Consider the following 121896-nt stretch of genomic DNA (forward strand, 5'->3'; position numbering starts at 1 on the left):
AAACAAAGAATACACATTATACCTCTCCTTGGTAGACAGGAGTTAAGTTCCTTGTAGTAAAATGGACTCAAAAACATACAAATCACCTTGGCATCACTGTTGATGTTCAACTTTGTAAACTAATCCAATTAATCTGAATATGTGCTCTGACCGAGTATCCAGGAAAGTGGAAATAAATTACTATATTACAATCCAGTTAAATATGCAACTATCTTGCAGAATGCCTTACTCCTTTGTATTATTCAGGATTATTAGTTTCTGTCAACAGAATGTACCTTAGCTACTTTAAGCAGAAAGGAATTTAGTGAGCCATGCTGGAATCTCACAGAATCACTGGGCTGGGAGCTCCGTTGCCAGGAACATATCCTGGAGCCACACCACAGAACTGACCGAGACAACTGCTGCTGATCCTAATCATGTCAGAACAATTCTGGTTCTGCCACACAATTGAGATTCTAAATTTGAGAAGCTGCCACGTTAACCACTTCCAGGTGACTTGATTAGGAACTTGCCACTGCTGTCAGCCCCTGAAACAAGAGTGTCCAATTCTACCAAGGCAGCAAAATGGATGTCCCAAGCTGAGCCTGTTTCTTCATATAGCTCAATTACAAACCAACATATAGGGAGGTTGGTTCTCATGAGAGAAGCCTACATTATCTGTCTATACTCTAGGAGGAAGGGAAGCTGAGGAATAAAATTTTATGAGTTTTATCTTGGGAAGTCAGCAGTCAAAAAGACAGAATTTGAATGTAGAGACCTATCAAAATCTGGAGAGAGTCAAAAGATTTTGAACCTCCCTAGATGACAGATGGTCATTACATCTGTGTAGAACAGTAGTCTTATTTGTAGAATTATAGCAAGAATCAGAAGAAAAGAGTAAACCCTAATAACCCACTAAATTTTTCATGCAATTGGTTCTCAGCTCAGTGGTTTTCAGGTCTCCCCTGGGAAGAAGTTCTTTATTTTTAAATTGTAAAGTTAAATGTGTTCACATATTCTAGTTGTAGTTGTTTTGAAAGATAATAAAAGAAGTTTTCTAAAATTACATTATTCAAAAAGTTAAGGTACCATTGGGGTTAGTTGGAATAAATTGGTTTGTTTGCGATATAATTAAAGAAGCATACTGCTTTCTATGCTATCAGAGTTGAACTTGCATTTTTGCTAGCTTGGAGGGACAATGCTAAACTTTTGTTTTCCTTTAACATAGGCGTTCTAGCATTTACGTTGTTTTTTTGTTTGTTTGTTTGTGGAACTTTATCAAGATACTGTTGTTTCCAAGTAGCTTGTTTTAGAAAGCATTCTTCATCAATAAAGATATACCTTTTTTCCTTGGCTAATTAATGTAGTCAGAGATCTATTCTCTTTTCTCTTGTTCCTACATATTGGTTTTGAGCTACATAAAGCTTAATAATCAGGTTAAAAGGAGAATGCTGTTATCCAGATATTATCGACCTGTGATCATTACAGCAAAATATTTAGCCACATCTGGGAACACAGTACATTTCCTGGCTTGTTCATTTGTACAGTTGTAGTATATTTGACTCAATCATTTGATAAATAACCTTGAACAAATCAATTAACCTTTATATGTTGTATTTTTCCATAATAGTAAAAGGGAAAGCTGATAATACATAACTCTTGCCTCCCAAGAATGTTGGAAAGATGGAACTGATAACTCTGTATATGTTCCATGTTTCTTTCAAGAAATGTGTGAGATAAATATTGTACAGTGGTCATCTTTGAGTTGGAGAAGAAGGTTCAGTCTTCCTTGCTTGTGTCTGCCCTGCATCATTTCCTCTTCCTTACATAACATCACTCTCCTTGCCTTGGACAATATGCTCTTCCCCTACTTCACCATGTGATTCTGGAGGGGTTGCCAAACAGAATCTCGTTCCCCAGGCCAGAGGGGTGAGCATATGCTTCAGGCCAAGCATATTACATTTTTCCACTTCTTGACTCTAGTCATCCATCCAACAGTTTGAGATATAATCAAAGCCATGCCAACCACAATCCTTCCCTGAGATTCACGCATGCAGAAAGAAAAGAAATTCCCTGCCTTTCCTCTAAGGCAATGGTTCTCAAAAAATTTTTCAATACATTTTTTATTGTGAAATATAACATACACAGAATAGTGATAACTTTCAGAGGATAGTTTAACCAGTAGTTAGAGAGCAAATTTCAAAGAATGTTATGGATTACAGTTCCACAACTTCAGTTATTTCCTTATTATGAAATATAACATATATACAGAAAGGTGATAACTTTTGAAGTACAATTTAATGAGTAGCTGTAGAGCAAATTTCAAAAAATATTACAAGTTATAGTTCCAGTATGTCAGTTATTTCCCTCTAGCTATTCTAATACCCTAGCATTTAAAAAAAATTGTATAAAGATTCAGTATTTGTAATCCTTTGTTAAATCCTATCTTGTCTGTTGCTACCCCTTCCTCTCGTTTAATCACTTTTTTGATCTTCAGGGCTGTCTAGGCAGTGACCACCCTAACATGTTCATGTTGAAAGGGGGTGTCAACATTACAGGGATGGGGGCTGCATCTGGCTGATGTCTTGAAGAGGCTGTTGCCTCTGGGTTTAGGGGACTTATCTGGCATAGGAACACTCTGGAGGATTCAAATTTTAACATGTCTTCAGAATCACCAGAAGGGTGTGTTAAAAACACAGATTGCAAGTGGGAAGTCTCAACTGCAGAGTTTCTGGGTAGTAGTTTTAGAATCAGGCATTTGCATTTCCAAAAATGTTTCCAGGTGTTACTGATGCTACTAGTCCTGGGACCACATTTTGAGAACCACTGCTCTGGATCACTAGTTTAGGGTGATTCGAGCCTAAAATCACCAATGCCAATTCCCCTGCTATGTGGACAAGGCTTGCTCTTTTTTTCTTTTTTTTTTTTTTTTTTTTGGTTTGCAATGAAGCTAAACTCAAAGTGGTGGAGAGAAAGAGAGTGATAAATTATATAGAAAGAGAATGATTATGTTACATTTAGGCTCTGGATCAAACCCAACTGACCCTATGCCAAGCTCCATCCCTATTTTTCCCAGTTATACGAATCAATAAATGTCCTATCTAGCCTACTCTAATTTTAGACGGCTTTATGTTTCTTGAAATAAAAAAAAATCATATCCACCCCATCTCTAAAATATAAAAGGAAGTTGTACTTGATAATATCAGTTAATGATGTAAGTTTTACATAAGAAAGTTTCCAGAAAAATAAATGGTACTATGGCCATTTTTGATTATGTAGGAGGAAGATATCCAAGCACTTTAATACATAAAAAAATTGTATACCAAAGTAGTTTTCCAGATAGGTTTACCATTTTCATGCATGACACACAAGAACATATTAGTACAGAGTTTCAGTGCATTAGGGGTTAGTTTCTTAAGAAGTAAATCCACATAATTATTTTGAATCACCATTAAAGATGATATTTAATTTCAGCACAGCTTTTTCTCTACTCATCATTCTCAATTGGGTTTTGGAATAGATCATCAACAGAGTTCAAATTATAATAACACAAGGGCAGCATAATATTTCATTACTTACAAAAATAATTCCAGAACTGTAGCTTGGAAAATCCTCATAATGAGGATACTCTGACATTTTTGAATATTTACATTATGTGTTTTACTAATTCTTGAGTGACTCTAAAGCCATAGAATCTATTTCAGAAGCTTAAATTCATCTCCACAAATAAAAGGAGAAGGACATAGAACAGTGGTGCAGAGAAAGCACAGGAGTAGAATTTTGATAATTCTGCTAGGTAATTAACACAATAAGTAACTCCTTCCTTACATGAACTCTCAATTCCCCCACAGAGTCAAAATCAATGTCTTTTCATCTTTTATTTCACCCCCATGTGTAAGATTCTTTTCTTTACACTTTGCTGAAAAGTCCTTCATTTCCCATTAATGCTTTAAGTACATACTTGTTCTGGTGATGATATAATTTTTCCCAAGTCTAAATTAGGCTTCATACAGTGCATTATAAAGTCAAAAGGCAGAGCTCATGCTGTTCTGCTGTTTTACTTAGTGTTTATATGAATGAAGAAGCATGGAGTTTCAGAAGTTTTCTTTCCTTTTTTTAAATCAAACTTGGGTAGATGACTTAGCATTTGTTAGATAAAAATAGCAGAAACGCTCCTTTCTGATTATCTCCATCATTAGACATTTTATTCTTGCTCAGATTTCAAAAAGAATACACAGAGTTTCATTCAATAGAGGGCAATTGTATTTGTAGCCAAAGAACGGGCCATCTAAATTTTAGTAAAAATTTTCCTTGTATTTGCGTCATATGAGGCTCTATCAAACTCAAATTCCCGGTGCTATTAAATCCTGATTTTTCTTGTTTTCCTGCAATTTTGATTAATCAGAATTATCTAATTTTACATTCACAGACACTGATAACTAATAAACACTGGAATGCTCACCACAACTTTGCAGCCACTTGCTTATATTATCTGTATTTAAAGATGTTGGCTATTTATCATCAATCATGGATTAAATATCAGTTTAGAACAAACACTACATTGGGCCTTATTGAAGATAAACAGGTTTCCTTCTCAAGAAGCTCTCAATCATCTATGAAGAGAATTTACATTACACACAAAAATATAGAGTGCATTTTTTTTAGTATTCCTTATCATGCTATTTATTTTTTACTTTAATTGCCCATCCAATGTTATGGGCAAAAAATGTAATATTAGTCAATTCTTGGTAAACATAACCATTGAAATTTAAAAATTAGTTCCTTGAGTAGTTACCTCTCCCCCCCCTCCTCTTATTGCTTTCTGGGAATAGCTAAATTCCTAGGGCTTATGTAACTTTCATTGGAGCATTGTGGGGAAATATTTTGAATTTATCATCCTCACTGTCCATACTGGCATCTGCTGACATGATGTTCACTTTTCTCTCTGGTTCTATGGCAGGATTATGCCTCAATCCATTAAAAGGTCTATCTCACTGCAATCTCCAGTCTACCACCATTTTGTCCAATTCATTTAAACTTAAAGACTACTCAGGGCTATTTCTCCTACTTTATCTAGAGAATAGTTTCTTTTAATCTCTCCTATTTCACTTTAGAACAGTGGAAGACTTGGAATCATATTAAATTAGCATGTCCAGATGTGAACTCTTGGTTTCATCCTCACCTGCTTTTCCTCCTTTTTCCACATCTCAGTGAATGACACCACCATGAACCAAGTTGGTCAAGGGAAAAACCTAAAAGTCATTCCCAATTACATTCCCAAGTTCTCTTTCTTGCTACTTCTTATAATAAGTACTCTTATTCTTGCAATAACTCTCACCTGGACTTCTGCAATGACTTCCTCACTGCTTCTTTTGCCTTCTTTTTAGTCCTTTTTAACCCATTTTCCACACAGCAGTCAATGTGACTATAATTGCTCAATGGTTTCACATTGCGCTGGGTATAAAATCCAAGCCCTTTGCCATGACCTGCATAATAGACATGGTCTGTCCCTAGCTACTTCTCCAAACTTTCTTTGGTCCATCGCCACCCATTACCCCCCACCCACCCTGTTATGTCACAATGTTCTGGCCAGTTTGCCCTTCTTTTAGCCATTTTAACCATCAAAGATATTTTTGCTTCAACTTTGCATAGGGTATTTCATCATAGTTGAATTATCTTCCCTCCTTTATTTACCTAGTTGACTTCTTACAACTTTAACATTACCTCCCAACAAAAGCCTTCCATCTCCATGCTACCTGGGTGGATCTTCATTACTCTCTGTCATTCTAGCCTGCATCTCCATCAGAGCCCTTATTTAATGTTAAATATGTTTGTTTTTGTTTGTTTGTTTACTTGTTTAAATGCTTGCCTTCTCACTAGATTCACAACAGCCTAACTTTATTGATTAGCCTAACTTTACTAGAAACATTCTCATTACTCTGCAGTAGAGTAAGCACTCAATATGCATCCGTTGAATTAGTGGCTGAATGGGCCCATGCAATTTAACTCCCTAAACCTAGCAATTTAACTTCCACCTTCAAAGCAGTGTATCAAGGATAAATTCAAGATATACCAAGAATTAATTCTTAAAATATCTGAGTTTTAACTTTGCTGCCCAAAACTCTGGAGTCATCCTGGGATCCTCCCCCTCCTTCACTCATCACCATTGGTCCTAAATCAAGTCCTGCTAATCTACCCTAAACATCTTGCAAATCTAGACACTTGTCTCCTTCTTCATTTCCCTAGTCCAAATCATCACCATCTCTGACCTCAAGCATCACAAAGGACTGCTGACCAGTATCCTTATTCCTGTGTTGACACCCTCAGATCAACTCTCCAACAGAAAGAAGCCAGAGTGACTTTTCTAATCATTCAATGGCTCCCTACTGATTTTGGGATAAAGGCAAAACTCCTAACATAATTTATCTGCTTTTTGCCCACATTTCTAGCCCCATCCCTGCCACTCTCTGATGCACACTTTGAACGAACCTCTACTTGACTTCTATTAGATAACCTCTTCCTCCAGGTCTCCCTAAAACATTATTCTCTGCTATGAAGGCCTCACTGTCTCAAGCCTACTCTTACTTTTTCTTTGGGTATCAACTTAAACAGTCTCCCTGAAGACACCTTTGCCAACACTCTGGACTACATCAATGCCTCCTGATATAGCTTCTTATAATCCTGCCGCTTTTTCTATCATAATATCCCTCATCATTTAATGCAATTATTTGTGTAATGTCTATTTTTCATGCTATACTAGAAGCTACCTAAGAATGGGGCCTATGTCTGAATTCTTACCCTGTATATCCTCAGTAATTAGCATAGAATTTAGTACAGAGTAGGACCTCAATAAATTTTGATTTAAATAATAAACTTCCAAATTTCAACATGAAAGAGACTCCTACCTCCAAAGCTCCAAAACTTTGTGTGTACATGTCTTTGTGAGCAGGAGTGTGTGAGAGTGTGTGCACACTGTGTATGCATGTGTGTGTGTGTGTGTCATTATCATAGAAGATACCAGGGATTATTGAAACCATTGGCAACAAATGAATGCTGAGTCCCTCCTCTCCACTGCAATAATCCGAGAATTCTGGAAGATGGACATTTCTATTTCTATTTCCTAAAATGAGATTATAAATAGTTACTCCCAGATACTATCTTGTCATTGGGAACCCTCCTTTTTCTCCCACTGCCCCTGGCAGTCCTCATAGAATAACTTGAAAACTGGAGGACAGCTGATTCCCTGTCTATTTAGAGACCTCTATCCACATACCCATGTGTCCTAGATTTTCCAGGGCAGATATAATATGAAATAGAATATGTCATTATCTCCCCAATTACACTTGTAGATATCTGACCAGGTGTCCTGATGGTGACCTTAGGATATATGGACACTGACCTCACACAGAACTACTCTGAACGCAAGCTGCTTACTTAGAGCCACCAGCAGGATTTGGTGATGTGGAATGAGAGAGCTGCATTTAAGAATTATTCAAAAGACCTTTATTCTCTTCCCTCTGCCTTCACTGCACCATGCACCATATAGGGAAGGGGAGAATGGTGCTCTGTCATTAAAGGATATATAGCCTGGGCCCCTTTAAATTATATCTCCTTCAGCCACATGGACCACCTCCCAAATTAAGTGACAGAATGTATAAAAACACTTATCATATCACTCAGTATATAGCAAAAGCTCAATGAATGTTCTTAGGATTAATATATTAACTTAGTGGAACATTAACAAATAAAACTATAGCAGTTTAGTAACTTACCTGAAGTCTCAAAGCTACTTTACCTGGTATTTTAATATTCATAAGGAGGATCACAACTTAGAATTATGTATTTCACAGGTGCCTTTCAGCATCATATTAAAATAGGAAAAATGTTATTCTTATTTCCTCAACTATGTCATCATCTTAATCTTTCTATAACCCTTTTAAGCGCAATTCATATGCATATTCATTTGTAAAATATTCTGCCAAATAATCAAAGGTTTTTTTCTACTGTGGAGTTATTTCTATTCTAAACTAATATTTATTTCTGAGGAAAGATAGCTCATGCCACATTAATTCATGAAACAAAAACATATGTTAGACAGTGTGGTTAAGTGCTAAAAAGATTCAAAATGCAATTACCTACAGAAATTGCAATGACAAGAATAAAGCTTACTTCCTTTGAGCAAATCTCTTTTCTTTACTGAAAACATAACTGTGAATTCAACATACCAAATACTAAGAAACAGTAAAGAGAAATATCAAATGCATCCGAGACATATTTTTTGGCTACTTAATTTTCTTTGTCTCTGTGGGAACACAGAGGGCCAGAAAGGAGTGATCTATATCTTGAAGTTGATCAAAGAGAGAATGTTATCATCAGAAGTTAATGACATACCACTTAATGTCTGACCAGTTTCAAATATACATCAAAGATCTACGAGAAAAAAACATGTATTTCTTGCAATACAAGGTACATCAGTGTAACTACATATTGTTGCATATTATTGCATCAAATTATTTCTACATGATATTTGTAAACTTACCAAGAAGATATGATTTGAGAGAGCATGTGAAAACTAAAATATAGCTAGAATTGATGTAATTTTTTGTCTAGGTTTGACTATTCAATGGTTTCTTACTTTAAGAAAAAAAAATTGAGTAATTACAATCATAAAGAGCTAAAGGAAGCAACAATTATACTGAGAGACATCATTTAGGGAGCACCCTATATAAGTGCTTGAATAAGTATGCAAGAAAAGCACAAAATTAATGAGCTAAGTGTACAATTTAAGAAGTTAGAAAAAAATCAGAAAAAATGCAAAGTCATTAGAAGATAATAAAGGTGAGAGCAAACATTAATTAAATAGAAAACAAAGGCACAGTAGAGAGTATCAATAAAACCAGAAATCGTTACCTTGAAAAGAAAAAATGAAATAGACAAATTTCTAATGAGTTTGTTCACAAAAATAAAGAAAGGAAGACAGAATGCATAAATTAAAGAATAAATAATATTAGGAACATAAAGTGAGAAATAATTGCAGACCCAACAATATTTAAACAATATTAAGAAAGTTACAAATACCATAAACTAATATACTCCAAATAATGAGAAAATTTACATGAAATGGCAGAATCTTAAATATATATCTACATTTTTTATATATAACAGAATAACACAAGAAGAAATTACCTAACTTACATAAAGATATTTAATTGCAACTTAAGAACTTTACTTTTAGAAAACACTAGGTCCTGGAGGTTTTATGAACATGCTGAAATAAACTGTCAACATATAAATCTTAATTTTACAGAAATCCTCCAAACAACAACAACAACAACAACAACAACAAAAGAGTGCAACTTCTACCAACTTATTCAGCGAAGTCAGAATAACCTTGATATCAAAATCTTGCAAGAGGATAAGGAAAAAAGAAAATTGATGGCACAGTCTCATGAACATAGATGCAGCAATCCTAAGAATAATATTAGAAAACTAAATTCAGAGATTTACAAAATGTTAATACTTTAGGTCCAGATTGGCATTATCCTGGAAATGAAAGAATGGTTCAATATTAGAACATCTATAAATATAATTTACCTCATTAGAATATTGAAAAGCAAAAAATATAAACAGCTCATTTGATTCAGAAAAATCTTCACATGAAAAACTGCACACAAATTAATAAATTAAGAAAAAGAAAAAGAAAAGTAGCCTGTCTCTCAACAATTACTGTCATTTAAAAATAAAGAGTAGGATATGCTTGTCTCAAAGCCCTTTAAGTGATATATTAATCAGATAAAACACATCATCCTGGTTTGGATCCTGATTCAGACAAAACAACTCAAAAGAATATTTTAGGGACAACTAGGAAATTTTAAATCTGGACTGGGTATAACATAAGATGAAATTTATTGCTATAGAAAGGAATTGTTAAATGAAAATAGCAGTTTACAAACTAGCATATACATTATGATCTTCCAAAATAGTGCTTTCTCTCTGTTTCTTCCTCTTTCTCTTTCCCTCTCTCTTTTCCCTCTCTGTTTTTTCCAGACACACACACATACACACATACACACACACAAAGATTTGAAAGTGCATGATAAGGTTCTCCCAGTAGCAATGCCTGGTAGTAGCGTAGTAGGTATATAGTATTTATGTATTTTTTATTTTAACCTGACTGCATGTTCCAACTTTCTCCTCTTTACATGTAATGTTTGTAATTAAATTTATTTTACATAAAAACAAATAAAATAATTTCTTCAAAATATCTTAATAAAATAACAGACATCACTTTAACTGCAAAAGTACATCTTTCAAATTCTACAGAAAATGTCATTCTTAACGGTGAAATCTTAGAGGCATTTCATTTAAAGTCTGGAATCAAACAAGGATAACCACAATTAGTACTTCTTATGTCCTAACCAGTGTAAGTGGACAAAAAAGGGAAATAAAATATATATGATTTGAAAAAAAAAAGCAACTTTTTTTGTATGTGATATAATTGCCTACCGAGTAACCCAAAGAGCCTACAGATAAATTATTAGAAATTAAAGAGATTAGCCAGTAGCCAGATATAAAAGCATAATTTAATAGGGTGGTTTATGGGGTCTCTGTATTTTATGCATGCTTTTTCTGTAAACCTACAACTTCTCTAATAAAAATTTAAAAAAAGAAAATTGTATTTTTATCCTAAGAAACTAATCATTTGAAAACACTATTTTTAAAGAGATACCATGTGTAATAGCAACAAAATTTATTTAGGAATAAATCTAAACAGAATATATTCAAGATCTGTGCTGATCATAGTACAAAACCTTATGATAAATGATTTGGAGACTATCTAAATAAATGGAGAAATATATCATAATCAAAAATAGAAAGACTGAATATCATGAAAGTTTAAAATTTTTCCAAATTGATCTATGGATTTGATAAAATTCTGATCAACATTTCAAGAAGGGTTTTAAACAATTGACAAGTTGATTCTAAAATAAACATGTCAGAGCAAAGTCTTAACAATGATCCAGAAACACATAAATAAAAGGAATAAGGTGAGAGAACTTACCCTTCAAGGTATCAAAGCTTAATTAAGAAATGTGGTATTGGCAAAGGAATATTCAAATTGACCAAGTGTTAAAGAGAATGATGATCCAAGAGAACTCCTACTGTTACTTATGCAAATATAAATTGGTAAGCAATAGGTATTATCATACACAGTTAAACATTTGGATACTTTACAACCCAGCAATTTTATTAGAGGTGTAAGTAGTGATTCTCAAATGTTGTTATGAATCAAAATCACCTGGAGGGCTTATGAAAAGTTTTCTGGACCCTGCTCTGAGATTCAGATTCAGTAAGCCAGGGTGGGATCCATGAATCTGCATTTCTAACAAGCTCCTGGGTAATGCCAATGCTTCTCTTCCCACAATTATTCTTTGAGAAGCATTACACAAGAAACTTATTCATGTGCACCAAGAGACATACACATGAATGTTTACGAAGGCATTGTTCATAATAGCAAATAAATCTAGAAATGATTGACATGGACTACTATAAAGCAGTGAAAATAAATGAACTATAGTCACATGCAACAACAAAGATAAATCTTAGGAAGCTGGAGAAGATTACAGATAGTATAATTTTGAAGCATTTGAAACATGTAAAATTAAGCAGTATATGTTTAGCTATCACAAATATGTAGTAAAACATTTTAAAATGATGAACACAAAATTCAGGATAGTCATTACCTCTGGGGATAAGGCAAAGCAATGGAATAGGTAAGGAATACTCAGGTAGATAAAATGATATTTATACTGTTTTATGTTTTATTAATCAAGTGTTCATTTAATATTATGCTTCATTAGATGTGCATTTGTTACAAATATTCTTTTATATGCATTAAAATATATTACAAAAATATTTTAGAAGACTGTTACAGGAGATATGAAGTGCTTAATACTGACCAACATGAGGATCCTTCAGTTGGAATCATTTATAGAATTACATAAAGGAGTCCATTATATTATATAAAGGGATCCATTATAGAATTATATGCTTTTACAAGCTAAAGTGTACCTCATTTTAGCTGGCAGGAAAGGTATAACCAAGAGACACAATTCCCCATGGAACTGCAGCTGGTATATCATCCATGTATGGCTCCCTAAAAGCTGGCAAACTTAGAGGAACATCACCCCCAATAGCCTGTCAAAGAAACAACTGCACAGGACAATGTTAAACAGGCAAGGATGAATTTATTCCAGGACTGTTAAAGCAGATAGAAAGAGTAGAACTCAATTCCCTGGAAGTAAAGGACAGCAAGCTTTTTTTTTTTTTTTTTTTTTTCGGGTTCAGTTTTTTTTTTTTAATTTTTTTTTTTTTTATTAAATTCAGTTTTATTGAAATACATTCACACGCCATACGTTTTATTGAAATACATTCACACGCCATACAATCATCCATGGTATACAATCAACTGTCCACAGTATGATAACATAGTTATACGTTCATCACCACAATCTATCTCTGAACATTTTTCTTACATCAGAAAGAACCAGAACAAGAATAAAAAATAAAAATGAAAAAAGAACACCCAAATCTTCCCCCCATCCCACCCCATTTGTCCTTTAGTTTTTATCCCCATTTTTCTACTCATCCATACACTAGATAAAGGGGGTGTGATCCACAAGGTCTTCACAATCACACTGTTACCCCTTGTAATCTACATTATTACATAATTGTCTTCAGGAGTCCAGACTGCTGGGTTGGAGTTTGGTAGTTTCAGGTATTTACTTCGCTATTCCAATACATTAAAACCTAAGAGGTGTTATCTATAATAGTGCATAAGAATGTCCACCAGAGTGACCTCTCGACTCCATTTGAAATCTCTCAGCCACTGAAACTAATTTGTCTCATTTTCCATCCCCCTTTTGGTCAAGAAGATACTCTCAGTCCCACGATGCCAGGTCCACATTCATCCCGGGAGTCATATTCTGCATTGCCAGGGAGATTTACACCCCTGGGAGTCGGGTCCCACGTAGGGGGGAGGGCAGCGAGTTCACCTGTCGAGACGGCTCAGTTAGAGAGAGAGAGGGCCACATCTGAGCAACAAAGAGGTACTCAGGGGGAGACTCTTGGGCACCATTACATGCAAGTTTAGGCTCTCCTTTGCAGTAATGAGCTTCGTAAAGGCAAGTCCCATGATCGAGAGCTCAGCACATCAAACCGCCAATCCCAATGTTTGTGACAACATCAACACCAGTCCAGGTGAGGATGTCCAACACATCCGCACCTTCCCCCAGATCCTCGGGGCTGAGGAGGGGGAGGCTGTAAATATAATTTTTATTACCTGCCCAAATTACTCTGGGATGTGTCACTATTTCACTCCAGCCTATACTAACCTACCGTATCACACTTCCTATTCAAAGTTCCATGAAATTGTGGTGTTTGAACAAATTGACTGTAGAGTTGTACTGTTTAGAAAATTTAGATCCTGTACTAAATAGATATCTTCCCTTGGTCTCATATGGAAGTTGAAGTTTTAAAACACAATCAGTTTCAACCTTTACCCTTTGGCCTGGCTTGCCCTGGTCTTAACCTGACCTGCTTCATTCATATCACTAATTGAAGTCTGGGCTCTTTTTCAGCTTTTTTTTTTTTGACAGTGGCTATATGCACTAATACTGACATTCATATCTGCCGAGCTCCAGCTCTGAGTTTCAGGTGTCTCAGAGATATGCATTGTTCCAGAGACCAATCAGGTTATACGCTAGGGGATCAGCATCTCAAAGTTTAGAGATAGGCATTGCAATTCAGGGATAGAGTTAACTGCTGTAAGAGCTTACAATCTAGGGACTATTACAATTATTATGTCCACGTTAGGCTATGTTCTGAGATTCAATTCTGAGTTTTCACATTGTAGTTAGTCCATATTGGTGAGTCATCATCCCTCTCACCATGTTTTCTCCAACACTTTTACTCCTATATATATTTTTTCCTATAATTTTATAGAGTTATATTCACATACCATACATTTATCCACAGTGTACAATCAGTTGTTCATGGTATCATCATAAAGTTGTACATTTATCACCGCAGTCAGCACTTGAACATATTGATTACTACAAGAAAAATTGTTTTTTTTTTTTTTTAGCAATAAGAAAAAAATGATAAAAAGAAAAATAACATGTCATACAATACAGCATACTAGTAAGGACAGCAAATAACACTACTACCAAGAATCCCATATTCCTCCCCTATATCCCCCTCTCATATACATTTAGCATTGGCATATTGCCTTTGTTACATTTAATGGAGGTATATTACAATGTTACTGTTGACCATAGACTCCAGTTTGCTTTGATTATGTTTTTTCCTGAATACCATCCCCTTTTCAAATTTCTACATGGTTGACATTCATTTGCTTTCCCACATGCAAAAACATTTTTATATTTGTATATTTAGTAACAGTCATTGGCCACTCCAGTTTTTGCCAAGTTATACAGTCCCAGTCTTAATCATCTATCTTTACCTCTGCTGTCATACATTTTCCTATCCCACCTCTTTCAGCTTTACTCACAGACATCTTTGTTCAGTGTACTTACAATACCATGCTACCATCACACAGTATTATGCTATCTATTTCTGGATCTATGCAATCAATCCTAAACATTCTGCAGTCCTTCAGCATCAAATGGCTGATCTCTGCCCTCTTTCTATCTCCTGGTCGCCTGTGTTGTCAGCTTTTAACTCCCAAAGTTTGTTCATTAATGTCTGTTCATATTATTGAGACCATACAGAATCTGTCCTTTTGTTTCTGGCTAACTTCACTCAACATAATGTCCTCAAGGTTCATCCACATTATTACATGATCCATGTCTTTGTTCTCCCTTACAGCTGCATAATATTCCATCATGTGTATATACCACAGTTTGTTTATCCACTTGTCCTTTGATGGACATTTGGGCTGTTTCCATCTCTTGGCAATTGTGAATAATGCTGCAATAAACATCGGTTTACAAATGTCTGTGTCTTAAGTTTCAGTTCCTCTGAGTATATACCCAGCAATGGAATAGCTGGGTCATATGACAAATCTATATTTAGCTTCCTGAGGAACCTCCACACTGTCTTCCAGAGTGGTTGCACCATTCTACATTTCCACCAACAATGAATAAGTGTGCCTCTTTCTCCACATCCTCTCCAGCACTTGTCATTTTCTGTTTTTTGGATAATGGCTATTCTGGTAGGTGTGAGATGATATCTCATTATGGTTTTGATTTGAATTTCCTTAATAGCCACTGAAGTTGAGCATTTTTTCAGATGTTTTTGAGCCATTTGTATTTCCTCTTCAGAAAAATGTCTGTTCATGTCTTTTGCCCATTTTTTAATTGGATTGTTTGTCTTTCAGTTATTGAGATGCAGGATTCCTTTATATATTCAGGATATTAAACCCTTATCTGATATGTGGTTTCCAAATATCATCTCCCATTGTGTAGGTTGCCTTTTACTTTTCTGACAAAGTCCTTTGATGTACAAAAGTGTTTAATTTTGAGGAGATCCCATTTGTCTATTTGTTCTTTGGTTGCTCATGCCTTGGGTGTGAGGTCTAAGAAACCACCTCCTATCACAAGATCTTTAAGATATTGCCCTGCATTTTATTCTAAGAGTTTTATGGTCTTGGTGCTAATGTTTAGGTCTTTGATCCACTCAGAGTTAATTTTGGTATAAGATGTGAGATGGGCATCCTCTTTCATTCTTTTGGAAATGGATATCCAGTTCTCCAAACACCATTTATTGAACAGGCTGCTCTTTCCCAGTTGCTTCGGCTTCACTGCCTTATTAAAGATCGGTTGTCCATAGATGTGAGGGTCTACTTCTGAACACTCAATTAGATTTCATTGATCAGTATATCTGTCCTTATGCCAGTACCATGCTGTTTTGAGCACTGTAGATTTGTAATATGCTTCAAAGTCAGGTACTGTGAGACCTCCCACTTCATTCCTCTTTCTCAAGATATTTTTGGCTATTCGGGGCACCTTACCCTTCCAAATAAATTTAGTTATTGGTTTTTCTATTTCTGTAAAGTAAGTTGTTGGGATTTGAATTGGTATTGCATTGAATCTGTAAATCAGTTTAGGTGAAACTGCCATCTTAACTATATTTAGTCTTCCAATCCATGAACATGGTATGTTCTTCCATTTTTTTAGGTCTTGTTCAATTTCTTTTAGCAGTTTCTTATAGTTTTCTATGTAAAGGTCTTTTGTGTCCTTGGTTAAGTTTATTCCTAAATACTTGATTCTTTTGGTTGCTATTGTAAACGGGATTTCTTTCTTGATTTCCTCCTCTTGTTGCACATTACTTGTGTATAGGAACACTCCAGATTTTTGGGGGTTGATCTTGTAGCCTGCTACTTTGCTGTATTCATTGACTAGTTCTAGTAGCTTTGCTGTAGATTTTTCTGGATTTCCTACATATAGAATCATGTCATCTGCAAATAGTGAAAGTTTTACTTCTTCCTCTCCAATTTGGATGCCTTTTATTTCTTTTTCTTGCCTAATTGCTCTAGCTAGAACTTCCAGCACAATGTTGAATAACAATGGTGATAGTGGGCATCCCTGTCTTGTCCCTGATCTTAGAGGAAAAGCTTTCAGTCTCTCCCCATTGAGTGTGATGCTAGCTGTGGGTTTCTCATATATTGCCTTTATCATATTGAAAAAGTTCCCTTCTATTCTTATCCTTTGAAGTGTTTTCATCAGGAAAGGATGTTGAATTTTGTCAAATGCCTTTTCTGCACCAATCAAGATGATCATGTGGTTCTTCTGCTTTGATTTATTGATGTGGTGTATTACATTAATTGATTTTCTTGTGTTGAACCAGCCTTGCATACCTGGAATAAATCTCACCTTGTTGTGGTGTATAATTCTTTTAATGTTCTGCTGGATTCAATTTGCGAGTATTTTGTTGAGGATTTTTGTGTCTATATTCATTAAAGATATTGGTCTATAATTTTCTTTTTTTGTAGTATCTTTGTCTGGTTTTGGTATTAGGGTGATGTTGGCTTCATAGAAAGAGTTAGGTAGCTTTCCCTCTTCAATTTTTTTGAAGAGTTTGAGCAGGATTGGTACTAATTCATTCTTGAATGTTTGGTAGAATTCACATGTGAAGCCATCTGGTCCTGGGCTTTTCCTTTTTGGGAGGTTTTTGACGACTGAATCTCTTTATTTGTGATTGGTTTGTTGAGGTCAACTATTTCTTCTTGAGTCAATGTTGGTTGTTTATGCTTTTCTAGGAAGTTCTCCATTTCATCTAAGTTGTCTAGTTTATTAGCATATAGTTGCCCATAGTATCTTCTCATTATCTCCTTAATTTCTGCAGGGTAGGTAGTTATATTTCCTTTCCTATTTCTGATTGCATTTATTTGCATCTGCTCTCTCTTTTTTTTGTTAGCCTAGCCAGTGTTCCATCAATTTTATTGATTTTCTCAAAGAAACAACTTCTGGTTTTGTTGATTCCCTCTATTGTTTTCCTGTTCTCAATTGCATTTATTTCTGCTCTAATCTTTGTTATTTCTTCCTTTCTGCTTGCTTTGGGGTTAGTTTGCTGTTCTTTCTCTAATTCCTCCAGGTGAGCAGTTAACTCTTCAATTTTTGCTCTCTTCTCTTTTAATATAGGCATTTAGGGCAATAAATTTCCCTCTCAGCACCGCCTTTGCTGCATTCCATAAGTTTTGATAAGTTGTGTTTTCATTGTCATTTGCCTCGAGGTATTTACTAAGTTCTCTTGTAATTTCTTCCTTTACCCACTGGTTTTCTAAGAGGGTGTCATTTAGCCTCCATATGTTTGTGAATTTTATGACCTTCTGCCTTTTATTTATTTCCAACTTCATTCCATTGTGGTCTGAGAAAGTGTTTTGTATAATATCAATATCTTTAAATTTGTTGAGACTTGCTTTGTGACCCAACATGTGGTCTATCCTAGAGAATGTTCCATAAGCACTTGACAAAAAAGTGTATCCTGCTGTTGTTGGATGTAGTGTTCTATAAATGTCTGTCAAGTCTCTATCAAGTCTAGTTCATTTATCATACAATTGAACATCTCTGTTTCTTTAGTGATCCTCTGTCTAGATGTTCTATCCATTGATGAGAGTGGTGTATTGAAGTCTCCAACTATTATTGTAGAGGTATCTATTTCTCCTTTCAGTGATTGCAGTGTTTGCTTCATGAATTTTGGGGCATTCTGGCTTGGTGCATAAATATTTATGATTGTTATGTTTTCTTGATGAATTGACCCTTTTGTTAATATATAGTGTCCTTCTTTGTCTCTTTTAATTGTTTTGCTTTTGAAGTCTAACTTGTCTGATATTAATATAGCTACTCCTGCTTTTTTCTGGTTGTTGTTTGCATGAAATATCTTTTTCCAACCTTTCACTTTCAGTCTATTTTTGTCCTTGTGTCTAAAGTGAGTTTCTTGTAGACAGCATATAGACGGGTCTTGTTTTTTAATCCATTCTGCCAGTCTGTGTCTTTTTATTGGGGAGTTTAATCCATTTACGTTTAGTGTTATTACTGTAAGGGCAGTACTTTCTACTACCATTTTGTTTTTTGGATTTTATATGTCATATCTTATTTTTTCCTCTCCTTTTACCGTTCCTGATAATCTTCATTTCTGCACTCTTCTCCAACTCTCTCTCTCTTGCCTTTTCCTATCAGCCTGTAGCACTCCCTTTAGTATTTCTTGTAGTGCCAGTCTCTTATTCACAAACTCTCTCAGTGTCTGTTTGTCTGAAAATGTTTTAATCTCTCCCTCATTTTTGAAGGAAAGTTTTGCTGGATATAGAATTCTTGGTTGGCAGTTTTTCTCTTTCAGTACCTTAAATATATCATGCCACAGTCTTCTTGCCTCCATGGTTTCTGCAGAGAAATCTGTACATAGTCTTATTGACCTTCCCTTGTATGTGATGGATCGCTTTTCTCTTGCTGCTTTCAGAATCCTCTCTTTGTCTTTGACATTGGACAATCTGACCAGTAAGTGTCTTGGAGTAGGTCTATTGGGATCTATTCTATTTGGGGTATGTTGTACTTCCTGAATCTCTAATTTTCTGTCTTTTATAAGAGTTGGGAAATTTTCAGTGAATATGTCTTCTATTACTCTTTCTGCCCCTTTCCCCCTCTTTTCTCCTTCTGGGATGCCTATAACATGTATATTTGTGCGTTTCATGTTGTCACTCAGCTCCCTAAGACCCTGCTCATATTTTTCCATTTTTTTCACCATCTGTTCTTTTGTGTATATGAATTCAAATGACCTGTCTTCCAGTTCACTGATCGTTTCTTCTTCCTGTTCAAATCTACTGTTGTGTCCCTCCATTGTGTTTTTCATCTCCTCCATTGTGGCCTTCATTCCCATGAGTTCTGCCATTTATTTTTTTAAGTTTATGAATTCTTCTTTATGGTCATCCAGTGTCTTCTTTATATCCTTCAGCTCTTTTGCTATATCTTCCTTCATTTCATCGAATTTATTTAGCCTTAGTTGCCTCCACTCCTGTATCTCAGCTGAGCTATTAGTTTGTTCCTTTGGCTGGTCCATGTTTTCGTGTGTCCTGGTATGGCTTGTTATCTTAAGTTGTCTAGGCATCTGATTTTCTTGATTAGTTTATTTTGGAGCTTATTTTCTATCTTTTACCTAGTGGTTTTCTTGTTGGTTGGCTTTGTTCTTTGGCCTGTGTTATTCAGTTCAACTTATTCTAGACCTCTAACTTAGGTTCTATTTAGTTGATCAGAATTTTTCCCCTCTTGTTTTTTCTGTTTCTTGCTCTGCCTATATGTAACCTTTTGTGAGTGGGTCTCCTCAGATATGGTCAACCCTAGTCAGATTTTCCCAGTCTAGTGAGGCCCAGGTCTCATTGGGAAGGTATGGAGTTTTCCTGAGAATGAGACCCTCCTATGAGGCCTTTAGAATTGGTGCTTTTCCTCTCCTGTCCAGCAGGTGGTGTTTCCCAGCCCGCAGCTCCCCCACCAGTGTAAGGAGGTATGGAGACTTTAGTTCTCCTGGTGACTCTGATCCTGTCGGGGGCATGGCTGACTGAAGCCGGAATCTGAATTCCAGCCCCTGGGGTCTGAGTTCCCAAAAGGAGGACTGCCAGTTGAGCTGGACGTCCCTCCACTCTCCCAATCCTCAGAAAACCAGTTGTCTCTCAGGGGCACTATTCCATTCTTCCCTCTCTTCTTTGGGGCCTCTCCAGGTAGATTCCTTGGTCAGCCTGAGTTGCCAATTAAAGACAGTGGTGGAGGACTTCAGTAGTGAATACGGAACTCAAAGACACTGTGGGTACTCTGTCTCCCCCCAAGCCCAGCCTAGTCCCTCAACCTGGGCTTTCCGATAGAAAATAACCACTTATGTTACTTTTAGATTAAAAAAAAAATAGAAAAGAAAAACAAGAAAAAGGAAAAAAAAAAAAAAAAAAAAAAAAAAAAGAGTCTCTTTTAAAAGTCTTTCCCCAGCCTGGAAGTTTTGTCAGTGTCAGAATAGAGCATTTAAAGATATGCTTTGGGCTATTGTCTGATAATTACTCTCCAACAGCTTCAGTTCCACCCCTGCTGGGGGCTATTGAAATGCAAAAAGATAAGGGATCAGTGAGAAGCCAGAAAGGACAAAATGTAGGGGAAAAAAAATGGCTTTTTTGGAGTCTGGGAATGGGTGCCCACTTTTAAGTGCCCCCACTTCTTGGAGCCCAGCCCTTCTTTAGCACCCCAGCTCCCAAAATTAGTTAATTAATTTGTTAATTAATTCTGCAGTTGAGGCTGGGTTGAGCATCCCTTCTTGCCCTCATCAGATTGCTGTTTTTTGGGTTTTTTTCCCCCCTTTCAGGGAGCCGGCAGCAAGACAGTCTGTGAGGTCTGGGTGGGGAGGGGCACCAGACCCCTGGTCCAGGGAACTTACAATGTTCGCTGCGATCTCAGTTTTTCCTCCAATTCCAAACTTGCATCCACTGTGTGACTGGTTACTGGAGACCCTGAAAACACTGTTTCATATAGTTCTTGGGTAATTGCCAGCTGCTCTAGGGGAGAGATGAAATTCTGCTCCTCACCACTCCGCCATCTTGCCCCACCCTCCAGCAAGCCTTTTTAAGGGCTGGGAGTGGGTTGGAGAAAAAAACACTGGAAGATAGTGAGGGGTTTAGGTCACTGGGGTGGGTGAGGAATTTCTGAGATTGAGATTAGGACCCTTTGGTTTGGAATGTTTTCTTTTGGTGGTAATTAGGCCACCTGGAGCCTCCAAGGGCTGGGAAAGGGGAGGAGGGAGATAAGGAACTACCTATTCAGGAGGCTCTCAGATGCCTGGGTATCTGGGTTGAGAGAGAGAGGAGAAGGGAAGGTCTGGGAGCAAGATGGATATTTAAAATAGGGTATTGTCCTTTTTATTTTTTCCCTGCAGTCTGAATTTTCTCTGCAATTCCAGAGCTGCAAGATTCCTTTCAAGGCAGTCAGGATGGGGGGAGGGAGTGGATAGGGGGAGAGAGTGGTTAAGGGCACCTAGGGAGTAAGGCTGGCAGATTGGACAAGAGAAAGAAAAACAGACTAGGTCAAGCCTACTTAGAAAAAAGGCAAAAAGTTAAGTCCTAGGACTAAGAGTCCTTGGACAGAGTAGACTGTTGTGGTATTTACCACCTCTCCACATGGAGGTAAGATCACTCCAAGAGAATCACTCTGTCTCTGATTTGGGGTTCCCCCAGAGGATACCATTATCTCATTCCCTGGCTGAATGCTTGTTGAAGTGCAGAAATCTACAAGCCCACCCTTGTGCCCCAATTTAGCAGCAATCTAGAGAAATTAACATGTGTTTTTTGGTTCGGTGGTGGGTACATGTGTATAAGATGATGGAAACCCCCTCCCCAGCCTCGGAGAATCCTAAAAGGAGGAGGCTGGTTGGAGCAGCCCCAATAGATAGAAGGGTAAGAATAGGCAGCAAGGACAAGCTTGCACTCCCCATGCCTTCTGAAAGTTTCCCATGAGTCTTGAAAGGTTAGAGCTTGAGCTCTGTAAGGCATATTGCCTGAGGGAGCACGATGCCAGAGTGAGGGGACCCCAACAGTCAAGGCTTTGGGGAGGACTGATGAGGGCAAAAACTGAGTCAGGTATTACAAGAGATTAGTCAGAGGGTGCCTCACCTATATCAGGGAACTCAGAAAGGCAGAGGACTCCACAGAACCACCAGAAATCCTAAACTTCTGAACCATGTGAAAGAGCCAATGTAACTGAGAAGTTAGGATTTAGGGGATGATTATGATCACTAAATCATTATGTAGATATTCCTTTCTACTTTCAGGTATATTAGAGAAGACAGAGGGAAATATCTAAAATCTCTGAACTGTAATTCAGCTGCCTTGATCTCTGATGACTGTATAACCTTTATCTTGTGATTGTAAAAATCTTGTGACTAATCCTCATTTGTACCCATTTGTGCCAGTTTGAAACTGTTATGTACCCCAGGAAAGACCATGTTCTTTTATTCCAGTCTTGTGGATGCAGACTTATTGTGGGTGGGACCTTTTGATTAGGTTGTTTCCATGGAGCTGTGACCCACTCAACTGTGGATGAGGCATTTTGATTAGATTATTTCCATGGAAGTGTGACGCCACCCATTCAGGGTGAATCTTAATTAGATCATTGGAGTCCTGAAGAGAGCTGAGAGCCCACACAGACCAAGACGCTTGGAGATGCTTGAAGATGCAGACAGAGAGATATTTGGAGATGCTATGCCAAGCTATGAAGCCCACAGTTTGGCCCAGAAAAGCTAACAGAGGACTCCAGATGCTTAGAGAGAAACGCCCTGGGAGAACAAGCAAGGATGTATAGGAGCTGTGAGACAGAAGCTAAGAGACAGAAGCCCAGAGGCATTTTGGAGAAAGCCATTTTGAAACCAGAACACAGAAGCAAAGGACCAGCAGACACCAGCCAGGTACTTCCCAGCAGACAGAGGCATTCTGGATGCCATCAGCTTTTCTTCAGTGAAGGTATTCTCTTGTTGATGTCTTAATTTGGATACTTTTATGGCCTTAGAACTGTAAATCTGTAACCTAATAAATTCCCTTTTTAAAAGCCAAGCCATTTCTGGTATTTTGCATAATGGCAGCTTTAGCAAACCAGACCACCAGTTTTTATATGTTTTTCAACTTTAGAGTCTTATGATCACTAAAGACTGCCCCTAATGTTTGTTAATGAAGGGTCTTGGGTCAGCCCAGAGCTAACCAACCCCAAGTCCAAAGTTATCTTGATAACCAAAGCTGGTTCTAACCAAAATGGGCCCACCTGACATGTGCAGTAGCTTATACTTTTAACTATAATTCACCTATACCTCATTATAATACTAAAAATCACACCCATCATATATTAAGCCACCATTTTCTTACATATGATCTTTGACTAAGCATGTAATCAATCTGCACATGCTCAATAATTAGATCACCTCTAATTACATCATCTGGGGCCATTGTGCTCATTATCCTAAAACTGCCCATATTTTGATACTATAGAACTATCAGAATTACTGCAGTTTGGGAAGACAGATTTTTAGGCTGAATGGCCATCTGATCTCCTGCTTCACACCTAGCAATAAACTCTTTCTCTCCTAGTGTCTCAAGAATTGGACATTTGAGCACATTGGGCACAGAATCCACCTCCTTGGTCCGGTAACACCAGTATTTGACTCCCTGTCATTACAGAGTGCCAAAGCCAGTTAGCTACAGTCAAGAGAGAATCAAAAGTAGCAACTGTTAATAAAAGAAGTCTCCCTTTCCTACTAATTCTGTCCCTTCCCATGCCCATCCCACAGCCCCACTTCATTCTCCTACCCCTACCCTAACCCTAGAGAGGACAAAAATAGGAAGGGGAGGCAGTGGTTTAAGAGTGAAGGTCCATATGAAGAAAGCCCCCTGTCCTACTACAGTCCTTGAGGAAGAGTCAGGCTGGGCATGGGAGAGCTGAGAGTAGGGGGTTGTGTGTGTGATGGATGAGAGCATCGTCGTATGTGAAATTGAGACTTTGATTTATAACCTTTTACTAGATGAAAATAATTATTGTCATGAGACTGTTCTTGTAATTGAGAACTACTGGATACCTCAGATAACATCAAGAGCAAAGACAAATATGACAAAGCATGTTGGAAGGCAGTGTTTACAGAAAAGTAAAACCAGATATTTTCTTTGTAGTTCTTGAAGCTCTGCCCATTTAATAAACTGAGCATATAAGAAACCAAAATTGTGCTGGGTTCCAAAAGCTTTTCCATGTTTAATAACTTTCTTAAGTCATTTGTGATTCACCAAAAGAAAGCTACACATTTCCTAAAAGAAAATAAAATTGGTTGGATAATCATAACAATCTTGAAAGGTATCCCTTACAGATGATAAAGATCTTCAGCATATTTTGTCCTTCACTGGGTCACAAGTTCAGAACATATTTGAAGTTAGGATCATTGGAATCTTGGACCCTTCTCAAAACACACTTCACTGAATAACAGTTCTCTTATACTCTTCAATGGCATTAATCCAGCACAAGCTTTGACTTCATACTCAATGCTCTGTTAAGAACTTTCAGACTGACTCAGTTTTATAATACTACCATCTCACGGCTACATCAGAGAGTGGCACTGAAGGTGATTTGTAGATAATGGTAAATAATCCCTGCTATACCAAAACTCAGAGGTAAGAGGATGCAAGCTTCTCCCTAAGAGCTCATTATGGAACTTTCTATTCAAAACTGCATCTTGGCCAGTATCTCCGAAAGTGTGTTTAGAAAAGAATAGTTTGTGAGATAAGACAGGGCAGGGGTTTGTCTTGTGGGTCCATTGGCTCTATGTCTAGTACCCAGTGAAGAGGGTCATACTTCGCAGGCATGTAATAAATATTAAAGGGATAGTGTATGATTTAATGGTGAGTTTAAGGAGAAAAGGGTCTGTGGTCATCTGTGAAGCCATTGTATATAATTGTACATATTGATTAGCATACAAGAACACCTAGTCACTTGAATAAACCCAGATGTACTTTGTCAGACATTATTGTAGGATTTCTCAAGGACCTAATCGTGAATTGCAAATTGGGAACCTATAAAATGAAGGCTATAATTCAAGGTATACCTTAAATGCAATGTAACTAGACACTTTTTCCCCTTATAATCTCAGAAGACAAGTCTTCCATGGAACATATATTGGGAAACAGAACTAAATTGCTCACAGGGGTGGAGGTTACAGATGGGGGTAGGTGATGGAGGGAAGAGTTATTGTTATTCTGTTTCTAACTAATAGGGCTCTTACTGATGGTGTCTCTGAGGAGAAATCCCACATTCTTGGATTAACCTGTCAAATGACTTTTTAAACATTTCTATCAGATATTGTCAAAGTGATATATAAGAGTATTCATGACTGAAGATGGATAAGCTTTTTCCTTCAGTTCAATCATCCCATTCTTGACAGTGTTAGATTGATTTTTTTCTCATTCATTGACTTCTCTGAGGAGGGAATGTTGCTATGTTCTTTAGGAGTCCTCTTTCTAATACAATGGCACCTGATGGATTGATGCTTTTCTCTGTTGATAAATTTTATAAAACAGCACTTTGTGAGATATTACTCCTGTTTTTCCTCCTTTTCTTTTTCCTTTGAAAATGGAATCAACCCTCACACCCACCCTACCCCCATAAAAAGTTCTGAGATCTGATCAACACTATCCATTTTATTGGCAATGATAGTAAACATCCATTAATGTCCCTAGAAACTTCTGTGAAAAAGTGGAAAAAAAATCTTTCCCTACACAGATGATAATATATTCTCTATAGATCAAGAGAATTTAACCAAAGGAAAAGGCATGCAATAGTATTTCAGTTTGCTAAAGCTGCCGGATTGCAATATAACAGAAATGGGTTGGCTTTTACAATGGGGATTTATTAGGTTACAAATTTACAGTTTTAAGGCCATGAAAATGTCCAAATTAAGGCATTGAGAGGAAGGTACCTTCTGTGAGGAAAGGCTGCTGGTATCTGGGTTCCTCTGTCACATGGGAAGGCACATGCCAACATCTGCTGATCCTTCTCTCCTCGTTCTGGTTTCAATGACTGTCTCCAAATGTCTCTTGGTTTTTCTCTCTAAGCTCTCTGGGCTTTTATTATCTTTTATTCCCTTCAGAAAGACTCTAGTAAAGGACTAAAACCCATCTTGAATGCGGTGGGTGACATCTCAATTGAAATAGCCTAACCAAAAGTCCCACCCACAAAAGGTGTGCCCCCACAAGAACGGATTAAAAAAACATGGTCTTTTGTAGGGTACATAACAGCTCCAAACCAGCACAAAGAGCAAACATTATCATTCTTAACACATGTGTATTAAACAAGGAACTGCGTTCATGGACTAAGTCAACCATTGATTAATTATTCCTTTATGTATTAATTTCCAGTTTCTATATGGGATGAATCAAATATTTGTTTTCTATACTTATCCTATTTAGTCGTTGTCCTTATCCTGCAGGGACTAACTCCTGACAGCTGAATTTCATAGCCTCTTCTATCAGCTTTCATCCTGATCAATCAGTGGGAGGCACTGATGGGAGTTTTGAGGGCCCAAGGAAGCAAGGAGCCTTGGTGTTTCTCCCCCTTCCTCTCTACTTTGGGTGGCAACTCTGGGAGCACCAACTCTTTCTATGGCTCCAACTCATTCTAGATGGGCCAGTCATGCTTCTAGCTACTGTGGGGGTGACACCAGCCCCTAGTTTCCAGGAACCCATCTCCTCACTTTGCCCTTTCAGTCTAGGGCTGATAGCACCTCCTGCTGGTGCCCATTCCTGGGCTGATTCACTGTCCCCTATTGGCTTCTCAGCTCCTCCATCACCTTTGTCACCAAACCTTTTCACTAAAATTCCTTCTATTTAAAACCTGAGAGAGGTTTCCTTCTTATTGAACTCCAGATAACAAACTTCATTCCATTTAATGCATTCTTAAGAGACTTTGTGAATAATGATTTAAAGTAACTGAGAAGGAGGGATCTAAGATGGTGGCATAGAGAGGAGTGGAAGCTAGTTAGTCCCCCTGGAACAACACATAAAAAACCAGGAACAACTGGTAAATAATCTGGAATAACTGCAGGGGGACAAACATGACCATCCACTCATCATATACCAACCTGAATAGGGAGGAATGCCCAAGATCACAGCATAAAATCTGTAAGTAAAAACTGTGGATCCAAGCGGGAGGCCCACTCCCCCCACAGCCTGAGCTGCAAAGCCTCATGGTGCTAGAGAGAAGCTCTCTCCCAGCAAGTAAATATAGCCCAGCTGAGCTCCAACTGGGGTTTAAATTAGTGAGTGTAAACTGCTCAATATGAGCTATGAATCTCCAGCAAGCAAACAGAGGTTTTGGGTGATGACTGACCTTGGAGAGCCAGAGGGTCACTGAAGACTAGCCCTGAAGGGGACTTCCTGTTCCTTTTTTGGCTCAGTAGAGAAAGCCTCAGCCATTCTCAGTTCCCAGTGCTCTGACCCAAAAAAAGGGTAGAGATAGCACAGGCAGAGAGAAACCACTGAAATGCTAATGACCTCTCCCTAGGGGGTCTATCTTCTCTAAGAGGAAAGCTCTACTACCTGCCTTCCATTCAGAACCAGACCCCAGAGCCTGGGGGAAAACAGCCATGGGCCAACTTCTTTACACCAGTCTGGAGTTACAGGCTGACAGGTGCCACCTGCTGGGCAGAAAAGCACAGTGACCTGAGGTATCACAGAGTGTACCAATTTTCTAAGACATACCCTGATACTGAATATTTCTTCCTTCTGAGACCTGAGCTCATTCTGGTCTGGGAAAACCTGATTGGGGTAGACAAGGAAACCATGCCTAGATGACAGAAAACTGCAACCTACACTAAGAAAAATGAAATTATGGTCAAAGGAACAAACTTACACTTCAACTGAGATACAGGAATTGAGACAACTAATACTAAGTTAATTCAAAAAGTTTAGGGAAGATATGGCAAAAGAGCTGAACCATGTAATGGAAACAGTGGGCATACATAAGGTAGAAATTAAAAGTTCAAAAAAGCAACTGGCAGAATCTATGGAAATGAAAGGCACAACACAAGAGATGAAAGACACAATGGAAACATACAACAGTATATCTCAAGAGGCAGAAGAAAACACTTCAGGAACTGGAGAACAAGGCACCTGAAAGTTTACACACAAAAGAAAGGTTAGAGAAAAGAAAGGAAAAATACAAGCAATGTCTCCGGGAACTTAAGGACAAAATGAAAAGCAAGAATTTATGTATCATTGATGCCCCAAAAGGAGAAGAGAAGGGAAAAGGGGTAGAAGCAATAATAGAGGAAATAATCAATGAAAATTTCCCATCTCTTATGAAAGACATAAAATTACAGATCCAAGAAGCACAGCATACCCCAAACAGAATAGATCTGAATAGGCCTACGCCAAGCCACTTAATAATCAGATTATCAACCGTCAAAGACAGAGAGAGAATCCTGAAAGCAGCAAGAGAAAAGCAATCCATCACATTCAAAGGAAACTTGATAAGACCATGTGCAGATTTCTCAATAGAAACCATGGAGGCAAGAAGGAAATGGGGTGATATATTTAAGATACTGAAAGAGAAAAACCACCACCCAAGAATCCTATATCTGGCAAAACTATCCTTCAAATATGAGGGAGAGCTTAAAATATTCTCTGACAAACAGACAAGGACAGAGTTTGTGAACAAGATATCTGCTCTACAGGAAACACTAAAGAAAGCACTGCAGACAGAAAGGAAAAGACAGGAGTGAGAGGTTTGGAAAACAATTTTGGGAGATAGTAGCACAGCAATGTAAGTACACTGAATAAAGATGACTGTGAATATGGCTAAAAGAGGAAGGCTGGGACCATGTGGGACACCAGAACAAAAGACGAATGGTAAAGACTGGGACTGTGTAACTCAGGGAAAGCTAGGGTGCTCAACGATTATAATAAAAGGTACAAATATGTTTTTACATGAGGTAGAACAAATGAATGTCAACATTGCAAGGTGTTAAAAATAGGGTGGGATTGCCGGGAAAATACAATCAATGCAAACTAGAGACTATAATTAACAGAAACATTGTATTATGCTTCCTTTAATGTAACAAAGGCAATATAACAAAGCTAAATGCATATGGTGGAGGGGGGCAAGGGATAGGGGAAGGGTATGGGACTCCTGGCATTGGTGATGTTGTCTGACTCTTTATTCTACTTTAGGCTATTGCTATCTTTCCTTTTGTCACTTTCTGGCTATCAAGTTTTGTTTTTCTGTTTGTTTGTTTTTTCTCTCTTTCTCCTTTCTTTTCCTTTTGCCTCTCTGCCTTCTTTGACCCTTCCTCCATCTTTGTGGAAGAAATGGAGATGTCCTTAGAGAGTGGCGATGGTGCTGAATACATAAATACATGACTATGCAGAGAACCAACAATTGTTTACTTAAGACGTCATGTATGGTGTGTGAACAAAACCATCTTAAAAGAAATGGTTTGATGAAGAAAACTTGAGGGCACTATATTGAATGAAATAAGACAGATACATAAAGGCAAATATTGCAAGGTCTCACTGATATGAACTAGTTATAATATGTAAACTCATAGACATGAAATATAAGTTATCAGGATATAGAACAAGGCTAAAGAATAGGGAGCAGTTGCTTATTATGAGCAGAATGTTCAACTAAGGTGAACTTAAATGTTTGGAAATGGACAGGGGTGATGGAAGCATGTTGTGAGAATAACTAACAGTGCTGAAAGGTGTGTGAAGATGGTGTGTGAAGATGCTTACTCATGTCACCAGTAGGAATGCTGGAGGTTAAAAGATGGTAATATATAAAACAGTGAATCGCATGGTGGACAATGTCCATGATTAACTATACAAATATTAGAAATCTCTCTCATGAACTAGAGAGATCTAGTTCTCAACAGAACTAGAACAAATGTATAACCCTATAACTAGAAGCTAATAATAGAGAGGTATATAGGAAAAAAAAATATAGCTATTGCAAACTATATACTACAGTTACTAGCATTTTAACATTCTTTCATCAACAGCAACAAATGTACTATACCAAAACTACGAATCAGTAATGGAGGGGGGTGTGGTTAGGGGTATGGGAGGATCTGAGTTTCCTTTTTTTGTCTTTATTTCTTTTCTGGAGTAATGAAAATGCTCTAAAAATTGAAAAAAAATTAATTGTGTTGATGGATGCACAGCTACATGATGTACACTTTGGATCTTTGGATAGTTGTATGGTATGTGAACAATCTCAATAAAAAATATATATAAAAAAATAAAAAAATAAATCAAACAGAAACTAGGAGAGAGACATGGAGACACATTAAGTGGGACCCAGGGGATCTGGGTGGAGTACAGAGACAGTCCACTACAGGGGATCAAAAGGAGGAAAATGTGCAAAGGGTAGGATATTTGATCCAGGCAGATCTGAACTGGAGACATTTAGGCAAAGAACATGGTCCATGCTGCACAACTGCCACCATGTTAGCTGCTGCCAGATGTTCCAACCTATCTGCCCCCTATATGGTGAGGGTTGCTGCACTCCTACTTGGGGTCTCCTTGGGGCCTGTGTCAGGTAATTCTCAGTTAATTAGGTCTCTGTATTGTCAATAGGTGTTGGGAAAAAAAAAAGTAACTAGGAAGACTATTCATTGTTTAGAACAGAATGAGGTAAGAGGCAACATTGTTAAGTAGGCAGGACACAAGCCCTATCTTTGAGGTCTTTCCTACTTTCTCTTATGGAAGTCTCCTAGTGGTACCAGAAGAAACATTATTCAACTAAGTGAAGTGGCCAGTCTTTAACTCTGTGCTCCCTACTTTTCCAAGAAGAACTTTTTGCAATAATCAGTTTGAACTAGAGCCCATAAATGGCACATAAATGGCACATATTCCTAATTGAACAGTAAGAAAACCATGTATTAGTGCTCACAGTTTGAGACAGGTTGCCTTGGCTGAATCAGATGCTTTTTATACACAATGTTTCTCTTGTATACTCTTAACACAAAATAATGTAACCCCATATATGGAAAAAGCAGGAATTCTAAATAGAAATGCACCAAATGTGTGGTCCCTCCCACCTCTCAATCCAGAGTGAAGGCCCACCTACAGGTCAAGAAAAGCCACGGTGTAGGAGCTGATAATCTACTCACTGGTCAAATCAATTCTACCAATAGTTACTCAGTCACTGGGGTGGCCAAAGGAATATGCCAATCACTATTCTCTAAAGGCTGACCTGGGGCTTATAAAAATAAGGAATAATGAAAAGAACCAAACATACTCTTAAAAGTTGGACAACTGAGAAGCAACTTCATTCAAGGGAAGATTCAGGAACAACATTCCCCTTATCCCACAGGTACCCTCTGTCTCAATTATTCCTCTCTCTTCTTCCACTCTTAGTCTGTAAGTTCTGGAAACATCCTGTGAGTTTCTATGGGGTATATTATTGTGGTATTTTCTTTTCTTTCTTTTTTATCTTTAGGATCAGTTCCTCCATCAGTTGGGATCATTAAACAGGTAGGAAATTTTAACACAACAGAATCTAGGCCCACAAATCACAGCGTGAAGATTAATTCCAACAACTCCAACCATTTGAATAAAAAGGGTGAGGTTGGACCAACGGAATCCCAGAAGTGTTTTGTAAAGGGATCTTAGTCACCTGGCCCTTCGGTGTATTATAATTTATCACTTCAGCAGTCTTTGGCATCTAAGGAATGTTTTAAAATATTTTAACCCCTGTAGTAGAGACACTGTTGGTGCCCTGCTGACATCACCTCACCCATATCATTTCAGTGACATCAGCCTGATGCCAGTTACCAAAGCCTGCATTTATTTGCCTGTGTTTTTAAAAGTTTTTTATTGCTGTTTTGACAGTGGATCCTGCTTTCTCACCCTTGTATAGGCCAGAAGGACAAGAGAAATCACAAATCTTGGCCCAGGGGAGCAGCCTTCAAACAAGGAACACTTCTTTTTTTGGGTGGAGTAAAGCCTAGGTGGGGTAAGAACTAGTGGCCTGCAGTGGTAATTTGTCTGTTAACAGGCCCTTTATTATCTGCCTTCACTCACTGGTTCAATCCCCCACTCCCCTCTCAGTATCCCCTTCACTGCCCAAACAAACAGATTTGCATTTAAATCCTTGTTTCAGGGGCTGCTTCTAGAGGAACCTAGACTGAGCCAACACCAAATCATTCCTCATACTTCTGGTGGAATGCAACCATGCTTCACCTTTCTGTGCTGTTTCCTTACATTTTCAGCATGCCTGGATTATCTAATCAGGGCATCATTGGGCTTAACAACATAAAAAAACCTCCCACCAAAAGTTACAGCCACAGTTTGCCCATAAATTCAGGCCATCCCTCCACTGTAATTATAATTAGCTGGTCACACTTACTTAATGATCAGCTCTGTTTCTTAATTTATTTATTTGGCATTTAAGATCCCAGTGAATTATTAAAAGATTATATCTTTTCCCAACCATTGTGATGATGCTATTTCTGTTTCTCTAACTATACAGAACTAAAATAAAAATTAGATGCAAATTAGTGCCAATTTAGCTTCCTTTTTAGAATCTCAAGCAGTGAACTGTGAAATGGTTCTGATAAAAGTATATTTATTCTTATTCTTTCTGACTCATGGCATCAAGTTGCTGTTTTTGGGGAAATATGTTGTCTTTCCAAATACAGTTATACAGTTGATTTTAATAGACTTTAAACAAAGTGCACTGACTTCCAAAAATAGGGGTGTGTGTATATCCAGATTGGACTTCTATTGTTAGCCTCTAAGCTTGTACATTATTTAACATCTCAGCGACATCATGATCCATTGCACAAACCATAAAGAGTAGTTCTTTCCTGTGGAGACTTACTTTCTTTCTGTAAGCAGATTACAAGCTAGGTTTAGGCAAATGAAAAGAAACAAAATGTTAGCTTACTGAGAGAAACAATTAATAATCTATTTCCATTGCTTTCAGCAAAACATAAGCAAGATATGAATTAAGAAATCATTATTTGTTTGAAAGAAAAGAGGTAAAGAGGGTAAATTAGTGAGTTTCCAGTTGCTTTTTGTCTGAAGTCCTCACTGGTCAAAAAGAGAAACCATGATCATTTCTACCAGTGAGTTATGAACACTTTCGTTAGTTGCCATCACACAGTCTGTGAACTAGTAAAGGCAAAGAGTACAGTGTCATGAGACTGTATTTAAAGTCATTTAGGCCACTCAGTTGTGCTCTATTCATGTTTTCATATACTCAGTAATTTAAAGGAAGCAGCCACATAGAGCCCAGGGTGAAATGAGAAAACAGGTGCATTATAACAGCCGCATAGAGAGACAACGATCTCACTGTCGCAGGGAACCTCAAATTGCTAAACTTCAATTTAAGAGATTACTTAAATACATGGTCTCATGGAAATTTAATGATGGGTTAGGTCTCATCTGAACTTGTCATTTGGCCCCAGGCTGCGATAATCAACTTTTCAATATCAGACTCATTTACTCCTCGAAGAATCCTGAAATAGCCATTCTCTCCCCATGACTTTCCCCAGGAATTGGCAGCAATCTGCAGAAAAAATGAAAAAAGCTGTTTATCATACTTTGATATTTTTTTAAGCCTGCCTATAAAAACACAGGAAACTTATATGGAGCTTTAAATGCCTTTAACTTACTATAGGCTGTAGTATTTAAGAGCCCAAATATTTTATAAATAAGAATAAAATAGTATTATTGTTCATCAGTTACATTAATATTCATGTTTACCCATGTTGGTAATGGCCAGAGTTGGGATAAACTTCTGAGCCCCCCAGAGCATAATGGACACAAAGGCTTAAGAGTTTGAATCAGAAGACAATGCTCAAGCTGCAGTTATAAAACTTTGCCATGTGACCGGCCCTGTTCTAGGCACTAAAGGAACAAAGATAAATTACATATTGTCATGTGTTCAGGGACCTAATGGTCTAATGAAGGGCAAGCAACATAAGGCAAGTGCTAAGGTAGAAATATGCACAGAGTTTATGAAAGTCAGTGGAGGGGCATCTCACTTTGGATGGTTCAGAGTTGTCCTGAAGAAAGTGCTACATGAGATGCAGACTAAAATTTAAGCAAAAATTACCAAATGAAAAAAATACAGAGGAAGGAAAGATATAGGTAAAGAAACAGTAAAAGCATAAACATCAAAGCATGAAGCACCACGAAGCAGTGGGAAACATTTCAATGAAATTGTTATAATTAGATCATAAAAGAGAAGCAGGTTAGTAAGCTGTAAGACTGGAAGGGAAGGAAAGGACAGGTCATCCATAATCAGGGAATAAGGGGGTACAAGACATTAAGTTGCTAACCTGCTTCCAGCAGGCGAACAAGGAGGACAGTTTTATATTTTGCTTAGATTATTCAGCATGAAATGAGGAGGATGGATTTAAAAAGAGGCAGAGAGGCTAGCTAATAGATTCTTGTAATAATACAAGTTGTGTGACCTAACTGGGGTAACGAAAATAGGGAGAGAGATAGGAAAATAGAGAAATATTCCAAGATTAAAATCAGCAGAGATTTGGAATTTTCTTTCTCTTATTTTCATTTTTTAAATATGGGGATATTAGACAGTTGGAACAGGTCAAGATGGACTCCTGGGTTTAAAGCTTGAGAGAGTGTTTGGTGGAGCAAAAATATTTAATGAAGTATATGGACAAAATGAGGAAAGCCAAAAGAGTACGCAACCAAATGAAGCAGAAAAACTCAACAGAATAACAACTGGAAATCATTCACAGAATTTGGAAAATCGGAGAATTCACCACAACATCACTCACAGTTGCCTTGCTTTCACCTTACAATGAGCCTGAAATGAAATTTTTCTAGGCATATGTTGTGCATTGAGCTCCTACTGTTTTCTATAAAATGAGAGCGAGGCAAATTCACACAGCATCAGAAATGGTTTTAACAACATCAGCTTTAAGAAATGACTGATTCTCAGCATTTCTTTCTAACATTTAAACTGTCTTCATAATCAGTCCTGACACCTTAACGGAGCACTCTCAAAGCTATGTCTAAAATTATGAATTCAATTTACCACTTCAAAGATGGAATGGACTTTGAATTAGCTGGAAATGACACAACTTCAAAGTGTGTGAGTTTTAACAACTATGAACTAAACTAAATTCCAATTTCCATATTTTCTAGTCAGTTCCAATACGTATATTTCTAAAGATTGTGAAGTGAAATAAAATTGGTCAGGCCCTAAGGTAAATTATTAGGAACATTAATATTTTCAAAATCTTGAAACTATGATATATAATACTGTACTGATTATCTTTTTGGTTGTCTAAAGGTTATTACCAACCAAAATTTCATCATTAGATTTTTGATAAAGGTGTGAAGGGTAAGTGAAGATTTTATAAGCAAATATAAATTTATATGCTAATGAGAACTAACCATAGATTTGCAAGAAAGGCAACATAATTATGAAGTGTGGTGCTTTGCAAATTAGCACTAAATAGAAGGCATCTCAGGACATGTATTTTATTTATCTTTCTTATTCTAATTTCTCTCATTTCCTCACCTATTTTGAAGGTTTATCAAATGCCTTCATTTTTTATTTTATTATAAAGGAATGGGTAACAATGCAAGGGAGAAACTTTCTAAAGTTTTAACTTATCTTTTATATTGAGATATGTGATACAATTACATGTAGAAAGTGTATTAATCTTAAATGTACAGTTCAGAGAATTTTTACATGTGCTTATGAGGTTTATGCCTGTGTAGTCCCCATTTAATCATGATATAAACCAATTATGCCACCTCAGAAGGTCCATGTCCCTTTTCTTCATTATCCACTCTTTTCTCCCATCAATTAGCTTTTTCTGTCATTGATTTTTATAAAAATAGAATATGCAATATATTCCATTTTGACTACTTTTGCTCAAAATAATATCTCTGAGATTCATCCATGTTGTAGCATATATGACTGATACATTCTTTTTTTGTTCCTGTGTATATGCATTGTATGACTATACTATAATTTAATTACCCATTCTCCTCTTGATGGACTAAGTACTTGTACTGTTTATAAGCTTAACAGTAGTTTATGAAAGTTCTAGTTACTTCACATCCTTCCCCATTCTTTGTATTATCAATCTTTTTAATATTAGCCAATCTAGTGTACATGTAGTGACATCTAATTGTGGTTTTAATTCATCTCCCTGATAACTAACGATGACCAACTTTACAGATGTCTGTTGGCATTTGGATCTCCTCTTTTGTAAGTATCTGTTCAAGTCTTTTGTCTGATATTTTATTAGGTTATTTTTTTTCTTCCTTCCTATATATTTGTAAGAAACTTCATGCATTCTACATATGATTCCTTGCTAGCTATCCAGATATCTTGCCAGATTAGAGAGATAGCTAGAGCTAGAGCTAGAGCTAGAGCTACAGATACAGATACAGATGATTAAAAGAGAGGAAGAGAGGGAGAGAGGGAGAGAGAGAGAGAGATTGAGAGATTGAGAGAATACCTTCTCTCAATCTCTGCCTTATGTTTCTATCTTGTAATGCTGTCTTTTGAAGTATAGAAGTTATTTTAATGAAGTATGATAAAGTTTTTTCTTATAAAGTTCATTAATTTTGTGTCACGTTGAAGAAAGCTTTGCCTATCCAATAACATTAACTTATTTGCCTACATTGTCTTCTAGAAACTATTATTTTGCACTCATATTTAGGTCTATTATCAATCACAAATATTTTTGTATGTATTTTGTGATCGATTTAATTTTGAAAACTAACCATGTATTCCTGAGATACCCCAAATTGGTAGTGCTGTATTATCCTTTTAATATATTTCTTGGTTTTTAAAATCTGGCTGTTTTTACAATTTTCTCTTTTTTATTATCAGTTGTTTGATTATGAACTTCTTGGCTTTAGCTTTCTTGATTTCTCCCACTTGGAGTTTGTTGACTTCCTTGAATCTGTGGGTTGATGTCTTCTAAAAGTTTTGGAAAACTTTTGGCCATCAACTATTTAAATAGATTCTGCCTCATTCTTTCTCTGTTATACTTCTGAGACTATAATTGCATGTGTGTTAAACCATTTGACTGGGTCCCACATGTCTTGTCACATTTTTCTGCAGTGACTTTTTTTTCTTTATATTTTCCTGTGTGTACTTCAATTTGGATATATTCTACTGAATTTTATTTATGATCATTAATTCTGTCTGCTATTTAACCCATCCAGTGAATTCTTAATTTCAGACATTGTACTCATGAATTCTAATTCATTTATATGTTTTTATAGAGTAAAATTCTCTGGAAATTTTTCATCTTTTTATAATGTTTTTATAATAGTTATGTTAAAGCCTTCATCTCAAGGGTCATACATTACTTCTTTTGATAGCTTTTTCCCTTGATTATTAGTTACATTTTTCTGCTTCCTCACACATCTCATAGTTTTTAAATATATGCTGGATAGTTTATTATAATTACAGAGACTGACGTTGGAATTATTGTCTACAAAAGAAAGTTAGAACTTTCTTCTCCCAGAGAGATACAATGTGGGACTCATCACCTCAGTCTAGTCAGCAATTGTGTAGCATTGGGGCTGGATTGAAGCTTTTGTTAAACTCACCAGGTCTGCTTTCAAATATGCAAGGGCTTTACCTATCATGTGTTTGTTTCAGGATCCCTTCAGATGGGACTTCCTCCCAGGCCCTGTGTTGCTGTAGAAAATTTCACTCTGCTCCAGCAGTCAGTAAATGTTCCGGGGGAAGAAATGGCTGAGTACCTCTGATGCTCTAGATTCCAATCCAGCAGGATTCTCTTTCTCCTGAAGGAGTTTCTCTGAGTTTTGCAAGCCCAATCTTCAGCTTGTGCCCAGACCTAGCTAATGCTTCCAGGAAAGAAAACTCACTTCACATCTAGCTCTCTTTTTTCTTTAATAACAAAAGTTTTGAAAATTAATTCTGTTGTTTTTTCTTCCTTATTTAGTGGAATCTATGGCCAGTGGAAATTATACCCAGCAGTGAAAATCATTTATTTATTTTTATTAATATATTTATTTATTTTTATTACTATATTGTAGGCACATTTGTAAATATTTTGAAACACTCGTATAAATTCATAGGGAAATAAAACTTCCCTGTATTTGGTAGTGATCTTGTGAAAAATTTTAGTCTCCAGACACACAAAAATGTATATGATATAAAGATAGGAAATGTTTGCTCTCCCCCAGAAATATTTTACTCTTTACATATCATAAGAATTAAATCTGTGGTCACTGCCAAATTAATTGATCCAAAAGGATAATAATTCCCCAAGAAGGCCAAAGAGTTCCAGACAGGTCCTAAATTTAAGCCCTGAGGTGCCAAGAAGACTGGAAAACTATCTTCCTAGGTTTTTACATGTCAAAAGGGATGAAACCAAGCATTTGGAGATACATGGCGTTAATCTGGCCCTTCAGAATAATGTTTATACTCTTAAGGGTTAAGGTGAGAACACAATATCATTTCCAATCCGTCTTAATGAAATAAAAGTGTTTCCTCTCCTTTCTGGAGAGACTGTATATAAAAGGAGAAATCCATTGTTCTCTCCCTCAACTACAGGGCGTAATGTGCTAATTGTGTTGAAAAATCCATTAGCTTTTATCACATCACCTTATGGAACTAAGTCCTGACAGACCCATTGCTGTGATGTTACTCTGGCTCTTGATCTGGTTGAGTGTTTCAATTAAGAACTCTATTTTTCTGACCCAGGTTTCTTGGGTTTATGCAATATTCATATGTACATCTCTGCAAGTGAGATAACGTCTCAACCTTTCACAAGTCCTGACAAAACAATACTTAAATATTTCATATTTGAATTAAACTAATTTTAAGTTTTATACAAAATGAAAATTGTTTTAGTGAAAACTAATTTTTACTGACTGCATGGATTTAAGTTATTCATTCATTCATTCATTCAGCAAATACTGATTATATTTCCACTATGTACCAGCCACTAAGCTTTGCCATTAGTTACAATGGTAAATAAGACAGATATGATCAGATATGATCCTGGCCCAAGATGAGTATACAGCCTAGTGGGGGGAAAGCAAACCAACCAAAATGAGCAATGTGATAAAATATAAATTTTCAGTCTGATTCTTGTATCCCTCCCACTTACATTCAACAGTTTGTCAAAAACTCATAGCAAATCGAAATCCTGTCCCTATTCCCATGAAGTAATATTTTATTTGAAAAATTTTGATAAGTAGTATATTCAGAATTGATAGTAACTAAGACAAAAGTAGTCAAAAAAGGATTGTGTTCATATATGTGTTGAATTTATGTGACTGAATGAGTGTATGTGTAAGAATGTGCATCCATTTACCACCTCTGTACTTAGCTATATAATTGAAGCTTTTGGATAGAAATGATTAGATTGAAGGTTAGAGGATTACAGAAAGTTCCCTCTGCATGTTCATTTATTCACTAAACAAACAGTTATTACATGTTGTATGCTAAGAACTATGGTGAGTTAAATTCATTAATCAAAGAATTGTGTATGTTTCTAAATATTCTGAGATTGAATAATCATTTAAACATTTTTAATAAAAAATCCACACAGAAATGTAATTTTTGGTCTTTGAATAACATATTCTCTTACACAAATTATGAATTTTAACTAATATTAATGTTAATTGTTGGCTACTTCAAGTTTTTTCTTTATGAGGAACATGATATTTAAGAAGACTTAGTTTAAATGCAAAGAATTATCATTCTACTTAATATCTCCATATAGCAATATGATAAATACAAGGTGTGACCATATACATGAGTGACTGATTTTTGTGAGTGCCTTGTGGAGAAATGTAATTAACAAGAGTTACTCTGATGAGTACAAGTCCTGATGTCTAGTGCTTTATAAGTTACGATAAGCCCTCTAGTGTGTACATTCAAATTCAAATCCCATGGTGAATATCATCATAGACTTTGTTCTTTATCTGTGAAAAAGTATATAACACAGGGATTTGAAACAATTGAACAAAACCGATTGTGATCAATTGAATATTTGCTGGAGAAAACATCAATTTTACAGTGACTTAGTATGTGACCAAAAAATACAAATCAGGGAGTAGAGATAAGGTTCTAAAGGACTCATTTGGCAGCTGGAATTCAACTGGAAAGAGTTACATACCCAAAATTTTTCTTTCCTCCCATGAGCTCCTCTCAGTGTTCCCCATCTGTAGATAATCATAATACAAAATATTGTTATGGTTAAAAATATTTGATTTGATTCTTCAGAAAATGTGAATTATTGTCAGTCATATATCCTCTCTCTTTTCCTTTTGTGCCACCCTGTTTTACTATGGAACTATCATTGTTCTATAGAATTGTGCTTGTATGTTCTTCTTCCTTACTTACTCAGAGAAGATTCATCTATATCCAAATGGCTTGAAATCAAACTTATTAACCAAAGGAGAGAAGTCCTAAGGCAACTAGAAATACAGAGGTTTTAAATCACTTACAAGTGACCTCCTCACTTTACATCTAGACGTCTGAAACTGCACCTAAGGTCACAAAAACTGAAAATCTTCAAGACTACTGATAAAAACCACCATGAAAATGCAAGTAATTTTTGTAAATGAGAATTTGTTTTAAAGTATTCATAGGAACATATTACTTTATAAAGTGACTATATACCTAAAATGTTGAATTTCTGTTTACACACGTGCATTTGAAAATCAAATCCTATGTTCCCAGTACCAGTTCATTTGCAATGTAGCTCTTCACAGTTCATAAAAATATACACCTACAATATCTCACAAGCACCTACAAAATCTCATTTGACCTAACCCAACAAAATAGGTGTTACTGACTGTTCAATTTACTGATGAGATAGTGAAGACTTGCCCACAAACTTGGGAAATATTGAGCCATGACTCCAAAACCCATGTTCTTCTTAATTCATTGTTGTACATCACTTATAAACATATGGTCCCCAATTGCATTATGTCCTGAGCAGCATCAATTTTGTGTGGAAAAAGAATATTGGTTACCACTTTCATGTGATTTGAAGAGCTGTGAAAATGCAATTCTGCCCACATACCTCCCCATCAACCCACCGCTAATACCTAAAATTCGAACATCAGAGATTCTTCAAGCTAAATCATGGCCTGCCACTACAGAACTTACATTCCTGGAAGAGATACAAAATTGTTGGTCAAATATTTTCCAACATGGCCATTTTCAGAGGGCTGTTTTTAATAGAGTACAGAATAGAATGATGACATCACAACAAAGACATATTCCCTGAAGATGACAAGCTTATGGTAGAGTTCTTGGAGCATTCAACAAAATATATTAATGTAATTTGGATCATTTGGCATGAGAATGAGGGAATATAAAAACTACTTAGGGAGTGGGAAAACTCAAAAGAACAATGTTGCTTTCTCCTGTTCCTGATAGAGGCTAGGAGGGCTAATCATACTGATTGCCATCTCTTTTATTTCTCTACCACAATTTAGGGGTAGAATGGGGATATAGAAGGTTTCAGATATTCCATGAAGTTTAATGTGTAAGTTCAAACTCATTCAAATTTCAAAACCATTTTTCAATTTAACCATTGCATTTGCATCTTTGTTGCTTTTCTAAAAAAGCAAGCAATACCATTTAAAAATTTTACCAATCAATAAAACAGGCCTCAAAATGTTCACAGACCATTACTTACTTCAAGTAGTAGATCACATCTCAACCTCCAGTTCCTCACTTTCCACTCATTCATCATGGCCATCAAACTAATAACAGAAAGTTTTTAACCACTCAATCAAACCTCCTTTCAGGTAGACTGGACATAAGTTACTTTAGCTATTTATAAAACCCAAAACTGAATCAGAATAGCCGTAAAAGAACCATTCGATGCTGAAATTATACAGGCAGGCAAGGAACTCTGTATCTGAGATCCCACCAAGTATGTTTAGAAGTTAGGGGAAATTCTGTTTAAGGAACTAGGGAGCCTCTTAAGAAAGAACTCCCAATCAAGAAACAGGTACCCAGGCACAATGAGCTTGACCAAGTAACAAGGCCTTGATCAAAAGATAGGAGTAATTCCCTGTCACTCAGATGTGTCCAAGCTGAACTTCCACACTAGACTTAGCTGAGTTCAGAGGTAGGGAAGGGGAAGTCAGACTTGCTGTTATCAAAACCTGAGTTTTTTTCACTAAAAACTCTATATTTTCTATACAACTCTTTAATAACCCTCAAACCGAGGATAACATCAACATGGATAAAGGTTTTCTTTCCCACTTTGTAATATCTTTCAAACTTCCTGGGCTCCAACGCATTGAAGATGATGCATAAGAGACAAAAGTAGTACTTAATAGAGGGACTAGGAAAGACACAAAAGAAAATACATGGTAAAATAAGTATTGCATTTGTTAATAAATCCACATGAGATACCGCTAGGGACTTTCAGAAATATTAAGACAGTGTTTTGAGAGATTAGGATCCACAACTGTATTTTGGGTTAAGACTCAACACAATAATGGCCTCACAGAATTCCATTACCAAAAAGGTCACAGACTAACAAATTCTAAGGAAAGAGAACTTTTCATCACAAAGGAGAGGCACTCCAGCATATAGTTGAATTACCTTTCTTATTCTAGTATTATTAAATACATTAAAAGTGAAGTAAACTGCCTTTTTTAAGAAATAGGAACTATTACTTTTACATTTGTTCAATCCAATCTTTTTCACTATATTCCTAGGATATTTTGTTATAATTATTCACATATCATTTTCAGTGATATAAAAAAACAGGAATAATTCTTATCTTGCAAATATATCAGCTCTTTGGAGTTGCTATAATTTTTTTTCAAGAAACACTGCTGTTTATCACAGTTTTAAGATGCATTATTTGATACACCAGTCATTTTAAACCCAAAGAGAACACCAGCATTTAGATTATTATAAACATTCTCAAAATGGACAGAAAAACAAATTAATCAAGGCATCTACTAGAGGTAAAAGAGGAAAGTAAAGTAAAGCAGTTGACTCAAATAGTTTCAGAGACTTGGATGCCTGTGGAAAAACAATTATAAACAAAGGATAATAACATTTATGCAAAATTCAGATGGAAAGAAAGTATCACACCTCACCACAAAAGTGTGGGCAATTTTGCTGTGTTACAGCCTCTTTAGCAAATGACAAGCAAGGTCTATCCGTCATAGGATCTAACATTTGCTCTGTAACCTTCAACTATCTTTTCCTCTTTTCTGTCTTCTTTAGACAGTTCCTAAGATCGCAACAAATATCTCATAGAGTTGCAATAAAGTGTCATACAGGAAAAGACCTGTGTCCATCTTCTAAAATATCCCATGCTTTGCAAGACTGGGAACAATTATTTTGCCCCAGATAATTCGCTATTAGTAGCATAGCAAACTCATGTGGTGTGTTAAATCATTTATCCAAGCAAAAATAAAGTTGAGTGCAAAGCACTTACATTAATCATTTACAAGAGAGATGTCCTCTCTTCTTGACCTTTAGAGGGCTTTTCTTTTTCCCTAATATATGTATGTTCCTGAGTTGTGGTACTGTACTTTTGGGTGCTGTTCCGGTTTGCTAAAGCTGCCTTTATGCAAAATACCAGAAATGGATTGGCTTTTATAATGGGGATTTGTTAGGTTATAAATTTACAGTTCTAAAGCCATGAAAGTGTCCAAACTAAGGCATCAACAAGAGGATATCTCCACTGAAGAAAGGTGGATGGCATCCAGAACACCTCTGTCAGCTGGGAAGGCACATGGCTGGCATCTGCTGGTCCTTTGTTCCTGGATTCTGGTTTTAAACTGTGTTATCCAAAATTTCTGTCTCTCAGCTTCTGTGTATCCTCGCTTGTTCTCCCAGGATGTTTCTCTCTAAGCATCTGGGGATCCTCTCTTAGCTTCTCCGGGGCAAACTCTGCACTTCATCTCTTAGCTTAGTGCGCTGGTTTGGATATATTATGTCCCCCCAAAAGCCATATTCTTTAATGCAATCTTATGGGGGCAGAGTTATTAATCTTTTTGATTAGGGTGTGACCCCTTGATTGAATGTTTCCATGAAGATTTGACCCCACACATTCAGGGTGGGTCTTGATTAGTTTACTGGAGCCCTTTAGAGGAAGCTCACACTGAGAGCAGAGGGATGAAAATGCCCTGGGATATGCCAAGCCAGGAGACCCAGATGCTTGCTTATGCTTTGAGATGCTAGTCCAGAGTTTGCTCCAGAGAAACTAAGAGAGGACAAAATGCCTCAAGAGCAGCTGAGAGAGACCTTTGGAGAGATGCTTGGGAGCTGACAGAGATGCACAGAGATGATTGGAGTTGCGGACAGAAGGATGTATGGAGATGCTAAACTAAGGATGCAAAGGAGATAAGAGAGGAGCTGAAATACAACCTGGGACCAGCAGACAGCAGCCACATGTCTTCCCAGCTGACAGAAGCATTCCAGATGCTGTCAGCCATTCTTTAGTGAAGGTACCCTCTTGTTGAAGCCTTAGAACACTTTTATGGCCCTAGGACTATAACTTTGTAACTAAATAAACACCCTTTATAAAAGCCAATCCATTTCTGGTATTTTGCATAATGGCAGCATTAGCAAACCAGAACAGATTTTAATACCAGGTAAGTGGAATGCTGCTGAGTTTGCAAATACCAAACATGTTGGAACAGCTTTTTAAATGGATAAGGGGAAGATTCTGGAAGAATTGTGAGGAGCTGGATAGAAAAGGCCTAGATTGCTTTGAAGAGACTGTTGGTAGAAATATGGACTCTAACAATACTTATGATGAGGCCTTGAACAGAAATGTTGAATGTGTTGTTGCAAACTGGAAAAAAAGCGATTCTTATTTCCAAGTGGTGGAGAATTAGGCAAAATTGAGCCCTAGTATTGGATGGAAGGTACGATTTGAAAGTGACAAGCTGGAATACTTAGCTGTAGAGATCTCCAAGCTAAATATGGAAAATGCAGCCTGGCTTCTCCTTACAGCTTATAGTAAAATGTGAGAGGAAAGAGCAGCTGAAAGAGACATTTTGGAGATGGCCATTGAAAGCAGATGCTTGGAGACATTTGGAGTTGCTAGCCAGAGTTTGCTCCAGAGAAGCTGAGAGAGATGAGCCCAGAGACATTTTGGAGAATGCCATTTTGAAACGCAACCCAGGAGCAAAGGGATAGCAGATACCGGCCATGTGCCTTCCCAGGTGACAGAGTTGTTCCAGACGCCATCGGCCATTCTTCAGTGAAGGTATTCTCTTGTTGATGCCTTAGTTTGGCCTCAGAACTATAAATTTGTAACCAAATAAACCCCCTTTATAAAAGCCAATCCATTTCTGGTGTTTTGCACAAAGGCAGCATTAGCAAATCTTTCTGTCTGCATCCAAGTGTCTGGGTCTGTGTTGGTCTCTGAGTTCTCTTAAGAACTCCAGTAAACTACTCACAACCCATCTTGAATGGTAGGGTTACAACTCCATGGAAATAATCTAATCAAAAGGTCTCACCCACAGTTGGGTGGGTCACATCTCCATGGAAACAACCTAATCCAAAGATTCCACCCACAATAAGTCTGCACCCACAAGAAAGGATTAAAATAACATGGCTTTTGTGGCGGACACAATAGATTCAAACCAGCACAGCTGTCATTATAGCAATAGACTGGAAATTCTAGAAATATACATATATTTTCACAAATGTCCTCTTCTAAGTCGATAGCTTTCTTTGAGGACATGAGGATCTTCATTACGTTCATATTTGCTCTAAACATACCTACATACACTTGTTTCCTTTCCTTTGCATATACATCTTCATTTTAAATATGATTCACAAACATTTGGTTAGACAGACCAGAATCTGAAACTTATTATGCAGAGATTGTTTCCAAAAACTTGCTAATTTAAAACAAGTTGTACAATTGGCTCATAAGCTTGAGAGATCTTAATACCAGCTTTCTTCTCCTCAAGGGATTCTACCTAATTTAAACTTCACATTGTTCTTTTGTATTTTTTTCTGCTTCATTAAATTAAATTGTTTCAATTATTTGTTAAGACCCATTAATGCTGCTTTTCTCTCAAATTTTAGTGACACTTGGGAAAATGCTAGTATGGAAAAAACCTGGGTGGCTTGATGATGATACCACTGCAAGGATGTATTCCCTGAAGATGACAGGTTTACAGCAGGGTTCTTGGAGCATTCAACAAAATATATTTTGTTGCCCACATCCCACCTTCTCTGAGGATATCTGAGTGCAGTCCAAGTCTTGCTACATTCCTTCCTACACTGATTCTATGATTATATCTCTGACTCCAAAGACATTTTCATTTTTTAGGTTCACTATTAGGTAGTTTTAAAAACACCATTCTTTTAGAAAATTTGTAAATTCATTATTGAGAGACCCTAAAGTTTCTGCAGAATAAAGTATTAAAACCTATCAATGAAAGATACAAGATTTTGTATTGCTAAGGTTATGAATCTCTTTGTATATGTTCCTTTTAAAAATGATGTTGTTTCTTTAAAATAGTATAAAGCTCAAATTCAGTTAAAAAGTACTAATTTAGAAAACTGCTAAGCAATACAAACTTCTTAAAATCCTATTTTAAGATAGTAAAAATCTAAGATAGCAAAATTATTGGATTAGATTAACTAATTTGGATAAGATTTAAAATGCTGGTTTATTTTGTCTCCTTTAGTCTCAGTAGAATTTGCTATTGAGGTCCAAACACCCAGCTGTGGTAAAAAAGAGTTGAAGAGACAAGTTTCTTAAAGTAATATTGATATTTCCATAAATATCTCTTATAAAAGGAAAGCACAGAATCTCTTGTGTACTTCATCCATTTATTTCTGCCTTTATTCAACATGCTATTATTTAGTATAAGGATGATATATCTTCTGCCTTCAAAAAGCTGATAATCTATAGGGAGAGGTGAAAAAGGGAAAGCAAACAAGTATACAAATAATTTCAACTCTATTATTGCTATTTTTAAAAAGCACATTTAAAAAATTGCAGTGGGGTACAGATGAGGAAATGAGCTACCTGTAGAGGGCAAAGAAATCTTCCTTCACTGAGCTGAGTGGGAATTCTTCATGTGGAAATGAGGAGTGTGGAGTTTCAGGCATAATAACAAAATGCAAAATCACGAGAGAGCCTTGAAATTTCATCTCACCCCATTGCGAGAGCAGCGCTTGGTTTACTGTGACTTGGGAACAGCAATGCAGGTGAGAAGAAATGAAGTTAGAAAGGCAGGTTTGGCTCAGGCTGTAGAGTGTCCACGGCTACCATGCTTGGCATCTACAAAGGTCATGATGAGGAATCATTCAAATACAAGATGTAACATGGTCCAGATGGTTTTTCTGAAGGACAACTCTGGTATTATGTGCGGGATAGATTCTCGGGGGAGGATACTGGAAGCAAAAAAATGACTGCTGTAGTCCAGGCATGAGTGGATAAAAATATGAATAAAAATGTAAGATCCATAGGGCAAACATTGTTTATTCTTTTAACTGCTGTATCCCCAATACCTAGAATAGTACCTATCACATGGGCAGCTCTAAAAAATTATTTGATGAGGGAGTGAATTGAAGAGGACTGCCTTGAAGAGGAGGGCATAGATTTGTGAGCTATTTAGGGGGTTAAAATGACTGAGTTTGTTGGCCAGTTTATATGGACAGAAAAGTAAGAAGATTGAGTCAAGGATAACTCCAGGATTTCAAGGTTGAATGAATAAGTACATTGAATGTGGCATTTTTTGAGGTGCACTTTACGTTACACAAGAGATATGTTCCTGACAATTAAGTTGATTCATCATTGCCTAAGACTATAAAAGTCCCTTCATATTCTTTTGAATTATCTCTAATGATAGTGGTTCTGCATATTAGCCTTTAAATCCATGACTTTTCAGGGTTTCTTTCAGGTATAACACCAAAAGACACAGGGACAGCCAACTATTCAAAGAGGAAGTCTGTGATCACATTTGCTAAGGATCAAGTTTCTTAAAACAGGTCTCACATCCATGTAAGAATCTGGACTTAGAAGAAAAAAGTTTTTTTAATTACTATTATATTGATAGTAGATCCAATTCTCTATCTGTCTATCTATAGCATAACAGAAAAATCCAGAACAAAAAGTGTTATGCCTTTGAAGACTCTTTCTGGGATCCCAGTATGTGCCCAATAGACTGAACACAGGATTTCAAACTCATGTTTTCTGGGCAGACTAATTCTGTATTAGTGAATAGTGACTATACATCCAGACAGAAAAAAGCAAAGTTTCCAAGCAGTGGACATGTAAAAAAATTTTGTGCAGTACACAGGAAACTTTGGAGAAAAACAGGGAACAAATACATTTGAACAGGAAATTTGGAGGAAAACGGAACAAATACATAGGAAAGTCTATAGTCTTTCTTATTAAGGAAATGAAAGTCAGATAGGATACAAGTATAAAGAAACCACCAGATGGGCCTCCAGCCAATAACAATTATGTGGCTACACTGGATATAGGATTTTGCTTTTAGAGGTAAGACTTCAGATTGAATCTCAGCTCTTTTTATACACAGATTCGAAAGATAAGTGCAGTAAGAATGAGGCAAAGATATCCGGGCTTTTGTTGCATTATGAATGTTCTACCAGAGATGTTTAGTACCTTCATTCAAAAAATTCTCATGTCTAGTGAATGTAATAGTGTTAGAGAGGTATCAGCAAATGTGAATTAATGCTAGATCAAAGAAGAGTGAAAATCATCTGCATGGGGAAGCAAAATTAAATGAAGGCATTTTCCCCCTTCGTTTCCTGCTTAAGAAAAATATAAATCAAGCTAGCATTCACTGAATCTAAGACTAGGTACTTTTATGGATATGTTCTGCCAATGAGCCACACATTTTATCATGGGTAGGAGAAGCAGACAGATTTCTGAAAGATCATTTTAAGTATGAAAATGTCAGAATATTGACTGTGTTCTCCTAATATTAATTAATCATCCAACTGATGCTATCTTTGAGTGCCTACCATATCCTTTATCCTGCCCTACCCTAACATATCAGGAAGCAAAAGGATTACAAGTATAATATTGTAGATAATTTGACCTAAAAAGAACAGAAGGAGTATGGAGGAAATTGATGATGAGATTGTGTTCAGTTTATGCTCTGATCAGAATGATCTGTTTTGGAACTGAGAGAATCATCCCTCTGCATTTACCTTATTTACAGAATATGTGTTAAAATGCCCATAACCATGTGAAATGAACTGTGGAAGGAGAAAGCAAAGACTAAAACCATTCATCACCATCAATGGCAATTAACCAGGGTAATGTCTTATGAAGAAATACTTTGAGGGAATATTTTAATTCTTTGATGTCAGCTTTAGAAGTTAGGATAGAAATGGCTCTTCATTTTCTCATAGACTCAGCACTGGAAAATGACTCAGAAATTATGGTCTATTACAGAGGTTGGTCAACTGCATACAGCTCATGGGCTAAATTCAGACTGCTGCCTGTTTCTGCAAATATCATTTTATTGGAACAGCCCTGCCCGTTCATTTACATATTGTCTGCATCTAATAATGGCAGAGTTAAATAGTTGCAAAGAGACCATATAGCCCACAAAGCTAATCTGACTTTAATCCAAATTTTTTTGCCCCACAGATAAGGCATCTGAGGCCCAAAGAGGTTAAGTGGTGTTTCAAGGTCAAATGGCAAATGTTAGTACTAGTGTCCAAGAAGAACTAAATAATACAAGCAATAAAAACTAGCGCTAGAGAAATTCAGAAAAGGGTGGAAACATTTCCAGCTGTGATGAAGAGGGAAGGCATGGTGGACCTTGGCTGGACTATGCCAAGGGAAAATGAGAGAATGCCTGAGATAAGAGCATCAATAAATGCAAGGAGCTGGCCTTGTAATATTTGGAAGAAGGAGAATTGTAGGCAGCAGCCCAAGGAAGATAAAGCTGGTGATGGCAAGCAGGATGGATTAAAATGGAAAAGTGTGGGTTGGAGTCAGGGAGAACAGTTGGGTCATTATGGAAACATTCCAATCAGGGTGGCAGGCACTACATCCAACAATATCATTTGTATTTAGAAATTTAATAAGTAAAATTATGATAATGATGGGGATGGAAAGGAATAATATATAGTGCATTTATTTTGTCAATCAAATTAAATGAAAGTTGTCACTTAGCTTCACAGGTGATACTCATTCATCATCTGCACAATTCTGTTCTCTGCGAACTTTCTCTTTTTATTGTAACATAGATTTGACCTGACCTTCTCTTTCATCTTATTGAAGCTGTCAGTAATATCCTACATGATTCTGTTCAGAGAAGACATTGCAAATTTCCATAGCAATGCACATCTTTTAACAAAACCTCCTGCTTCTTTCATCCATCAGAATTGTCATATATGTCATATTCCTGGAACATAGGACAAAATTCTGATCCTAGATTCTGAAATGGTAACCTTGAATAATGTGCTGTCTGCAAACGAACACTGATGACCCTGAAAGTGTTCTCTTTCAGTTGACAGCCAAGCCATAATCCAGTTAACAGACAGAAGTCAGAGCCCACTGTACCCGCTACCCCTGATGTCCTCTCCACCCACATCTCTGGAAATTCAAACACATGCCTTCCTTAACCACCATGTAGATTCAATCCTGTATGGAATCTTGAGGGCAACACCCAGCACAGCAGATATTAAATTATAAAACAAAATCACCAAGCACCATTTATTAAGTTAACTTTGGAAGGTAGCACTGTACCAGGAAAACTAAATAATGTTCCAGCAATCACCCTGGAGAAGGGCAGAACCTAAACTCCATTCCTAAGCCCACAGGCTTTCCACAGTACCTCATTTTCTCCATAGTCAAGGTTTGTCCTGCATTGTCCTACATGGACGCCAAACAGATCTTAGAGAACTTTATATAGGTGTTCCATAAACCATGGTTTTTATGAATGTCAAGAAAGCTTTTTTGAACAAAACTCATAGTAGCATAGTACTTAGCATAGATAAGTACTCATTAACATAATTAGAATCAATTCCAAAATTATATTTTAAAAAAATGTAATTTCACCTAAATAAAAGTAAATTTTTATTGCTATTGTTTTATTTTGTAAAAGGCCTGTTCATAGGAATGGAAGTTTCAGAATGGAATGGACCAGTCAGTGTTTGAGATGACAAATCAGTGAAAAACCAATGTCAAACAAAAGAAAACAAATGGAGCACAAACTGTCATGTCAATTTGATTCAGTAGTGACAGAGAAAGCAACATGATTCAATCACACTGAAAATAAAAGGAACATAAAACCCATTTATCAAGTTCCACTGTCCCCTGGGCCCTTTCCACCTCCAAGTTTCTATCAGTTTGTTCAGTGCAAAGGATTCCAAGAGTCCCAAGAGACTTTCAATGGCTTCCCATTGAAAGTGTGATTTATTGATAGCTTTCCATAGCTGCATCAAATTAGTGGGTCTCACTTTATTTTATTTCACTTGTTAAGGCTCTCTATATTATTAATCTCGGTATCCCCAATACCTAGCAGAGTGTCTAGTACACGACTATTGCTCATAAAGTTTGTTGAAAGTTTGAGATGAGAATCAATTTAGGGAATATCTACATGAACTAAATAATGTGTGTCTTTCACTTACCAATCAGGTGTTTTGGGAAGTTGTTCTGGTTTGCTACGTTTGCTGAATGCCAAATACAAGAAATGGATTGGCTTTTAGAATGGGGGGTTATGCATTCACAAATTTACAGTTCTAGGGCCATGAAAATGTCCCAATTAAGGCAGCAATAGGTAGGTAACCTTCTTTGAGGAAAGGCTGATGGCATCTGTGGTTCCTCTGTTACATGGGAAGGCACATGGCTGGCTCTGCTGAACTTTCCTTCCTGGGTTTAGCTTCTGGTTTCAGTGGCTTTCTCCAAAATGTCTCTGGGCTTCTGTCTCAGCTCTTCTCTTAGCTTCTCCCAGGGGTAAACTCTGGATTACACCTCTTAGCTTCTCTCCAAAATGTCTCTCAGCTTCTCCAAATGTCTGGGTCTGTGTGGACTCTGAGCTCTTGCTCTCTCTCTCTTTTAGCTTCTTAAGGACTCTGGTAAACAAATTAAGACTCACCTTGAATGGCTGGGGTCACATTTCCATGGAAATAATCTAATCAAAAGGTCTCACCTACAACTGGATGGGTCACATCTCCATGGAAACAATTAAATCAAAGTTCCCATCCACAATAGGCCTGCCCCCACAAGAGTGGATTAAAAGAACATAGTCTTTTTATGGGGTACATAACAGATTCAAACCAGCACAGAAGTCATTCAATGTAACAGCCAAAAGATTCTCTTAGCCTTCCTATAATCTTGACTAATTAGGATATTTTTTCTTTCTAACAAGTTTAATACACACCCAATAGGGAAATGTATGAATGTCAAGGACATTCACATAAAAGAAACCAAATTTGACAGGACTTAAGTTGGAGACAAATATGCATTGCAATTACTCAAACAGATGCAATTTCAAAGTTTTAGCAAGAAGAACCAAGTCATTTATCCTTTCTTTTTCTGCAGACTGTAATTTCTAAGCCCAAAGGTCACATTTTAGCACCTGTTTAACTTGATCCCTCAGCAGCATTCCATACTGCTATCCATTCCTGCCTTCTTGTAACACTTTCTCCCTCAGATCTGTATGACACCATACACTCCTGGTTTTCTTTATCCCTCCTTGGCCACTTTTCCTCTGTCTTTTGTCAGTCCCTCCCTCTCTATTTGACCTTTAAATGTTGGAGTTCTTCAAGTTTTGGTCCTAAACCCTCCTTTGGTATTTCTACATTTCTGTCTCAAAAGGATGTCATCACTCTCATGGTCTTATCTACCATTTACAACCTGATCATTTTCAATTTTTTTGCTTTAGACACCTAAACATCCATTGTTTCACTCCAGAAACATATGCATACTTGATATTTTCATTTGGATGTCTCCAGAAGTCTTAAATTCGGTATATCTATACTGACTCCTTTCTACCTCCATCTGCTCCTCTTCCAGTGGTATCCATATTTGCAAATGGCATATCTATGCATCCTATGGCTCATGGAAGATACTTGGAAGTCAACCTTGACATCTTACTTTCCAAACACCACCCCACCCAACAAATTGCCAAGTCCTATCAATTCTACCAAAAAATATACCTCATATTCATCCTCACAATTGCCATCCTAGTCTAAGCTGTTGCTATTTCTTGATCAGGGATTCTGACATTATTTCCAAATTGATCTTCCTTTGTCTGTTCCTTCCACCTTCAACCACTTAACATCATTATCTGAGCATCAATAGAGTGACCTTTTTTAAAAATGCAAATTACATAATTTCTCTGTTGAAATCCTTTGAAAATAATGTCTTGGGATGAGGTTCAAAACTCTAACCATGATGAACTAACAATGCCCTACAAGCTCCATCCTATGCCTTCCTCATATCATGATTCTCTCTCTCAACAATATTATTCATCATCCATTATTCCTCAACTCATCCAGGTAACTTCCAGAAAATAGCAGGATAAATACAATATGGTCTGTGAAGCATCTCATTTTGGGAGAAGTAATCCTCATAAAAAACTGTGACCGTGGAGCAGGAGGATTCCTTGTAGTGACAAATGATAATTGACATGATCATATTCTATATCAATACAGTAGAGCACCAATGGAGAAGTTCTATAAGGCACAGCAGTGGGGCTGGGGGCTGTACATATTAACCCAAACTTTGATTCAGAATATAGGATGGGAATTGTATCAGAGAACCATAAGATAGTGATGAGAGCAAGAATGAGTTAAAACCCTCTCTGTTAGCAACCACAAGAATCTAGAGAGATACACAGAGGAGGTAAAATCAAAATATCACTCAGCATAAACAAATGAATATATATATATATTCAAGGGACATGTAAGATCATCCTGTGCTTTTGGAGAAAATTAACATCTTGGCAAATTATTTAATACAGGAACCAGAAGAAATCTCTATAAGTTTGACTTTCCATCCTCAGTGGGTTGAAGGAAAGTTTGGCTTTTGTGGAACAATAACATGAGTAGAGAACAGGCTGAGACATATGAGTAACAAAATAAATAAAATGCAAATGTTATAAACAAATCAAAAGGAAACCATATTAGGTAAGGAAGCTAAATTTACAATAGCAAAATTCACACTTGAGTCAAGGTTGTTATGAATCAGAATTGATCCTCCAGGAAAGTAAAACAAAGATGTAAAGGGCTCATTTGGTTAATATCCTACAAAATATTCCATGGCATCTTGCAACAAGGCCTCAGAGGTTCCATGAGTTGTATTAAATCACCCTCAGCAAATACGTTATGAACTTTCCTCAAATTTATTGTGCTTGTTACTTTATACAAATTTAATTGTTGAAATGGCTGTCTTGTTCTATTACTTTTTAAAAGGTTTGCTTGTTTTGATGTCACATTTTCTGACACAGGTATTACAATTTCTACTTTATTTTTTCTTCGTACTTGCTTGGTTCAACTTTATATTGTTATTTTAATCTTTCTGTTTAATTTGTGTTTTACAGTCTCTAGTAAGTCACCCATAGATGATTTTCTTTCTCAATCTGTTCTGAAAGATTTTATGTTTTCTCAAAAGAGCTTTTGGAAAAAAAGAAATTTTTATATGACAGAAAGCCAATATATATGTTATTAAAATAATGGTACTCTAAATATTTTAATATTATCAAAATCAGGAAATAAACACAAAAATACTAGTATCTACCTATATCAAATGAGTAATTTCATATATTGTACAATTTCACACCCTTCTGCACTCCTTAAAAGCAGCTTTTTAAAAAATAGTACGCACACACATACTCTCTAAATGTATATTATGTAAATAAATATAAACATAAATGTAAACATAAATATAATCCAGCAGTTTTGATACAAAGCATCAGAATCTTATTATTAAAATATTTTAGCTATATATATATTTTAATTTTATTTTATTGAGATTGTTCACATACCATACAAAGATCCAAAGTGCACAATCAATTGCCCACGGTACCATCATACAGCTATGCATCCATTACCACAATTAATTTTTTTTCAATTTTTAGAACATTTTCATTACTCCAGAAAAGGAATAAAGACAAAAAAAGAAAACTCAAATCCTCCCATACCCCTAACCACCCCCCTCCATTATTGACTCATAGTATCAGTATAGTACATTAGTTACTGTTGATGAAAGAATGTTAAAATACTACTAACGGTACTACATAGTTTGCAACAGGTATATTTTTTTCCCTATACACACCTCTATTATTAACTTCCAGTTATAGTGTCATACATTTGTTCTAGTTCATGAAAGAGATGTCTAATATTTGAACAGTTAGCTATGGATATTGTCCACCATAAGATTCACTGTTTTATACATTCCCATCTTTTAACCTCCAACTTTCCTTCCAGTGACATAAGTGACTCTAAGATTCCCCTTTCCACCACAGACACACACCACTCAGCACTGTTAGTTATTCTCACAATAACATGCTACCATCACCTCTGTCCATTTCCAACCTAATTAAACATTCTGTGCATAATAAACAACTGCTCCCCATTCTTTAGCCTCATTCTATATCCTGGTAACTTATATTTCATGTCTATGAGTTTACATGTTATCATTAGTTTATCTCAGTGAGACTATGCAATATTTGTACTTATGTGTCTGACTTATTTCACACAATATAGTGCCCTCGAGTTTTCTTCATCAACTCATTTTTTTTAAGATGTTATTGTTCACCCACCATACTTTCCATCATAAGTAAACAACTGATGGTTCCTTGTATAGTCACATATTTATGTATTCACCACTATCACCACTATCTATATAAGAACATCTCCAGTTCTTCCACCAAGGAGGAAGAGTCAAAGGAGGTAGAGAAACAAAAGAAAAAAAAAAGGAAAGAAGAAAAAAACATAGCTAAAAAGCAACAAAAGGAAAGATAGAATTCAACTAAAGTAGAATAAAAGTCAGACAACATCACCACTGCCAAGAGTCCCATAACCCTCCCTTATGTCCCCTTTTATAGGCTTTTAGCTTTAGTACATTGCCTTTGTTGCATTAAAGGAACCATAATACAATGTTTCTGTTAATTATAGTCTCTAGTTTGCATTGTATTTTTCCACCAACCCCACCCCATTTTTAACACCTTGCAATATTGACATTCATTTGTTCTCCCTCATGTAAAAGCATATTTGTACTTTTTATCAGAATCATTGAGCACCCAGTCTTTATCTTTCTTCTTTCCTTCTGGTGTCCCACATGCTCCTAACCTTCCTTTTTCAACCATACTCACAATCATCTTTGTTCAGTGTACTTACATTGCTGTGCTACCATCACCCAAAAGTGTGTTCCAAACTTCTCACTCCTGTATTTTCCTATCTATCTATACTGCTCCCTTTAGTATTTCCTGTAGAGCAGGTATCTTGTACACAAACTCTCTCATTGTTGTTGTCAGAGAATATTGTAAACTTTCCCTCATATTTGAAGGATAGTTTTCCTGGATATAGGATTCTTGGTTGGTGGTTTTTCTCTTTCAGTATCTTAAATATATCACACCACTTCCTTCCTGCCTCCATAGTTCCTGCTGAGAATCCATACATGGTCTTATCAAGCTTCCTTTTTACGTGATGGATTGCTTTTCTCTTGCTGCTTTCAGGATTCTCTCTTTGTCTTTGATGTTTGATAATCTGATTATTAAGTGTCTTGGTGTAGGCCTATTCAGATCTATTCTGTTTGGGGTACACTGCACTTCTTGGATCTGTAATTTTATGTCTTTCATAAGAGATGGGAACTTTTCATTGATTATTTCCTCTGTTATTGCTTCTGCCCCTTCACCCTTCTCTCCTTCTGAGACACCTATGACATGCACATTTATGTGCTTCATGTTGTCATTCAATTCCCTGAGATGTTGCTCCTATTTTTCCATTCTTTTCCCTGTCTGTTCTTTTGTGTGTAGGATTTCAGGTATCTTGTTCACCAGTTCCTGAGTGTTTTCTTCTGCCTCTTGAGATCTGCTGTTGTATGTCTCCATTGCACTTTTCATCTCTTGTGTTGTGCTTTTCATTTCCATAGATTCTGCCAGTTGTTTTTTCAAACTAGATTTCTACCTTATGTTAGCCCAGTATTTTCTTTATAGCCTTCATCTCTTTAGCCATATCTTCCTTGAACTCATTGATTTGGTTTTTTATTTGATTTAGCACATTTCTTTGAAAATCTTTAATAGATTGTTTCATTAAAGTGAAACAATATTTCAACTGTATCTTGAGTGAGGTGTAAATTTTTCCTTTGACTGGGCCATATCTTCATTTTTCTAGTAAAGATTGCAGTTTTCTATTTTCCAGGCATCTGGTTTCCTTGGTTACCCTAATCAGATTTTCCCAGACCAGAACGAGTTCAGATCTCAGAATGGGGTTATATTCAGTTACAATTCTCCCTGAGGGTGTATCTTAGAGATTGATAGTCTTTCCTGTGAAGGTCTCTAGCCGCTGTTCTTTTCCTAACATGCCAAACAGGTGGCACCTGCCAGCCTGTGGCTCCCGACTGGTGTAAGTGGTGTGGCCCCTTTAATTTCTGTTTTAGCTGTCCCCCCCCCCCCAGACTCTGGCATCTGGTTCTGAAGGGAAGATAGGTAGTAGAGCTGGGCCCCATCTCCTTCCTCTTAGGGAAGATACATCCCCTAGGGAGTTATCATCTGCATTTGAATAGCTTCTTTGTCTCTCTGGCTCTGTTATCTCCACCCCTGTCTGGGTCAGAGTGCTGTGAAGTGAAAATGGCTGAGGCTCTCTCCACTGATCCCCTCAGGCTGAGAGAGAGAAAAAGGGACAGAAAGCCCCCTTCTAGAGCCAGTCTATGGCCCCCCAGTTTCATTTGTCAGCCAGAGGTAATACCTGGTCTTCTGGGTTCCCCCTGCCAGGACAGATGAGTCTTCTGGTTCCTTAAGGTCAGTTGTCACTAAAGCCTCTGTCTTCTTGTTAGAGGTTTGTAGTTTGCATTCAGCAGTCCACATTTGTTAATTAAATCCCCAGTTGGGGTTAGGCTGAGCTATATTCACTGGCTCAGAGAGTACTGCTTTCTACCACAGCAAGGTTTTGCAGCTCAGCCTGCCATGTGGGGAGGGGGCTCCCAATGAATTTCCACAGTTTTTACTTACAGATTTTATGCTGTGGTCTCAGGCATTCTTCCCAATCCAGGTTGGTGTACAACGTGTGGACAGTCATGGTTGTCCCCCAGCAGTTATTCCAAATTATTTACTAGTTGTTCCTGGCTGTTTATTAGTTGCTCCAGCAGACTTACTAAATTTCACTCCTCTCTATGCCACTATCTTGGCTCCTCCCCCTTAGCTATATATTTTTAACTGTAGGTAGGGTTGTGGTATTGAGTTCATGTATGTGAAGCACTTATAACAGTGTCAAGCAAATTAGGCACTATGTGGAGTTGTAGCAACAACTGCTACTACTACATTTATCATCATAATCATCATCACCATCATCATTATCACTGTTATTACAACCAATTCACCAACTTTGAGGAATTAATTTTCTGGAAATATATAAATTTATCCAAAGAGTAAAAAGCCAGACGAGGTAAATGAATATAAGTAAGCTAGTGAAGATCTAAAATAATTACTGTCCCAAATAACTTTAGGGTCAGGCAGTTTCATTGAGTTCTTTCAAGGAAAAAATATCTTATAAATAGCTCAGGAAGTTTCAAAATTACCAAAAGTCACCCAATTTATTTTGTGAAATTATCATAATATGATAAAATCAGAAAAGGCAATAATGTAATGTTAAACAAGCTTCAAGCTAGTGTCTTCTATAAGTACAGATATAAAATAACAATTACACTTCCAAAATATAAAAAAAATTTTATATTAGCTAATTTCCTCTAAACTCTGTACCAAATAGTGTTTTGACCCACTGTTAAATGCTTTAGGAAAGAGGTAGCATTTAAAAAAACTAAATAGTATCACTGATGCTATTTAATTTTCAATTAAATCCTTCCAAACTTTGCAAGATATCAAATTACAAGGTATAATTCTGAATTCCATCCCTGAGCAAAATTCATTCTGAAGTCATTTACCAATAGCAATGGTGGCTTTGCTTGAGAATTCTTGAAATAAAACTACACACAATACACTGTCTTGCTTTTTCCCTTTCATGACCTGCTTGAACACAGAGGCAGTATCTTAGTTTGTTTTTGTGTTCTCAATGCCTATCAAAGTACTTGACACATATTATGCTTCAACAAGTTTCTTTTTGAAAAATTAAGGAAAAGTTTATACATAGAGACTAAAGATTATTCATCAAAGAAAGTGAAAATAAATTATTAGATAGGTTAAAAAAAAGGATGCACTTATTTTTATCTTGAGAAAATTTTTAGTAAAAGAAAAAATATAACAGTTGAGAACACCTAGGTGATGAGCAGACATTGAGTTAGTATAGACATGGGATCTTCTGTGTTTCAATATATATATATTAGATGATATTGTTAGAATACGAATTTTGAAGAAAGAAGTACTTGAAAGGTTTTATTACATACTCTCAGCTTCTTATTATTGGTAAAATGAAATAATTCACATCTCATAAAGATTTTGTAAGTATTAAATGAGATTATATATGGCAGTGCTACCACAGGGATTATGGATATAGATGGTACCAAATACATTTATTATGAGATTTATTCAATCTCACACAGCAGAGACTTTCAATGTTTCTCAGTGAAGATTTTCTAGAGACAGAACAAATAATCTCAGAGAGCTTGGATGGTATAGACCAAAACAGATGTCCACAAATTCAAAACTTAAGTCTCTGTTTTTTCCCTTTAAGATTTGTGCAAAATTTAAATTCTGCTCCAAAATATAGCTCTATTTGTTATGGTAGATTAAAAAAAAATGTTCCTTCCAAATCTTTTAATTTCTCAGCTACCTTTTTCCAGTTATGTGGAGCCATGTTCTAGTCAAAGGAATATGAGTGAAGTGATATGGGCCATTTCTGAGTTAAAGTTTTAAGAAGCCCCCTTCATGTTTCCTTCCATAGGCTGGATGAGACCACAGCATGTGACTCTAAGAGATGGCAGAACAAAATGGAAAGAGTTTTGGGTCCCTGAAGCCACGTAGAAGATAACTACATAACAGCTAGAAACATCCATCTGGGATTATTATGTGAGCTAGAAACAAACTCTAATAACTATATTAGCCATTAAATAATTTGAGTCTCTTTCTTGCTGCATCTACTGTTATTCAAACTAGTGCACCCCTCTAAAAAGGAAAGTGCAAGAAAGGAACTAAGCATTTTGCAGTTGAAAGGCATCCTAACACCCAAATTAAATGTTTTTGCATTGTCTAAACTAATTATCACACATTTATTTTCATTTGCTAAATAAAGTATATTAGAAATGTTCATTCAACTGTCTTAGAGTTTCCCATGCATTAAAACCTTTGATTAAAACATCTGCTCAGAATTTATCAATTTGCCAGGGGTTAAGCATAACCTAGCAAGCAAGTCAGGCTTAACGATCATCTGTAATTCAGAATGGAGGAGTGGGAAAAAAAGGATGAATGGGGGAAAACCAAATGGTGGCCCCAATAAAGCCATGTCAAATGATCTGCAATGGCACTTAATAACTAATTTATGCTCCTAGAATGCTTGCTATTTACAATATGTGTGGACATTGTGGGAAAAAACGCATTAGAAATTTAAGTCTGAAGCATTATTTTTATACTTTTTTAAGGGGCAAATATATATATTTTTATATATCATAGATTTATGAGTATCAAGTAGACAATTGGAATCATAACATAATCAAGCACTTAATATAGGATATTATGGCTATTAGTCAGCTTATAACACTGTATTCCCAACCTGTAAAATAGTCCCTCCTTATTATTACATGATTACTTTTAAATTTTCTCATGAAGAATGATAAAAAATTTAACAGGTAAGAAAATGAAATGACAGAATCATAAAATTGCTGAGGATGGAGTTACTATGGCTCTAATACAATGATTTTTTCTATTTTCTTCAAATCCATCAATCCCCTTCTTTCATTGGTTTTATTAAGCTTTCTGTCATGTTAGTAACATGTAAATCAGTGCTCATATTCTAAACCCCTGGTTTTTCTGACTCATTTTACCCATCTGGAAAACTATCAGTTTTGAATGAACTCAATTATTCACCTCAAAGACATCTCAAAATCATTAGATCCAGCAGTGAACTTCTTCCCCTTATTCTCTTTATTCTGTTCAGTCCCATCCATCTTCAACACTTTTCTCTCCTCTGATTTTGAAATAAGTATATCTATTTGCCTGCTCCTACATCTGTATTTTTACATCACAATGACACCTCAAAATCATCAGGTTCAACGGCGAACTCCTTCTCCATATTATTGTATGCTGACACATCCATCCAGTTCATTCAGCCATAATGAAGAGTGGGTCATCCTAGACTCCTCTCTTACCACAATCCATTCCAAACCCACATCATATCTGTCAGCTTTTCTCTTTAAATATCTCTTGATCCACTCATATCTCCCCAGATCTTCCACCATCTTCCTAAATTCAGAGCAATATTTTACTTGCACTATTATAATTAGCCTCTTTTTATCACAATCTTTACAGACAGAGCAATCTTTAAGGAATGCAAATAAGATCACGCCATCTTGCTATTTCAAACACTTCAATGACTTACTGCCTTTTGCTCTTAAGATCCTTAACCACATCCTTAACACCCTTGACCAAACTTTGTTTCATGGCCTACAAGTCTTTGCTTTCTGAGGTTCAGAAAACATAACTTTCTTTGGGTTCATACAATGATTTGTTTCCTTCCAACTCAGAGTCTTTGCATTGTGTGAATGTTAGTAGATTAATTAGTAATATTTTCTTCTTTATAGTGGAATATATGATAATGCCACATCTCATAATATATGGCATTTTTGATTCAGTGAAATGTTTTTTATAACTACAGTATTAATAATGGGGATGGACAGAGGCTTAGGAAAGATAAGGGAGGGGAGAGAAATGAGATTATTAGGAGCAAAGAAAGAAATTACAAGTATATTTCTACCTACCATAATCTTTGTGATATATATATAGAGAGAGAGAGAGAAAGAAAGAGAGAGAGAAAGAGAGAGAGAGAGATTATCACCACATGCTAGAATTAGTTGTGAATATTTCTGCCTAAATTTCTTAAGAGCAGGAACTATTTATTGATCTTCCTTGTATTCCCCTGTGTTGAGCACTTGATAAAAGCTAAATTCATTTGTTCAAGAAAGTTGAATCTAATAGATTTGTCTTCTAGAGAAAGGGTAGCAAATAGAATCTGTTGAGATAAATTTGTAAGGCACTCTGTCGGAGTATGTTAAGCTCTCTGATAAGGAACATTAACCTACTTGGGCTATTTAATAGTTCTCTAATTCACTGATGCATTAATTTCCTGAATGTAGTAATTACTAAGTGAGGTATAAGTAATGGAGAAATGAATTAAAATCTGCTCCAGATCACCTAACAATGCCAGGTGACCTAAAATATTTTTGAAAAATAAACATATTCTCCAGAAGTAATTTGCCTACTAGTAGACTTAAATGTCACACATGTGAAGTAAATTTATAAAGATCCTTGTTTCTAGGAATTTACAAAAATGAACGCGCTACTGCAACAAACAAATAAGGAGAATATACAAACAATGTCAGAGTGATTAAAAGTAAGCATGTTTATATCACGAGTAGCATGGATAAATATGTTGTAAAGATGATGAATAATCAGTTCTAATAAATCAACGTTGAATCAATTTTGATTCTAATAAATCAATTTTATTTCTCTGATGGTAGGAAAAAAACACATCAATCACCTAGCGGGCAGCAGGAAAATTTTTCCAGATCAAGAACATCACCAAAGGAGACAAAAATTGATCATGAAATATACAAAAGAAGGAGAGATTTAGAAGGAATGAGACTTTTAACAGATAACCAAAAAAGAGCTGCATTTCCAGTTACTGTGGCAGTATAAAGACATTTTATTCCTGAAAAGTCACCAAAAAATTAGGAAAGCAAAACAAACAAATTAAAAACCTCAAATCCCTCTTTCTATCTTAGTGAACCAAGCAAGTGCCATAATCCCAAATCACAACTTTGAGGCCCAGCTGAAAAACTCATTTTGTCTGTGCTAAATAAAAGTGGATGCTGAGAGTCAACACCTCCCCTAACACCCTTTCCCCCATTTCCTGGCATGAAACAATTTCCCCCATAAAGTATACAGGACAGTCCAGACTTACTCTACAAGATATTTATAATTAGGGTACTGAGCAGGCCATGAAAATCTTGGAATATGTCAGTCCCAGTCCACACGACCCATGGGAGGTCAGCTGAAGAAGAAACCATGCTGGAAGCCATCTGTATTACCAAAGTCCCAGTCAAGCTGCTAGGGGAGACCGATGACAGATGGAGCAGAGTAGAGAAAAAGGAAGGCAAACGGTAGCACACGGCAGCAAAGAGCCCTGAAAGGGATTTGCTGTGAGTCCCACCATCCTCTCTGAGCTATAAACTATAGTTATAAACTTCCTTGCCCCCAGGAAGATAGATGCCCCAAGAAGAGTAGATACGGTGGGAATGGATCCAAGAATTACAAACTTGAATCAGAGTTGCATCAGCCCTAGCTTTCTCCTTGAACTTCTCTCCACTCTATTTTCAACAAATACCTGCCTATTTAAAGATAAGTAATAACAGAAGAGAACCAGCCCAGGCCTTAAGCTTAAAAAGCATTCATTCACTGAATAGAAAAGCATTAACTGTATTTATTGACAGGCATTGTATTAGGTAGTTTGGCTACGTCAGTGAATAATGCAAAGACATCTGCTCTCAAGGAGCTTCATTCTAGTGGGGAAGACAGATATTACACAATCCACATTAAAAAAACTAAATAAATTATATACTATGTTATAGCATAAACATTGGTATAGAATGAAAGAATAAAAATAGAGTAGATAAGGGGATGTGAAGTGCTGAGGCAGAAGGCAGGAAGCAATATTAAATAGGGGAGCCAGGGAGATCACACCGAAAAGGTGAGATCTGGGTGAAGACTAGATAGATAACACATCAGTTATCTGGTAAAGAGGGAAAGGCCCTAAGGTGTGTGTGGTTGAAATATTAAAGAACCACTGGAGCAGAGAGAACACCGTGCAGAAGAATAGAAGCTGAGGTAAGAAAGTTGATGGGGCTGAGGCAGTCATGGGAGTCATAAGCCATGTAGGCTCTTGGAGGCCACTGTAAGGACATTTGCTTTTACTCTGAGGGAAATGGAAAAACACTGTAGCGTTCTGAGCAAAGGAGTGGCACTTCTGACTAATGATCCAAAAGGAACACCTTGGTTTCTCTGTTGAAAATGGACTGTAAAAGCAAGAATACCTGTTGGAGACTACTTCAGCAATCCAGATAAAGATAATGGTCAATGCTCAGGCAACAATGGCAGTACTTCAGATAGTCAAAAGTGGGTGGATTCTGGATAGAGGTTGGAAGAATCAGCAGAGTTTCTAACAAATTGGGGGTGAGCTGCAAGGAGAGGAATAAAGGATGATTCCAAGATTTTCAGCCAGAGCAAATGGAAGATTAGAGTTGCCATGAACAGCTATGGAAAGCGCTAATGCTGTTCAGCAAGTATAAGCAAGGATAAGAGGGGGGAGGTCAGGAGGTCAGTTTTAGAAATGCCAAATATGAGGTATCAGGTATCCAGGCAGAGACGTCAATTAGGCTATAGAATATATACATCTGAAGTTCAGGAGAGAGGACTGTACTAGAGATATAAATTTAGTAGGTGGCAGCTTTTAGATGACATTTGTGATGGTTACATTTAAGTGTCAGCTTGGCTATATTATGGTGTCTGCTTGTTTGGTCAAGTTAAGTATTGGCCTGATTGTTACCATGAGGAGATTTCATGGACTTCAAGCATCAGTCAGTTGATTTCATCTATGGCTGATTATATCTGCAAAGGTGACTGCCTTGAGCAATGAGAGAAGATTCATCCAATCATTTGAAGGTCTTAAAGGGAGAACTGATGATTTCAACAGTCAGAACTTCTATCTCTACTTCAGCCAGCCAGCTGAATTCATCAAAACCTTCATCGGAGTTCCCAGATTGCAGACTGCCTTTTGGAATCCAGACTTGCCAATCCCCACTTCATGTGAACCAATTCCATTTTTTTATCCTGTCAGTTCTGTTTCCCTGGAAAGCCCTGACTAATACAGTACTTGAAGCCAGGATGGACTCAGACTGAAAAGGTCACCAGAGAATGACTGAGAATAGACAGAAGAAGAAGACGAAAAACTGAGACTGGGACACTCCAACATTAAAAAAAATGTGTGAATACAGGGAAAGGAGAGAAGAGCCAAAAACACCGGAAAGGAGCATCCAGTAAGGAAAAACCAGAAGGAAAGTGCAGATCTAGGATACGACCAATGGATTTAGCAATGTGGAGGTCATTGGTAACCTTGAAACAAACATTTTTGTGAAGAAGAGGGTGGGATGAATTGATTAGAAGGGTGTAAGAGAAAAGGAGAGGAAAGAAATTGAATAAAGTGAGTATAGAAAACTAGTGTGAAAAGTTTGCTGTATAGAGAGAACAAAAATGGGATGTGGGAAAAGTGAGGTCAGGAAAAAGATTTTTTAATATTTAAAAAATTTTTAAGATCTGAAAAATAACAGCATGTTTGTATGATGGCAAAAATAAAAGCGGTTAAAGAGAAAAGAAGGGGGAAATTGTCCCTGCGTGTTCCTGAAAAGGCCTCTAGAATACAGGAGGGATTTAGGTGGAAACACGACTGATCTGTCTGTGTTTGAGGTGGGAAGACAGAATGAAGAAGTGCATGCTGGTGGTGCAAGATCATCAGCTGAGAGTGACAGGGTGGAGGTATTAGGGGGTTTGAGAAGAAAGGAAAGCTTTTGAGATAATCACCTGCAAAGTGGGAGGGTAAAACTAGGAATCTAGAATAGGATGGCTTGGCTATAAATTAAAGTGAAATCAGCATGGTTATGAGTTTTTTTCCACATACATTCAGATGCACTGCCACAGGCACAAAATAGGCTAATTTGGAGTTGAGATTTTGATAAGCAAACATGATGAATCAAGTAAGGGACAGAGAGGCCAGGGTATATGTGAGGCAGTGATTATAATGCTTCACCATGGAATTTTACTTGGGTAAAGAAATGAGTGTGGGCATCAAGGGAAAGAGGTTCACTTCAATGGTGGTTGGACTGAAAGGATTAACTCAACAGTTGTTTTTATGGGGTTGATGGACTGTTGGGTTCAGAGCAGTAAGAGGAAGTGAATTGGAAAGGTAGGAAGTGCTGGTGAGAAAGTGAAATTTAAAATAAGAACACAGGCAAACAATGCATAAAGAATATACAGCCCAAGAGGAATTATCCAAGGAAACTGGAGAAGCATTCAAGCATAGCTTAAAAGAAATTACAGATAGAAATTCTCAAAATGTAGCTCAAAGAACACTTTAAAAGACAACTGAAGGTGGTGTCATGTATTCTTGGTTATATCCCAGTACTCACAGCTTTGGGACTTTGAATTGGTAAATATTCATGAAAAAGCATGAAACACATAAAAATGTATGCTCAGTTGTATGTATACACATAAAGCACCTAGAAGGATATGTCAACCCGTAAACTGCTTGTGATTCTGGATGACTTTTGTGTTTGCTTCTTGTGCTTTTCAGTTTTCTATATTGCACAATTAAAAGTTTGAAAAAAAAAAAAAAATGTTTTTTTTAAAACTTAAAAAAAAAAAAAGACAACTGAAGGAAAGGGAACAAAAAGGTTAAAAAACATTTCAAAGGTAAAAGCCTTTTGGAGAATCAACACCAAATACAATAAACGTTCAACAATATGTAGGATAGACTAGGAGAAATCATAAATGAAATGATAAAAAATTATAATATAAATATTATAAAATAATAGAAGATACAGAACATTCAGCATATGCATAATATATACTTTTAAAAAGTGAATATACTAAAATTCAAAGATAAAGAAGATTAATATATGTATTTGGGTAGAAAAAGCATGTCACTTATAAGAAGACAAAAACACCAGGTTGCCCTGGTATTTCTTTTCAGGAAGACAATGCCAGTAACGCTGGGACAACATTTGCAAAGTTCTGCAGGTTGTATGGTCCCAAGAATTTAACTCAAATTATTCTTCAATATAAAAACACTTTCTCAAACATGTAAGATATTAGGGTATTCAGACCTTAAGAACCATTCTTGATACAAAATTACCAGAGAACAAAATTCATCCAATAAAATAAAATATTAGAGAACTCAAGGATAGATAAGACATCATGAAAAAATATTTGCTTATCATTGAATCCATTAAATATATGATAAAGTCTAAACAACTGTGGAAATCAAGGTTTCAGAGCAGAATGCAAAATTTTAAATCCTTTAAAATATAAAAACAATAATATAACTAAAAATATTAGATGTATGAGGGAAGAAGAGGTGGAAAGAACTATACGAATGATAAATTTACACTTATTTATCTATGGACAACTAGACAATAGATATAATCTAAAATTGAAATATGTAGTTAAGATGAATTATTCCAAACTCTAATTGTTTTAATGTAGTGTGCCAGTTCGAATGTATTATGTCCCCCAAAACGCCATTATCTTTGATGTAATCTTGTGTGGGCAGACGTATCAGTGTTGATTAGATTGTAATTCTTTGAGTGTTTCCATTGACATGTGACCCACCCAACTGTAGGTGATGACTGATTGGATAATTTCCATGGAACTGTTACCCCACCCATTCAGGGTGAGTCTAAATTAAATCACTGGAGCCATATAAATAAGCTGACAGAAGGAACACAGTGCAGCTGTGAGTGACATTTTGAAGAGGAGCTACAGCCAAGGGGACACTTTGAAGAATGCACAGAAGCTGAGAGAGTAGCTGCAGATGAGAGACAGTATGAAGACAGCTGTTGAAAGCAGACTCTTGCTCCGGAGAAGCTAAGAGAGGACAGACACAGCAACAGCACTGAAAGTGACGTTTTTGAGGAACTGCAGCCTAGAGAGGAACATCCTGGGAGAAAGCCATTTTGAAACCAGAACTTCAGAGCAGACACCAGCCACGTGCCTTCCCAGCTACCAGAGGTATTCCGGACGCCATTGGCCATCCTCCAGTGAAGGTACCGGATTGCTGATATGTTGCCTTGGACACTTTATGTCCTTAAGACTGTAACTGTGTAACCAAATAAACCCCTTTTATAAGAACCAGTCCATTTCTGGTGTTTTGCATTCCAGCAGCATTAACAAACTAGAACACACATAAATATTTTTTTTTTGTTAACTGTGAAGGTTTCTTTTAGGAGCCAGTGTCTGTTGTGTTGAAGAACCAAAAATAGTTCGTTCACATCACTTCATTAAATTTCATTAAATTTGAGTAAAATTAAGCTGAATATTAATATTTAAAATACTACTATTCTATATTTTCTATTTTTGTCCATCTAACTTTTCATCAACATTCCAATATATCTCTGTCTACAGAGAGACTTATCTTATATGCTTTTCACCAAATGTTAATAATGATTTGGCTGCTAATGTCACTTGGGATAAAAAAAATTCTTATTTTTGTTCCCTGTATTATTTGAATTGTTGTAGTGAAAATATGCCCATTTTATTAAAAGAACAATGATACTGAGTAACCAAAGCAAAACAGGAATACAGAATAAACCTCTTAATGGACACCTGGTGGTTTGAAAGAATGCTGAGAAACTGGCATTCTCATATGCTGTTAATAGAAATGTTAGCAAAATTTTCCTTGTCACAATTTTTTTTACCGTAGTATCTCATTTTCCCATATAATATATCTCATTATCTACCTATCCAACTTTTTCTGTAGGAATAACATCTGATAGATATATAAAAATACTCAAATTTCAAGAGATGTCATCTCTGGATGGTGAAATTACTACAATATATATTTTTACATTTTTTCCTAGCTGTAGTTTTTAATATCCTACATTAACACAAAATACCATATTTTCAATTCTAAGATTCTAAGCGGTATCTTAGATTCCAAGAGATATGGTACTTTTGTAATTGAAGAAGTAGAGTATTTATAATAAAGGAGGGGTGATATTTAAACAGACATCATAGAGGATGACTTGTCTACACGCCTTAATATCAACTCAGATAGTTTTCAAAGATCAGAAAGGAGGAAGTAACAATTCAGTTGTGGATGAAGTTGTCATTTATGCAGCTTCAAAATTAAGAAAACAGGAAGGACATGTTCAATAGGAACAAAGTTATTCCACACAATAGGAAAGATGAGGAAAACAAGGGTTTGGAAGGGGGAAGAGAAAACACCTTTCTGTTGTATTTCGTTTGAACTGGAGTGAGTCTTGATGAGAGGCAGCTTGCAGACAAGAACAGTCAGACCAAGACTGAGAAAGCATTGGGGGAAGTTGTCTCAGATGGCCACACTGTCTTTCTGCACAGGCCTGTTTGTGAAATGCTTACTCTTGAGATGCGGCTATCAATGAATTTTGAACCTGTCTTGTCTCTGCATAGCTGAATGCATTTTACGTGCAGTTTGATGAACTGAATCATCACAATTCTCACATAAATATAGAATAACTTCACATTGAAGTAAAGGTGACCCTACCCTCTCTTCATGCTTAATCTCTGTCAGTTGTAACTCCATTCAAAACTTTCTCCCCAAAGCATAAGACACTTTGGATTCAGATCATTTTCTTTATTAGGCCATATATAGAATTTATTCCAGTAATATGCTTTCCTTGCCCTCAGAGCAGATTTTTAGGACATATTTTATAAGTGATAGTGGGAAATGATCATCTATCCTAGAATACTGATTTGCCTTTTTCTTGGACTTTAAAATAATGACTGAATAATGGCAAAGTGAGATAATTTTTTTATTTGTTTCAGAACTACCCATACAAAGGGGATTGCCAGTACCTAAACATAATACATACACTTATTTTCAGTTTCACTTTCCAAAAGCATTAAAAGATTTTTGAGAAATTGACTTACCCAGTGAGTTTGACTGCATGCGTCCGAAGCTTTCTATGTTTGTCTGAGTCTTCATCTGTGCTGGTAATATGTCTATATATCCCTGTCTTATAATGGAAGAAATCTTCATGGACTTGCATTATGGCTAAAATAAAACCGGACAGAATAAACGGCACAGTTTTAAATATCTTTCTTGCAAAACCTACAGAAATTCTCATAGAAAAATCACTGGGTAAATTGCCAGGAGTTGAACCTAAGAAGGAATTTTGTAATTAGTCTAATTCTTATACTTCATTTATTTGGTCGCAACACTTTTCTTTGGAAAATTACTTATAACTCTTTAGACTATTACTTAAATACACATTATACCTTTAAAACTCTGTCTATTCTTAACCAACAGATGCACTATTACCAGAAACGGAGCCCCTTTAAGGGAAGGCCCACTTTTGACCTTGATTGCAGTATCTCCATTAACATTTTGCTTCCTCACAAGCCTCCTAAAATGTCAATTAAGCTAGCAGGGAAGGGTTGGCCTAGCAAACCGGGCTTAAAGTAATTTTTCTTAATCCTTAGAAGTAAATACAAATCTCTCTTTGGTGAGTTTGAATAAAAAGCACATCTTTGGCAAAAGAACACTCTAGCAAGATTTCATCCTCTCAGCTCTGGAAAGCAAAGCCAACATTGTATTCTTTAAAAAGTAGAGCTTATACTTTGTAAAGCTCTCCTTCATTCCTGCACCTAGATTATTTGTTTCGGGTATTGTGTGCTGCTTTGTTGAAAGGCTTGGGCAATACAGAGATAAGGCTTTAAACTTCTCCTCCAGAACAGGAATTAAAAACATTTAGAATTGGGACTAAATAATAATAACTTGTTAACTGTGTACAATGCTTGTCTATCTTAGTATGAAATGTATTATAAATAAAATAGCACCTAAGGTCACTAGTATTTGATAAACGTTAAGAGGAAGCTTATACTCCAAAGTCAAATATAACTTTTTATGCTCTCTTTTTTATTTCAATTTTTAATGTTACATGTCCTTTTCAATGCTGTTCAAATATTCTCAAAAGAGTCTTCTTTATCTACTATAAAACACATTCCAGTAGGATCTTAGGAATTCATCTAACTGTACTATATGTAGATGTTTGCTTTTGTTCTCTTTTCCATCACCTATACTTAGGTGAAATTCTACAGATTTTAAGAGTGAGCTCTGTGTTTTGTCTTAAATGTTGTGTGTTAGCCCAGGAAACAATAACAGGCAATCATTCATTTTGCATCTAGAGTGAGAGGAGACAACCAGCATTCTAACCATCAATAAAAATGTATAGATATTGCTAGTGGATTTTCTCTCATATGGAACCATTGATTCCTTTAGCTCCTATGATTTAACTGTTCTCAAAGCACCATGAAGAAAATATATTCTTCATTTTCTGAAAAACACTGGCAACTAAAGAAACATGGGTGAGAAGCCATCACGGTTAACTGAAAGATGGCTCCTTCCTTCAGTTTCTGATATGAAAACAAACTCAATGAACCTACAGACAGCTAACCATACATATGCAAATTTACTTTTGGAAAACTGCAGCAAACTCATTTTACAAGGCTATAACATGCATGAGGGCAGGATCAAGTGTGCCTGGTGGCTGCTCTATCTCTAGCCCCTGCTCCGGCTGGCAAGAAGTAGGTTTTCAAAAAATGTGTGTTAAAAGAATGTTGAATAATTTTAATAATTGACTTAATTGCTTTTATATTTTATCATTATATTTTAATTCACCATATAAAAATTCATGAGTACCTAAGTATATGACCATAAAACAAACCTAAGGTATTCTCAACTTTAATCATAATCCAAATATCTTTTGGCTGATCTAAAAACAACATGAATGAATGAACAGATGAATGAATGAATGAAAGAAATAAGAAGGAAAAGAAAAACATAAATGCAATGATTTGAAGATTCAGAGGAGTAAATTGCCCAAAGTGTTTAAGTAGAAAATGCCAAAGGTGAAACTTTGAATTCCACACTGGGTTCAAATGCCTGAACCCCTTCAAATTTGTCACATATGCTCCACTTCATGATATATACATTGAAATTAGAAACAAATTCCCACATTCTTACAACAGCCAACAAATTGCACAGGTGTAAGGAGAAAAAAAACTTTTCTCCATTAGTCTTGAGTTTCATTTAAGGTCTTGGAATTTTTAAATTAAATCCAGGACATGTCTACTATATGATTTTCTCAATGAATGCTAAATGGTAATAATGATGAATAAAAATTCTTCCAACACAATTATAAAATCCACAGTTCATACTGTATATTGAACCAATTCCAATTAGATCAATATTCAGAAAAACAAAAACAAAAACTGACTAATGGTTTCTTAAGTACATCAAATGTTTTACATTTAATTTGGATTATTTTACAATCCAATGCACTGATAATAATTTTGGACCTTTCAGAGTTCATAAGCTGAAATTCCATTCAGGCATCACTGGATTTGCTATTCCATGCACTTCAGGGCAACATTTAGTACAGGGAATATATGTTCTGAACTTATCAACATTATCCATGCCATAGGTGTAAAATAAAATGCCTTTTCGAGAGGAAAGCAAAAGGAACTATTTATCAGGGATGACAGTAGCTTAAAAATCAAAGTTAATTTACAGTAACCACTGCACTGTTTTCTTTTTTATTGTTAGTCCAAATCCTTAGGACATTTACAAAATAGAAGGTCTTTTGCAAAATGCAGATATCAAACTGGTTTTTTTGCTTTATTATGAGCTAAGAGAAAAAGAGATGTATCTACTTTGTTTCTACACTTAAACCTCTTTTTTTTCCAATTCATTGCCTAAGCCTTTTAAATTGAAGATAAAAAATATCTAATGTTATATATGATTCTTAAATATGATTGAACAATAAAGGGAACTCCATTGCAAATCAATCACTTTATGTTTCATGTTTGACTATCTGTCCATGATCACTTTTGAAAGACTTACTAGACTTGATCAAAAGATTCTTAAGTGGGGAGAAACCAAGACGACAGCTAGGTGAGACAGGGTCAAGGAACACCTCCATGGAAAACACTAGATAAGGACCAGAGAGTGACCCAGAATACCGATTACAGCGATGTGCCAGCTGGACGAGATCTGCTAGTTCCCAGGGGCTGTATACTTGGTGAAACTGGGAGTCTGCATTCTGAAACGAGTGAGTAAGCTGGCTGGAAGTCCCGCATCCGTGCAGCGATCTGGGGAAGCCAGGGTTTGGCGTCTGGAGACCAACGGGCTCTTTCAATAAAAAAAAAAGGGGGGGGGGGGAGAAACCCAGGAGCAGCTGCAGGTGCAATTGTGGGAACCACACAGCAAAACACAGAAAGAGGGGGCTGGGCCAGCCTCTTGGTGTCTGGCCTGGAAGATAGCCCACTGCAGATATCCCTGGGGCCGGGGGAACGGAGGGAAGAGCCAGAAGCCGAATGAAACCCCGCGGCTAGCAGCTCCCTCCTGGGAGGGCAGGATAAACTCCTGCCCGGGGCCGTGCCCACAGCCCAGAGCCCCACCAGTTGTCCTGGAGCTGGGAAGGAGGAGCTGTGCGAGGACAGGGGTGTGGAGACGCCCCGTTTGGCCATTTTTGCATCAGGCTGAAAGCGAGCTGGCTTGGCCTGGCGGCCCAGGGCTTCCCTTGAGGGATGGCGCACACTGATGACGTAGCACGGCATTCCCTCGGCAGAGGTCCTGGAGGATCCCAGGGACACTACACCAAGTCCAGTGGTTTGTGGGACAGTGAGAGGGGCTGGGGCTGAAATGAAATGAAGGCTTGGACTCTTGTGGCGGCCTTGAATCTCTGGGAACTGGGAGGATTTGAATATTGAGGCTGTCCTTCCTCCCTGGCCACCCGTACAAGCTCCCCGCATTCAGGGCGGACAGCTCCAGCAACACACCCAGGCTAAGTCCTCCAGCTGGACCCCACAAAAATCATTTCCCCACACATCACGGGGACAAGGGGGAGAACTGTCTTGAGAGCTATAGGTGATTCACAGACACCATCTGCTGGTTAGTTAAAGAAAGTGTACATCACCAAACAGTGTTTCTGAAAAATTAGATAGGTTTTTTTTACAAATTGAAAGAACTCTGTTGAGCAGAGCAAATGCCAAGAGGCCAAAAACAACAGAAAATCTCAATGTATATGATAAAAACAGATGATATGGAGAATCCAACTCCAAACACACAAATCAAGTTATCAGAAGAAACAAAGTTCCTCGCAGAATTAATCAAAGAAATAGAATAGAGGAATGAAAACATGGCAAAGGATATAAAGGACATCAAGAAGACCATGGCCCAGGATATAAGTGACATAAAGAAGACCCTAAAAGAGCATAAAGAAGACATTGCAAGATTAAATAAAAAAATAGAAGATCTTATGGAAATAAAAGAAACTGTTGGCCAAATTAAAAAGACTCTGGATATTCACAATACAAGACTAGAGGAAGCTGAACAACATCTCAGTGTCCTAGAAGTCCACAGAACAGAAAATGAAAGAACAAAAGAAAGAATGGAGAAAAAAATTGAAAAAATCAAAATGGATCTCAGGGAAACGATAGATAAAATAAAACATCCAAACTTAAGACTCATTGGTGTCCCAGAAGGGGAAGAGAAGGGTAAACGTCTAGAAAGAGTATTCAAAGAAATTGTGGGGGAAAACTTCCCAAACCTTCTACACAATATAAATACACAAAGCATAAATGCCCAGCGAACTCCAAATAGAATAAATCCAAATAAACCCACTCCGAGACATATTCTGATCAGACTGTCAAATACTGAAGAGAAGGAGCAAGTTCTGAAAGCAGCAAGAGAGAAGCAATTCACCACATACAAAGGAAACAACATAAGATTAAGTTGTGACTACTCAGCGGCCACCATGGAGGCGAGAAGGCAGTGGCATGACATATTTAAAATTCTGAGAGAGAAAAATTTCCAACCAAGAATACTTTATCCAGCAAAACTCTCCTTCAAATTTGAGGGAGAGCTTAAATTTTTCACAGACAAACAAATCCTGAGAGACTTTGCCAATAAAAGACCTGCACTACTTCAGATTCTAAAGGGAGCCCTACCAACAGAGAAACAACAGAAAGGAGAAAGAGATATAGAGAATTTTAACAGAAATATATAGTAACTTACATCCCAAAGCACCAGGACACTCATTTTTCTCTAGTGATCATGGATCTTTCTCCAGAAGGGACCATAAGCTGGGACATAAAACAAGCCTCAAGAAATTTAGAAAAAAAAAAAAATTGAATATACTCAAAGCACATTCTCCAACCACAATGGGATACAAATAGAAGTCAATAATCTTTGAACTGTAACTCCACTATTTACTTCCTACATGATATAAAATACACCAACTCTAATGACAAATCAATGGTTTTGAACTCAATGTAAAATATGTAATTTTAGACAACTGTATAAAGGTAGAGGAATGGAAGAGTATAGGAACATAGTTTATGTGTCCTATTGAAGTGAAGGTGGTATCAAAGAAAAACAAGATTGATATGGATTTAAGATGTTAATTTTAACCCCCACGGCAAACACAAAGAAATTATCAGAGAATATAACCATAGAGATGAAATGTAGAGTTTGGGTTAAGAGAAATGGGGGAAGGGGCAATGGGGAGTTAAGAAATAAGGGTGGAGTTGCTGTTTGAGGTAAAGGGAAATTTCTAGTAATGGATGGTTGGAAAGAGCATTACAACATTCTAAATGTGATTAATCCTGCTAATGGAAGGCTAGGGAGGGGGTGGAATGGGAAGATTTAGGCTGTATATACGTTTCCACAACTGAAAAAAAAAAAAAAAAGACAGTCTAAATAGACGGTGATTGAATGACAAGAACTTGGATGGAATTGGAGGATAGAGGACAGGTGGCTCAAAGGGACACAGTTGAGACATAAGGTAAAGGAAATATAGAATGTAAGCTTTGTATCATTGTTGAATCTCTTGTACTTCTTAGCTGTGCTTAATGGGATTGCATAAAATAATGTTCTTGTTCATGGGAAGTGTATACGTGAATTACAGTGTATATTCAAGGATGTGTGCAGCTAGCTCTCGTATGTTCAGAAGACAGAGCAATAGATGATGGATGATAGGGAGGGAGGGAGGGAAAGAAATAGCGATGTGACAGCAAGTTAAGATTGGTGGCTTTAGCTATCGGGGGAGGGGGGTCAGGGTATGATGGAATTCTTTGTATGGGGTTAGTATTGTTTTTGCAACTGTTCCTATAACTTTGAATTTATTTCAAAATAAAATAAAATAAAATAAAATAAAAGATTCTTAAGTATTTAAGAACATCATCTGTAGTTCAATGTAAATGAGTCTGTCTTAAAATAAAACGTTACTTAATGAAGTTAATAGACGAACATAGCTCCTATACCTTCAATGACCCTGGAATTGTTGAATTCTTGCAATATTCTAAAAGTTTTCCTTCTTATTATTAAATACCTTTTATATAAGCTAAATGTAATTTTGCTATTAAAGGAATGAATAAGACACAACCTTATTTTGTCCAAGCTTACCTTGAACTGGTCCATTTTGCATAATTTCTTTCATTATTTCAGTTTCCTAGAAGGAAACATATCAATAAGCCTCATCATTGTTATCAAAGCATACTAAACATATTGTTTGGTGGACATTGTTAAGTGCTGTATAATCCAAAGTTACTAGACCACTCAGAAGTTGCAATTAAACATGCTTTGAAATATTCGTATGTCAAATTCTACAGTGATGAAACTGCTAAAGCCAAATGCACCTGTTTCTTTCATTGACTTTTATCACTAAATAATGCTTTTGAAATGGAGAGGAAATATAACTTTTATGATCACAAAGAAAAATTATTCAAGTGAAGCTAAAAACATGTTTTGACGGTGGAGATTATTATTACCTCCATTCTTTTGATCACAAGAGCTGTCCCAGATGATTGTCTAGTGAGGTACCCAAATCTGGGTTTAGAATACTAATATCCCTATGTTGTCACCAAATGCATACTGCAGTACACAGTAGTATGGCAGTGCACCTCTTTGTTCATTCATTCACTCATCTGTACACATTAAGCACAGAGTACATATCAAAAACTCTGCTAGACACAAATATTGACCCAGTACCTATCCTCAAGGTATTTATGTTTTGCTTGAGTAGATAAAGAAGGTACACAATTAACTGCAATATGATATAACAGGTTCTATTTTGGTGACAAGCAAAAGAGTCATGGATGAAAACAGGAAAGAGAAATTAATTCTGCCTAGGCATCAAGGAACACTTAACTGAAAAGGTGAGGTTTGACCTGGGCCTCGAGGTATCTGTGGAATTTCACCAAAGATAGATTGGATGACCATTTGGGTCAAAGGAATCATCATATGGCTAAGCAGAGAAGCATAAAAGGGCATGGTTTATGCAGATATTAGACAGTAAACCTGTATTTTAGGATCTTTATGGACTGGTGGAGGGAGTGGATGCTGGCAGGACATGTCTGTAAAAGGAGGTCAGACCCAACTCATGAAAGACCTTGGGAAGAATACTGGCCTATATTCTGGAGGTAATAGGGAGTCACAGAAGGTTCAGATACTCTGGAGATGAGAATGCATGGGTAACTATGATTTAATGGAGTATAAAATTCTCCTAGCTTTTTTAATATAGCAAACTGGAATCCAACAGCATCTTCTTCCCATTGTGGTTTGACCTACTTCAATTATTTTGTTGAATGAGGCAAAGGATTGATAAAATGAAATTATGAGAAAGTGATCTTGCCACAACAAAAAAGTCAGAGAAAAAATGTATGACTCAGCTTTTGTCAGAGTGCCAAACCTATATATATATATATTTTAAAAACCTTATGTCCCTGACCATTTTGAATTTAAATCAATCATTTATACCGCCCTAATATTACACAGATTAGAAATCATACCCAAACTGGAAGTTTTTAATGGACACTTTAAAGATATCAAATAATTATATCTGAAAACAGCATTTTTTCATAGTTTTAATAATAACAGAGCTATATATTTTTGAGAAAGTCAAGCATTATTAATTTTGCCATTTACACTTACATTGGAAGAGACTCTGTATGGAGGAGAACACTGGTATATCCTGTTGGATTTCTCGATATTGTTAGGACACGGTTTTGTGGCATGCCGCTTTCCCCGCCCATCGGACCTACTTGCCATGGCACAGCCATTAGTGCTGGCGTTTTGATCCTTGGAAAGTGGATAGCATGCGTGGGACACCAGTCTATGAGGAATAAGCAAGGAGCAAAGGTAATATTCAGGAAGATGCCACAATATCTTGTCTATATTCAATTTTGCTTAATTAAACATGCGTAAATTAATCTTTTAAGCTGAACTGTTGACTGACTCCAATAATGACATTGCACTCCTCCCTCTTATTTCTTCATTACGATTTCAAAAATTTTGCATTAATGCATTTTAATAAACAAGTCTGTCTATAGTATTGAATTTCTTGAAGAGGAAAGGTGACTAAATAAAGTTCGTTGGAATAATAATAAGGGAAAGACTCCTTTCTATATCTATAAGTCTAATGTTCAAGAGCCAAATTAAATGTGTAAGAGACAACAGATTTGATTATTCTCAGATGGGGTGTTCTAATAAATTATGTGTCTTAGAATTAGTGTTTTCTTGAATATTTTTATTTATAGATAACATCTCACAAGATTTCAAGTATTATGTGCCAGTAGTTCATGATACTTTGGGGGAAATAGTATAATACTAATGTAATAACAAAAGTTAATGAGGTAGAAATTTTCCAGATGTTGCATTATACAAAAGATGAGAACATTATTTTGATTCCTGATTTTGAAACTGAACATAATGAAGAACAAATTATTAGGCTCCAAATCTAACATAATTCTATTGAATATAGAGACAGTAAGGGAAACAAAGTCATGGAATTGATTTTATAGGTATTCAATATTCAACTGGCCAAATAATATCCACTAAGATTGGCTCAAGAAACTTCAGTAATATAAAACAGAGTTTGAGAATCAGAGCAAGGAGCATGACAAAAGCAAAGCGAACAAAAAAAATTTTACAACTTTCAAGAAAAAAAATCTTGCATTAAAGGTGTTACTTTGCAGTGATGAGATGTTGTTCGGTCTCAATGATAATTTATCCTTTTCAAGCTCCTAAAGTGCTTTTATGTTTATCACAGTGCAAAGCAGAAGTCAACCAAGAACCACTATACCAGTTGTGGTGTAAATTATTACTCTACTGCAAGTCCAAGTAACCCATTCTAAGTACTCTCTAATTAGGCAAAATCATATGAAAAAAGTGTTAGAGAAAATCATTGCCATCTGTCAATATCCCACACCTGCTCTCTTTTGCAACACCTAGTTAGCAAACCCAAAAGACTCAGTAGATGAAGAATGAGTAGGTGGCCAGTGCATGTGTGTATCACCAGACAACTGCTTCAGTTTCTTTACTGAACAACTCAGATCTTCAGTAGATTAGCTCTTATAACGAACCCAGGGGAGCTGTGTGGTATCAGACTATGTGAGAGCAAGGAAATGCAACATGTCTTTTCTCATCAATGGGATGGGGACAATTAATATTATTAATGAGCTGAAACAACTATAAGTTACTTTGTTATTTTATTCTTCTGGATTTGTAATCTAATTTTTAAGTGACATTATCAGTTCTTCTACTGAGTAAATGAAAGGCTCAGCAAAGGTATGAGCCATATTGATTACTTTATTCCCTCCATGGGGACTCACTAGAACAGTTTGACTCAGAGCCACAAGAAGACAACCTTGATTAGATCCTTCAAAACTAAAATTCCTATTCTAAATTTGGCTAGAACTATATATATTCTTCAAATAATTGTTTCCAATAGCTTGTAATCTCCACAGATACCAAATATAGTGTGTGGGTATATATATATTTATATATTTATATATTTATATAGATGTAGTATACATATTTGTAGATTTTTTTGTTAATAATCTTAAAAGTTACTTTTTCCCTTCTTATTCTAGCCCCAAGTAACATTCACAAGAATCATAGAAACACATGTTGGGCAGCTATTTACCCACGTTTTCTCAGGTACCACCAAGCCCTATCAATGCTTCCACTGTTACATCCATGCCGGTTCTTAGCACAGCAAGAGATCAAATTCTGGGGGGACAGATTGGCTGTGTATCGACCATTGGACTGAATGGCTATTCGGTCAGCTGCCACACCTGTTTCAAAAGAATATTGATTAATATTCAAATGGCACAATAATTTACATAATCCCTTTGTTAGCCTATCCTAAGCTATTCTTCAAATTCTGCCTAAAACTGTGTAACCTAAAATTATGTGGCAAAAAAGTCATCGATATACCTGTGTATAACAAGTTCAACTCTGTCGTAATTCCAGTCAGGATTTTTGTCTGATTTTTGGTATTGCTCCATTGCCTTACCAACTTGAAAGACTTCTCTAGTTCCTTCTTCCTTTCACGTTTTGTAAACTTCTGAATTCCTCATTAAGATATTTCAATGTTGAAATTCTTTGAGAGTAGGGGCCATATTTTACTTACATTTGTATCATCTGTACCTAGAACAGCGTCTTGCATGTAGTCATTGGTAAATATATTTTTTGAAATGAATTTATCTAACCTGGGGTGACCAGGAAAATGGATCATAGAAATATTAATTGGAAATGTATCCATGGTCATCTGATACATTGGAGTAAATTGGTATCTAGTTTAACTGGTATCCAATTTACCTAGCAGTTCACACTTCAGCTGAACCATGCTAAATATGAATCTATCTTGTGCAATACCTAAAAGCTACATAGCACACTTTTATGCTTATGTTTGAAAACCATGATCCAGTAGACATGGAATTCACTTTGTTACTACTATATATATGTGGGCGTGTTTGTGTGTAATTAACTAACCCTTTATGATTGAACCAACTACTGTTGTATTTAAATAATTCCCTAATATTTTTTTTGGTAATCAGTTAATTCCTCAACATTTATTTATTGGGCACCTACTAGATGACAGTCACTGAGCTAAACACTAGTAATTTCAACCATGAACAAGAGAGACATAGTTCTTCCCACATAGAATAACAGTCTAGGGAAACCAATCAACGAGCAGCAGAAAACTATACATGTTTTCACTTTGATCATGTTATCATGATAAACAAATGTGAGTGATGAAATCATGAGAAAATTGAAGCAGGTGCCATTTTGGTGCTGATATTTTTGTTGGATACCTAGTAGTCTCATCATTGATGTTTAATCCCTTATGTACTTTAATCTATAGCAACAAATTCATAATCTTCCTTCTACCTATCCAACTTTCTCAATGGAAGTTATAGTTTTTGTTCATCAGAATTACCTGAGTACCGGAACCATTTGAGGTACTAATTTTAGAATTATTCTAAAAACTCATTTTAGAATAACTCATTAATACATGCTTTTCTCTCTATACATGATTTTTATGTAACTACAGCATATGTACAATGCCATAGTGAAATTGCTGGCACATCTTAGATGCTCAATATGTGTTTAATCTAAAACCTCCTATTTCCTTCTCAATTCCTGTGCCAGTTTGAATATATTGTGTCCCCCAAATGCCATTATCTTTGATGTAATCTTGTGTGGGCAGATTATCAGTGTTGATTAGATTGTAATTCTTTATTTCTTTGGAATGCCCCACCCAGCTGTGGGTGATGACTCTGATTGGATAATTTCCATGGAGGTGTTGCTCTGCCCATTTGGGATGGGTCTAAGTTGAGTCACTGGAGCCATATAAATGAGCTGACAGACAGCGAGAATTCAGTGAAGTGCAGCTGTGAGTGCTCTTTTGAAGAGGAGCTACAGCCAAGAGGGACACTTGGAAGAAAGCACAGGAGCTGCAGATGAGAGACAGTTTGAAGATGGCTGTTGAAAGCAGACTTGTGCTCTGGAGAAGCTGAGAGAGGACAACTATCCCAAGTGCAACTAAGAGTGACATTTTTGAGGAACTGCAGCCTAGAGAGGAACGTCCTGGGAGAAAGCCATTTAGAAACCAGAACTTTGAAGCAGACACCAGCCACGTACCTTCCCAGCTAACAGAGGTTTTCCGGACACCATTGGCTATCCTCCAGTGAAGGTACCCGATTGCTGATGTGTTACCCTGGACACTTTATGGCCTTAAGACTGTAACTGTGCAACCAAATAAACCCCCTTTTATAAAAGCCAATCCATCTCTGGTGTTTTGTATTCCGGCAGCATTAGCAAACTAGAACAATTCCCATCTACTATTATACTAGGATATAAATCATAAAAGCAAATGACAAACTATCACCTCTGCTGTTCTTAAGAACATAATTCCCTATTTTATAAAAGAAAACAGAAATTCTTGGATGCTTTGACTGTCAATACAAGGGTTCAGCAACAAATATGAATTTTTAAAAATATTAGGGTAACTATTCTTTGGTTCAGAAAATACTTTTGCAAGGTAGAAAAAACTGTTATCAAGGAAGCCTGCCTCCAGGGTCATTTCTGACACTTACCAGCTTTTGGCTTTGGGTAGGTTACTTCACCTATTTGTGCCTCCTTCTAAAACCAGAGGCTTGAAACTAATGACCTTTAAGACCCATTCCAGCCCTATGAGTCTGTAGGTTTCAACTAAGATATAAGTGCTTTAAATCCTAATATTATTTAATATGTTGCACTTATATGGACATTTCTAAATCTCTGTGAAGGTTTAGTCCAAATTCACTTGAAATATTTAGGAAAGGTTGGAAGGCTCAAAGAATGACTCAGTTCAACTAATTGTGTGTCTCTTTCTTCTTGGAACTTTTTATTGGGCTTTACCTATGAGACTCATTCTATTATTATTTTCTTTGCTTATTTCATTTTGCTTCCCAATTTGCTCCTTGGCACGTATCATTTCCACCATTTCAAATGCCTTTGCCTTTTCAGCTTCTGACATCTCACCTGAATTTTATGTAGTCTCATAACTACTTTATATAAGTGTATATATTTTGAAAATATCTTATTCCATTTCATAACTTTTAACTTCTTTGAAAGACATTTTTTTCTTATTTTAACAAGCACTTCCTGATATAATTTTCAGTATCTTTAAGAATACTGAGTTTATTATTTTCTTTATGTAACACACAAAATAGAATCAGTTTTATTTACCTTACTGACTACACAGGATACATAATTATGTCCTCTGAAACCACAAAACAGGGAAAACCCTCTCTCTGCTGTTCTGGTGAATTCAGTAGGGGGACAAATCTAGACTTAGCCCTTGTTGGAAGCCATCTGCAGAGTTGTGACCTGGGGATATCAAATATACCTGCCAAATCAGCCTAGCAAGGTACTCTGAATATTTCACCACTAATGTCTTTCCTGCAACAGCTACAGAAATGCTGACTGTTTTAATTTAAATTTAAAGCAAAATTCTTATATATCACCTAGGAAGGGTAACACATTAACGCCATGAGCATAAAATGACAAATGACTTATCTGATTAAATCTCTCCCCAGCCATCTGAAACGGGGCTCAGAGAGGTCCCCATGCAGATTCCTGACACAGTGAGGATGAGCATCAGATAGCTAGTGGGGGTGGGGCACAGTAGTAAGGAGTTAGAGATGCGGTCACTCCAGAGGTGAGCTTGGTCAACTTTACAGTTCTGCCAAGGGCACTATTTCTAGCACTAACTGGCTGGCACAATAAAGTAATATTTAGACAAAGATATCAGCATTTTTCTGTCGCAGGCAGTACACCCACAGAGCTGGCTTCTTTAAGAGGCTATGTACTTATTTCACAATGCTTTCCGTGCTTAAACTATTTTTGAGCAGTCTTGGAATAACCTACAAAATCTAGAGCATGGTTTTATGAACAACTTTGGTTGTGGCCAGTCTTTGTTATGTTAGGTTGTATTTAATTGTTGGACTAAAATCAACACTCCTTTGAGGATAATTTTGGAGAACAAGTCTTGGGATTAGCCTGAGTAATTCATTTATGGGCCTTGTGAATTTATATAAAAGAGCTATTCCTAACACTTTTAGAGTACAGGCAGCACTAATTTGGAAGCTACTTTTCTGAAAACATCAGGCATACAACTTGAGTCACAATCTCTATTTATTTAAAACCTTTATCTAAAACAATTTGATACATTATTATTTAGTTTGAGATCTCTACTTTATACAAATTAGTTTAATAAGCAAATATATTTTTCAAATATTATAAAGTGAAAACAATGTAAGTATTATTATGTAAGTATGAAGATGTGTATTACAGATTACAGATAATATTATGGATAAAGAGGAAGCTTAATACTCTTAGTATTAGGCCTGAACTCTCTAAGGGCAAACATATTTTCATATATTTTCTTTGTTGTTCCTTTGCTTCCCTCTTCATTAAAATTAGACCTTAAAAATAAAGAGTAATTTTAAGATGAAAAAGGATTTTTTAAATAATACTAATATTGATTTCCTTAGCCAGAATAAGATTTTACTTTGAATGACCATGTTATTACTTAAATATTCTAATTTTAAAAACCTTTTAAATACTGTCCCAGGCTCTAGAGTCAAAGGGGGAATTTATAGAGGAATAATTAAAATAACTTTATTACTTGCAGTAGAAAATGCCCAGGATGCAGCACAATTTTTTTGATCCAATGGTCCATGAGTCCATCCAGGCCACTTATAAGAAGCAGTAAAAAACTCAGGAAGATCAGTTGTTGCAGGCAAAGAAGCCTAAAGAGGAAGAACAGGCAAGGGTTTCATATTTTCTCAAACGGCTCCCAATAACCATCAAAAAAAACTATTAATTTTGACTTATTTTGTACACTCAAAATTTCTGAACGGCACCACTGAAAAGTATTATTTATGTAGAATTTCTAATTCACTCTGTATAAAAATGACAATTCAATATGGGGGATCATAATACAGTCCAGAATGATAAGAACAATACATCAAATGTTTTTCCTGGGTTAACATACAGTGCAATGATTTCAGCCAATGTTTGTCATCTTGAATCAGATTTGTGCTTATTCATGTGAAAGACCACATTGTGGTTTTCAAATTTGTCCTAAGAAAGAGAACTTACTTCTCTGCCCCTCCTATTCTGGTGAATGTGTGTGATTTTGAGATGAAATTAATATCAAAAGGAGGTATTTATGGATTTTCTGTATTAACATACTTTGAGCCTCAGGGAACATACCAATTTTTCACCAGAAATTGGGAAATGAGACTGGCATGAATTGGTTGATATTTGTAAAATCCTTGAAGATTAAAACGGTTTCAGGAAATGTGTAATACCAAGAGTACGATAAATACAATGCTGTCTTAAGAGCACGTGTTAAAGTCCTGACAGAGTCAATTTCAGCTGCCATCTTTCAGAGAAGGCAAATTAAATGTTAGGGATCTTGTTCTGTTCATGAAACAAAAAGAAAACCTGAAACCCAATATCTTGTGTTTTCCAAATGTTTCTAAAGAATGATGACTTTTACTTCCATAAATAACCATTTATTTATGGCACAGATTCCAGGCAAATAAAGATTAGTTTATTAATTTTTCATCACATGCATTCACACACACACACACACACACACACACACACACACACACACAATCATTTTTCAAAGTGCTTTAAAGTTTTCCAAGTGAATTAATTCTCAGTATTTTTTTTTTGATCTCAATAGCCCCATGTGAATAATCAGGGCATGTATTATTAGCTCTATTTTATGAATGAGGAAACTGACTTCTAAAAGTTAAATGACATGCTAAGATCTCAGTTAAATGAGAGCTACCCCTGAAACTAGACCCAGATTTTAGAATTCTTCACACCATACTCCATATCTGTCATTTCCCTATTTTATTAGAAACACGTGGATACTTTGCAATAGAAGTAAAATGTATGCAAAGCTAAAATTTAACCTATTTAAGAGTCTTTATGATTGTGCATTAAACAAGTCGGTCTATTGATCCAATATCTAGCAAAAAAAAAAAAAATCACTTCTGACAAGTACATAATAGCATCAAAGAATAAAGTAATTTACAATTTTCATGTCTGCTTGAAAAGGTATCTATCCAAAATAATTTGTGAATTTTAATTTTAATGGGAGAGTTCAGTATTGATATATAGAACTACTATCAAATAATAAGAAAGTCATTAACTCCTGGATTCAATTACTAAAAACACTGACATTTAGATGACTGAAGAAAAGTGCCAAAAACTGTCCGAGTTCTGACATTTTATCAAGCAGATTGCCATAGATTATCTGCTTGATAACTTGTAAGAGAGTGTCATAAAAAGTCATATAAGTTTGTTTAGATTCTGATTTTAATGTATCAGAATCTAAAGTGGGACACACTGAAGGGTTAGAGCAGAATAAATTTGCTGCTCTGAGTGGATAGTTTCAGAGACTGAGACTCACTTTCCAAAGGAGTCGTTTTAGCTGGTACATAAATCCACTTATATATTACTCATACCTTCCAATATTATTATTGGCTTTCCAGACTGATTTTCAGAATTTATGATACTAAAGTTGCCTTGAGTTTCCAAAATAAAAAAAAAGATAGGTGGATTATCAATGGTTATTTTACTTTACCAGTTCATAACTCCAAAGTAGTAATATGCATAGCATATTTGTTTTCTGCTTTGTTGAAACAATAAGTATATAACTATTATTTCAAATACATATCAACAGGGGTTGAGTTATTTAGAATTTGACTTCCACATGCCAAAGCTTACCAAAGTGTTTTGCTCATGGGAAGTCCTTATATCTGATAATAATAACAAGGTACATATTTATCTGGTAGATTTGATATCTTAAAAATATTAGTTTTTCCCATAGACACATTAAGTTAAATTATAATACCAGCATGCATTTGTTGCTTTTATGATTTATTCTTTAAAGGTGAAAAACATGAATGGCTGATCCTTCTCGACAAGATCAGGAAATAGAGAAACAAAAAGCAAAATGACATTTTTATTGAAATCATATTTACCAATCCCATTAAGCCAGGAGATCAATCTTGAAACTCATTTATTGGATTTTTCAAGACTTTACAACACATTTAATAATGCTTTTCCTAAAAATGAGCCCATAGCATTTGATGCTGGACAAGCATACATTACTTTGCAATTTTCTTTGCCTCATTATTTCCAATAATCTGATATAACAAGCAGAAAGCAAAATTTTATATCCCATTACTCCATAATTGCATTCTCCTGAAAAATAGCAGTGTTTTTCAAGAGTTTAGAAATAAAGGTAAGCATCACAGAATCGTATTTTTAAGGAATTGGTAATAGATGTCTGGCTTTAATGAATGATATATTTTTTTCTAAGGATAGCTAAATAAAGCAAGATAACCAAGAGAAATAGAGTGAAAGGGATTCCAAAATACCAGATGCTTAAATAAGAATGAAATTTATTTTTAAAGGAGATTTCTCAGTAGTATATGGGTATTTTTATTTCTTTTAATTGTAATTTTTAAAAAATTTGAGTCATAATCTAATTATATTTCCAAATTAATATTAGTCAAGTTTTAGGTTAAACTTGAACAGTCTCACAGCTTCAACATTTCCATATAGAAAGTAGAGATTAAAATTAACGGGAATAAATATAAGAATTGAACGCAACAGTCAATAGTGGAGAATTTTTGCAATAACTCTTGCATTGTCAAAATCTCTAAAGGAGAAATGGAAAAATAATCACAGAGCACCCTGAGAAGAAATTGATTGATTTTTTCCAAGAACTTCAGAATAAATTCTGGACATTCTTATCATGAGTCCACATCCACATACATCAACTATAGGAATCACCTTTTCTATCTCCAGTCGTACTTTTCCCCCACTGAAATTAGGATATTCAGAGTAACCTGAGAGTCAAAAGAAAGCAGCAGATGATAATCTGATTTTCTGAACTAACAAACCAAGGTGAGTGGCCATGGGTACCAGAAATTTCTTCTAAAGTCTTTAATATTGGAGAGGAAAGGACCAATTTTCTGGTTGCTTAACAGCTACGTGAAATTCTCATATTCAACAATTTAGTCTTCATGCCTTAATTTTTAAAGAGTCATGCTTTGATAAGTTTCTAGTTTCTAATTATAGTGTAATTTTTAACAAGCTACTTATAAATATCAGTATGCAGTGACTGCACTATGGCAGATAGTGTTAGTTCTTCTTTAGTCTTCTCTTTGTTAATAAGCTTCCACTTTCCTCATATAATACAATTTTTATTTCAGTACATCCAGTTTCATGAAATTCACTACATTTTTCAGCCTCCCTTGCTGCTAAATGTGACAACATTATTAATTCTAACCAATGGGATGCAAGCAGAAATACCATTTGGCAGCTTCTGAGAACTTTCCTTAAGAGCCTGCTGGCACTTGACTTTTACCTTATTTTCTTGGTCTTTTTTCATTTCATGCAGGCAGGAATTTAGGCATTATAGATGGACATGGAGCAGCCTTCTTGAGCCATTCTATGACCTTGAAAATAAAGGCCTGGTTATTCAGTCCCTTAGAGTGAAATCTAGCTCAGGATCATCCACTTTCAGATTTGTTTGTGGGAGATAAATTTCTATCTTCCTTAAGCCACTGTCAGTTTGGATTTTTTGACACTCTCAACTGAGCCCAAACATGACTAATAAATCATACATGTTATTAAAGCTCCTAAGGCAATACCATATGTTATTGAATTCAGGACATCATCAAACACAAGAAGCATCCCAGGATCAGAAGTGTTAAACTATGAAGTAAATATTCATATGAAAGTTGATAAACTAGATATTTTCTAAAAGGAGTTCCCTTAGAACACTAGTTTTGAGGAATTTTAATAAGTAATTATGAAAGAAGGAGTTCACTAATAAAAAATTCTAAGAAACACTGGTTTTAAAAATTAAGTAGAGTTTTGTATTCACCACAATATTTTAATAAACTGCTAAATGTGTTATGAGGCTTTAAGAAGTGGAAATAATATCCTGATGTTAAATGCTCATGATTTGGGCCAATGCAGTGTATTTTATTTTATTATTTCACTTCATTTTTATTGTGAGGATCAAAGGACTAGTGTTTCATGGAAGATACTTTAGGAAATACCCTAGTACAGAGTAGACAGAGCTGTGAGGAGGCCACAGAGTAGGTGTCTATTATAGCGACATGCCAAATCACCTCAGAAATCTACTTTAACATGGCAAAATATTTGTCCAAAAATATAAATTTTCAGATTTCTTTTGGAAGATTTGTCCTGTGGTGATCAATGTAGTTGCATCCCACTCTGTCATTTGTCATGTTCAATTATATCACAGTGTTATGCTTCAGACCATGACTAGAAAAGAAAAATAAAACTGAAAGTCTGAAAACTGATTTGAGGGATAAGATATCCATTCTGCCACAGTGCATGTAACCAAGAAATGAAGCCTGGGTGTGTATCTCCTAAAATTTACTGAAGGGTTTGAGGTTCCATTCTGAGAAGGGTAAAGAACGAGAATTGAGGAGACTTAAGTAGATGCTTTGAAGCTCTTTGATTCTTAAAATTCTTAATGCAGGGATTGCAAGAAAAACTGGATTCTATTCTTTCCCTGGCTTTTTTATCTAGATAAATAAGAAAATTTTGAGAAGAACTAAGAGGAATATATACTTAAACATAGATGCTACCCCTTCCCCTCTCCCTGACATGCAATGGGCAACTTATTTTGAAACCTGTATTTTGAAAACTTAATGCCATCTGCCTGTGTTCATTTCTAAGGGAGCTAAAGATCAATTTTATGGGAAAAAAAATAGTCATTTTTTGCTAATATTATAAAAAGAATGTAACTAGGTAACTGAGGTTTTCTCTTTTCTAACAAAGGTTTCTGTTTACATGGGTTACAAAGGTTATCGGAATCAAATAGAAGCTGTTGGTTCAGACTATTTCCCAATCAAATAAAAAAATTCAATAACCTATTAATGGCAAGAACTAAACTTGAAATTTTAGTTTTGATTTTTTCCAAAGGTACTTCTTATCTCTCAGTACTTGCTATCATTGAAATATATTTTGGGAAAGGATAAAACAAATTCCTATTATAACCAATGACTGGAGAAGGAAAAAATCCAGTCAATCAGTTGATATGTGTTATTCAGATAATGACAACATATCCAGATGATTAAATGAATTTTTCATTTCTTACCAAAATGATCTATTATATGGTGACTTTAAAAGTTATTATATAATATATAAAATATTATTTTACTTTAACTTCCAACAAACCATAGAGTATCATGACATGTTCTCCTTTGTTAGCAACGCCAACTAAAACACACTAAATTATATACACACTATATCATAAACATACTAATATATATTGGGTAACTGAAAAAAGATGTTATGCTAATTAACTATGAGGTCAAATCAAAAAATTTAGAACATGTTTATATATATTTATATATATATATATATGTATCTGATATCATATAATAGAGTATGTCTATAAGTTCTAAAATGTTACACTAGGCTTCATATTTTGATAACTTCCAAATGGCTCTACCTTAGATGTAGTACTTATTTATAAGAGCTTAGTTTAACTTTATTATTCCCCTGGGGAATCAACAATAAAACTATAAAAAAAATTTTTTTGACTAAGCCAAATATAAAATTGAACTCAATTTCCTGATTTCTGTTTGAAAATAGTATTTTTCTTTCAAAATGTTTGCTTTATTTATAATATTGCTTAATGAAGCTTCTTAGAATTATCTCCCAAATTCAAAAGCACTTGAACATCAGGTCTGGAAAAAGAATCAGGAGCAGAGTTTTGATTTGATTTGATTTGATTTGACATAGAAGCACAGCAGAATGCTCAGGTTCACTAGTAATGTGTTAACTCCATCAGGGTCAACAAACCCAGGGCTACACATTTCTTTATGAAATGCTCTAAATTATGAAGGGTTGGATAATTTAGTCTGTACAGAATTGACCTCTTTGAGAATTCTCCTGCTCTCCCAAGATCAATACAACAAAGAACAAACATGACTTTTTATATATTATATAACATTTATTTAATGCTACTAGACTCCAAATACTGTGCTAAGCACTTCACATTCAGCATTTCATGCACCACTTACAATCCTTGAGTTAGGTACTACTGTTACCATCTTTTTATGGAGGGGGACACCAAGGTTGAGAGAGGTTAAATAAGTTGCCTGAAGTCAGGCAGTAAGTGGTACAGCCAGATTGAGACCCAAGCAGTCTGGCTCCAGAGGTCATGCCAGTCATGGTATGTGGAAGGTGCCACATGGGTGAGCTAACTGGCTTTCACATGCCTTTAAACATGACTCCTCAAAAGGACCCCACAATGCCAGTTTGCATACAGTCAGAAAACCCGATTGCCTCCATTGTATTCTTTCCGTGACACTAAGAATTTTCTACCCTTCTCAAAATACACTCCTGTTCCCTCCACCACTTTTGTTTCAATATTTTAGCTTACGTTGGCATAATGGTTTCCTAATGCTGCTATAACAGATTACCACAAACTGGGTGTCTTAAAACACCAAGCATCTAGTTTCTCACAGTTCTGGAAGATAAAAACCTGAAATCAAGGTGCTAGCAGGACATGCTCCCTCTGAAGACTCTAGGCAAGTATCCTTCTTTGCCTCTTCCTGGCTTCTGGCATCTCCCTACAGTCTCCAGCAATCTGGGTTTGTAGCTGTATCTGCTTCCATCGTCACATCACCCACCCTCTTCCCAGTGTCTCCATGTTTCTTTCCTCTTCTTACAAGGACCCCAGCCTTTGGATTTGGGGCCCATCCTAATCCAGTATGATCCTTTCTCAGTCTTTAACAAAGGCCCTATTTCCAATTAAGGCCACATTCTGAGGTTCCAAGCATGTTTTATGGAGTATGAATCCTAGGGATTATTCGTAATTATTATTGACAAAAAGTGATTCTCTGATCTCATGAATTTAGGAAACAGTGGGTTTAAAAACAGGTTAATGGTACATGGGGTCTCCTAGTGTACAAGTGAATAGTGTGAATCTTCAGAAGGGAGATATAATGCATCATTTCACAAATTTATTTGACCCTGATGGGACATCTTTGTTTACAGAGCATCCTGCATGATTGATGTTCCATGAAACACTGTTGAGAAATTATCATTTAAAGTTTTGAGCCCTATGATTAAACCATTTCATAATCTTGTCTTGTACCATAAAGTGACAAAAGGATCTATAAGAAGAATTTATTTTAAGTTCTTGTGGGGTTCTATAGTCCTATTTGAGACAGCTCTCATTTAGTCCCATTGTTAGTCTATTCATAAACTACAAATCCGAAATTGATTGACAGAGAGTGGTTGATTTGTCCAATCGTTCTTGACTTTTACTGTAGAACAAATTGGAATAGTGCATAGACACAGCCTCAGATACCAAAATTAAGGAAATATCCCACGAGGATACATGTCTGACAAGATTTTGAACAATCTCAACTCATTCAGGAAAAAGTTAGGCATGGATTGATCAGCTAACATTTTTTGACTTGACACTAGACAAAATTCAAACTTGGTGATGCGTATCTTCTGTATACTCCCCTGCCGCCGATAGTTCTGCAAGTTGTGAGCTGCCTAGCTCAAGGGTCAAGTAGAGGCTGGACTTTATCCTTTGCTGTGCTTGCAAGCCCTTTGCCCAGGCATATAACTATTTCTGCCCAGATGGGATCATTTATTTAATTCCCACAAAGGAATCTTCTGCTCACCAAACCCTGTGCCCTTAGTACAGTGTTCACCCAGAGAAGGTGCTTGTCTCTAATTTTTAGCAAGTTGCTGCAGGATCCAGAAAGGGTCCCTTTCAGCCTTCTTTCTTTCCCTTCCTCACACCCTCTCTGCTTGTACCTGAGAAAACAATAAGTTTATGTTTCTTTTTGTCTGCCCTTAGGATTGCCATCCAGGAAGTGCCCACTCTCAACCTCCCAAATTACCTTTCTCTAATCCCCACTATCAACATAATACTATTCTTCACTGTTGCTAATCACACAGTGCAAATGTTCAATTGGATTGAACTAATTTGCATAGGCTAATTTACATGATCATGGAACCCTTCGCACGCCACCTATTGATAAATCTCTTACCTATGCTCAACAGACACATTATGGGAATAGTGATGGGAGCTAAGGAATGAGGCCAGGAAACCAGCCAGGAAAGAGAAGCACTTTCCCAGGAATCCATAAGGACTAATGATTTGTCTTTCCTGCCCTGGGAAAACAATTTCATGAACCCCCAATTCTCATCAAGGCAATATGGTCAAAGAAAGGAAATATATTGGGGTGGGAATGCAATGTGGTTTTCCAGTGTGCTTGGAATCATACCGCTGAGGCAACTGTCTAACCTAACTGTATATATAGCCATCCTGGTGAAAATAGTTTTTTAAAAAAAAGGTGGAAGAAAGTAAAAAAATTCATCATCCAGAAATATATCAACAAAAAAATTTCATTTTTACTTTATTGGTAGGCAGTTTGTTATCATGAATTGGTGTATTTTCTTTGTAGTCAGCAGGCTAAGAATTTACCTATTTTTTTGGCTCTTCCAGTAGCTACCAGTTCAACTCATTTCATACTGACCTCATTTCCTTCCTAAGAGTACTTGTTATGATTCTGATTCTCTTCTACTTGACTAGATATTTGGCCACCTCTAACACTCAGAAACTTTTTTGAAAGGTCCTGAGTCCTCAGACTACTGTAGCCTAGAATAAGAAGTTGTTTCCTTGCCCCACATCATAAATGAATAGTAGATCCCATACAGATCAGCTGAGTTTTCCTTGTCATATTCCTAGATTTACTAGGCAACTGTATGATAATAATTCATAGCACAAGGTAATATAAATTCTTCCAACATACTAGTCATTAAGATTTTTCATTTTAATATCACCACAGTGACTTCTATGCAAACAAATCCCCAGAAGCCAATAAGTGGTTTAGAATTAGATTTCTTTTTCTATGCTGTGGTGAGTGGAAAGTTGGGAAAGAAAGGTATCTCATTTTCTCTAGAATGTAAAACATTCTGAGTTGCAAAAGTTAAAGCTTAAAAAGGAAATGTTAGAAGTAGCCCGGAGGTTATGTCTATAGACACCCAAACGAGTGTTTGCCCACTGGGGCCCTCAATAAAAGCAAGTGAAAGAGCAATTCTTATAGAGGGAGTAAGTTTTTTTCTTAAATAAGAAATGCTGCCTCTTTTTTTTCTTTTTTTTTTTTTTTTTAACATTCTAGGAAAAGAACTACATTGCTCAACTCTGTGAAAATAGTGTAGAACAAGGAGTCTTTTAGCTGGAGGAAAAATGAAAAAGAAAATAACCAGCAAAAAAAGTCTCTTTTCTAATTGATTATACAGTTGGGGCACTCAAAACCATGAATATGTAAAGATTTTGTATCTTACTAATTGTAGAAAAGATCCAAAAATATATCTAAGCTGATCATTTCAGGAAATCAGCCCTGGTTAGGGGCGTAAAAGACTTCTTACTATTTTGAACCTGAATTGGTCACAGCTAACTGAGTCTACTGGGAATCTAAGGAGGTTGTATTTGGGGGACCTTTCAGATGTCATGGCTCTGTAATTTAAGTAATTCTGTGACAGGCTGCTAACCTCCTGTCAATCTCAGTTTGCCTTTCTTTAAAGTGTGGATAATAATAGCATCCACTACATCAAGCTGTTGCGATAATTAAATGAGATAATGTGTAAAAGTGCTTTTAAGAGTGCTTAATATCCATCCACTCTACAAATTACTACATTCTCTGATATTGGTTATAATTTAGTAAGCCCTACTAGCAGAGTTTAAATTGGAGCCATTACTCAGCTGATTACATCTTTTGAAAGCAACATACATTAAATGTTTAATGAGATACCTGTGAACTTACAACTCACCCAACTGCAAACAACAATCTTGCTAGGTCTGAGATGCTTAGAGCTTTCAGGGAGCCAGGACCTTTGTCTTCAATAGGGAGTGGAGAGGCTGCACTCCAGCCGCCTGGGAGCACCACTCTGCTCTGAGTATTTGTGAATTCAAACAACATCTCAACTAGAAAATGTATGTGGCTTAGAGACACCACACACTGGGTGGTAAAACTGCATCTCTATGAGTTAGAAATTTGTGATAACTATAGTAGAAGCCTCTTTATGCAAGGTACCTATTATCAGATGATAGCTCCTCTTAAAAATGAAAGGAAAATCCAACACGACAGCACAATGAAAAGAATTTTTGGAAACTTTAGGCCATTTCACAAAGGAGTTTGCCAGATAACCAGGCAAAATCTGAAGGTGATTTTTTAATAAAATTTGATTTTTGAAGACAAACCTTTACTAACCGTAATAGCATACGTATCTCTAATTACTGGCATTTACTTCATCCTCATGTGATAGTGGATAATCCAAAGGACATCAAAACTGTGTTTTGATGAATTCACAAAGTAAATGTGAAAAAAAAAAACAAATAATGATTTGATTAAGTGATGGGTCACTGAACAATCAATAATCAGATACAGGTATTTGTATGAAATCATTAGCAGTGTCAATGAACATGCAATTATTCCTTAAGACAAGATCTAGTTGACAATAGTGAACTTTCAAAGTCCATATAAACTTTTGGGGGATGCAGCAGCCATTTGTGATATGTATATATATATACACACACGCACGTATATATATGTATATATATATATATAATATGGCTGAATTATAACTGTGAAAGCTCAAAACTCATTATTTTAGTTATTTGTCATTATTTTAAACACACATATGAACATACCTATACAAACACACACACACACATTACAGAAAATACCCACTGTCACTTCATTCATGCTCAGAAGCACGGAGCTAGGTGGCAAGGTGCCAAGGCGAAATTTGAAACCTTCTTCCAAAGTCATTCCCCAGAATTGGCTGTAGTTCTGTGCTGTCCATCTGCCTTACGAAGGAAAAAGAAAAATATGTGCAGGTTATATAATATCACTTTTATAAATACATGTACATTTTTATTTCCTAAATTATACACTAAAAATTGCAGACAGTCTCACAAAATGGAGCTATTGTTACAGACTAGATATTCTTCATATAAACAATAACTATTGATTATTCTAATAATCAAGCATATAAGACATTCTTCCCAAACTGGGTCCATTTAAATTGTTTTAGTGATTCATATGAGGAACTTAAAGCCATATCAATATAAATGAAATCTAAGAATCAGGAATCTTTACATACCATAAAGGGATTAAGTGATAAATAAGGTCAATATATGTAGTTTCTTTTAAATAGCATTAAATGTATTTTAGAAAGAAGTATGAATACGCAGAAATTTATTGATAGATTAAATAGGGTAAACTGTTTCATTTATAATTTAGATTTGAAAAGATATTGACCAGGTAAAAAGGTAAAAAGAAGAACTTTTACAAACAAAATAATTATATTTAAAAATATTAAATCTGCAAATTAATTAGAATAGAAATACTCTTATCATATATTAAATTAGTTAATTTGTGTTGAGTGCGCAATAATCTTAGTTATTATTACCAATAACAACTAAGATGAAATCAATTAATGTGAAATTAGGTATCAAAATATATATCTTTCTGAAGACGTATTTTGTGCCCTTAGAAAAGGAAACTTGCTTTCAAAATTTAATATTGAAATTTGGAGACAATTAACAATTCCTTAAGAGATGATAGAAGATGAACAGTGAGAAAGATGAAAGTAATTTAATCATTGCCTATTTGAATTATCTACAACCTGAGGGCAATATACTTTCAGTATTTAAGTCAAATCTAAACTTTATCCTGTTTTGTTTATTATTAAAACTGTTTTTAATGTGGAATGCTCTTATGAATGATTTAACATACAACTACATTTTCAATGATATGCCTGGCAAGTTTATGGTTTTCTTTTATAAGATCTGTTAGTTTGTATAATCCTAAGCAACTTTCAACCTCAATTTTAAAGAGCAGTCTCTGGTTTCCAAGGTATTTCCATAAGGAAACCTCCGAATATATTAGATATTGTAGTATTAAAGAGACTAACAGGACCAGCTTTAGGCAAGTGTGTTTTGATGCCCTACCATAGTAGTTTTCAAGCTTCAGATCTTGGGACATTTGTTTTTAGTCATATTTTAATGAGAAGGGATCAGCATTTAAAAAAATAAAAATAGGAGGTAGGATTGAATAATAGGGAACATTTTAGTTTATTGCAAATAGTGAGAATGAATATTGTTTATATATACACTCACATGTATGTATATATATATGTATGCATGTATACATGTTTATATGTATGTATATGTATATGTATTAGGTCACAAAATAAAATGTATGTTTGGTTGTAAGTCATGCTCAAAAAAAGTGTGAAAGGCACTACCCTACACCATCCTCCTTGACTTAGACACATCGCCTTCCTTTTCCTCCAATTCATCATTATTGAACATTCTTAATTTATCATATTCTTGGGACATAGAAATAAATAAAATTTCTCTACCCTCAAGAAGCTCATACACTACCAAGGACTAAAAAATAGAAATGACTTCAATATGTGTCCTTTACTAGCAGTAGGTCAAACTGTGATCAGAGTGGAGGATTCAAATATAACTCTACCTGAACGAGTTGGTATATTTTTTTAAGAAAGCAACTTTAGTGCTCAGTCTTGAAAGATGAAAATAAGTTTGATGGCCAAATGTGAAAGAAGAGAATATTTATTCTAAATAAAGGCACCTCTTGAGCAAATCACACAGGTTTGAAATTGAGTAGCAGTTTGGGTAATAGCAGAGAAGTTAAATGCTTAAAACTATGAAAGGGGAAAGGGCAGCAGAGATTGGGAAGATTGTAAAAGATCAGGCAGTAAAGAAACATTTAGGCTAGATTTTTATTTATGCTAAGGAGTATAAAGTATATTCTGTAAGCACTGGAGAGTCATTCAAGATTTTTAAGAACATGAGTGGTGGAATCAAATTGTTTTAGGATAACCAATAAACTATAATAGATAGATTAGAGTTTAATCAGACAGGCATCGGGGAGATCAGTCAGGCCATTTCAATGCTAGGCTGGATAAAAGAATGCACTGGAATACAGCATAGGAATGGAGAAAAGAAATATGTAAAAGAAACTTTGAGTGTGGGAATTAGCAAGGCTTAAGTGACTAGGAGTGAAGAGGGAGGAAGAATCAAATTAACTTCAAATTTTCTGGTTCAGTTGACTAAGTGGAAGGTGATGCTGGTAAGCAAGGATAGATAGAGGAAATTAATCCCTTTGATTTGGGGTATGCTGATTTTGAAAAACCTGTGAACTATCAAGGCCAGTTTATCCAGTAGACTATTTTGAGTTCATAAGAAAAATCAAGTTTAGAGATATTGTGATAGATTTAAAATGGCCACAAATTATATTCACAGGCCCTTCCATCAAAATATGGAGTCTACTTCCCCAAACTTTAAATCTGGGCTGACCTGGTGACTTGCTTTGACCTATGAAATGTACTAGTACTGGTATTGCACAACAGTCAAGCTTTGACCTCAAGAGAACGTGCAACTTCCACTCATACCCTATTAGACCACTGCCATTATGTGAAGAAGCCAAGGCTAGACTTCTAGAGACATGTGGTCCAACGCAAAAACCAGCAGCAACCACCAGACATGGGGGTGAGGCCATCTGAGAGCCCCAGTTGAGGCCCCAGATGTCTGCAGACACTTGAGTGACCCCAGAAGAGACCAGGAAAAGAGCCTCAGCTGTGTCCATCCCAAACTGCTGATGTGAACAAATGAAAAGTCTGTGGTTTTAAGCCACTAAATTCTGGAGTGGTTTGTTACACAGCAGCAGATAACTGAAACAGTTATGTACTTCCTTTTTTTCCAGTAGTTTGCTGATTATTACTTATACCACTGATTTGGCACTTATATCGTGCTCTATCATTGGAACTCCTTTTACACAGGTATGCTATTTTGACTTCCCAATTAAATGGTAAATTCCTTTAAGATAGCAACTCTTTATTTGTATCCTCAGCAGTGCCACAAGTGGAATACAAGTTTTATTAATATTAATTGATTGCACTGAAAAGTAAATAAGCACCAAAATAGTGATGTAGAATGAATAAAGACTTGGATCTAAAATACTACCAGGATATAGGAAATAAATATTTTAAATCAAAGGTTGTGTATTTGTATGTAGGCTATTTAAAAGAGCACTTAATAAATATTGAATAATATGTTTATATTTTCACACATGAAAACAATTTGAGCCTCAGAAAGAGAATAGCTGAGAATATAATGTTCTTTTAAGTTTAATGACTTTTTCCCTTTTTTCCCTGGTACATAGTTTTACCCCTTTTCTTCATTGCTTGTCTCATCTATTTATTTTTCTTTCACCTCTGTTTGTTTCCTTTTGCTTCAATTTTACTTCACTTTTTACTCTTTTAAACTCATTTACCAGAGATAACTTTGACATTGTTTGCTACTTGAAAGTAAGGCCTATGTCTCTTAAATAGTCTTAGAGTATTCTCAACACCCAACAAATAATGGAAAGTTCCTCCTTCCAAGTAAGGCAGCCATGATGATTAATTTCATGTGTCAACTTGGCTAGGTTATGGTGTCTAGTTTGGTCAAGCAAGCACTGGCCTGATTATTACTGTGAAGATGTGTCATAGATGGAATTGCATTTACAGTCAGTTGATTGCGTCTATGGTTGATTGCATCTGCAATCAACAAAGGAGATTGCACTCAGCAATGAGGGGAGTCTCTTCATCCAATCAGTTGGATATGGTAAAGCCATAACTGAGAGGTTCAGAAGTCAGAAAGAAGAATTTCTGCCTCCACTTCAGCCAGCCAGCTTCTCCTGGGGAATTCAACTTCACTTTCATTGGAGTTTCCACTTGCAGCCTGCCTTACGAAATTTGGACTGGCCACTCCCCACAGTCACATGAGCCAATTCCTATAATAAATCTCTTTTGTGTGTCTGTATGTCTGTATATATACATCAGTTCTGTTTCTGTTTCTCTGGAGAACTCTGACTAACACAGCAGCATTCCTCAAAACATCCGTACTCATACATGTACTTTTTTATTTCCATATTCTTTTAGAGTTGAGACTGATTTCTCGTATGTTTTTAACAGTAGAAAAGTAGCTACTTTCTTATGGCTACTTGAAACTGTTTGCTTCTTATGTGGAGCATTTGAATCCTTTTAGGAACCTCTTTGAAATACTATCTTCTAATGACAAATACTCTGATATTCTTTTAATGACTTAAATGCCATCTAGCCACAGAAAAGTAAAACTAGTTTTCCCTAGAAATACTTAAAACGTTAATAACATATTATCACTTAAAATATTGGTTATCAATTACATGCACACACATGGAGAAATTGAGGGTGGTTTAAGAATATTAATGTCAACTGTGACTTCCTATATTTCATGGCTTCCAGGAAAATACTTCAGATACATTGAAATTCAGTGTCTCCATTATGCTAGAAAACATACACCTTATATATGGAAGAAAATTAGACTTCTATTTTTTAAAAATACATTTCAGAATTGCTTTACTTTTCCAGTTGCTTGACAATAGATCTTCCTATGTTACATCTGTTTGGGAATGTAAATACTGTTATCTAGGATATATACAGATTTGATTAATGGCGTTGGAGAATTCCTGAGGCAGATACCATCCTGTCCTTCTTTCTTTCAGTTGTATAAAGAAAAGCCAGTATTGGCACCAAAATCTTAATTCCCTCTATGTAAGCAGAGAAGCCACCTAACATTAATTTGCAGGAGAGCCTCAAACAGTTATTTCCCATAATTAAGTGTCAATTATTCCTATCTTTAGCTTAATAGGAAAGTGAAATAGCTCAGCCTGTATTTTGACTTAATTGTATGAAATTATCTAGATTTCAGTCATTTCAGTGAAATTGTCTAGATGAATTGGTTATTTAGGGGAATGATGAAGATGGAATATTGTCCTTTTAAGCAGAGATTCTACCCAGGATAGCTGAGCATGTGGGTGAATGGGTCAGGGCAGAAGCAGAGGGCAAGATGGTTAGCCTAAATAGATGAAGTTTGCCTAATTCCTGGTATTGCTTGAATAGTTATCCAAAGCGAAGCTCCCTCCACTCTCCTCATTCACACCATGATACTGCTCTTTCTGAGCCTTTTTAAAGACCATGCTATAAATTTCTTCCTTATTATTTGTGCATTTTAGTTTAAAATTATTTAATGTTTATGTCTTATGCATTCCAATTCTACTTGTCTATCTTCCTTACCATTTCTCTCCCACTCTTTCTTTTAAAATAATGGCCACACTTTTAGAAGTAAATGATAGGAAAAACATCACTTGAAACCAGAGGATTAAGTGGGACTTCCAGAAAGACTATAAAGCAAGATTCCTCTCACCCATAGTCTTCATTATTGACGTGTTCAATTAATTCTGGACGGACAAGACATACATGTTGAGAACATTTCCACTGCTGTCCTGAGCATGTGCTGCAGAGATATGAAAAGTACAAAAGTGGCCTGACCTTTATGGAGTATATTTCAAAATTAGTAACAAGAGCGACACATTGCTAAAGCATAAACATATTTCTTGATTAAGGTTAGCCATATGGCTGTTGGATTCTTGGCAAAATAAATCTTAACACATGCATTAGCTACCACTCAATCTGCTCTTATTTTCTACTCTAAGCAACTAATAAATGAAATGACCACACATTCATTGAAGTTTGAAAACATAAGACAATTTGGACAGTTGATTCAATGTTGTTGTATTTGGAAGCATTTTGCAGGCTAAATCTTTTAAATCAACTTGTTTCTAGATACAGTTATTGTGCTAAAAGAAACAAGATTTGCCTGTGGTATATCTGTATTTTTATAATTAAGAATTATAATTATATTTCTGCTGTATCATGAAGGCCCATTATCAGAGCATCAACCTAAACATTAGAAGATAAATTCATGATTAGGTTTTCAACATTCATTAAAATTAAATATGCTTACAAAAAACACTACAGATATATAGTGTCATATGACTTAGGACTCTTTCTATGCTTAAATATATGCTCAGTTTCACAAATATTCCTTTAATTTGAAGAAAGTATACAAGACAGTAGAATTCAGTTCTGTGTCACTTAAATGCATTACCAGGAATTGCAGTTTTCTTTGATTACAGATCCTTCTTCATAATGTTGACCATCTTTGAAGCAACCTGTCAACATAACATGTAACCAGATGAAAATTCTAAATTTTGTAAGAAAGTGCTTTAAAACAACAATTAATCTAAAATTGTGTTTGGTTTTTCAATTATACAAAAATAGTTGTTGCCAACATGATAAAAATCCCTGTCCTGTTTGTATCAAGGATTGAATTATTCAGGACTTGTTTATTGAGCTTTTACCTTTAAAATGAATATTACATTCTAACAGAGAGGATTTATAAAGCATGAAACGAAGAAGTTTCTATACCTCAAAGGAATTTGTCAAAAAGGTAAAGAGGCAGCCAACCCAATGGGAAAAAATTTTTGGAAACCATGTATCTGACAAAAGACTGATATCTTGCATATATAAAGAAATCCTACAACTCAATGATGATAGTACAGACAGCCCAATTATAAAATGGGCAAAAGATATGAAAAGACAGTTCTCTGAAGAGGAAATACAAATGGCCAAAAACACATGAGAAAATGTTCAGCTTCACTAGCTATTAGAGAGATGCAAATTAAGACCACAATGAGATACCATCTCACAACAATTAGAATGGCTGCCATTAAACAAACAGGAAACTACAAATGTTGGAGGGGATGTGGAGAAATTGGAACTCTTATTCATTGTTGGTGGGACTGTATAATGGTTCAGCCACTCTGGAAGTCAGTCTGGCAGTTCCTTAGAAAACTAGATATAGAGTTACCCTTTGGTCCAGCGACTGTACTTCTCGGTATATACCCAGAAGATCTGAAAGCAGTGACACAGACATATATCTGCACACCAGTGTTCATAGCAGCATTAGTCACAATTGCCAAGAGATGGAAACAACCCAAATGTCCTTCAACAGATGAGTGGATAAATAAAATGTGGTATATACACACAATGGAATACTACACGGCAGTAAGAAGGAACGATGTCATGAAACATATGACAACATGGATGAACCTTGAAGACATAATGCTGAGCTAAATAAGCCAGGCACAAAAAGAGAAATATTATATGCTACCACTAATGTGAACTTTGAAAAATGTAAAACAAATGGTTTGTAATGCAGAATGTAGGGGAACTAGCGATACAGAACAATTAAGGAAGGGGGAAAGATAATCCAATAAGAACAGATAAGCTATTGTGGGTAAATTTAACGTTCTGGGAATGCCCAGGAATGACTATGGTCTGTTAATTTCTGATGGGTATATTGCTATATTAGGTTACTTTCTTGGGGTAGAGTATGAATATGTTGGAAGTAAAATAGTTATCTTAGGTTAGTTGTCTTTTTCTTACTCCCTTGTTATGGTCTGTTTGAAATGTTCTTTTATTGTATGTTTTTTATAATTTTTTAATTTTTAAAATTTTTTATACAGTTGATTTAAAAAAAAGAGTTAATTAAAAAAAAAAAGGAAAAAAATATGCAGAGCCCCCTTGAGGAGCTGGTGGAGAATGCAGGGGTATTGGCCTGTCCCACCTCGATGGTTGCTAATGTGCTCACAGACATAGGTGACTGGTGGTTTGATGGGTTGAGTTCTCTACCACAGGACTTGCCCTTGGGAAGACTGTTGCTGCAAAGGAGAGTCTAGGCCTCCCTATAATTGTGCCTAAAAGCCTCCTCCTGAATGCCTCTTTGTTGCTCAGATGTGGCCCTCTCTAGCTAAGCCAACTTGGCAGGTGAAATCACTGCCCTCCCCGCTACGTGAATCTCCCTGGCAACGTGGAATGTGACTCCCGGGGAGGAATCTAGACCCGGCATCGTGGGATGGAGAACATCTTCTTGACCAAAAGGGGGAAATGAAAGGAAATGAAATAAGCTCCAGTGGCAGACAGATTCCAAAAGGAGCCAAGAGTTCACTCTGGTGGGTACTCTAACGCACAATATAGACAACCCTTTTTAGGTTCTAAAGAATTGGGGTAGCTGGCGGCAGATACCTGAAACTATCAAACTACAACCCAGAACCCATGAATCTTGAAGATGATTGTATAAAAATGTAGCTTATAACGGGATTGGGAAAGCCATAAGGACCACACTTCCCTTTGTCTAGTTTATGGATGGATGAGTAGAAAAATGGGGGAAGGAAAAAAACAAACAAACAAACAAAGGCACCCAGTGTTCTTTTTTACTTTAATTGCTCTTTTTCACTTTAATTATTATTCTTGTTATTTTTTTGTGTGTGGTAATGAAGGTGTCAGGGATTGATTTTGGTGATGAATGCACAACTATGTAATGGTACTGTGAACAATCGAATGTACAATTTGTTTTGTATGACTTCATGGTATGTGAATGTATCTCAATAAAATGAATATAAAAAAACTAGATTACAGAGGAATTAACCACTAATCATACACAGAATTTATTAATGTGCTTAAATAAGTAATAAAACAGTGTTCAAAGAAATTTTTAGCATTTCTCACTTTTAAAAAGCTAATCAATTCTCATAAATGAGTATAATTAATTTCATATGACTAGAGAAAGTAGCTCATAGTTTTGGACCAAAATATAAAGCTGTTTCACTGAAATCATCTTTAAAAAATGAATTCCATTTGTTTCTTCAGGAGTTGGATTAGGAGAAAGTGTGATAAAACATAAGATTGTAGCCATTTGTATTCCAAATCCAAATTTTTCAATTACTAGCTGAAATTGGTTGTTAACTAATTTACCAGACTATATAAACTATTCAAAGGAGATCAATGATGAATCATCATCATATGAAAAACATCAGTATGATATTATAACTATAGCAGTCTGGTTATATATTGAATTCCTTTTCAAATATAATTTGCACAAATTTAAAATTCACCCTGAATTAGCAAAGGCTCTACCGCATCTACTTTGTCTCTACAAAACAGCGAAACCTTTTTGATAGAAGCATATAATTGATAGGCTGCACCAGTGGCCCTTCCTTATTAAACAAAATGAATTCTAAACTTCTATTCATAAAATCATAAGAAAAAAATATATGTTTAGGAAGCATTCCAATGGAGCTGCTTTAGCTGCTAGTCACGATGCCTCCACAGTCACTAATGGAATAAGTTATCCTGTGATTTTTCAAAAATCTGTCATAGAAAACATTTTACAACTTCCCCTCCTCAGCACATACTATGTTTTTGCTGTTCAATATTCTGCTTAATGAATCTGAATCTCTATGTGCATAAATCTATTCACCTCTTCCTATGAGTTTTTGAACTTCCATAATCATGGGAAGAAAGAAGGAAACCACTTCTTTCCTAGACCACAGATTTCTTACTGCAGAAAATTCAGGGAGTGCAGAAGATATAACTTTAAGTCAAGTTCAGAGTTTTAATCATCACACAAGAGTAGACACTTTTAATAAGTGAATTAACACTATGTTTGTAACTGTAAGAGACCCTAGGACTTTTTATGACCTAGAAGCAACAAAAAATTCACACAGCGATCCAAGTGTTCATTCAAAGGCAGGAAGTACTCCCTGACCATTTTTAAATGGAGAGTGGAGGACAAAAACAAAGATAATTTTTAGTCAGACCCATGAATCTGCTTGTTCAACATACCAGCAACATGGTATGTAAGGGAACAGAAATCATAAAGTGCCAAAAGGAAAAGAGCCTGTCCCTTCTCTGACCTGTAATCCAGCTAATAATTTTGAAGTCAGGGGAATGACATCACCAGGCCTACCCCAAATAATAAGCACTAAAAGATCCATCTCTTGGTCACCCTTCCCAAATATCAAGGGAAGGATACTAAAGTGAAACTGCTTTCACTTTCATCTCACTCGAGATTCGGCTTCTTGGAAAAACACATCATCAGTTACATTGGACTTGGGTCACGATGCTGATCCATTGAAGCAGTCGGCATCTACACAACAGAGACCCAGTCCACTTACTCCTCTTCTATATTCCTCCCCAACTCCAGTGTAGCTGCATTCTCCATACAGCATTTGGAAAACTTGTTTAAAATATAAATCATGTCACTCCTTTCTTAAAATCCTCAAGTTTTTATTTTCCCACCAAATTTAGAATAGAATCCAAACGTCCTACCACAGCCTACAGGACTTATCCAAAGTGTCTCTGTCCCTTTCTCCTCCCCCATGACTCCTGCTGAGCTGACTGGGGTAGGGCCCCTAGAGTAATGAGAGGTCAGCAATAATAGAACTGCAGATGGAGAGAAGTTGATGAACATATTTTGGAAGTAGAGCCGACAGGAACTGCTCATGGGTTCAGTTTGGGGAATGAGTTAAAAAGAGGACTCAACAATGTCTCACTAGGAGTTTGGAAATAGTTGGGTGGTGAAGATTGAAATATCTGAAATAAAGAGCAGGTTTGTGGCAAAAAAAAAAAAAAAGTTCTGCATTACATATTTTAGATTTAGATTAAATCTAGATTAGACATCTTAATGGAGATGTCAAGTAGGCAGGAATTTATGGAAGACAAGACTGTGTCAAGGCTGGGAGTGTGAATTTGGGAGACATCAACATATATACGGTTTTTAAAAGCCTTGAGGCTAAATAAGACTCTGCTGGAGAGAATGCATACAGGTAAGAGAAAGGGGTCCAAAACTGAGCTCAGAACACTTTAGCAGACAGAAACCCAGATGAGGAAACTGGGAAGGAGTGGGCTATGAGGAAGTAGAGAATTAAGGAGAAGTGGTGTCAGGGAAGGCAAACAGAAGAAAGGGTTTCATCTAAGTGGAAGAGATCAACTGTGTAGAGTTCTGCTGAGAGTTAAGAAAAGGAAAACAAATATTCCAATATTGTGCTTGGTAACATGGAAGTCATCAATAACCCTGCCAATCGAGGGTTCAACAAAGTAGCAAGGAGTGATGTCCTGCAGGAAAAGGTTGAGAGAGTCTTGGAAGTAAAGAAGCAGTTTTTTCTTTGAGATATTTTGCCATTAAAGGCAAGAAGGAAATGGGATGGTAGCTGGCTCAAGACAAGAGTAAAAGGAAGGCTTTTTTTAAATTGCGAGATTCAAAGATACATTTTGCAAAATGGTTGAACCAGGGGAGAAAAGAAATTTGATGCTGCAGGAGAGAAAATGAGTGAGAAAGAGGAAGAGAAAAAGAGTCTCCTAAGAGTGAAGATCTTAAAAAGACAAGAGAGGATGAGATTTAGAACTCAAAGAGGAATTGACTCCATCTAAGCTATAACACAGGTGGAGGTAGGTTGAAAACTGTGATGGTGGGAGATGAGAGAATGACTGTCTGGTGGGCTTTACTTTCTCAGTGAAACATGCATGAAGCACCTCAGAGCAAGTTAGTCACATTGGTTACACACAGAGCATCTTGACAAAAAATAAAAATGCAATGACTGTTGAAGGTAAGGGAGCTTTTTAAACTTGAACAGCCTCTAAAATAAAATTAGGCAAATCATATATTTGAAGAGTGAAATAGTTCTTAATGATTTAAGAGAAGATAATATTATGATGTCTATAATTTATTTTAAAATACTTCATCATAACATAATGTGTTACAGTCTAAAACTCCACTTGAGGGCAAGCAGCTCCTTGCTCTACAGGAATTCTCACCCCAGGGGTGGTCTGCAGTATTTATTCCAAAGGCTAGACTCCAGGGTAGCTGCTACAAGTGCTTCCATTATCCATGTTTTGTTCAACACTAGAATTTTTGAGTATTAGTACAATCAGTGTCAGAAATGGGCTCTCATTGGTAAAATTAAGAACTTGTTAATCAGTATAATGGTTATAAGTGATCAGCTCTTATGGGTTAAATTAATAGAATTCAATTCATGTGGATTAACTAAAATGTTTTAAAGTCACTACCAACTCTTATACCCACAGTTTATCCCTGTCTCTTAAGGTCAAAAGCCTGTATTCTTAGACCTGGAGCCCTCTTATTGCTCTTTCAGCTGCTGAGTAGGAGTAGTTCAGGAAGGATTACAGAGTCCTACCTTGGTAATATTATCACATGGGTCTCCAATAAATATTTCATGCAGGCTGAATGTTGAAAACACTGAAAAGACAGGACTTGAAACTTCAAGAAGCATGCAGAGGTTACACCAATTAATTTGTGTCTCCTTACCAATATACATTTTGCAACTGCCACTCTGTGTGGTAGAATTTGAACTGTTATTTACCTTCATTAAAGGGTTTTTGAAGGGGTAAATAACCCTCATCCAATTCAAACACATCAGTGGCTTACGTTTTTTACCAACGAGAACATGAGTTGTGCATAATCAAATTAGCTTAGGTCTGTTCACAACAGATGGCATAGTAGACGCTTTCCTTAAGATCTGCTAGACCAAAAGATTCTGTCCAGAAAATCCACTCTGGCTCTGTTTCAAATTCTGTCACTTGTTTTCTGTATTCGACATTTGAAGTTCTTCAAAAACTGGAAGTTACCATCAGTATGGGGGAAAAAATACAGAAGGAAGATGTTTACCAAGACTTCCTACTTCCAGTTTATATAAAATGGACATATAGTTTTTATGTATGTATATATAATGCATAGTATTAATTCACTGATTTAAGAGAGTTATTATTATAGGTCAGTAAAAAGAAAAAAATAATATTTAATAGATCTGTGAATGAACAGCATAGCATCTCAGAAGAAAGTTGCTATATACATGCCAAAAATTAGTGTAAATAATGTTCCATTGTTTTTTGGTTTCAGTTAAATGTGCACATTTTTTATTATGCTATAGTACCATTTTCTTTTCAGCCAGATACTTTCATAAGCAAGATAAAATTTAAAAGTTACTCCCATGATAGCAATTATAGCCTAATATGAAATTTTTGCAACTAAATAAAATGATTAAATGCTTCCCCTCCATAATGAACAGAGTAAAAATTTGTACCTGGAACACAAGTTCTACCTAAAACATGACCCTAATTTAAAGTCTTAGTAAAACTCCAGCTATCAGCAAAAATTGACATTGAAGAAATAGCAATTATTTTTCTGAATGGACCATATTTCTCAAAGAAGAAAAACTCAAATACATGTTAGCAATCAAAACACTGCGGCTTATATTATGGTATTGAAACTAAGATAATATTAAATTGAAATAACTTGAATAAAAAAATAGACATCTAGATAACTATTGTGCTTTCAGATGCTTTGACACTATTAATTTTTTGGAAGAGACTGATGGTTATTCTTAATATCCATTCCTTGCTTTTTTTCTTGTAACAGAACCCAAATTTATAGCTGAAACATTGCCATCCAGCTGAAAATACAACAAAACAAACTTTAGTGCTCAGCCTTTCTCGCCGCTTACCCTAATTATGTTCTCGCCAATGCTCTTCTACACTCTAGGATGTCTTCTTAAAATGGAGGGATCATACCCTCCTTTCCCATATGTTGACAGGAACTCAGAGGTGATGTTTGGAGCACTAGAAGTCACACTGGATCATAAATACAAAGGCCACACTCTAGTTATGTGGAAGACAGAAAGCTAGATGGAGCCTGGTCTCTAAAGAGATAGTGGATCCCGGCAAAATATACTTCTGTATTAAAAATGTGTATGTTAATTTGGGTTGTTTCCAACCGACCCAATCCTATTTGGAACATGGTATTTATTAAATAAGAATTCACCATTTTAATATATTTACCTTAAATTTCCAGTTAAAATTGTAGGGTTACATTATTGGTCACACTGAGCTCACATGTGGCATTTGATTATTAGTCATATGTAATAATTTCTAATCACTTCACATACCTAAGTTTTAGCTACCCACCTAGACCACAAATTTCTTGAGGCCAGGGACTTTATAATACTCCTCTCTTATTAACCTTAATGCCTACCACAATAACAGATATATCAAAAATTATAAATACTTTCAATTACTCTTAAAAGATCTCCACTTTCAAAAGAACATAAAATTTCCCACTAAAACTCTGGATAAACAACACTTTAATACTTTACAAATACATTTTTTAAAACTATTTCAAGGACAAGAAACTCATGTTTTCCAAAATTATTTTCGTTCTTTATAGTCACATAGGAAAGAGAATTATTTTATAATTAACAGAGAATTTGAAAACAATCAAAATCCTCTAGATAGTCAATTCAATCCAAATTCAACTGATATCTAATAAGCCCCACTTCCTTCAAGACACTTTAATTAGTATACAATAAATAGTCACCATATTTAAGAAGCTTTCAACATAACTGATATAAAGTTACTACCCTATTAAACAAGTGGAATGAAACAATGAATGAGTTAACACCTGAAGGGTGTGTGGAATAGTGCTTGGCTTCATGGTAAATAATCAATAAATTTTAGGTAGTAGGAGGAATAGTAGGTTCAGTAAGCAATGAAAAAATCATGCTACAGAGGGTATCTCAGAGAGGTCTATTAATTCAGTGTCTGCCATATACGAGATGTTATAAGAGGCATATTGCCCTTGACCATCGGGCCCTACCTTGTACTATGGGGATCTATGGTTACAAAAAAGTATACTCCCTAACTTATGCTAAGCATAGGGCTCTTTTATCATTATGTTGTTTAACAGCACTAATTCTCTCAGCAATCATACCAGCTGAATAAAATAAAGAATTTTAGCCAAAAATGCTTAAAATTTCAAAGAAATTATGTCTTTTCAAAAGCAAAATACACACAGCTATAGCAATCCAGGACTGCTACATACCATTCTATGTAGGTGCTGTATTGAACAATAATGGAGCTCCACTCACAGACACTGCATGTGTTGAACCCTGGCAGGTAATGGAAATAAGAGAAATCGACCAAATAGGAAATAGTGGAGTGAGGTATTTGGCAAAACAGAAAATGCATGCATTACTAAAAAAGGCCATCCACAACTTATCATCAACTGAAAGTTTTCATGCTGAACTGTGGACCCAGATTGCCCGATCTTCCAAGTATTTAAGAGAAGCTAGAAATCTTGATTTTTAAATAAAAACTTCTGACTTTTAAATGTTTCTAACTCTTGCTACTATTTCCTTCATGATTTTATTTTTTCTATATAGATCATCACAGTATCTGCAAATAATGAGTTTTGACTCCTTTCCTCAGATTGTTTCACTTCATTTTTATTTTCTTAAAGCACTGACAGGAACCTTTTTTGTTAAATAGTAGTGAAGATGGTAGGCATCCATGTTTTTTTACTAATCTCAGAGGAAATACATCTGAAATTTCTCCATTATCTACAATGTTTACTTTGGCGGTTTTGGTATTGAAATCTTTGCCATGATAAAGAAGTTCCTTTTTATTTAAATAATAAAGTTCAGAAAGGCTGCCAGGTAGAATATGAACTTTCAAAAGTCAATTTATCTACAAAAACAATGACCAACTAGAGAATGAAATTTTGAAAAACTACGCAGTTCAAAATAAATCTAAATGTATCCATTGATTAACAAAGAGTAAATAATAACACTATACAGAAAATTTTAAATTCTATTTAAGACATTTTTAAAAATCAGAATAAGTGGAGAGACACACTATACTCTTGGATTACATGCCTTAACAACACAGAGTTCAGTTTTCTTCAACATGAATCTATACATTCTGTGCAATCCTATTCAGAATTTTACATGGAGTTTTTGAGGACCTAGATATATTTTATTAAAAATTTTTATGGAAGATTAGATGTCTACATATAGCTGAGTAACCTAGAAAAAGCAAGTGGGCTTGCTGTACCAGATATTAAGACATATTACAAGGCTGAAGATAAGAACAAGCAAATCATAGGAAGAGGAAACCTAAATATTAGCAAGGATATGAAGAGATGCTCAAATCCATTAGTAATCAGAGGAATAAAAATTAAGATGATGATGAGAAATCATGTTTCACCAATCAGAGGAACAAAGGCTACAAAGCTGGAAAAGGCCAAGTATTGGAGATGTGGGGTAGAGGGGTCCTCATATATGGCCAATAAGTGTGTAAACTGATGCAGCCATTCCTGAGAGTCATCTGGAAATACTTAGGTTAAATGAATATATACCCTGGACAGGGCAATCCCAGTCTTGTCCATATTACAGAGGCCAATAAATAGATATATATGAGGTTCTCCATCACGGGCATTTCATCTGGTAGCAGGTTGCTGGAGGCAACCTAGGTCTCCCTCACCAAGGGAAGAGGTAAATAAATGAGATGGAAAAACACCACAGAGAACTAGGCAGCAGTCAGAAGCTAGCAGTCACTAGACTAGGTGAGCATGTAGAGACACGAATATATCCTTAAAACAAGATACTGTCTGAAAAAAAGGAAGAAACAGAATGAGGAATACAAATTAAAGGTATATATAAATGTACATAAATTAATATTTCAAGTACACAGAATGAGACTACATGTTTTAAAAGAGCACATACAAGTAAAAATAGGTCAGGTTAGCTACAGAAGGAGATGGGAATGGGACAGAGATAAAAGGAAATCAATCATCAATCTATCTGTGTCTCTATAATAAGAGAGCCACATGGACCAGTGACAGACACTGAACAGAGCTTAATTAATTCAAACCTCTTTGCCCAGAGATGGCAATGAAAAAAATCCAAGTTATTTGACTTTTAAAAAATAATGTCTATATTGGTCAAGGAGACCATATCTTTAGCCTGGCAGGATGTCATTGTGACAACTCTAACACATAAGCCTCCCTAATCTAATGCTCTTTAACTCTTTTCACCACCTACTTAATTGTTACTTCTTCACCATACAGTTTCCTATAACTTCCCCCTATGCAAACCACGTTCTCAGCCCAGAATACTCAAACCTCCTCCCCTTCACTTTATCACCTCGATAATGCCTATTCATACTTTATGACTCAGCTGTTAACAGACTGGGTCCCATTATACTGAATATATTTCTCCCATACCTATTACCTCATTTATTAAAATAATCTCCTTACATGTCTTTTTCCTTTGCAAGCTCCTCAAGGACAAGATCATGTCTAAATCTGTCAGCTTCACTCCCCACTACTGTAACCCCAGTCCAAGCTACCATCTTTTCTCATCCTTCATTGCTGCTTGAAATATGGTCTGCAGTCAAGAGCAGGCCTGAGAAAGGTTGACTACTTGGTCCATTGCATGTTAGGTGTGAAAAATGAGAACAGGTGTTTAGAAATCTTTATAGCAATTGACATCCCTATGACATCCAAGCATGTGTGATTTCTATTTTACAAAAATATTGGTCCATGAAGGATTGAAAATAAAGTGTTGGGTATCACCATGATGGCTTGAGAAGTTCATTCTTGACTACTGCCATCACCTCCCACCTTTTGCCCTACTTTTGCTTTTTTCCTGCCACCAACCCAATCTTAAAAAATGACTTTTATGAAATGCCCAGCTAATTTCCCTACTCAGCACAGGTTCATAAATTGCAGGGTTTGGGGAGACAGGACAAGATGGCAACATAGGAAGGTGTAGAATTTAGTTAGTCCCCTAGAGCAACTAGAAAATAACCTGAAACAAATGTTTGGGGGATATCCGTGACCAGACACACATCATACACTAGTCTGGAATGGGTGGAACAATTGATATTGCAGCATAGAACTATAGGTAAAGAAATAAAGCTCCCTAAACTGTGGAGCTGGCACCCCTCTCCCACCAGCACAACAGACTGAGTTGGAACAATTCCCTATGGGAAAAAGAAGGGATATCTGCTGGGGGCAAGGGAAGGTAGCTCAACCAAGCTCCAACTGTAGTTTTAATTAACAAATTTGGACTAATGAATACAAGCTATGAGCACAGATAAACCTGCAGCAAGCAGGAAAGGAACCCTGAGGTCTCTCCTGGCAGAAAGGAGTCAGGGCTGAAATAAATAAATAAATACATACATACATACATACATACATACATACATAAACAAACAAACGAATAGATTTTTGGAGTTGGCTGAGCTCAGAATACTGGAAAATGTCTGTGTCCCAAGAAAAGGGGCACAAAGAACCAGGTACCAACCCCAGTTGACTGGCAAAACAGGGGAGCTGGGGACTAGTTCTGAAAAGGGAATTTCTTTCTTTTTTCTTTTTTTCCTCTCATTCTAAGCAGCTAATTAGGGAAAACCTCAGGTATTTACAATTTTCAGCACTGACCCAGGCAAGGGTGGAGCTAAGATAGTTAGACAAAGGAGGAAGTCAAGTGAAGGAGATAATTCCCTAAAGGGCTTATTTTACCTAAGAAAAGGGGGCAGAGCCCAGCTCAAGTGGCTGCCCTCCCTCAGAGAATTCAGACCCCAGGGTCTGGGAAAAAAGAAAAGAAAAAAAAAAAACAGAAACAGCTTAAGCTTGGTTTCTGATTCACCCTTGGCCCTTGGGAGGGAATTAAAAGCACCACTCCTCTTTACATGGTAGGGAGCTATGGGCTGACAAGCAGCACCTGCTGGGTGGGATAGGAAAAGCACAGAGTCTAGAGGAAAGGCTGACAATCTTCTGCACCTCATCCTCAAGGAAACTTTATACTGATTATACCCCTGTCCTGAGACTTGGGCCCATGTGCTCTGGGAAAATCTGATTGGGGTAATCAAGGAAACCAGATGCCTAGACAACAAAAAATTATGATTCACAGAAGGAACAACAAAGATATGGGCAGGTCAGAGGAACAAACTTACACTTCAAGTGAGATACAGGAGTTGAAATAACTAATTAAAGATGTTCAAAAAAATCTTTCAAATCAAATCAATGAGCTGAAGAAAAATGTTGCAAAAGAGATGAAGGATATAAAGAAGACACTGGATGACCATAAAGAAGAATTTGTAAGCTTTAAAAAACAAATGGCAGAACTTATGGGAACAAAAGGCATAATATAAGAGATGAAAAACACAATGGAGACATACAACAGCAGATTTGAAGAGGCAGAAGAAAACATTCATGAACTGGAGGATAGAACATTGGAAATCCTACACACAAAAGAACAGGTAGGGAAAAGAATGCAAAAATAAGAGCAGGGTCTCAGGGAATTGAATGACAACAAAAAGCACATGAATATTTGTATCATCAGTATCCCAGGAGGAGGAGAGAAGAGAAAGTGGACTGAAAGAATAATGGAAGAAATAATCACTGAAAATTCCCAACTCTTATGAAAGATAAAAAAATTACAGATCCTATAAGCACAGCATACCCCAAAAGAATAGATCCAAATAGACCTACTCCAAGACACTTAATAATCAGATTATCAAATGTCAAGAACACAGAGAATTCTAAATGCAGCAAGAGAAAAATGATCCACCACATACAAGGGAAGCTGGATAAGACTAAGTGTGACTTTCTCAGTAGAAACTATGGAGGTGGGAAGACAGTGGTATGATATATTTAAGATACTGAAAGAGAAAAACTACAACCAAGAATTCCATATCCAGCAAAAACTGTCCTTCAAAAATGATGGAGAGTTTAAAATATTTTCAAACAGACACTGAGAGAGTTTGTAAACAAGATACCTGGTCTACAAGAAATCCTAAAGGGATCACAGGCAGATAGGAAAAGCAAGGAGAGAGAGAATTGGAGAAGAGTGTAGAAATGAAGACTATCAGTAAAGATAAAGGGAGAGAAAGAGAGAGGAAAAGTAAAAGAAAAAATATGACATATAAAATCCAAAAGACAAAATGGTAGACAGTAAACACTATGTTGAGTGAAATTAGCCAGAAACTAAAGGACAAATACTATATTGTCTCACTAATATAAACTAACACTGATGAGCAAACTTTGAGAGTTAAAGTTGAGAATACACATTATCAGGAAATAGAAAGAGGTTAGAGACTGGGCATTTGATGCTGAAGGAGTGCAGAAGTTTCAACAGGATTGATTGTATAGATCCAGAAAAGGATAGCACATTACAGGATAGCACAATATTGTAAGTACTCTGAACAAAGATGAGTGTGAGTATGGTTGAAAGAGGAAGGCTAGGGGCATGTATGACACCAGAAGGAAAGATAGAAGATAAAGATGGATTGTATAACTTAGCAAAACCTAGAGTGATGAACAATGGTAATTAAATGTACAAAAATAAGAATATTTTTAAAAGAGGGAGAACAAATGAATGCCAACATTGCAGGGTGCTAAAAATTGGATGGTATAGTAGAAAAATACAATTATGCAAACTAGAGTCTATAGTTAACAGTAACTTTGTAAGATGCTTCCATTAATTTTAAAGTTACTTTCTATAGTTAACAGTAACTTTGTAAGATGCTTCCATTAATTTTAACAAAGACAATATACCAAAGCTTAATGTCTATAAGAGGGGAATATAAGGGAGTAGTATGGGATTTTTGATGTGGTGTTGTCGTCTGACCTTTCCATTGTATCTTATTTTATTTTATTTTTATTTTCCTTCTATCATTTATTGTTTATTTTTTATTCTTCATTTTTTTCTCCTTTCCTCTTTCTTTGTGGAACAAATGGAAATATCCTCATATAGATTGAAGTGGTGAATGCATAATTATGTGATCAAACCAGAAATCATTGATTATTTATCTAGGATGGATTATATGGTATGTGAATAAAACTGTTTAAAAAATAAACAGAAGGATACAATTGCTGGAAAAAATGTGGAGAGAGGTATGTACCTATTCCATTGGTGGGAAAGTAGAATGGTGCAGCCCTTCTGGCAGGCAGTGTGGTGGGTCCACAGGAAGCTAAGAATGGGGCTGCTACATGGTCCTGCAACCCTGTTATTGGGTAATATATACTTGGAAAAACTGAAAGCAGGGACATAAATGGACATTTGCACATCAGTGTTTATGGCAGCAGTATTTATGATTTTCAATGGATAGATGTGGTCTAAGGGTACATCAATTGATAAACAGAATGGTGAACTGTGGTGTTTACATACAATGGAATACTGAGTGGCAGCAAGAAAGAATGAAGAAGGAATGAAGAAGGTATGCAACTAGGTGAATGGACCTTGAGGACAGTATACTGAGTGAAATAAGCCGGAATCAAGAACACAAACATAATGCCTCACTATTATGGACTAACTATAATGTGCAAACTCTGAGAATTGAATGGTTATCAGGGGAAGGCTTATTGTAAAGCTTCCTAGATTGTAAGTTCTTACAGCAGTCACACCCATTCATGAGTTGCAATGGTTATTTCTAAATTCTGAGATGCTAAACTGTTTGTGTATAACCTAATTGGTCCCTGAAACTTCAGGTGTATGTGTGACACTTGAGATTCACAGCCAGAGTTCAGCAGCTATGAATGTCAGCATTACCCTTACAGCAACTGTTAAAGAAACTGAAAAAGAGATCAGATGTCAATTAGAGATACAAACAAAATGTACTTGGTTGGGACTAAGGTAAATCAGACTAAAGGGTGAAGGATGATATTGACTGTGTTTTAAAACCTTGACTTCTATGTGAGACCAAAGGAAGAGATGTTTATATGGTTCAAAATCTCTATTTTCTATGGCACACTATATAATTTAACTTGTATGGTCAGTTTATTCAAGCACCATAATTACATGGAACCTTGAATGGGAGATGAGATCTTGTTGGTTTGTACAGGTTAGTGTGAAGCCCTGATACAACCCAGAGTAATTTGGTCAGAGAATAAAAAGTTTTGCAAAGCCCACTTGAGGGACTGGGGGAAAATGTGGTAATATTAATCTTCCCCACCTGGGGAATTCCTGATATTCTTGCAAGCATTGGGGACTACCAGTTTAATTGGCTGAGCCCTTGATCTTGGGGCTTGCCCTTAACAAAACTTGTTACTGCAAAGGAGAGGCCAAGCCTATTTACAATTGTGCCTAACAGTCAACTCCAAAGAACCTGTTTTGTTGCTGAGATGTGGCCTCTCTCTCTAAACCAACACTGCAGGTAAACTCACTCACTGCCTGCCTCCCCCTCCCCTGCTACATGGGACATGACTCCTAGGGGTGTAAATCTCCCTGTTAACATGGGACATGACTCCTGAGGATGAGCCCAGACCCAGCATTGTAGGATTGAGAAAGCATTCTGGACCAAAAGGGGGAAGAGAAATGGAACAAAATAAAGTTTCAGTGGCTGAGGGTCTCAAACGGTCAAGAGGTCACTCTGGAGGGCATTCTTAGGCACTACATAGATATTCCTTTTTAGTTTTTAGTAAATTGGAATAGCTAGAAGGAAATACCTGAAACTGTTGACTGCAACCAAGTAGCCTTGATTCTTGAATACAATTGTATAACTATATAGCTTATGCTGTGACTGTGTGATTGTGAAAATCTTGTGACTCACACTCCCTTTATCCAGTGTAGGGACAGATGAGTAGAAAAATGGGGACAAAAAGTCAATGAATAACGGGGTGGGGAGGGGTATTTTGGGTGTTTTTATTTTTATTTTTTTATTTTTATTCTTCTTTTTAGTTTTTTGTTTGGAGTAATGAAAATGTTCATAATTTGACTGTGGAGATGAATGTACAAATTCATGAAGATACTGTAATCAATTGTACACTTCAGATGATTGTATGGTATGTGGATATAACTCAATAAAATTGCATTTAAAGAAAATTGCAGGGTCCAGTGGAAAAGAAAAAGGCGGGGCTTCATTCAAAAATTACTAAAACTTTCAAGATGGCAACAGCAGAGCACGGTGGTCACATGCCCATAAAGTCAGCTCTGATCCAACTTAACATCTCCCAGTGCGTTCTCATAACAAAATAAAATCTCACAATGTGGCCTGTGAGACTTGGCATTACTGGACCTCTACCTCCTTCTCAAACCTCATCTCATATCACCCCCAACCCTCCCCTGATCATTACTCTCAGGATCAGTGATCTTCCAGTTTTTGGATGTGCCAAGCTCCTTGCTCACTGGTCTGCAACACCCTCCTGCCAGCTCTTCTCCTGCTCACTCCTCCTCACTCCTCAAGTCTCAGCTTAAACATCTTCCTTAACTGACCACCCCACCCTCTAGATAATGCTATACATTATGTTACATTTTAATGTTATATTCTGTTGTACTTTCTCACAGCACCCTAAATGTTTCCTTCAGGGCATTTATCATGATTCACAATTGTACAGTAAATTTGTTAAATGTTGTACCCTCCACACTGGACTATGCCCTCCATGAGAATAAAACCTCTATTTTCTTCCCATTGCTGCCCCAGCACCAAGCACACTACCTGGCACAGGGCAGGTGTTCAAGCAGTATTTGTCCATGAATACCTAGGTCTCCCATGCCTTTGTGGGGTGAAATAAATGTTTGCTGAGCTATTCATTGGTAAAGCCACAGGCCTTGGATAAAAGACAATTGTGTGGAAAATTTACCATAACCCACACAGTGTGTGTACACACACATACACACACACACACACACACACACACGGGTTTTTAAGGGAGAATTTCCTCTATTTCACAAACCGTTATTAGGTATAAAGGCAGTAGCGTGCATGAGATCTGGACTTTGTGATAAGAATAATGACTCCCTAGTTCATCTGAAATTGTCTTCTAACTGTAATTTTAGTTACCATGTTCTGTTTACAGTACTGTGACAGAGCTCTGATTAAACCTGCATTTCTGCTAAGGAGATTTGACTTGATGGGTGACAGAACAGTTCTGTGCAAGGACAGACAGAGCCTCACAGGAGTGTAGCTGTAGGGTTTTTGTTTATCCCTAGAGTTTGATTATATTAATTGTTCAAAAGTTCTGGCCATTTTTGATAATTAAAGAAATACAGTGAATCCACCACTCTCCTTGTGAATTATTTGTGTTTGCATTAATGCACTCAAACTCAGTCCTTCCTAATTACTATATAAGTGGACTTCCTTTTTTTCTTAACAGTTTAAAAAGTTCCAGACTGACAAAATAAAACAAAACAAATGAAAAAACACAACACATACATAGAATCTATTTGTCAGTGTTTAGACAGAGAAGGTATCTGACTTTATTTTGCTTTTTCCCTGGTTTTAATGGCATAGCTATATCACAGTTTCTAATCCTAGAAGATCCATAAGCTCCATGTAATAAGTAAAATGCTATATGAATCTGAATCTGAAGATGATGACTTCCATGAGATTCTCTAGGAGGCTATGCTCCAAAACCAAAACAAAACAAACAAACAAAAAAAAAAAACTTGAGGTTCCTAATGTCAATACATTTACAGGGAAAGAGAGAGTTTTAAGTAATCCTTATATATATAAGTTGAGAGAGTGATTAAAACAGGTTCCAGACCAGCACTCAGAGCCATCAGACCAGAACTTTCCTGAACATGCTAATTAATATGCTGCAGGTACCCTGCAACTAAACTGAAGCACTTTAACAATCCAAAGAAAGTCATCTTGGCAATCACAACAGAAGTACATTCATTCAAAAGAAAGAAAGAAAGATAAAAAGAGGAAGAAGGAAAGAAAGTAGGGAAGAAGGAAAGGAAGAAGGAAGGTTGGGAGGGTAGGAGAGGGTAAAAAAAGAGAGTTTGTTAGTTCTTGTTATTATGAGCTAGGATAATACTTAAACTCAATATCAAAGCCTACCTTCTAGATACCAAGGCTGAGTGTGAGGAGGCCATTGTTCCTTTTCCCGGCAAAAGGACTTGTAATCAGGACAGCAATCAGAATTTTCCCTTTCACAGAATTTATCACAGTAACACAGTGCATTCACCTCATAGAACTCAGTGACACAGCCATCATCTCTGTCTTCACAACAACCAAAACGTCTACAGTATTGCCCCTTGAAGAGGGCTCTTTTGAATCGAGTACCTTCCAAAATGGTGTGATTCCTAGTCACATAAGCTCCAAGGGCCACCTCTCTTTGAGATAAATACTGCTTCTCCATCCAAATTTCTTTTGTGAGATAAGCAAAGATAAAGACCGTAAATCCAGCCCACATTCTCTGGAGGTCAGGTGAGTTTTCCACTCTCTGTATGTCCAACACCCTTGGCTTGGGGGCTTGTCCTTGGAACCTAAATTCTAAGCATGAAGACACCTCAGCCTGAACCCTGAAACTGATCCTTTTATTTTAACTCAGTAAACTTCTTGTAGTTAAATGTTAACCAGGGATTTCAATGTTTTCCCAAGATAATATAAGTATTAGAAGTAGACCATTGTCATTCCTCCAGAGTTAAAAATTTATAATATTTTATGTAACGTGTTTTCATCACCATTAAAATACCTACATAAAATCATAGGTGTTGATGATTCATTAAATATTACTTGCCCTCCCAAAGACCTAGATTCTCAAAACAGAAACCTCCCTGGAATACACCTCAGCCCAAATTATGGCTGTAATCACCACTGGCAAGGTGGAGGAAATTTAAAAATCTAAAACACAATTATTCATTTCACCTTCTTGTGCTGCAACTAAAATCCAAGCTCTCCTGAGGTTGCCTGCTAGGATCTGTCATATCAGTAACAGTTGCTCTAAATCATGCCTAGTCACACACTGGGTTGATTTCCCATCTGTACCCTATTTACCTACCAGAAGCATTTTAATTTCAAGGCTTGGAGGAGCCTAATTCATCTAGAAATTCCCTGAGGGTGATCTTAGTTTTTCCCACTTGGCAACAATATGGCAACCTGCCGTAGCTGTAAGGCAGTTTATAGTCACGAAGAGTCAGTACCCATGCTAGAGATTGCAGGAGTAGGGACTGGTGAAAAAAACTCAAAGGTCACAAAGTATTTTGTGTTTCCATAGAGCTATGCATTTACAGTGGGTTTTGCGATCCTGCATTTATTCATTAACCACAATAACTCCCTTTATATTGGGATAAGTAACTAGCAGACGATGATTCAGCAACAGTGACTGGGTAGCTCAGTGGAAACAGCCAGTCTTCGCAATAAAAAACCTGGACTATGGTCCCGAAGACACTGTTTAATTGGCTCTGTGACCTAGAGTTCATCACTTACTTCTCTGGCCCGTGATATTTTCCTTTAA

General features: G+C 36.2%; 1 protein-coding gene across 2 annotated transcripts; it reads right to left on the bottom strand.

Annotated features, from left to right (window-relative positions):
• Window positions 1–32146: 32146 nt before the first annotated feature.
• TINAG (tubulointerstitial nephritis antigen) lies at window positions 32147–120938 on the bottom strand. Of its 2 annotated transcripts, none has more exons than XM_037843939.1 (11): window positions 120723–120938; window positions 102127–102190; window positions 101383–101472; window positions 95816–95930; window positions 84643–84766; window positions 80110–80260; window positions 78117–78297; window positions 76590–76635; window positions 70052–70175; window positions 40156–40201; window positions 32147–33563 (listed from the first exon to the last, which is right to left on the bottom strand). In XM_037843939.1, the coding sequence occupies exons 1-11, from the start codon at window positions 120850–120852 to the stop codon at window positions 33429–33431; spliced, it is 1206 nt and encodes a 401-aa protein (XP_037699867.1). In that variant the 5' UTR covers window positions 120853–120938; the 3' UTR covers window positions 32147–33428. The 2 variants fall into 2 exon arrangements, with proteins under 2 accessions (XP_037699867.1, XP_037699866.1); XM_037843938.1 differs by having other exon boundaries at window positions 120498–120938.
• Between the last annotated feature and the right edge of the window lie 958 nt (window positions 120939–121896).

The sequence above is a fragment of the Choloepus didactylus genome, chromosome 7 (genome assembly GCF_015220235.1).
Source record: "Choloepus didactylus isolate mChoDid1 chromosome 7, mChoDid1.pri, whole genome shotgun sequence".
Taxonomy (NCBI): Eukaryota; Metazoa; Chordata; class Mammalia; order Pilosa; family Megalonychidae; genus Choloepus; species Choloepus didactylus.

Excerpts from the sequence above, each read along its gene's own strand:
- TINAG (XM_037843938.1), bottom strand. The coding sequence starts at position 120,852 with ATGTGGGCTGGATTTACGGTCTTTATCTTTGCTTATCTCACAAAAGAA. Across the intron at positions 84,767-95,815 it reads TGAGCATGAATGAAGTGACA|GCTTCTTTGCCTGCAACAAC; the intron begins GTGGGTATTTTC and ends CTTCCTCTTTAG. Across the intron at positions 33,564-40,155 it reads GGAGGAAAGAAAAATTTTGG|ATTGCTGCCAATTCCTGGGG; the intron begins GTATGTAACTCT and ends TTTTTTCTGCAG.